The sequence below is a fragment of the Centrocercus urophasianus genome, unplaced genomic scaffold (genome assembly GCF_019232065.1).
Source record: "Centrocercus urophasianus isolate 14NV4802_14NV808 unplaced genomic scaffold, USGS_Curo_1.0 seq_15, whole genome shotgun sequence".
In the NCBI taxonomy this organism is placed as follows: Eukaryota; Metazoa; Chordata; class Aves; order Galliformes; family Phasianidae; genus Centrocercus; species Centrocercus urophasianus.
The window spans coordinates 28,182,443-28,314,887 of NW_024884697.1; the positions used below are offsets into that span (position 1 = coordinate 28,182,443).

The window sequence follows — 132,445 nt, forward strand, 5'->3', positions numbered from 1 at the left end:
GAAAAAGAAAAAGAAAAAGAAAAAGAAAAAGAAAAAGAAAAAGAAAAGAAAAAGAAGTCTGATAAAATAACTGTATGAGAGGTCAAGGGCATTGCAGTCTTTCTGTCTTGGGAGCCACTGTGTTTGTTCCCAATCTTGGTTCTGGAGAGCATGTACCTGCTCTGCAGGAGTCCCTTACCCCCTGCCTCACTTACTGCAGATTTTTTCATGTTTGATTCAGAAAGGAAAGAGTTTATGGAACATGAGAGCTGTACACACAGAAAGCAGAGAGGGAGGGGAAGGGAAACAGTCTGCCAAGGGGATGGATCAGAAGAAATAAAAATGCTTTTCCTTCTCCAATATCTAAGAAACTTGTGACTCCTAACGTGGGAGGACTGTAACGTTGTATCTGATCCTGAAGTTAATTTAAAATGCAATCAAAAAATACTTGAAATGATGAACCTCTTCCAAATGAGTAAGCCATTAAAATGTGCTCAAAGTATATCAGCAGAGCTTAATGCAACTGCATGGTAAGAAAATATTTGGAGTTGCTCTTGCGGGATGTTTGGGTAACATCTGGCATGCTTCTGATAGCAACTTGTGGGTCCAATATGTGCTCAAGAAGATAATGAGGAGGCGATGATTCTAAATATTACAGCGGTGTCAGTGCACACTATGCTGTAAAATGAGCATTTTGGAGTTCCTGCAGTTTCAATGTGCTGCTGAGCAAACTTTCCCTTTTGTAGGCCAAGTATTTCTCCCAAAGGTTAAGTGGAGAGTCTTATGATATTTGGCACAACAGAGGAGGAAGAGAAATCAGATTTCCAGCCTAAACAGATATATCTTCTCAGAAGATGTCTCTGTTTCAACCATTGCTTTTTAGATGATTTATTACTCGGAGTTCAAAAACTGTGCCTAGTCTGAAGATGCTTGAGAAATACACTCCCTCTCTCCATCGACCCAAGCAGTTGGTGTCTGATACAAACTGCTCTGGGTAAATGTGAACCAGATGTTCCCTGATTCTGACATGTGACCCGTCCCTCACACCCTCAGCCAGCGCACGTCGGTCAGAGAGCTGCAGAGCAGCACAGGGCAGCCTCAGTCAGCACACTGCTCCAGATCCCACTCACCCCATACAGACATCATCTGCTGGAAATAGCACCCTGGCCCCAAAAAGCAGAGTCACTGTACAGTGCTGACCTCAGTCAAATGAGCAAACATGCCAGTCGTGTATGGGATCTAACAGAGATGCCAAGCTTGCATATGCTCATGCCTGCAGTCCCTCTGCACCAGCTCTGCCTGCAAGCACCCTGCAGAAAGCCCGTGCTGCTGCACATGGCAGGTCAGCCCATCCAAGAGTTCTGAGATAGGGAAATCTGGAGTCACATTGTGTTTCCCAACTGTTAATAAAATTTCCCCTGGAATAAAAGCAGAGGAGCTGGCGCCACTTTGTGTTATTCAAAAACCACGAATTTCCTCTCCCTCCAGAATCTGTTGCAACTTCTTAAAAATGTAAGATGTTTCTCCCAAACGAGCATCCTCCTCCTTCATAACGCACCCAGAGAAAGCTAGCAATCCATTCTAGCAGCACTAGCAATGAGAAGAGGGAAGGGTGATGGTGAAAGGGCAGGACACCTTCATGCATGGGAATGCAGTAGTGTTTCATCCCTGCAGGGGAATGTTAAAGGTTTCTGCCGCAGAAGGAAATGCAGATATGAAGGATGATGCTGAAGCAAAGATGAAGAGCATCAGCTGCATAACAGAGGGACAAGAAGAGACCCAGCTCTCAGCTAAGGCTTCCACACATAGGCTGGACTCTTGGCTCTCCCAGTACTGTCTTGCTGCTTGTGTCATGTTTCTCGGTGCTGCTGTAGCCTATACAGTACAGCAGATGGGATGTGGGCATGGCCAGAGCTGCACGCACCAGGGTTTGCTGGCAGTAAGCAGGGACCTCTGCCTCGATGGGGACACCTGTACTTGTAGACCTACATATAGGGGGAGATCTGTGATGTGCCACCACTTAACAGTCTGCACATAGCCACAAGATCAGGACTTTATTATTGACTGTAATGGACATATGCAGGGAACTGGATGGAAAATCGTGGAACAGATTATTTCCCAATTTTTAACAGTGTATGTCACCCTACATCTTTCATTGTTCAGTGTATTACTGTCCTCCTGGTCTGAGGCCTCTGGTTATACTGGACTTTATGAAATAGACCTCCGCTATTTGCTGGAGCCTCTGGAGTTTGTGCAATGATTTTGTGCTAAATTTGCTGCAGGCAATAAAAACTAAGAACAGCTGCAAACACAAAGACAAGTGGAGATTTGAAGAGGACTTCTTTCATGCTTTGTCTTGTTATTTCCAACAGGCTGAAAGGCAGGCACCTCCTGAACTTCAGAGGGACAAACAGTATTTGTCTGGAGAGGAACACTGTAAATATCCCAGTGCTGGACTCTGAGGTGCTCTGCCAGGTCATGTGAGCCACAGCTGCATACAGGGTGCTTCTTGACAGAGCCTGGGGAAAAACTGGGGCCATCAGACTGAAATCCAGCATTGCTGGACCTGGGGTATGCAAGGTGGGAGCTCCAGCCTGACCACCAATATCCACAATGGGGGGAAGTGTCTGTGGTTTACATATGAGCCCTTTCCTGAAGAAAGAGTTAGTACAACAACACTGGAGCAAGAAGTAGGGCAACCCAGTGCGAGAAATTAAATTACTTTCCAGCCTAACAAGCTTTGCATATATGCATATATGCAAGAGAAATTCTTTGGTATGCTCTGCAATTCATCAATTAGGAGCATAAAGTTTTTAGGAGGAATATTTAAGACTCTGCTAGTTTTAGCTATGTAGAAATGACAGCCTCAGCCTCCTGCATGCCAGGAAAGCACTTCATTATCCTCACAGCTAATATGCAAACATTTTTAGCTCATACTCAGGACAGCACTGATCACATCATTTAGCTGTGGCTCAAATGGTACAGGCAGCATAAATTAGCAGCACAGTGTATAGCTAGATCCGTCTGTAAAGAAAAATATGCTCTCAGATATGCATGAAATTCCTTTCTTCAGAGTGACTTGCTCTGTTTAGCTATAGGGAATTTAACTGGCAACATTTCTAATAAGATTAAAAATTTGAATTTTAAATAACAACTCATGATTAAAGAAATCAAAAATAACACAAGAGTCTACGCGTCACGTCACTTCTCCTGTTTTCCTATTAGTAACAGTATATTTTGAAAAATAGATATGAAAAGTAACTGCATGCTTTGTCCTGAACAAAACACTAGAGGAAGACACAGAACCAGGAACAAACCTTATGGCAAATGTAGCTACTAGTGAGTGTGTTTATCTGCAATTATATATACACACACACACGTACACAGAAATAGAACCAAACCAAGCCTTCAGCCTGAGGTCTCAAATGCAGGAGCAGGATCCGTGCAGTAGCACAGAACTGCTGCTGTGTGTTATTGGGGTTCTGCAAAGGGCTAGAAATGCATCTTGGTGTGGTGACTAGTGGGAACAGAACCAAAAGTCTTATTGTACTGGGCTGGGGGCACACCAAATCACAGAGAAGCCTGTATCACATTACAAAATCAAACCCTAAAGCACCCTCTGCCAAGTGGCTTTTCATCGTTGTGCCAAATTCTGCCTTCTAGCACGGAAAATACCATTGGCCTGATAAGAAGCATGTGGTGTGGGGTGTGTAGAAACACTTGAATACATAGAATCATAGAATAGTAGAATTACTCACGTTGGAAAAGACTTTAAAGATCAAGTCCAACCACGACCTAACCATACTACCCTAACTAACAACTCTCCACATCATGTCCCTGAGCACCACATCCAAACGGTTTTTAAACACAACCAGGGATGGTGACTCAACCACCTCCCTGGGGAGCCTATTCCAGTGCTTAACAACCCTTTCTGTAAAGAAGTGTTTCCTGATATCCAACCTAAACTTACCCTGGCGCAACTTGAGGCCATTTCATGGTCTGTTCATAGGGCAGGAACACTAAAACAGACTAGCTCACATTTTCAGGAAGTAAAGCTTCTGAAGAACTAATTTTCCCAAAAGAAAGTTGTTTCAGCTAGAAATGTCAGGTTCATCCAAAGGGTATGAAACAGTGTTTGTGGTATATAGAACAAAACACGCAGAGAGAAAAGACACTGCACAGCACAGAATTGCCTATAGATTTATTTTAATGAAAATTTCATGACTCTCACAGCTTATATATAATTTATTATGGTAGTAACAACATAGCGCTGATAATAGAGGGGCTTTTCTGTGATTATGGGCTAGGTGAGCTTTTCAGATAGCTGGAAGCGTGTTTCCACTTAAGAGAAAAAGTCCTCTGCATGTCTCTGCTTAGCCAGGGGTGTACGTTGCTGCTCAGAACAGAGCTCTGGAGTTCACTTCCTTTGCTTCATCGAAAATATTCTGAATGTTGAATTTCATATGAAGCAATGCTGTCGACAGCTGGCCAGGCAAACTCACTGCAGAAGGGTGCACAAAGACAAGCTCCCTCTTGTAAGCCTCTCAGCACTCTCCTCCATAGACCCATCAGGATAATCACTCTGCTAATATTTGGCTGCAGAGTACCAAATATACTCGAGCATATAAGAAAGAATGGCAACAAAACATTAACCCTAGCACAAAAGTTGGGGCTCTTAAAGTAAAAGAATCTCTTTTTGCTGTGCACACTCTGGTAGCACTTTTGAGCTAGCTCTATAACAAACAAACCGCTTCTGTATTTTCTCTTTGAGGCAAAAACGATGCATTTTTCCTCTTTTCCACCCTCTCAGAAGCTACCAGCAGGGATTTGGCTGACGAGCTGAAGATGGTGTTCCTTTTCTGGCTGTAGTAGTAATAAACTTGAGACAGAAAACTGAAGGACAAAAATACTGTGTAAACCCGCATGAAAGGGGCTACTGGTGGCTGCTTGCTTGGCCTTGTTTGAGTGGCAGACCTTCGAGGAATGCAAATAGTAGCAGCACTTTGTTTGCTTTAGAGAGGTGTTAAATAAATATTTTTACAAGCCATTTCTGCAAGATATTTTAAGTACAAAACACTGAAAAGAAACTTGCTGCCCCCTGATTTCACCAGCACGAATGTCAGTATGTTTTCTGTACCACATTGTTAATTATTGCAGCTTCCAAAGGAACATCACAAAACTCGCAGGGAATGATGAACTGACCGTGGGCATCATTATCAAGATCAATAAAAACCACCAGAGACAGCTGACGTGCAAAAAGGATTTGATCCCACTAAGGCTGGGTGTCTGCTGCTGCTGTGAATTACTCCAGGCTTTTTGCGTACAGAAAATGCATGAGCTTTCTGAAAGTTCCTTGCTTCTGTAAATCAGATTGTAAAATAAGACCATATAGCAGGGATTTCAAAAAGAGCCTTTCAGTATTCATGAATGTGAGATTTTGCTTTCCAAAACAAAATAGGAATGGTGTGCAAGACAGAAATAGCTTATTTTATTTCAGATGCTGTGAGAGAGAGCAGAGCGGGTTCTCCATGCTGCATGCTTTGTCTAATTATACAAATAAGATTTGAAAAACATATGCGGACAAGAAAATTTTGTTGCAGGAACTGAGAGAAAACACACACACACAGATTAAAGAAGGAAACATTTGTTTATTAAAAAGGAAAAGGTTCTGGATGGCAGCTCAGTCAGACATGAGACAGATGAATGTATGCACAGCTGTTCATGTTTAAAGACAGAATATAGACATAAATACAGTTAGATCTTTGCTGTGCTCTGCTGCTACAGTATTTTTATACAGCCAATTCAAAGGAATATCTGTCATAACTGAACACGAGGAGAAATTTATCAGAAACAGAGCACAGATTGCTTCTCCAAGGCCAGGATAAACAAAGACCAGAAAAGCCTCTCAAGCTTTGCTATTGCAAAATAAACTTAATTGTGCAAAAGAAAAACCACCTTCTGTGGATGAGAAGATTAAATGTCACATTCAGCTCCAAGACAGATCGCTTGTTCTTCTGTTTGAACAAAACGCACAGGGTAATTTTCCTCTGCTCTTATCACAGTAACTGCCCTGTCTGAAGGGAAGCCAGCACTGTGAAGCAGGAATGCACTTTAAAAGCAACATCTTACTTTTTCTGTGATCTATTCAGCCTATTTCCAACGCACAGCAGAGACAGGGAGGCTGATGAGATCCCTCTCTTCCTCCCCCCACTTCTATATTTTCTTTAATACAACGAGGTCATCTTGAAAAAGGCTGAGGAGGTGATGACCAGCTACTGCCAGAGAGCAAAGCAGGAGCTAGACCAGCAGTCAGGCCTTGGGCTGCAACTTCTTGCCCATGCCTGCTGCTCTTTAGCCTTGAGGACATTGCCTCCTGTTGGCTCTGCCAGCTGGCTTCAGTCCTAATTTGTGTGTGTTAAGTGAATCAAATACTACAATTAGTCAATAGTACAATAAGCATAAAGGCATCTAATGCCAACCTTGGCATTCCGTGACTCAAGCACCACATCCACAGGAGAATAGGAAAGTGCACTGCGTCATGAAAACTAATTTCTTTAAAGGGTTCTGGTGTTCTTTAGAGGGATTCTTAAGAGTGCAATTGGGAATTGGTTCAATTTATAAGTAAGTAAATAAATAAAGCCAACATTCATTTATTGCTGACACAGAATCTCAACTGCAAAGCATATATAGAATGCTCATTTTAATCATTATTTCCTATTAAAAAAATAAATGATATTGCTTTAAAACTACTTTTGGATACAATTTTTCTGCTCTTTTTTTATAATGTAAGTTTAAAACATTATAGCTTATTTCCATTTCACTTCCAATACAAGTGTGGTTTTGACAGCTGCAGAACATCAAATTTCAGGAATCTATTTGCTTCTTTATGAGAACATAAACCAACCACCCTTCACACATTTGCTAATCATATTTAAAATCCTGGAAAACATTGAAAGCATTTGCAAGGTAGCAATATTTTATACTGGGCCTGAATTTCTTAGGGATCTCTTGTGTTTCTATCAATGAAAATGCAAAGATGTAAAACCCCTCCAAGTTATGTGCAATTTTTATTTCAAATAGTAAATAAATCTGAGATGCTAACCACATTCAAGGCTAAAGGACTAAAAAAAAACCAAAAAAACCCACAAAGCTTCTTTCATCATCTCACATGCCTCTTGGATATTACAGAAAAATATACAGATGCCATCAAAAATCCTCATAGACAAATAGACTTGCTGAAATCAATAGCAGCTGTTCCCCTCAATGTTGGGTGGGCTGTTTGTACAACAACCTACATCAGTCCTACATCAAACACCTGAGTGTATTCTGTTCCTCTGTGCAGGGAGGGGACACAAAAGGGCACGAGGACAGACTGCTCCAGCATGATTTCAGCTATGCTGGAGACCCAGTGAAGGACAAAAGCTAGGGTTTCTGGCTCTTGATATCACTGTAGGGAAAACACAACCAGAAGAAAGATTCTGTCATAATAAGATGTAACAGGTCCTAGGCAGTATGCCATCATTTCAGTGTACACAGAGTGACATTTCACAGAATCACAGAATCACCCGGGTTGGAAGGGACCTCAAGGATCACGTAGTTCCAACCCCCCTGCGAGCAAAAATTGTTTTTTATACCTAGTCCATTCAACATACAACAGTCAGCTAAGTGCTCAATGTGCTAATATGCATATAAGTTATGTCTTGCAAATGTTGATCAGATTGAACACGTTATAGAGGATATCCAGGGGAACATATTACAATCCTCTCTAGCTATTGTCATTGCTCAGTTAGTTCATTTTCTTCTTATGGATGAGTGATGGGACAATTCAGTGTTTCTTAAACCTCCACGAAATCTGGAGAGCCATTTGCCTGTGACCAGCAGTGGCAGCTTGGCAGGCACAGACCCACTTGGTGGACCCTTCAGCCTCTTGCTCAGAACCCAGTGTTCAGGTAGGATCCCACTCAGTTGGGATGCTGTGCACATTTGCAGCCACAACAGTTGGAAGAAACAGAAGCACAATACTGTAATACAGCCCATAACAAAACTTTTATTACATGAACCTATAAACACGTCAGCATCACCAAGTTTCCAGATTCATCAGAGTCAGTCATGAAGCTCGTGTTTTCCTTAAATTCCCCTCAAGATGAAAACTGACCAGTTTAAATGGAAGGATTGATTAAGCACTGATTCTCAGATAAATCAGAATCATAATATGAGGAATTCATACAATGTCAGAACACGTTGATTGTCAGAACACAAGATTCCCCCTAAACGAGGGCTGAAGACCCCAAAAAAGCTCCCACCCCCCCTCAAAAAAAAAAAAAAATCTTAAATGCAACGTTGTTTCATACAGAAGTTGCACTCAGTCAGAGGGTATGCTTTAATTATAGAAAATTTATTTAAATTAAAAAATTACCTGATAAGAATATGCTGTGTTGAATGACATGAAAAGACACTTTGTTTGATAATGGTTTTTCAGTGATTTTGCAGCAGAAGAGCTGAGCAATTCCCAGCCTGTAATCACTATTTCAGAGTTGAAAAGAAAGCGATCCTCCTGTAGATGGAGGTAGATTGCAGCTTACCTCCTGCCAAAGCAACCATTGAGGGATCACACTATGAAAGAATTGATCTGAGTGCAGCAGAGGGAAGAGGAAGAACTGAAGTAGATTATTTCAGTGAATGATTTACAAGCAACCTCCTCAAGAAAGGTACAGATGATCACTGTAGTAGGGGCATGCTGATGTGGAGTTTACACTTCTGAAGTAGGATTTCCTTCCAGGGAAAAAGTCTGCATGACTATAATCTGTTTGTGCAGCAGTTATTCCAGTACCTGTATCTATCATGGCAAGGAGGTATTAGTATCATAATTATTCCTCATTGCAGCCTATCAATACCCTCATTGCAGCCTATCAATACCTGAAGGGAACCTACACCCACGAGGGGAGTAAACTCTTCAAAAGGGCTGACAACAGCAGGACTAGGGGAAATGGATCCAAGTTGAAGGAGGGAAGATTTAGGTTGGATGTTAGGGGGAAGTTCTATACAAGGAGAGTGGTTAGGCCCTGGAACGGGCTGCCCAGGGAGGTTGTGGATGCCCCGTCCTTGGATGTGTTTAAGGCCAGGTTGGACAGGGTCCTGGGCAACCTGATCTGAATGTGTGTGTTTGGTGGCCCTGCTAGGCAGGGGGGTTGGAACTACATGATCCTTGAGGTCCCTTCCAACCCGGGTGATTCTGTGATTCTGTGATTATTCTGTGCACAAACAAGTCAACATAGTTTTGCAACATTTTGTGCTAAGGATTCGATTAAAAAGAAGAAGTATACAAGTACCATTCACACAAGCATATTTATTATATAAATACTTTATAAATTACAAGACTTTAATTATAAACATAAACATTTCTAGGAAAATAATGTTTTAAATTCTTAATAACTTTTACAATTAATACAAGGCACATAGTGCAAAAATACATTTCTGATGCAGAGATAAAAAAATAATTACCTACGTGTGTTATCTAAAATGTAGCTGCTTACACTTATGTGGTACAGTATTGTTTTCAGTTAATACATATTACTAATTTATGGTTAGCTCTTTGTGGGTAAAAATCTGATATAGTTGCCATTTGATCTACCAAATTTACCAGCATACAAAACAAGTATTTGGTTTACAGAATGCACGTTGTCAGAAGTATGTATAGTTATCCATTACATCATATAAGATACTAGACATGGAGAAAATTCTGCTTGGAATACCTGAGTATTTCCCCTGAAACATATTATCTTTGTTAGCACATAATTCTACAGTTCTGGACTGTAAGGTAATGCAAAACAACAAATCCTTCCCCTCTATCACACAGTTACTTTTCTGGAAGAAATAATTGTAATTAGCAGATGTTAGAGCTGCATTTACAACCATTCAGAAATCAAACTGAGTCAAAGACAGACACTAGCCACACTGTGAGTATGATGCTGCCCAAAGTTTTCACTAAGGTTACTGATTGAATTGGAATATAAAAGGGAGACACACTAGTCATTACTAATATACCACTGCAATAAGGTGTATGTGGAAAGGGTTTAAGTAAATGCATGTTCAGACAATCACACAGAAGATGATATGGTCAACAAATAAACTGCTTTTACAGTATATTTGGTTGAGAGGCAGGGATTAAAATCAGATCTCCAAGCAATACTTCTTATTTTCTCTTCCTGTAACCACAGAAGTACTATGCATTAAATGTTTAGCATGTGCTAGGGAGACTACAAAGGTCAAACCACACTTTTCAGCATTACTGCTAGTATTTGAGCACCACGAAGGATTTAATGAGAGGGACAAGGAAAAATGTTTTTACTGACAGAGAAACACACAGATCTATAGAAACTATCTCAGGAGAAAGAACACTGGTTATGTACTTTCCTGCTGAAAATTACTGACATTCTTAACAGAATACACAAAGTTGCACGTATTTGACATTACCAGCTGTTTTCTCTGTGTAGCGATCATTTCCTTTCCTTCCCAAATTTTAGTAGAGCCAATCAAGAAAATCAGTGCAGAAAGTACTGAATATTGCAGAAAGAATTGCACTGGCTAACTGTAAGTAAAGAATGCAGTTATGGCACAGTTTAAGGTGTTATGCATGTTAGCAACATGAGTGCAATTTACTTGCTGACGTTTCTACTTTACAAAGAACGGAGGTCTCCCCATTAAAACCTGAAGGTTGTGATTTACACACTTGTTAGCCCATAAACAGGCAGTACCTCCCTGAATAAACACCAAAGAAAACAGGAAGGAATTCTCAGCAGTGAGCATTACAGTAATGAGTATTACAGAGATGAAAGAATTAAAAAATATGTATATACACAGCACCTACAATTTGCACCTAAATGACAGATGTTCCTGCTTTGATGTTCTTACCACATCAGAGTTCTCACTTTATTTGAAGCTGGAGACCAGTAATTGTGTTAGGAATACACTTCCCACAAAACCCTCCACATCTTCCATATATTTTGGTACCATCCTAGAAATTAGACAGAGACAACAGTCAATCAAGAGAAGCTGCTGAAATCTCAGTTGTATGAAATGCTTCTTGAGGTTTGCACACAATAGACATTTTACAGATCAAACCTACAATTACTAAATCTAGAGATGATAGCATTTAATTAACAGAACAGGCAGAGAAATCCTTTATCATTATTGTTGTATACCTTCCAATCTAACTTGGTATGCAGTATTTTTCTTAACTCTGCTTGTTTACTTCTCCTCTTCAGTTGGTCTTTTGGTTTCCACTATGAGACAAGTTGGAAGCAACTCCTGCAGTATGTATCTTCAATAAAATGGTATTTTGTATAAGGCAATATTAGGTACCTCCAAATTTTCAATGAACCCAATCAATGTGACAATAGGCTTTTAAAACCAGTAAGAGAAGGCTAGGTAGGCAGTGCAATCTGTATTAGATTCCAAGAAGTGTGATTAAACATGTGATATCTTTTAGTTTATCAGGCCTCATACTGCACTTGTAAGAACATTTAGATAGATCAGTGGCCTTGAGCACTGTATTTTATTAATAAATAGCTTTGCACTAAAGAGTCATCATCAGCACATCCAGAGGCATAATATTTTACAACAGCAGGTAAATAAAACAGTATTGACTTACATGGGATTTGTGTATGTCAGCGGTTGCATAGTTGCCCTGAGCCATCCACCTAACAGTACTGGATAATCTCAGACCTGTACCAGCCAAATTAATGCTGAACTGGCCCTAACAAAACAAAAACAAAAGGTAAAGTACAGAACTGATAAATAGAGTTCAAAATACTAAAACACTCATATATATAGCTTAGGTTATATCTGGACATTAAGTACTCAAAGATGCATAGCTCTCCTGGGTTAGTTACATCCCGTTATTTCCTATCTTTTGACTCTCACAACACAAAAGCACATGAACCAGTTATTCTGTAGTAAGTAGCACCTGTTTGCAAAGTCTGAGCGCAGAACTGACATCAGTTGATTAGGCTGGAGCACCTCTTCTATGAAGAAGGGTTGAGGGAACTGGGCTTGTTTACCTTGGAGAAGAGAAGACTCCAGGGAGATCTCATTGCAGCCTCCCAATTCTTGGAAGACAGCATATAAACAGGAGGGGGTACTGTTTATAAGGGTGGACAGTGATAGGAAAAGGGGAATGGTTTTAAACTGAGACAGGGGAAATTTAAGTTAGATATTAGGAGGAAGTTTTTCACACAGAGGGTGGTGACGCACTGGAACAGGTTGCCCAAGGAGGCTGTGGATGCCCCATCCCTGGAGGCATTCAAGGCCAGGCTGGATGTGGCTCTGGGCAGCCCAATCTGGTGGTTTGACCCTGCACTAGTAGGGGGTTTGAAACTAGATGATCATTATGGTCCTTTTCAACCCAAGATGTTCTACGATTCTATGATTCAATGATCAGTTAATTCAAATTATTTTAGCCTCCTTGCTACATTTAAATTAAATTTACAAAAATTATGTACATGCAATATGCAAGACTGAGGCTGATTTTCTTGAAAGACATTTCTAAGTGCCTGAACTTTTAGGAGACAACACGGTCAGGTCCTGATGTTGTCTGGAAATTGGAGATAAATCACTTCTTAGCCATCCAGGTCTCAAACCTTTGCATGCAAACTGCCCAAGCATCATTATTATATCGTCTCCCATTTCTTTCTCTGTATACTTAATAACATAACTGAACATGAACATAAACAGAGGATAAAACAAATACATTTGTTGCTAAATAGGATGCTTTGCTATACAAACCATTCCAAATATTTTATTGATTCCGAAGTCTTTGCTTATGCAAATAAATACTCTGAAAACTATCTTCATAACACAGATGGTTCATATGAGAACAAGAAAAATAATTTAAAAGCTAGTAAACAAACCTGGGAATAGAAAATGATTAAATTATATCTACACAGAAGAGCAATGTGTGGAAAACTAAGTGCTACCTCCACAAAGAGCCTAAGTGCTGGTTTAGGCAGAACTCTAATCTGAAAATTTCCAGCCACCCGCATACAATTCTCAAAGGCCTGAATTTCTGATTTCAGACTATAAAAATTGCTTAAATCCCAATATCAAATGTTTAGCAAAGATAAAATCTCCATTATGTATTTCAGCCTTCATATTTTATTTTTAATATTGCCAGTGATATATATATATATATGTATACATACATATACAAAACATCTGTGTATGTTTAATATGTTTTATATGTGTAAAAATACATCATTCAGTCTTTATTCTTGAAAGTCATTGAAATTCCATTCCAAAAATTCAGTCTTACGTTGTTCGTTATGGCAGATTTGTTTCAAGTGCATTTCTACACAGGTTTGATATGTTGATAGCACTCCTACGCTCAGGATGCACTAACATAAGCAAGTATCGATTGGGTAGATAGTTCTTTGAAGGCTGAAAAAGGACATTTCCATGAATGAATAAAAGCATCTGGAGGAAATTCATACAAATGGTGTGGAATGTTTCCCACAGTTAACAGGCCCAACGTAAATACGTTCATAGGGTTATGTTTTGTAAAAATAAATGAATGAATGAATGAATGGACACTTTTTGTCTGCAGGGGTTTAACACAGGGGTTAGTTTCAATGCTAATTCACAAATGAAAATACATCAGTGCAAAAACACATCAGCAGAATGACTTCCTGACAAAAGTTACTGATCACAAGTAGATATGTACTGCACTGAGCCCAGAGTCTGAATGTTGAAGGTATTCAATACTGTAAAGAACTCCAATAGTTTTCTTGCCAAAGGTTAAGTTTGCCTAACTTAAGCACTTCATTTGTACCTAAGTTGTAGGTCTCTATCTGCCCTTGAATGCATCCTCCCACACAGCCTGTCTTAAGCTTAGGCATCCAGGTTAGATAGACAACAAATATTCGCTTCCATGCAAGTTTTGAGCTTATTGGTTTTATCTTCCTTTATAATAAGTGAAAATAAATATGCACTTCCAGAAGATGATCTTGAGGTCATTATCAGACACCTTAGGATATCCTAAGGTTTCTAATGTGGTAAGAGTCTATGAACCATTTTCTAGGGAATCCCATTTCTTCCAATAGACTCCAAAGACAGCATTGGTTGACTAGATTATGCCAGGGCTATAACTGCATTAGCAAGGAGTAGACTGCAGTATGAGCAAAACTGTGAAGTGAAAAAGTCAAGAACCTCATGTCCATATACAGTAGACAAATCAGATTTTACACTGGACTAACTGTCATCTAGTCCCATAGACTGAGTTCTCATCAGCAGTTGGAGCACATATGGCCCTTCTGGAACTCATCATTTGATTCAGTTTCATCCAGAGGGCATCCAGTTCATGCGTCCCAACACTGCTCCATGGCATGAACCAACAAACAGAAAGCTGGGACACAAAGACATTCACTTAAGAAGCCTCAGCCATTCCAAACTAAAACACTGACATTGATTTCAGCAGCTAAACAAGGTTGATTTCCTCTGGTAGTTCTCAAAGGCATACAGTTTGTGGTAGAAACAAAAAAGCAGATGATGGAACAGAGGAAGGAGTAAGAAAAAGCACTTATTAATGTCACACACACACCAGGCAGAACGAATTTCAGAAATTTAGAACCTTGCAGCACTAAATCAGTAAAACTTTTTTTCTTTTTTCAAGGGGAGAGAAATCATAAATACCTGAGGACATCTGGCAGCACTGTAGCAATCTCCAGCTGTAGCAAACGGAACTGCTCTCCCAAGTATAGTCTGAGCAAAAAGAAAATCTGTGGCTAGAAAACAGAAAATTACTCAACACCAAAAGTACTGCATTAGAATATTAGAATCTCAGGTGAAAACAGTGTGAAAAAGACTTTTTTTTTTTTTTTAATAAACAATGTTTTACATTGTCCATTCCAGCTTATGCCACATGAATCAAATCTACAAGCCCAGTTTGCTCTTTGAGACACAGTGAAGATAGGAGGATATGCAGCTGGACGTAGCTCCATATGAGCTGGCTGTGGCCCAGTTTGCCATCTTCAGGCAGGGGCTTGAAAGTGTTGCAAGATTTCCACTCCCTTTGGTCTGAAAGGGACTCTGAACAACATGGCATTGTTCCCAACCTTCTCAAGAAAAATATGCCAATGAATTAGGGGAAATGGAATAATGGAAACAAAATCTTTGAAACTGAATCTAATTCATATGTAAATTAAATAAGCAAATGCAAAACTCAGGTCATTTGACTACTTGGGACAGACTAACATAGGAATTGTTTCTCTGTTTCTTGTGTGTGTTTTTTTTTCTTCTTTGATATTTCCACTGAAGTCATAAAGAAAACACATATTTTGTTTGTCAGGAATGGCATTACTAGATCCACAGTGAATTGAAGCGATAATTCTCTAATCACAGCCATGCACAATATCAACAGAAGGCTCACACTGGCTAAAACTGCTTACTTTTAATTTGCATGGAGGCGACATCAAATCTTATTTTACTAAAAACCGTGAAGCCAGCTGCAAGGTAATCATTTCGACAGGCACAGTCTTGCCTCCTGCTTCCATTGAAAGGACATTCATATGGATTCTGTAACCTAGAGAATAGCAAAGATTTAGTTTTCCATTTGACATTTTTCCGTAACAGAATACTGTAGTGAAAAATAATTGTATTGCATTATGCCACCTACAGAATATTAAACAATTACTGAACATGAAATTCAGCAATTAGCTCAGCTCAACTGAAATATCAGTGTGGATTGAAGCCATTTCTGAACTCAAGATAGAAAAAAAAAAAACAAAACATGATCATTTATTGCAACTATCTCAAGTCCAGCTTGGAAATATCCACATTTCTGCAGGTGTGTTTGTAAGTCTAGATATTCAAAACAGAAAATCGAGGAAAATAAATTATATTAATCTGTTCTTACCACAGGTAAGTATCATTTTACTGATTTATTTTGGAAGAAATAAATGCACTTAATGAATTTACAAAACCACCTTTTTTTTTTTTTTTCTTACCTGAGTCCATACACTTCAGAGAAATTGTCTGCTTCTCCTTTTACCAACGTCAAATATTCTTTGGGATTGTCTAAGTGCATGTCTGAACAATAGATCTGCAAGAGCAAATATAGACCTTTAGCAAAATCTTCATGAGAAAAGTATTACTTAATAAAATTGTGTTCATAAAAACTCAAATATTAAGCATACTTTTATCATCCTTCCTTTAATGTTGAGTAGGTATTCACCGTCTTTTCTCATCCCTTTTCTAATCTGGATATCTTTGCAGGTGGTAATAATTTCACCTTCAAAATGAATGATTAAATCATATTAATATTTCATAGATAGAATGCATTTTTAGTACTTAGTTTCCCATAATTATGCTCTAAATATGTTCATTGTTTTTGTATAAATCGGCTCGGAAAACATGAAGTTCATCTAACAAGTACAGCTGTCACGTACATTCCTCTGCATGGCAGATCCTCCTGGTATCTGGTTTTAAATGTGGCAGGCACAAGTCACTGGATAAGCCATTTTCAGTCATACACTCCACTGTTCTCTCCTTTACCCCTGCTCCACAAGACACTGAGCACTAGACAAGGAGAGCAATCAGCAGTTAGTTTAGAAGGCAGTTAATAATTGACAGAAGTATTTCAGTGAATGCCTCGGCAGCCATTTGTTTTTGAGGCAGGTAGCAAAAATCAGCTTGCACATCTGTACTCACCTTGGTCCACTTCCCCACTCTCCAGGTAGCTGCTTGTGAGCATCCTTTGATATTACAGTAATAAATGTATGGGGAAGGTGTCACTGGGCATTCGCGATACGCCACACTTCGAAGGCCGTAGGCGTGCTTGTTTTGAACAGAATGGATTCCAACACAGTATGTGATCCTCTGTTGGTAATCCAACCCGCAGCTGGCTGAACACTAGAACAGAATCCCAAGTATTGATGTTATTCCTGTGGAGCTGAACCTTCTCACAGCATTGCAAACACAGATAAGTCATTTCCAACCCTTGTTCTGGCAAAATCATATAACCTGATGCATGCCATATTGGTTAAACAGTGTGCAGAAGTTGAGGTCTGCTGCAATAGTGCACGCAAGGAGATAGGACACATTGTATGCAGCTCTTGTCAGAGCTCACAGAGCAGTTCCCTTTCAGCTGCAATGTGCACATACACATACACATGTCAGTAGTGCAAGGAAAACAAGAGACTGAGCCCACATTTCATTTAAATCAAGGAAAAGATTTCTGTTTGCTTCAGTGAGATTGTCCCATAAGGACATTTCCCTGAGAGTCAGCAGAGGAGCCCTGTGGGGCACTCTAATTCCGATGAAAATATGCTTTTTTTTTTTTTTTTTTTTCTCTCTCTGAACGTTTTACAACAGTATGATACCATTCAGTGTAAAGTTACACAACAGAGATGTAAGCAAAATCATTAGTTCACCTGTGACAGTTCTCCTGTGAGCACAACATATTTGGAGGGAGCTCTCCTGCAGTTTTTGATGGATGGAGGTTTTGTGGCAGGATTGCAGAAGCTTTCATCCACTTGGATCTGGTTTTCATCCACACACTTAACCTTCTGGTGTATTTCCTTTCTTCTATATGACGTCAAGCACTGAGCACGAGAAAAACAATCACAGTTTGTGTACCTAAACAAGTTATTTACAGAGTAAGGCTATTTGCCAATTGTCACACATCATTAAGGCCCACACAGCAACAACCTATATGAAATCTGTTATCATTGTTGGACTGAATTATGTACTGAATCAAAATCCCTTTGTTCTTAGTGTTCAGATACTTCCAATCAGCTGAAAAAAAACCACAATAGCACTTCATGACATGACACTGTAACTGGTGGGTGAAATGGAGCAGAAAATAAATATGTCAGGCTAAATGATAGGGTAAGTGAAAAAGCTCTTCTGTATGAAAAGTCAAAATAGGATTTCAGTGAAATATGAAATGAATAGCTTGGTCTTGAAAACAAAACATAAGGAATCCCTAGAAGCATGTACACAATATTACACTGATAAAGCAAAAGAAAACAAAACTGCTCTGGACGCTGAAACAAACCTGTTGTGATGAAAAAGGCAGGCTCAAATACACAAACTCCAGTCTCAGCAGATGCAATAACCAATACCACTGTTTACTTACTGCCTGTTGATTCTAGTCAGAGACCTGAACATAATTTAACAGAAATTTGGACCAAGTTACAATCAATTAGGAGACTTGCCAAGGTTTGATATATAGGTCAAAGCTATTGTTCAAATTCTAACATTATTGAGTCAAAGTGGCAACCTGAAGTACAGAAAAGCTGTAAGGTAGAGCAGCTCTGCTAGATATAACCTCCAACATTATCAAATTTCCTTGAAAACCTTGAAGAGACTGCAAGATCTTCTTTAGGTGGTCCATTCCACAACTTCAGTTGTCTTCACTGAGAAAACGTTCTTCACAACATCCAGTGAACCTCTGGCTTCACCTTCCTCCTGTTGCATCTATGTACCCCATAGCACTGTGAAGCCTGGCTTCATCTTGGCAACTTCTTTGCAGATATTAGAAGGCTCCTGCCACATTTCCCACGAACTACCACCTGGTCCCTTCAGCCTCTGCTCAGCAGCAGGTGCTCAGCCCCCGTCAGCCTGCAGGATTTTTGCTGAATGTGCTCCCATTTCTCAGTGTCTTACACTGGGTCACCAGAACTGGGTAGAGAAGCTAGACAAGATCTAACAAGTGCTGAGAAACAGGAGATGATCACTTTGTTTGGTCTCCTGGCAGTATCCCTGTTGATACAGCCTGGAAGGCTGCTGGCCATCACTGCTCCAGGAACACAACTGGCCTACTGGCAGCTGTCACCAGGCTCTGGGCTGCTCCTCCTTAGGGGGTCTTCATTCCCTAGACTATGTTCCACTTTTGTTTTGTTGAAATTCATAAAGCTGTTGTCATTCTGTTCTTCCATCTTGTCTGTGCCACCCTGATGTCAACCTGCCTTCCAGCTACAAAGTGCTCTCCCCACGTTGGTGTCCTCTTGATGAGAAAGCATCGAGGCCCAAGGGACAGCTTTGCAAATTTCACTGAGGTAAGTACGCTGTTGAAAGAAGCTGCAAAATGTACATGTGGGCTTACAAACCTCACATGATGAAAAAGCCCTGAACAAGCTGAGAGCCAAGTAAACAATCTTTATGATGGAAAGCTTTATTTATCCTTCTATTCTCTCCATGTGAACAAGAATTGAAGGGTAAAACAATCAGTGATATGTTACTGACATGGAAAAGCAACAGTGTTAGTACATCAGGGAACAGCCTCTCGTCACTCCTTCAATTGGCAGGGCTTTTTCAGAAATAAAACATGACAAAAATTATATTGCATTAGGCAGAAGTAAGGTGCTAACACCCAAGTCATGCAACCCCCTAATCTTGCAACCAGACTGATTCCCTACTTTCGTGGAATGGCGAGGCCACAAACAGTATGGTAGAAAGTCAGAGAGAATCAGGAATGTAAACAAGAGCCCAATCAGAAGATCAGAAGATCTACATGCAAATGTACTTCAGCAGTGGTGCATATGTCCATTAAGCCTTTAAAAAAGCCTTTAAAAACTCCATTCAGAAGGCGCACGTGTATGGACTTGTGTCAGGGGGTGGAGTGTGAATCCAATTGGCTGGTGTAGCTACAGGAATACCTTATCTTTTAATGGCATGGAACAGCCCAGAATATTAGGCATACTAGGGATAATCCAATCATTAGGCAATGAGAACAGGCAGAAGAGCACTTTATATATTATTTCGGTAAGGATTCTTATTTTTACTATGAAAATGCTTATTTGATATGAGAATGTTGGTTATTGATAACAGCAAGCTTCCCAGCTGTGAGCATCGTACATATAGATCTGGAAACTTTTCTGATATACTGTGACCAGTGGAGTAAGGAAATGACACATGAGCCCTCAGAGCAGAGACAGCTGGGCAAAATATTCCAAATTTGAGTACATAGTACTCAAGGGGGGAATACAGGAGGGGAACACAGATGGATAAGTACTTGAATAGGTAGTATTAATGCAAGATATGCGGGGTTATACATGAATCTGATGAGAAAGGAATTGAGCACAGGAATTTCAAGCAAACAGCAATAAAAATGTGGAAGAAGTTATGAAGTAGTGAGATGATGTAGTGGAGCATGGTGCATTTGTTGTGGAGAGCAGTGAATACCCAGCTGGAATATGGAAGTATTTGATAGGAAAGGAAAATCCACTCTCACACACCAAAAATATATTTTTCTGGTAAAAGAACATTCAACTGCTATTCTGCAATGTAATGGCTACTAGGAAGGTATCCAAAAGTGAAAAAAAATAAGAAAACTCTTTGCATCAAATATAGATTGAAATTGAAAGTGTTACTTACATTCTCCCATCCATCTGCCAGCCAGTGGTACCGCGTGCAGGCAGGCAGCCAACAGGGCCTGTGGTCAGCGGGCCGTGCATCGTGGTTGCACATTGCTTCACTCACTTTACCCAGGCCCTTCACCTGACAGTAGATGTCCCTCTGCTGAATCCCCACACCACAGGATACAGAACACTAAAAATGATCGTGTAATTGTGAAATGAAACGGTCAACAGAATGGGGTACATCTCCATTATTCAGCATTCTTGCACTTCACTGACTCTGCTGTATTATCTGAATAAATTTATTGTGAAAATGTACATTTGAATTAAAATAAAAGATATCAGATATATCCTGTAAGATATATGGAAAAAAAAATGCATCCACCTTGCCTAGATTGCTGTCTCCTTATCTTACTTCATAGTAGGAATAAAATCAGTGTATGCACATGCAAAGGAGGAGTTAAAGATTTTGCGAGATCAAACAACTGAAAGTTTAGAACTTACCTCATTCCATTATTAAACTAAAGAATGACAATCTTGCCTGTTTTTTAAAAATGCAAACATTAAAATAGAAAAGAAAGAACTTCAGTATTTCAATGTAGAAATATCTTGCAAATGGTGCAGCCTTTTGAAGTAGCACTAAGTATTTCAAATCATGATGAACTTAAAGGATTCAAATCCTACCTACCCTGCATCTCTTTTCCTTCTTCTTCATCAAAGTTAGCTTATTACAATGCCAGGATATGCTGTAATAAACTTTCCATTTTACCCCAGTCAGAAGCACAACAAGGCCCCAGAAGCCACCCAATGACTCAACATAATCATGAAGGAGAAACCAATCTATCAAATCACAAAATAACAGAATTGCAGGCGTTAGAAAGGATCTCAAGAAATCATCAAGTCCAACAGCCTGCTAAAGCAAGTTCCCAACAATAGGTCACACAAGTAGGCGTCCAGATGGATCTTGTTTGTCTCTATGGAAGGAGACTCCACAACCTGTCTGGGCAGCCTGTTCCTGTGCTCCATCACCATAAAGAAGTTCTTCCACGTTTGTGTGGAACATCCTGAGTTCAAGTTTTAGGCCATGGTCCTTGTCCTACCACTACGCATCACTAAGAAGAGCCTGCTCTCATCCATTTGCCTCCCACTTTCCTTTAGATATTTACAAACATTAATCAGATTTCCCCTCAGTCTTCTTTTGCCCAGGCTGCTCCAGGCCTTTTATCATCTTTGTGGCCCTCTGCTGGACTCCTTCTGGAAGGAGTGGCCAATGAAATGTGTCCAAATTGAGATCAGTAATAAATAGCACCCTGCCTTTTACCACCACTATTTTGGAACTGAGCTTACAACCTGCAATAACTAAAGGCTCCATATTATCTTCTAAAAGGTCAGTCCGGGTCTTTTTAATGATTCAGAGAATCATGGAATCATTAAGGCTAGATAACACCAGAGTGTATCTCTTTCTGTAATACTACTTTTACACTCGCCACTCAGGTAGACTCATAGAATGGTTTGATGTTGGGAGTTGGAAGGGACCTCTAAGATCACCAACCTCCTTGCTGTAGGCAGGGACACCTTTCACTAGAACAGGTTGCTCAGAGTCCCATCCAGCCTGGCCTTGAGTGCTTCTTGAGAGAGAGTCTGGACAACTTCTCTGGACAACCTCACCACCCTCACAATAAATAATATCTTTCTAATACCTAGTCTCAATCTACCCTTTTCCAGTTTAAAGCCTTTTCTCCTCCTTCTGTCACTACCTGCCCTTATAAAAAGCCACTTCCCAGCTTTCCTGAAGTACCCCCTTCAGGTTCTGGAAGGCCTCTATAAGGTCCCCCCAGTGCCTTCACTTCTCCAAGCTGAAGAGCCGCAGCTCTCTCAGCCTGTCCTCATAGGGGAGGTACTCGGGGTATGGTCTTTAATGCTTGGGTTATTAGCACAGACCCAATTCTTCAAAGTTAATGGGTTTTTTATTCTTGGTTTTCAGTTGGAGTGTTAAAGCCTAGCAGTTTCTCTTCTCCAGGTGCTTAAACTTAGATGCATCAGTTTCATCAGGACATGTGAATTAGTTCAGTTTCTCAAAAAGAGAATAAAATACCTATTTAACCACAAACATAAAACCATGTTTTATGAGTTAACTCTGGAGAACATTCTTCCCCTTTGTAAAATCTCTGCTTGTAGCCCATTTTGGGGAGCAGCCTGATCTTTATTGCACCTCTTTCTCTTGACAGCCAGCAGTTCAAACTCTCTGTGTATCTGCTAGTACCAATTATTTATCAGTTCTTTTTTTTTTTTATTTGGTTGGTTTTTTTTTTTTGTTTGTTTGTTTGTTTGTTTTTCTGAAGCAGGAATTTCTATTGTAATTCTGAAATTTTTCACTGATGGCTTAATACAGGAGAGTGAAACTAAAATGAATCACATAACCAAATGAATCACATAACCAAAATCTGGAGCACTATTGCTGATCTATTTCTTGTAAATTGTAAAAGACAGAAAGAAAGACAGAAAGGAAAAACAATGAACTTTTAATTTCTAGATTTAATCTTGCTGACACTCCCTTTCACTGAAGCAACTATGTTAGGAATACGATCTTGCCAAGTACCATTATAGAAGAGAAGAACAAAATTATGGCAATTTTACATACTTCTTTCCATCCGCTGGCTTTCCAGGCAGGACATCTTCCGGCTCTACAGATTTTGTATGTCCGTGGTTTTTTTAAATGTCTGCAGTTTTCATCCTCTATTTTAGCCTGGAAGCTATTAAAACAATGCACATCACGATGCTTCAAACCTTTCCCACAGGAAACAGAACACTGGAAAGAGAAGTATATTACTTTACTAAAAGTTTTGTAGTAGTAAGAAAACAAGAAGAAACTTCAGAGTAAGCCAAATTGGACTCTAAGGAATAAGCTTCTGTATTATTATGCCATAATATCTACTGCACACATCTGAAGTCACTGCATAAGTTCTCTTGTACGGAGCATTATTGATAAGATGTCAAACATCAGTCACGTATTGTTCATTCATTCATATACTCATTGATAAATATCTGAGCTCAGCAAGCCATGCTGACAGCTTGCTATTGCAATCTCATGACACCCTCTAGCAGCCTTCTGTTTTTAGTAAGCATATTGCTGTTTTCATGTAAGCATTATGCTACCCATGGTTATTATAAGATTTAAACAAAGACAAATGCAGATCGTAGGTATGCATATGAATCCATAAGGCTATGAAACCATTCTTATTCTGACTCCTGCCTTCTACGAGTCTTGGATATCTTGCTATATGAGGCACAGAGGCAAGGGAAGATGTATTAAGTAGTCATTATAGGTTACAGCACATTACTCAGAAGCATAACCCTGCCCCTTTCATCCCCTGGCTCTTCTGTTTCTTCCAGAAAGTTGCTGTGATAGACCATGCTGCCACTTGAGCATCCCTCTCTCCAACATGAAACCAACAGAGCTGCAGATGTATTTTGTGCAACACCAGTGTGCACTGGATAAGATTAGAGAGCAGATGACAGATATTTCTCTTCCAAAGAAAGAGCCATTTCTGCACTACCTCCTGGGCTGCAGTGAGGTTGGAAGTGAACTGTTCAGGCTGTCCATGTACCTGCAGAGCAGAGCACTCCCAAATGAAATGGATACCATGTGCTTTTTAAATGGAAGCACTGAAGTCTCTTTTTTTCTTCATATACTCTTGTCATTAACCTTTCTATTTCAAGATATAGTATCAAAAACTTCTGAAGAATGGAGATACCTTCTGGAAATTTTTCTGTCTGGAAAGAAATATGCATACTTTACCCTACAATTTACCTTGTAATTTATTTCACACTTGCACAAACACTTCCTTTACAATCAGCTAGAGAATTAATACTCAAAATTTAATTTCTAAGTGGCTGTGAAAAAGAAAAAGGATTTAAATATAGATTCTCTTCCTAAGTACATTTTCTGCCTTTTGTCTTACATTGTTACCTACATCACTAGCATTACACACTACTTAATTAAGCATTTCTGAATACTTAGGCTTTCTATTTTCTAGAAATGAAATTCAGCACATATAGTTTCACTGCAAAACCTGGATGGAAATAAGCTTTGAAAATACAGAAATATGCCTTTTCCAGGAACAGGCTAAAAAAGCAATTCCCCTTATAGTACTCTGGTAGTACAGCAGGTGAGTCAGTCACCTTGCAAAACACAATGATAGACAATATTTAATGCAACCAAGGAAGGAAAAAATGCTCTTTCTTTAAGACTTTTTTTTTTTTTTTTTTCCCCTCTCTTTAACATTCAGAAAAGCAAATGCATTCACTCTGGATGCAGATGATCTAGGATCATCTGTGGAAAATTCAAGAAGGCATCTAACTGTACCTATTCCCTGGAAACAGGATGTAATCTGACTTCATCCTACATCCTATAGATAGTACATAAAAATAGCTCTGAAAGGGATTATCTGTCCCCAGTGTGCCTCAGCATCAGGTGCAGGCAGGCTCAGCTGTGTTCTTCACAGGATAGTGGCCCACTTTCAGCAAGAGACATAAACTGCTCTTGTCCCATGCAGCTTCTCAGTGTGACTCCTGACAAACATGGGAGCACAGAGCCTTCTAACACAGGGCAAAAACCAAAGAAAGGAAAACAGGTCTGCTGAGTGCTGAATCGAAAACTTTAATCAGTATGAAGTTGGGGTGTGTCTTCTAGCTTTTCTGTAAAGATGGATTATAACTGCTGCTCAGCTCTTTGAATGAAAAATGTAGGTTCCACAGGAGATCCCATATGGGGAATCCCAAGTCTCTAGAGACATCTAAATATAGCTTATGAGGTATCTGCTGTTGCACTCCATTCCCATCATCTGTATTTTCCTTAGAGTTGCGTATTGCACACACTGAGCTAGGTACCTGCTTGATTGGCCTCCTTTCAGCTTTAGATCATCAGGATTCTGTGATTGCATGGAAGTTCCATACATATGTGAGGAAGCATCAGATTCTCTCCTGAGCTGGACAGAGGTTTTGTTCTTTGCTCTGGAAATCACTCATGTCCTTTTACTGAGCCTAGCCTATAGCACATTTTGTACAAAGATGGATTTTGCCTTTCTTGAGCCTTTACTCATCCTTGAAGCTCCTAATGCATTATTACGCACAGTTTGTGGAATCTCATCCTCTCACTGCCTGGTTCCCAGTTTTGTGAGATGCTCTGGTAATGATCTTCCCAAGGCTTAATCCTTCCAACTGAAAAAGTCTACCTGCACTTCGATCTCCTGCTGCTTGGCTTCCTTCTGATCACTAAGTTTGCACATGGTCAAGACTAATGTAATCCTTGCAGTTCAAGACATCTATGAAGTGGCTTCATTTGGATAACATTCCACATGATTAGAGACTCATGGAAAGCACATTCTCTCATATATTTTCTGCAGACTGCACATGTAGAAAAAAGGCTGTAAGAATTTTAAATCTCAAAATAAACACAAATCTTTTAAAAAGGGTACAAGTTGAATAAAAGTATCCCTGTAACCATTTTGCACAGAAATTCTAGCACTTGTCTCAACATTGGCCAAAGTAATATCTCCCATATGCCTCATTCTTTTAAAAACATAAAACTGCAGTAAAAAGCTGGACTTGATTACTATTGTTCAAAGCCATTCCATGATGCTGGTAACTAGGATTCATCTGTTTGGCTTTTTTTTTTTTTTTTTTTTTTCATAGCAATAAAATTCTATGAGGATCAGCCTGACAGAAATCCTGGTGCTTTCTGTGGTACAGACTGATTCTCAGACAGGCATGCCATCATCATCTCTCACCAAATTAAGGCTTTGTCTGCAGCTGACAGATGTAGTTTCACGAAACCTCAGTAAAGAGCTTTTTTTTGATGATTTTACTATTGATTCTACTTCATTTCAAGTTTGTAGACTACGGATTATTTGGTGGATTTTGTTCTAAATTTTCCTAACCTTTTCTTTCAAGGCAGCATTTTGTGGAGCTTAGCTGGAGCTCACTGGGATTGCAGAGAATGAAAAATAAGCCAGTAAATGAGAAGCATGTAACAAGTTCTCTTTGTATTCGCATTAGGCATAAGGAGATCTAACAGATGAATATGACCAAAAGTATTGCTTTGCCACTAAAAAAGGATAAAAGATATTTTAAATGTGCGCTCTAATACACATTTCTTCTCTTGTTTTTTTGTTTGTTTCTGTTTTTTTTGTTTTGGGCAGGCATTTCTACAACTGGATAGAAAGAATTTTTGAAATGACAGATTTTAAAATGGCAGCCTCCCCAGAGCAGTGGTCATAGCACTGAGTTTGCTGGAGTTCAAGAAGCATCTGGACAATGCTGTCAGACATATTCTGGTTTTACAATGATCCTATGTGGAGCTGGACTTGATGATCCTTGCGGGTCCCTTCCAACTCAGGATATTCTGTGATTCTATGATACAAAAGAAAATGTACAAACCTATACAATTAAACAGTAGTTGAGTTATCTGAAAACTGTTTTGATGATCTCTTGGTTAGCCCAAGAGTCTATTTGGTCTCTTTTAAAACTAAGCTAAATATAGAGTGGGAACACTACTGCACAAAACACTCATAAAGCACATCTTTGAGCACTACTCAGTTGAGAGTTGTTTCAAATTTTCATTTGTTGTATCATAATTAGCTCTTCTGCACTTGCCTCCTCTCTACTAGCCACATCTCCCCAAGGTTCCTTGTGATGCTTCAGCATGAAACAAGTATTTTTCAGCTGAAATAACTCACAAAGTTATCCTTCCCTTTAAACATGTAGAATACTGTCAAGAAGTAACACAGACTCTGGGATTGGGTCTCCCTGAATTCACGGATTCAGTGTCACAACTCTTCACTACAACAAGCACAAGCACTTGTACTATTAGCTCAAACAATCAGAAGGGACCAGGGCTAGAAAAGACCAAGCAACCCATCACTCCTGAGAAAGTATATTGAATTCCAGGAGGTATGTATATGATTTATTTTTATTTCTAAGCTACACATATTAACTACAGAAGTTACACTGAAGATTCTGAATTATCTCATTGAGTACAGAATCATTTAAAAAATTAAGTGTTATATCAAAGTTATTGTAGATGTCTTGATATGATTTAACTAAGTCGTCCTTGCAGCTGCAGTGTGTAAATCTGTTTTACTAGTTTTAAGGAAGCTGCTTTTGCAACTACAGCAATGAAAGGGAGGAAAGGTAGGCTAAGAATGACTTTGCACTCTGCATAGCAGGGCAGGAACCTGACACATCAGCGTTCTACCATTCTTACATTGGTTACCATTGCTTACAGGGTGTATCGTGCATGTGAACACCTGTGCACACCAGACCAGTCCCAAGTGTTTGTGTACAAGATTGTGGAGTACACCACAGAATGACCTAACACTGAATGCTGCAGCTGAGAACAACAAAAGGCAACAGCAGCTCTTTCTGGGGTCATCTAACTTCTCCATAGCCACGTCTTTTCTGCAGGACTGTGTACTCTGTGGTCCATGGATAGGCAGCCTTTGTCTGTCTCATAAAATTACAATTTTGTTTCAACTTCCATTTGAAAAAATGACTCTGAATAAATATTTTTCAAGTCTATTGATTCAACATCATATCACAGAATCAGAGAATGTTTGAGCTTGGATGCGACCTTTAAGTTGGTCTGCCCCAGCCCCAGCTCAGCAGGGGCACCCAGTGCAGGGTGCCCAGGCCCAAGTCCAGGTGGCTGCTGAAGGCCTCCGAGCCTGTGCCAGTGCTCCAACACTGCACAGCACAGCAGTGCTGCCTGGTGTTCAGAGGCAACCTCCTGTGCTTTTGTTTGTGCCCATTTCTCCTGTCATGGCACTGAGTACCACTAAAAAGAATCTGGCTCCATTTGCACCTTTCTTTATTTATATTATTTATATTAAGAGATTTTTTTGGCCCCCAGGAACTCCCCTTCTCTAAGCTGACAATTCCCAGCTCTCTCTGCCTTTTTTATAGGAGGGGTGCTCCAGCCCCTTAAATCTTCATGGTCCTACACAGGACTCTTCCCAGTACATCCAACGTATCTCATGAGCTGTCAGAACAGATGGCAGAATTGGAGTGAGTACTTCAGGTATGGCCTCATCAACAGTGGAGGGGGCTATAAATGAGAAACAAACTACAAACATACATACACAGAAAAAGTGGAGATGAAGAAGGAATGAAGAGGATCAAAGACAGACCTTCTAGGGTTGATGTAGAGAGCAGGAAGGCAAAGCTGCTATGTGAAGGAGCCATATGGAATCTGCTAGGAATATATGTTAACATCTTCCTCTTAAAAACAAAGACATCCCAGTTAAAAAAAAAAAGACACATAGATCAAACCTTTCCATTATATTAAAGTCAGTCCCATCAGGACAGATCTTGAAGGGAAGGGAAGTTGATTTTTTTGCCTTCAGAAATCAAATTCTGCTAATGATACTAGAGGCATTTTAGCATTTAAAATTGCAACCATGCGGTCCAGATTTCTTTGTCTCATGCAGCTGGAGGTAGTGTTAATAAGGGAAACCTTTCAGCAAAACAGCAATCTGCCTAGATGGCAGATGAACAACCATATTCTGTGCAGCTGTTGGAAAAATCAAAATTGTAACTCCTGAAGTTCCACTTAATGATCATCCACTGAATATCATTTATTCATTCGATTTGTGAATAGGTTTCAGTTTGGCTTATTTCTGACATCTCAGCAAAGCACTTCCCATTACTTCAAACTCAGCAAAATCAAAACAGAAGACTGTTGTTTGAAATCCCTGTCAAGTCTTTTCTGCTCATGACAGATATCACCATTTTGCCCATCACTGCCTAAAGACTGGCATCATTTTTAATGCCAGCTGCAGAGCATTTGATTTTACTCTGCCTCTATCTTTAGATCCTGTTGGGCCCTCACTTGTACAAGTGTAAACTCAAATAATTGTGCAAAGAACTGCACTTTACAGGTGTGCTACTTCAGCTGTCCTCTTAAAGAAAAACATTCAGAAAACATTTCTTTGTAAGTGAATGATCATACTATACTTACTATGTAACTACTTCTCCTGTATTTTCAAAGTATGTTTATTTTCTCTACAAATGTAAAATACATTGTTAGTTTTCATTTTAAGAAATAATTAGTTTACAGCTTATAAAGGACAATTCTATTGTAGAGATTTAATAAGTGATATTGACATGCTCATCTTTGTCATTTCAAGTGAAATTCCTTAGCTCTCCAAGGAGTGAGCCAGTTTATACAAAGCTACCAAATGAGAGCTATCACATCTGCAGGAGTGACAGAATGCTCTTTACTCTCCTGTTTGTTCTGGAAACTGCTTTAAAACAAACAAATACATTCTACAGCTAGAGAATTTACCAATGTGTGTGAGTGTGCACAGTGGATACCACACAAGCTCAGATATGAACTGTATCCCCCAAAATCTTTTTGGTGATTTCCCTCTAGGAAACTTGCTTTAGCAATGGAGCTGGACTACGTGACCTCCAGAGGTCCCTTCCAACCCCTACTTCTCCGTGATTCTCTGGCTTTGTTATTCTGATTGGATGTTTCTCCCCATTCAAAAGAGAACCCAATTTTCTTTCTAGATAAAGTCTAACTCATTTTCATTCAAAAGAAAAATGATGTGCCTGATTTGTTTAGAGGTGACTCCAATACTCCACTGCAACAAGGAGTGTGAAAATTCCTTATGCCAGGAAAAACCTGAAGCTTCAGATTAATGAAATAGCAACCTTTCATATAAATTTCAGATGGAGTCTAAAAAATCCTGATTGTATGTTTCAAAAAGGAAAATCTTAGCACAGATAATATTTCATAACAAGGAACCAAAATTGACACTGATTTTGGACAAGAATAAGTTCACATGGCTCACAGCAGAGGTTACCATTTCCCCATTTTCCATATGAGTACAATCCAAGCTACTGGAGAACAATTACAAAGAGAACATTTCACAAAGATTATGGACATTTCAGTGTGAGTGCTGATGGAAGACTGTGGCATGGTATAAGAGAAGAAAAGGAAAGCAAGATGAACAGAACAGTGGCAAAAATGAGGACATTACTAGGCTTTACAGAATAGTTGAGTCAAAGTCCAAAATCATATTCAGATGTCATGACTTCTCCTCTAGATATTATTTTTCTTTCAGGTTTCAGTCTTCTACGAAGACTCTTAGATACTTGGACACAACATAACCCACAGGATATCCATCTGTTCATGCGAGGCATGCTAGCGCTATCTCACAACAGTGAGATGCAAAGACAAGCCTTGTGCTAACTGAAGGTATTTTCTGATGCTATTAACGTGTTCTTGATTATTATGAATATTTAAATATAGCAGTCACTACTTCACAAGTAGGTGATTAATGTATTCTCCTTCAACAATGACAACGTCTCACATTTGGTATCTCATTTAACACTTCTTTTATAGGCTCTATTTCATCTCTCTGTTACAGTAAAAAATCATGTATAGTTACTCTTCCTGCCATACTTTCTCTCAATTAGAATCCACTGCATCTGGTTGCCACATGAGAATCAGAAAAACAATGGGTATTTCTGTCTCCTTTCAGCAGCCATTTGGCAAGATCTGCTGTCTCACGTGCAGGTCTTAAGACAGGCCTCAAAGTGTCACTGAAGGGTCTGCACATGCTTCAGCTAAGAACTTCACCATCAGCTCTCATTCAAGTAACATTATTGCTGTAATTAATCAGAGCATATATTAAAACAATGAGAAATATGATCAGCTTACATATTTGCTGGGGGAGAAGCAAGAGAGGTGGGGGAGGGGACAAATAAGCTGCATTGCTCAATCAGCATTTCTGCAAGAGTGTATCTGGTACATGTGTCTAACTTTTATCACCTTTCAGCTGCATGATATATACAACGGAGACAGATGGCTGAGGAAAAGCAACAAGCAAAAATACAAGAACAGCAGGAAACCAAAGACCAAACCCAGTCAATTCTGCCTCTCCACTCCTGAAATTACTGGCAAACAGGAACAGAGGTAGAACCTCACTTTCTGAAAAATCTTAATCTACAGAAACACGTTTGTGTTAAATTCACAAGATGGAATGATTATTCTGCTCTTGGGTTTTTTAGGAACCTGCAAAAACATCCAATGTGGGCATGTTTATCACTGCATTGTTGCAGATGGCAAAATTTTGTCTTGTCTTAGCAAGTCTTACTCATTCTTTTTTTCCCCACACAAACATACAACCCAAGTAACACCTTTACGTAATTAAATGAAGGCAGCGGGACTGGAGACAAATTATAAGAAACAAGTATCAAGAAAAAAGGAAGGCAGGGATGGAGATAGGAGACCTTAGGAAATATAATGAAAGCCAAAAGAAAAGAAACACTTTTTTCCCCCCTCATTTCCAATAAATGGCTAACTTTCCAGACACACTTCCCAAAGGGAGAACAAGGGGTGCACTCAATCAAGTCAGCAGTTGTGCATGCCACCATACCCACCTACCTCAAAAATAAAACAACACAAACCCACATACAAAAACAAACAACCACCCAAAATTGTAACCCAAACTGAATTCATGATTACTGTTAACAATAAGACATGGTTTAAGGGTGCATCACAGGGGGTGCAGCTCATGCCTCTTGAGGTGCTTGGGAAAACTGAGCAAAGGCCTGGTAATGACACAGTCTGCCTTCTCACTGAACAGTAAAGTTTGCTCATTAGGAGTGACTTTTTATGACTGGATCTTCACAGTAAAAGATGGACCATATTTTTAATGACAGAGGATCTCTTGGTGTGAGGTCTACACTTTCAGAAACAGAAGAGTTGCACAGATAAAATAATTTGTTTATATATTTTTCGCTTTTTAAACTTCACTTTATCTTAAGATACAGGGTCTTTTCAACAGAATACAAAAATAATGAGATAACAGCCACACCATGGCAGACAAATTTTGGCTGATTTGCAAAAAGGCAAACATGATCAAAAGGAAACATTGGATCTCTGTAAATGTAGTCTTTGATTTATCATTTTCAATCATGTGAACTGCAGCAAAACAGTAGCTCATAAATTAAAGCAGTCTGTGCTATGTGTCATTTCACTTTTTTTTCATTTGACTAAAAGTTAAGGTTTTGTATATGAACTTTCCAAAAAAAGTTCTAAAATTAACAGTGTATACTGGGACGACACGGTTTTGTTAAAAACATTTCAAACTCTTTAAAAGCATCAAAAATGTAATTAAATATCAGCTAAAGAATTGAAAAAAAAAACAACACACTTTAAATATTAATTGGGCAAGAATATGAGTTTACAAGTATAACGTAGATAATATGAAATGTATTTCACCCACCTTTGTATGTGTCTTCCAGTTTATCTTCAACCTAAGACATTCTTCTGTATTTTTTCAATTACTTACAGACCAATCTTTCCAACACTGCACGCAGCCATGTGCAAAAATGTTAGCAAATATGCAAGCTTCTGAAGGACTAATTCATCAGGAAATCTAAGTGCCTAAGCCTGCTCTCACTGAAGAGCAAGGGCCATAGATACATTCATGCTAGCACATCTACTGATCAGTATAGCAGCCTACCTTAGTGGAGTAGCCTGTATCCCACAGTTACCCATTTTCTCAGAAAGGATGGGATCTCATAGAGAGCTACGGAATGCGTTGGGAATTCTAATGCATGCCAGCTAAACAAAATATGCATGTATTAACCTTCACAAATTTTTAACAATATTAATGTTTCAGTCTATGTTTCATAGCTTTTAAATTTGGGCCTCAAAACACTTTGGGGCAATATTAATGAGCATTGACTGGGATTCTCAGAACTGCCACAGGCAGCTCAGAATGGTTTTTCCATGGATCCGACCACCCAAAACCTGTTAGCTTTTCTGAATGCTCCTACACTACAAAAAGAAATAAACGCCTGAGTAGTCTTATACTCATTTTCAATGAATGACTATAAATACTTAGGAATGGTATTAAGGATGACCAGGATCACCTGCCATCCTCCTCTGGGATATTCCTTGTTTTACTTTGTTTTCCAACTAGGTTCCTTCTTACTTGTCCATTTTCAAAAGGAAAGGTCTGAAAGCTACACAAACTTGTAAGAGTGCTTTAGTTTTTTGAGATTATACGAGTTGCGCATTGTGTTACGACCCTCAGTTTTGTGTCGTTTGTCCCTGAGTGGAGGCAGGACTGTACTGTAAAATCACAACTCCAACATAAGTTGTTAAATAACCATTATCTTTAAGCTTCATAATCAAAGATCAGAGACAATGCGTTCATCATCAGAGATCAACTCCTTATTTCAGTCTAATTGTCCAACAGGATCAGTTGCTGCTTTTATCACTAACAAAGTTCACATTTTTGTTGTTGTTCAACTTTAGGAGCTTTTTCAAATTTTACAGCAACCTTTAATCTTTTACACAGGAAACTTTAAAGATGCTTAACCCCATGAAAATAATGTCAGTAAAGTATCACATGACATTCATTGCGCACAGAAGTTACTCAGTGCTAAAAACACCTTCAGCAAAAGAAGTTAGTTCCTTTTTTTTTTTTTTAAAGAACTTTAAACATTAGCATTCCTTAATAAAAGACATGTTAAATATAAACACAAAGCCACACAACATGCATTGAAAAAGAAGGGTTAAAATGCAGCTATATTTCACAGACACAAATCACAGTCATTAAATTAAATTATCAGACATACATTACAACTTATTTATTATTTCAAGCTATACAGGCAACATAGCACCAAAATGGAGACATTTCCTCTAAATACGATGAACAATACACATAAATATTTGTTTTTGAATTTCTGAAACAATTATTTTCTTTCGTATTCATTCAGAACTGCCCTAAAAGAAATCCACTATCCCAAGCCTGTTCTATGACATTATTTGGGTAGTGACATATGTTATCAATTATCTCTGAAAAGACACTCCCAAGTTCCAGAATTTTTAAAAATGAATAGCGTATGCTAACATTAAGATTTCAGCCAGAGGGATATTAAATAAATGTGCTGTATTGGTAATGAGGTATTCTGAAGTTGGACATTAGGCAGCAGCAGAAGTAGAGGTATAAGGCTGAAGCTGGTTTTGAAAACCAAATTCACTAATCCTGAATTCCCTTTTAATATAAAAGATTATCTTCAAAGATATAAATACTTTTTACACATTAGAAAAATGAATGAAGGCACTTATCATACATATCTTTTTTTTTTTTTTTTTTTTTGCATTAAAATGGAAACAAATACACATTCTACTTATGCAAGTTTGGGCTGCTTCTGCTCCTGCAGAAGTTGATGGGAGGCCTGGCAATAACATCGCTGAAAGAGGACTGGAATGATAATTTTTAGAAATAAATTTATTCTCTTGACTTCTTCCACTAGTGCAAAGACCAGAATTCTATGGAAATCTTTCCAAAGCATTAACTTGACAGAAAACTGAAAAATTAGAAAAATAGCCACTTTAGAGACTATTACATTATGTGTCTGAAGGGTAATAGGAATTTCTGACACTTAAAGTTAACTTAGAAAATGAATTGATCCACTCGATATGCCTAAACTGTGAAATCACAAGTCAATCACTGACAAAATTAGATGAAAATATGAGACAGAGGAAGAAAACCTTGTTTTAATCAAAATTTCAAACAAACGTGTTTGTCTTCTGAAAGGGTTAAATATTATCTGTAACAGTGATAACAAAAACACCTCAGCACAACCAGATTTATACTGTTATCCCAAAAAAATAAAAACCAAACAGAACAACAAAAATAATCAAAGAAAAAAATCTAACATTCCTGAATCGAATTTTTACAGAACTTTTAAAATGTAATTTGAATGGTTAGCAAAACACTCCTCTGGGACGATGGATTTCTAGACCAATACAAGGTGTAATTGACCTGGCTGGTTTGTTGTCAGTGCTTTGTTATTTTAATAGTGTTTGAACAGATGTAAGAGCACTCTGCAAAATCACTACTTTTGGGAAAGCCATGTCTGTTCACTTTTAAATTAAGGTCCCTTTCATCACAGAAAATATTTTCTAAAACTTTAAAGTAAACAAGAAAAGAAACCTAAAATTATTATCTGACAGAACCAACGCTATCCGGAAGGCCTGAGGACAAATTATTCATACATCTTCACTTTGAAAAGATGGATGTATCACATCCCAGCTCACAAGAAGAAAAAGGGCTAGAAAGTAAGATATGACCATTTAACCAAGAGAAAAATACCAAAACTTAAAAGAAATTGAGATTTAAGGGGGAAGCTTCAGGTAGTAGTTCAATGTAGTGAAGCCTCTTAAAGTCTCCATAAAAAGCCTCTGTAAAGAAAAGCTCATTTGGTCAGTCATAAAAAGCCTGAACAGCAGAATAAAGAGTCAAACAAAAAGTATGTGTAAATCACCTAGTCTGTTCACGTACCGCACCAGGGCTTTTCCACCAGAAATCCCTTAACTCGCTAATGTCAAATTCTTTCCCAGCCAAATACTGCATTTCACATGGGAGGAAGCAGCTTGTGTTTGGGAAGCCCTCGCTGTATCTGCTGCTACAGTTAACCTCTGCAGCCAACAAGGCCTTAGTTCCTGAAAACTAACAATGACAAACATGTCAGTTACTGCATTTCTACTTAAAATTCTAGTTAATATTACTGTGTGCTGTGTGCTAACTAGAGCATTTGATTCTCTAGTACAGTTAATTTACATTGGTGTTATTCATGAAAACTTTGCAAGACTACATGTAAACGCACTGAAGGACTGTTACATCTTAACCATTTAACTGACTAACTGATGATTTGATTGTATTCTGACATAAAATACTGGCAGGTAGTTGTTGGTCAATCGTTTGGCTAAGAATGCTGAAGCATCTGGATATGGGACAACACAGCGTTCTTGAGCTAAATAAAGACAGATTATCTCAAAAGAATTATAGGAGAAAACTGTTAAATCTTGTCATTGTGGATAGTTTTAAAGTCTCTGCAAATCTGTAATACTTTCCCTTTTCATGCTTGTTGTAAAAAAACAAACAAACAAACAAAAAATTTATCATTAAGACAGAAAAGCACTATGATAAAATATAATACAATAAATCTCAGGTATTACCACATGGACTAAACACAAAAACCCAACAATGAATTGTTAAAAATAAGGAAGAACACAATAAAAAACCTGTATTAGAACAAAGCACACTTAGGCAGCTGTCAGAATGCTATGGAATTGTTCTTGACATTAGATAATGTGACATATGGTTTCCATACTTTGTAGCTTGTGATTTACTCATTCTTTTGTGTAGTTTTGGATCATTGCTTCAATCCCTTCACCAAAGACTAGAACAGCCTAAGAGGGAAATATCCACAGCCCAAGTTTTTACTGGTGGTGCAACTCCATTGAAACAAGCAGCTACGCAATCTATCTACCTCAAGTATTATTTAAGTTATAAACACATTATAAATATGTATATACAGCAAAATATGTATGTATCATAATTTGCACATATCAAAATTGAGGTAGTGTACTTAGATCTAAGCCAATCAGGCTAAAATATTATCTTGAAATATTTGAATTTAGGGATGATTCTACAATATTGTATCAACTTCACTTACATTAGGAGTTGTCATGAATATTCATAGCACCGTAGAATCATTTGAGCTGGAAGGGATCCTTAAAGGTCATCTAGGTTAAATGCCCTGCAAGGAACAGGGGCACCTACACACATACAGCTAGATCAGGTTGTTCAGAGCCTGGTCCAGCCTGACCTTGAATATCTCCAGGAATGGAGCATCTGCCACCTCTAGGCAACCTGTTCCAGTGTTGCACACAAGGCAGTCATTGAGAGTCCCTCGAGAGCAGAGACTGTGTGTAAACTCACTCCATTTTCTCTGAAATTTGATACAAAGACAAGAAAAGGAACAGCATTATTCAGTTCCTGGTTGGAAGAAAAAAAAGCCAAAAAAGTAAGCTACATTCTACAAATAAAACATTGTTAGAGTGTCTCCAAGACCTCCAGATGAAATGAATTAATCTTTCAAGCAAAAGGGTGTGTTTCCAGAGTCCTTCTCTGGTTTGGATGTTACGAATATGTAAATTATGGACTTAATCACAGTTTCAAGAATTCAGTCAATGTTTCTGATTCTGATTAAAATTAATTAAATAATTGCTTACATTAATTTATGCTTGAGCCATAATTTACTTCTTCTCTCATGCTGTACAATTAGTAGTAGCTTATTATTCATAATGTATGTACAAAAAGCGTTATCCCAAGATGAAAAACTATAAATACTTTTAATGGTAATTTTTGGAACAGAACTGAACATTAGCTGAAGTCTTTTTTTTTCCCATGCTAGAATAAACTTTCTTGCTTCTGAGTTAGAACCAAGTATAAACAAGCTTATTATCCTAAAACAGAAGTACCTAGCTTGCACTAAAGGTAGAAAGATACCCTAACATGTTGCATATCTCACTCTGACATTCAGAATCTGTGCTAAGTGGTTTTTGTAATGTTCACTACATCAACAGAATGGAATTAAAGTTAATCAATAATTACCTAATTCTCTGAAGTCAAAAGCTGCCTTCTTTGAAATACAAGCCAGTCACAGAAATTTCTGCATCCAGGATTGTTATTTCTATTGCATAATTATAAATCCTCAAAATTTACTGCTAAAAAGTCCTAGAAGAAATGCTTTGTAAGCGTGTACTGGACACTGCAAAAGCCTTTCCTCCCAGAGCAAACACTAGAAGTGCTTTTGCCTGCCTCTCATATCTCTGAATGTTACTATTAAATTCAGATAAGGAAATGGGTATTCAAGACATTCATTTATTGCTTTGGAAGATAAACATTGTTTTGAAGAACTGAACTCTGAATAATTTTAATAACTTTTCTTCCCTTGGAAGAATTAAACTTGCTCAAGCAGCTGGGCATTACAAATCACTAAATGCCAGCTCATCATGGTCTGCTGTAGATCAGGTTTTTACTCTAGTCTGGATAAATTCCAGAAAAATCTTTGCAGATACTGGGAATCTATTTCCACTTGAACATAAAATTCAACAGGAAACTCTGAAAAACCTGGAATAATCAGAGAGCTAAAGCTTTAGTTCAGATATGGTTTAGAAAAAAAAAAAAAACTACAGCTAAATGAGAAAAAGGATTTTTTAAGTATTTTTTTTTACACCCACTCTGAACTGGCTGGGCAGAGACAAAGCCAGCGTTCAGTGAGGTCAAAGTTATCCCTCATGAAGCAAGTGCTTAAAAATTCCCTTGCTTCCAATAGTCTGTATGTAAGCCCTGCTTACCTTCTTGGCCCCTGAAGTACATGCATTAATTAAGAACTAGTAAACAGTAAGTCATCTCCAGTTATTTGAATAACAGCTAAAGAAGATACTCTGGTATCCTTTAAACATAAAACCAAAATTCTGTTTGCACAGTGGAAGAGGTAATTGGGAGAGCTTATTAATTCAAACTTCCATGGTAAACTCTATTTGCAATAAATAAGAATAGATTATATAAACACTAATCAGTTATTCAAACTTGAAATTGGACAATATTTAAAAAGAAATGTTTCTATGATAATTCAAAGAATGAAACTACAGAATCCTATTAAGATAAATGTAAAGAATTGTATCCTTAGCCCATCCTTCAGAGATGTTAATGACATTTTTGGAATAATTTTGAATGGAATCAGAATTAGATCCACACACCTTTGATCGCCATTAATCTCTTTAAAATTGAGCACAATAACTAATAAATATTGTTGTCGCATTCATAGCTCGAAGGAATATAATGTTCTCTCTTTTGCAGAATATGCTACGATTGCTTCTTAATGTGAATTATCTGCTAGTGGCAATTTTAAAGATCAATGGTAATTACTGTAATCATTTTAATACATTAATAGACAGTGACATATAGACAATAACATATTATAGTTACATACATAATTATACACAGACAACTTTAATTAGTCATTGTTTTAAAACCACAAATATAAACCTTTATACACAAATGTACATTCAATATGGAGTAAAATGCTGTTTTGTGACAAAGTGTAATATAGATATGCGAAATAGCTTATATTTAAATATACTGATAGATAAATGTTAAGTACTAAAAAGACTTGTTTGTTTTTGTTTTTTACAAATATAAATATGCAGGTAATACTGCCGTATAAATTACAGCATATACTTTTAAATTAAAACAGATCAAACATAACTCTTCGGAACAGATCAACCCAGTAGGTATCACTATCAGTGATAATTATTCATGTCAATTTTCAAAATACTCTGTATGATATTTTACAGAACATAAAACCTGTTCTCACCGAAGAAAATGGCTATTTCCCATTTAATTCAATGTGAGCAGGAGCATTTGCTTAACAAAAATACAGACTCTGTTCCGCATGCACTATTATTTCATTGTTGCCAAATAACATAATAATACAACTTTTGAAAGCCGTGGGGAAATAGAGTGACAGAAAGAACAGAAAGCAGAAAATATCAGTGAATGCTATCGTACCGATTTCCATGGTCCCCGATGCCATGAAACATCACCAGGGCAAGAATGCACATTACATTGTGCCATATTAGGTGGCTTGTCTAGAATTTCACAGTTTTGATCACCCAGCATTTGGCCAGTAGGAAGCTGACATATCACCAGTCTTGTCTTTATTCCATCTCCACATGTTTGGGTACACTAAAACATAGAAATTTATACACAAAATTTTTGTTGCAAGTCATCAAATACTATTAATGTGATAATAAATACATGCTGTTACTTACTACGCCTACATTAGCATTCCCTGGATATTCAAGAAAAAAAGATGTACAGTTTTTGAGTTCATATAAAGAAAAAACTATTCTTTCATCAAAAATTTACAAAACTACAATTTAATAGTTGATCAAGTGAATGTCTATAAAACATCTGTTACAGAAAGTCTACCCTACCAAAGAAAAATAACTATTTGTGAGAATAAACACAAAACAACACTCAGACTGTCCTTGAGAACTAAATGGCTAGATCTGGTCAAAACAGGAAATCACTCATTTTGTCTTATTTTCTAGGCTTCTAGATATTAGTGTATCAAGAATAAGAGAAGAGGGCATAAAACATAAGAGGTAATCTTAGAATGCCAGATAAGCCAGTTTTAACTTAGAATACTTCTTTTAGACTTATTTTTATGCTACCTATATTTATATTACAGTTCTGGATTTCAAAGAACAAATTATAAATAAACACATTGAAACCCATTATTTTTCAAAACTTAAAAGAACGGTTCGATTCACATTCAAATTATTTTGATACTATTTCTAAGCTTATGCAGTGATGTTTCCGCTTGAAAATGAAATGGTCTTACTTCTCCCCAGTTTCCATAGTTCCATCGTGGGCAGGGTCCAGAATCACAGTGTCTTGACTCTGGAGGTTTACTTGCCTCATCACAATAACTAGCGCTTCTTCCTTCCTCATCTTGACATACTACAACTCGACGGTGAAATCCACCTGCACAAGTACTAGAGCACTACCAAAACATGTAGAGACAAATATCACTGTTGTATCATTAGAAAAATGTATACTGTGTTGCTTAAAACAACTTAAAAAAAGATATATTAGCATTCAAAACTGGAAATTTGCAAATAGGGATTATTATGTAGAAGTGTTTGAAAGTTGAAATTGCACAGATTTTAAATTGAATATATTTTTCATAATGGTACTTTTTAAAACAATGTACTTTTCACCAACTCCGTACTGTGATAACATTTCTCCAAATGTATATTCACAACTGAGATAAATTAACATAGAAAAACAAGATTTTCTTACTGCTCCCCAGGGTCCAGTCCTCCATTGATATCCTCCTACAGAAGGATGATTCCACTGGTTCACGCTGTCTAGCGGATGATGTATTGGAGGATAACCTGCTTCTGGAAAATGACTTGGATGCTCATGTATTTTCGGAGTGTGATAAACTGGTGAACATGGTGGCATGTTACATTCTTGTTCTTTAGAGGGACGGCCTTCAGGATCACAGTAATTCTCGTTGATTTGTTGATGGTAGTTGACACAGATAACTTGTCTTGTTATTATTCCACTATCACATGTAACTGTGCACTGACCAAAAATTAATCCAATGTTTGTGACAGAACACTGATAGCTAATAACTAAAGACATTTACATTTGACAATATAAAACATATACTTTTCTTTTTCAGAGGATGCATGCATGTACAGAATATGAAATTCCAGGTTTTTATACATTTAAAAAAAGAACAATCTGAGCAATACTTACAGGGGACCAGTTTCCAACTTGCCACTCTCCACATGGGCTAAAGCAACTTGAAACCTCAGCTGGACGTGGCAAATGAGCACAGAAAGATTCATCTGCTATTCCTCCATGAGCATCTCTACAGCTCACATAGCGAGCACGATCACCCTTCCCACAGGATGCTGAACACTGTCAGAGGACAATCCATGTTAACTGCATTCCAGGAGATCAGAGAGATCATGCAAGCATCAAAAATGCTAGCATAGCTTAGTATCAGCGTGACTTTAATATTAATCACTGACAACCAGACTTCCAACTCACAGTGATACCCGAGTGTCAAGTACAGAGCCATGCACTCAGGAAGGAAGTGAATATTGCTAGGTCTTAAGAATGGTTTTGGTCTTAAGAATTCCTCTAGGATTGAAACTGAAGTGCTGAGCCTTACTAGAAAGTAATTCAGCATATTTAAGAGGAAACATTTAAACTCTAATATGGAATCATTATACAGTTGCAAAGGGAATTTTTAAATTTACTAACAATAGAAACATTAAGAGCAGCTTCCAGAATGATCTAGTTGTTCCATAGTGATGCAACATTTACATGAACTGATGTAATAAAAACCTGGTAATCACATTCTAATTCATATTAACATAATCCATTGAGCCCCTTTAGATGTCTTTATAGATAAAAAGTACCATGGGGATTTAGTAGAGAGCCTCTATGTAGCTCCACTTTATGCACTCTTTACTACTGTTCTGTTAAAGCCTTTTCAGCAAAAATGTAATTGCTATATGCCTCATTAAGAACCTCAAGGGATTAACAGACAAGTACATTGTTACAGATGATTTTAAAGTTTTATAATTCTGTCAAATACAACTAATTTTCATCACTATGAAAATTAAACACTCTTTGGTTAAACAGAGTTAGTGCATATGGCAGCTGGGTCTGTGTTGCTTATTTTAGAAGTTGTGTATAATTGGATCTTTAAAGACATAAACAATTTAATATGTTACTCAAGTATACAAGATGTAAATCATATTTTTGAATGAAAGATGTTTTCCATTCTCACAAACTGATCAATTATTTTAAAACATCTCCTTGAACGTTCTTAATCATATCAAAACTAGTCTGCTCAGAACTCCAGCCTCTCAAACCCCACTCACTTGTTTTTCTTTTATTTCCCCTGGCTAGGCTTAATCATAGAAGTGGCTGGAAGTGTCTATCTCCTTTAAAAAAAAAAACAACAAACTAACGTGTTCTTAAAAAATAAAAATAAAAAAAAAAATATCAAAATTTCTTTAAAAATTATCTCAAGCAGATTTTGGTCTGAAAAATATAATAATGACAGTTTTACAGAAAATGAGAGAAAGAATGGAGAACAGCTCTGACGGCTGTGATCACCATTACATTACATACTGGGGTCCATGATCCATATCGCCATTGGGTCACCTTTCCTACATGGATTAGAGGAAACGATGTAGTCCATAATTTTGTAGTTTCTGGACAAGAGGGCAATTCACATTCCTATGGGGTTTAAAAAAAAAGCTTTCAAAATCTAAGTTTAGGAAAAGCCAAATGTAAAGCAGATGGCTCCCACAATGACAGACCCTTTTACTACAATATGCCAGCATTAATTAACCAGTAAATCTACTTTTCAGTGGCATTATTCAAAGGTTTTTAACAAATTGTTTTGTTTTAAGTAGAGAGGTGAAGACAATCTATTTAACGTTAATTCTGTATTAGTAATAGCTAATATTTGCAGTTTGAGAAAGAGCCATATTTAGTAGCTTGCTGGAGACAGTTGACATGAACATGACTGTTCTGTTTCAGAGCCACGTGCAATACAGAACTGAGAGAAAAAAGCAGCTCTGCTGTCCTTCATACCTTCTGTTACCAATAACAAAAAATTGTTCAGTTTCAGTCAACAGATGAAGAAGTATCACAACCCCAAATATGAAGCATACTCAAACCAATTTTGAGTGGAGAGGAAATTAATTTGTACTCATTGCTTGGCTTTTACATTTTGGAATCTTATTCAAGAAGCCATCAGTAGGCTGGTGACTTGTGCAAGGTATATTCTGGATCCCAATACCCTATTTTCTTTTGCTCTCAAAAAAAAAAAAAAAAGATCAGAATCAGAGCCTGCCCTCCTAGAGATAAGTGGTTACCTGCCTAACTGCATGTAAATGCAATCTGGTAGCCAGATCAACAAACTAATATGTAGCATGTTTGACATTAATTGCTATTCATTTGCATGTATGTAACTTATTGTAGACATTTCTTCTGAAAAACAATAAATTTAAATTAAGGAGAGATAAAGTAATTAAACAGAGATGGGGAGGAAGTGTAGAGACCCATATTAATACCATATTGAACCATATACAATTCATGTCTACAGAGTTTAAAATTATTATTTCCACTATCAAAGCTTTCCTCAAGTAAGTACATCTATCTTTAAAGAACAAACAGAATTGTGGAGCAGAACTCCAATCTAGCTAGGTGCGATTACTTAGTACAACAGCAAGCAGTCACCCTACTTTATTCTACAAATTGGAGCTTTTTAAAAAAATGTACTTACAAATAATCAGTTCTTTGGATCCCTTCAACATGTATCAAATTTTCAAATCTCCAATTTCCGTGTTATTCTCCACGTCAAATAGCACAGAAAAAGAGTATATAGTTTCCTCGCTCTAGAACTCATTTCTTGTAAGTTCCTCCAAGAAGTCAATAGACAATGTTTGTGTTTAGATGCTTTCAGCTAAGATGCTCAACCAACTGGAAGTTATTTCTTAACTTACTTGGTTATCTCTAGGACGAGTAGCAGCATTACATTCTCTGTCATCATCCAAAATAACTCTGTAAGTCCCAGTAACGCATTTGACTGCACGCATCTGGTATCCACGTCCACACGTTACAGTACACTGTTAAGAATGTCACACATTTGAAATAGCACTATGTTTAAACAAAATTATTTTTTCATTCCATCTTCTATTTCAAAACTCTCTAGCATAAATAGGAGCATGTATTGGGATGAAGATAAATTTCTTCACATCAGACCATATGGTGTTAAAACAGCGTTCACAACAAAACAGTATTTTGGTTATTGCACAACAGTACTTGCAAAATATCACCACTTCCTCCTTTTCCCCACTCTGCCCCCTGCAGTATGTTGGAGGGTGTGCAACTGACTGGGATAAACAACTTGTTTCCTGTTATTTAGCATATACACTTCAATTATCTTAATTCAAGCTATAAATTAAACATGCTGGTGCAACTATAAATACTTGGTCTTTTACTTCTCTCATTCATTTGAATGCTATGCTACCTACATTTTCATTATTTTGGAGATGAAACATGTTAATGAGAAATATCATTAGTAATTTTTTATATTAAGGCTCAAAGTTAGTGGCTATTTGAAGCATTTAATTTACATGAGGGCATTCCTAAATTACAGGCTAGACGGTCAATAGAACCAAACAAACATGTGAACCAATACACCTTCAAATAGCTGCTTAAGTTCCAATTAAAATGCATAAAAGGTGTTGTTCTGTGATCATTCATGGTCTGAAATAGCAACAAAGAGCCAGAAATACTTATGTACTCACTGCTCCCCAAGGGCCTACTTGCCAAGATGCGCATTCAGGAAGTTCACATGGTGTTACTGATCCTGGTCTATCATTCAGATTACAGAAATCGTCTCTCAGTTGTTCATCATTAAGTTGGCACCATACTTGTCGATGCTTCATTCCTTTGCCACATGTCACAGGGCACTGTAAAATAATAATCAGGTTGTAAAGAGTTCACTTCTTTATAGCAAGCTGCAGGATTTTGAAGATTACACAATTCACAAAAATATTCCATGAATGTACTTCATGCAACAGAACTAGTTATTTTGTGAGTTCTCCATTTCTAGTAAACATCAATTCAAACACATAATATAAATAATCACTATCAGGTTTCTAAAGCCATAAAATATGAAAGCAAAGTACAACTTGCTTATTTTCAATAGAATAAAAACATTTAGTTAAAATATGAGTGCACATGTCACAGCTTTCACTGGGAACCTGTTTAAGCCATCCATCATTCTACTACATATATAAAATCTACAATGAAATGGATATAATTCTGCTATTCAATTGGCTGAAAGTTCATTGCTTCAGAAAAAAAGAAAGGTACATGTATGACCAGATAAAGGAGCTTTTGCTATATCACTTTAACGTAATTAAATTTCTGAGAAAAAATTAAATCTAGGTGTGGTTTTCAGAAGTTCTCATGCCGTTTGTACACCTGAGAGGTACATCAGTGCAGTCCTATAACACTTTCATGTGCTCTAAAATAATCAGAACAAAAAACACAGTTCAGATTATTTTTATATTGGTGATCAGGCCCAAAGGAGTCTTAAACTTTACATAATTCATTACCTCACTCCACTCACTAGCAGACCAGCTTGGACACAAGAATTCATTGCAACTCTGTGTTACAACTCTTGGAAGTTCCTGACATTCTCTGTCAGGAAGATGACGACCCAAGTTGTTCAAACAGAAAGCTTCTCTGGTTCTGACGCCTCTTTCACAGCTCCTGGAGCACTGCAGCATTCAGACGATATTATGAAATAGGAAGCATAGCAGGAAAAACACAAGTCAAAATAGGTTACTGGTCTTTGAGGTGAAAAGCACAGTGCTAGACAAATGTAGCTACATCAAAGTTAAACATTGCTACTGTGTTCACCTGAGATAAACTTGGCACCTTGTTTAGCAGCTCCAATACAAAACTCATTAATGAAGGTTAAAGCTGAAACTGTACTTACTCTTTTTCTCCAGTACACACAGTACTAAATTAATAAGGCTCCAAATAAAATATGCCCTGATATTCTCTGCTGACTTCTAAATACAAGCTGCGAACTAGTGTAGACAGCTAGAGCTTCTTACAAGAGTATGAGGAATCATGTCCAGCAGTTACCAAAATCCAGAGTCCGGTATCACCTCTTCCAACAACATCTCATTCGTATAACGTTATTTTTTTTTTTTTTTTTCAGTTATTTAAACTAAATATATATATATATTTAGAAAAAAACAAGAGTTGTTATGAACACTAATTAGAAGTCTAATGCTAAAAGGTTTTGAATTTGTACCTTTGGCCATTCTGGATTTGTCAAGCATTATTTTCTTTTAGTTATTTAAACTGAAAAATATATATAAATAGAAACCAAGATTTCCTACGAACACTAACTAGAACTACAACGCTGTAATTACAAAGGTCTTGAATTCATACCTCTGACCATTCTGTGTAGTGCCAGCTTGTTAACATACAGTCGCCATGACAGGGCTCTCTGGTTGGTGGTTTCTGCTGATCAGCACAGTATCTATCATCCACCAGGGCACTGAGTCCTTTTGAAACGGAGTACTTCATGCAGTGGATTTCTATAGATCGATACCCTGGGCCACACTTTGATGTGCAGTCACTTTTGCCAATGCTGTGCCACCTGCAAAGATAAACTGTTATAGAAAGGCTAACTATGATTTATTAAGTTAATTAAGCACTCAGAGAAAGTGCCTAGAATTGCATTTTAGGGAATAGCTAGTCACGACTGGAATTTTCAAAGCAATATAAAAGAATTTAACCCAGTTTTAAAAACATCTTTTTAAATTTAAAGGATCTTTAAAGGACCTGTCTAAAACTCCCAGGTGATTTTGAAAAATATAAGCTATAATTCTAACCTTTATGTTCTGAACACTTCATTGAGGGCTTTCTTGGAGTGGAAAAAAAGAAAACTGTGTTCCAAATTAGTTTCAGTTACAGTAGGTACAGTTCTGGTGAAAAATGTATTCTGTTCAGCAAAACATTTTTTTTGAGCTTTATGAATATAAACTAGAAAAGAAGCACATTAATTCTACTTAATCGCAGAACTGTAGGCCTACTGTATAAACCAACCATATAAATAGTTATATATACATATACTTATATAATATATATATATATACATATATATATATACACACACACACACGTACAGATTTGAGAAAGGAGGGAAAGATTGGAGAAGTGACAGATGATGGAAGGAGAGGGAGTGGAGGAAGGAAGAATAAAGCAGTCAATTACTTTGTTTCAATCTCTATCAATAAAAGTAAGAAAGACCACAGTAGTTCAATTAGCGAAGAAACTCTTTTTACCTTAATTCACACTCCGTATTACACTCTTCAGAGACATCTGGAACAAGAGGTATATGTTCACATCTTTGATCAGACACTACCACATGATCACTTCTACGTATGCACGTCATTCTTCTTCTTCTAATACCTTGTAAAGAAGTGAAAAGCAGGTAGAAATAAGAGAGCCTTTTTACAATAATGGATTTCATTCATCATTTAGGAATTTAGCTGAGATACTCCATTAGCATTAATCTTTGTATAGAGTAAAATCTGCTGAACCATGCTGCTCTGTGCATCTGGCTACCTTCCTGGTGAGAACAGACTGATCCTAATCACATTTGCCACTGTGTTACCTAAGAGGTCATGATCCTTTCTTTAAGGAAGGAGAAAGTTTGAGCACAAAGTACCTAAAAGACCTGGAGTCTTTCAGGTTGGAGAAGTACCACAGTTGGCAGATGTTATGCTTCTCTAGCACATGAGTATGTCTTCAGCCTGACTCAAAATTGGCAGAAATTCACCATCTATCTAAAGTACAGGAAAGCACCTGCTAATAGAATCTATAAAAAAAATCTGAGCACACACACTTCATAGATACACTTTATACATATTGTGGCTCTATTTTTAGGCTGTAATAGCATATGGAATATTGGTTTAAGTTTATATTTCCAAATAGCTCCACTTAAAGTAGCAGATAACCAAAACACAGAAAAACATATGAAAAATACCAGGCAAACCAGTCAGTCACCATCTGGAAGTACTGTAACAGCTGCTAAATATATCTTAGTAGACATACAATTATGAAGGATGTACTAGACTTGATTCGGCTACTTTCTATGAACCACTCCCATAGTTAAAAAAGGAGGGAACACAAACATAATTCTGGGTACAGAATTATACTGAAAAGAGAAAAAGTGAAGCCATTCTGCCCTTAAATGCTATGTGCACCTAAAGTTTACTGAAAATGCTGAGTTTCTTCCTTACAAGCAGACGTAACAAAATCTGAGTACTTAAGACTAGTCCCATCCTAAATGCCATCAACTCTTTGGATCTGATGTCAGAAGAATTTACACTACCTTGACACATCCTGCTGCAGTCCTGCCAGGGTCCATAGGGATCCCACGTAAACAGATCACTTCTGTCTTCTATTGGAATATTGAATGAATAACGCACATCAGGGTTGTATAAATTCCCTACACACAAAACCTTAATTGAGATAAAATAACTGTTTTTCAGTAAATTTGAGCATGACATAAGATTGTGAACACAATGACCACGTAGCCAATTTTCAAATTCATGAAAAAAGGTAAATATTCACCTGTAAGGTTAACTCCTCTTCAATCCTATCAGTGCTGTTAATTCGTTCTACTGTATTGTTTGAACCATTGTACTCAAAAATTGCTCCATGTATGTTGATTTCTCTTTTTGACATGCTTACAACAAAATTTCCATTCAAGATAAAATTCCCATGAACATCAGATAATGCTGTAAGTAAAATAAATATGTAAGTAAAGCTTCTATTTTAATTAGAAGTTTCTTTCTATCAAAACTTCTAAAAATATACCTTTGCATCAACACTGCCATGTTTTAGTCCACATGTAAGATTTTAAAGTTGTATCAAACATTTCTAATGCATTAATTCCATCTCAACCATTGGCAGCTTTCATTTGAGCAGTTGTCATTTCTCTGCAATAACACGTTTAATAATATTTGTTTTTCTGAAAGCTGAGTACAGTCACACTTTAAATTTAGTTAGTTTAGATTAGTTTAGTTAGGTACTGAAGAAGAGAATAAACATCATTCATATTTCTATGTATTTCAAACATCTACATAATTCTACAGTGCACATTCTTCTATTTGTTGGAGCTATTTTTAGTTAAGTAGCTACTAAAAGTATATTCTAAAATAAGAAAAAGGGAATTATTATGCATTCAGAATAATAATAATAATATTGTGTATAATAATATTGTAATAGCAAAGATGAATAGCAAAGTAAACATTAATAAAACAATGGAAAAAGGGAGAAAGAAACTATGCATCAATATACTACTCTCAGGCACTTCAGAGATAACATAATTACACTGAAATAAAACAACCTAGATCTTTGGTATCATTCACTTGTGATTTGTTTCTATCACACACTCACAAATTCATAAATAAATTTATCAAAATATTATCTTTACACTCAGACATGACAGAAAAATAGAAAAAACATGAGAAGTCTGGTAAGCTTGCTGACTGCTTCATTTCTAAATATGTTTTCAATATTTATAAACTCAAATGCTCTTTAGCTGGCTCATGATGATTTAATTATCATGGCCACAACAAACTCAAAAATTGACAAAATCATACAGTATCACGCTATAACTTGTCTTCTCTGACAAGTGAGACATTCAGGAATCAGAAACCTACCATCATCTCATTATTATTAAAATTAACACCTACCCAGAGAGTCAGGCAAGTGGTGATACAATGTAATTACATATTTGCTCTAAAGACTTTATTGAGCTTCTGACAACATGTGTCTAGAGCAGACTTCTGACATGAGCACGAAAACTATCATCTGTCAGTGTTGTACGCTGGAGGTTCTTACCAAGGTAGTTGTCATCTTCTGGTTTCCCTGAGTAGCTGTGCTGCCGAATATCAATGTTTGTTGCTCCTTTGGGAATCTGTACTACAACATTGTAACCTGCAATGTAATTTTTCACAAATTAACCACAGATAAAAATACTCAGATGTTGGCAGATACGAGCATACGTTTAACTACTTTTAGTCAACAAACTCTATCTCTATGGTGCACAAGCAACCATTACTTCTGAATACCCTCATGTTTTCAGGATGGAAATATGAATATCTTTATGTATCTTTTTTCTTTAAGTCAGTTGAATTGAATTTTTATTTTCATAACTGAAAATACAGCTAAAATTCATTCCTGTGTTCAGAAATGCGAATTCTATTCTTTAACAATAACACGAGTTCACCTAGAGAGCAGTCGCATATATCACGTGGGACTCAGGAAACTCTCTCACAATTTAGACACAAAACTTTCATACATACCTAAATGAATCACTTAAATTACTTCCATTCTCTGTACAACTGAGTTAGGCTTTCCCTATCTTACAAAAGTACTGCACTGCAGCACTCTAAAGAACAAGTCCTAAATACTCAAATAGTGCAGTGTTATAATAGACGTAGATGTACCAGACAAACGAGCTATGTCAGATCCACATTCTGCTACTACAAGTGTTATCATGCTGAGCATTCTCTAGAACAAAAATGCTTCACAAATGAGTCACTGTTTCCTATAATATCTCCAATCAGTATTACAGTATCCTCGTCTCCAGGTAACAAAATCAGATCCGTACTGATCTACTTTTCAGATCTGTTGCTCTGTACTTAAGTACAAGCTAAAAAAAAAACCCCACAAAAACAGTAGTTTCTCACAGATGCTAATTACAGATTCAGAAGGATCACTGTGACTAAGAACAACTGAATATGGCAAACATGGGAAAGAATAAACAAAAACATACAATCTGAAGCATTAATATAATCTTTGCTAACTTTGCCACTTGTTTTGCTGTGTTTAAAAGTCTTGCCTGTATTGAACTTTAGTTAGTTAACTCACTTCCATGGGAGGCAAATTAAATGGGTATAGTCTTTATGTTTCTAGTCTTTAAGTTTCTTAATTCACTAACTTCCCAGTACTTTTAACCTAATAATACTATAAAACTTAAAAGAAACGTTTAAACTAATCACAGGTGCAAAACTACCAGATGGGGGCAGCACTGCAACTGCATGATTTGCTATCTGCTCAGGATAAAAAAAGCCTTTGGTCTCTGTTCTAGTACTGTTGGGAAGAAAAACAAAAAACACACAAAAAAGGCCCTCATCTCTCACAGTGAAAACCTTCTAGAATACAGAAGACAAAATACGGGAGGAAACTACAAATAAAATTGCCTAGCCTTGTCAAGTATAAAAAGGATGCTAGATCACATCCTAAGGCAGTGAGAAGGAAAGTTTTCCAGGAAATCCTCAGAATCTCTAGTCTACTGCAATTATAACCAGCATAACAATTATGCTTACATAATTAGATGACCATTTTCTGAACTGAGAGTTTAGTAAATTAGCGTTTTCATTACAGTGAATTTCTTCAGATTGTTTCACTGTCATTTAAACACTTAATGACAACATCATGACTGTCCTCATAACTGTATGAATACAAGCACGTACCACAAGCTGTTCTTGCCTAGTTCCTCAGTAAAATGGCTTGTGACAGTATGGAATGGCACTAGTCACTGATTAAAGAAAAAGACCAAGTATACAGACTTTGGCAAGCTTATCTAAGGAAATAACAAAGAGGAGGGCCACAAAGATGATCAGAGGGCTGGAGCACCTGCTCTGCGAAGAAAAGACGAGAGATTCAGGCTTGTTCAGCTTGGAGAAGAAAAGACTCCAAGGAGATCTCATTGCAGCCCTCCAGTACTTGAGGGGAACTTACAAGCAGGAGGGAAACTGACCTTTAACATGGTCTGATAATGACAGGACAAGGGAAACGGCTTTAAACTAAGTGGGAAGATTTAGGTTAGATGTTAGGAAGAAATTCTTTAATCAGAGAGTGGTGAGGCACTGCAACAAGCTGCCCAGAGGAGCTGTGGATCCCACTCCCATCAGAAGTGTTCAATGCCAGGTTGGATGGGGCCCTGGGCAGTCTGATCTGGTGAGTGGCAACCCTGCTCATGGTAGGAGTGCTGAAACTAGACAAATCCCTTCCAGTCAAAGCAAGTCTGTTTGATTCTGAGAATTGACAACATTCTGTCTTATCTATAGCAACAAGTTGGGAAACTTGTTTTATTGCAGTCTGCATAATTAATGTAGTCATCTTGTTTCCCAGTGTAAATATGAGCTCCTATAAAAATTATTTCCTCAGAACACGTAGCACTACAGTAAATCAGTTAAAGCATCTAGGAAAGCAAACGACACAGTAACTTTCAAGTCAGACTACCTTATGTTGTGGATTGTAAAAATAAAAAAAACTACATACTATGAGCTTCCATTTTTCATAATTTACTTTTTAATATAAAAATGATAGGTTTCTTTTTTGAAACGATGCATTTTGTAAAAAAAAAAAAAAAGTGCACAAAATGAAAATTTTACTACTTTGTGGAATGAATTTCAGTTAGAAGGAAGTAAGTCTGAGATGACACAAAGCTGATAAACAACATAGTGACAATCTCTACCATAGTTGAATGAACGGTAGATTTAGTATACTATTTGTATCAAATGTATTTCTGACGTAATTCATGTGATACTTCTAGTGATGGAAAACAAAAAACCACATTCTTCTTCTTTAGTGTTTTGACCAAATATTCAGAATCCAGTCTCTAATAAAATTAGTTGTTTGTGTCTTCTTCCAACATCTCTGGATAGACACAAGAAAAGTTATGTTTATAGAGAAGGAGTAGCTGTATCCCACCTTTAAGCTTTCTGATGCTTTTTGCATGGCACAAGGCCTCTGCCTGGAAAAAATAAATAAATCCAGCAGGATGCTAAATATGCTTTCCCTGCTGACCAGTAACTCCTTTGTCCACTGAAGATCCTATTTGGCAGCTCTCCAGGTGTCATTTTCACTTTGCCTGTGGTCTCTTTCAACCACTGAAACCACACAAAGAGGCCTTTTGGAATTTGATATGAAACCAGAGATTACTTATGTTTTTTGCTCTAAATATTGAACTGTTTTTTTTTCCACCATAGTGCAGATGGGTCACTGTGTCACAGTTCTTTACTGTTCATCCTTGAAAAGGCACACGAGTGAAAACTGGGGATATTTTTTGTTAGCAGAGGCCGAAAAGAACATACATTGAAATCCCATTTCCTCAAACATACAATTTCTAAACCACACTGAAATGTACATTAAGATTTTAAAAATACAAACATACCGTAACGAGCACGGTTGAAAGTACCTGCAAGTGTCTTACATGAAGAGTTATCACCACCACAGATTCCACATTTGTCTCTCCTTGCCTTGGAATTCAAAACATGATCACAGCCTGCTTGCTACAAAAAATATAATGTTGTATCATTCAGCCCAGTGGAAAACAGTGAAAACACAACGCTAGTTCCCCGCTCCCCAAAAACATTTTCATTTACTGTATATATCTAATCTTCCTTGGCAGTTCATGAAAAGCCTTCTTACATTTAGTATACAGTATAGTTCTGGTTTATACATTCTTAGTACAACAAATTCACTCAATATACCAAGAATTGTACAAAGCTACCTAGAAGTATTTAAAGACTTTGTATAAAAATATCAACATGGTATGTAAACTAAGGTGTATTTACATAAAGCCTTGGAATTCTAAAATGAGTATGTACACCTGCATGAATATCAATTATATTCAAGTCTGTCATGACTGCAAAACGAGAGAAAGAATACACGTAGACTAGTACAGAAACACTTCTCATTTATAAATATTTACTTACACTTTTTTTTTTTCCCCTACAGTCATAAACAGGACTGCTCTGTGGCATTTTCTCTTTCATTTTGATATACAGCCAAATAAAAAGCTACATTTTCTCCTCACTCTGAATTTAGCCAGTTTCACTGAAATCAGCAATCTACTTAAGATGGACAAAAAGGTCTTGAACTTGAACAAACTGAATAATATATCAGTTTGTTATTTTTTAACAAAATCTGGTGGGCATTTCCATAACTTCTATGAAGCACGTTTAAATGATTCCTTTCCTGGGTCTGTTCATCCTCGCTTTGCAATAAAGTCATAAATGCGTAATCTATCTATCCTTGCATTTTCTGACTTCTTCACTTCTTTGATAGCAGAAATATGATAGCAATAAACGCACAGCATGATTCTTTCCTCCCTTTACACCAATTTCAGATCAGTTTCCCTCTGCTCTCTTGGACAATAACAACACATCAGGCTTAATGAGGAAAGACTGTGGGTGTTCAGATTCAGCTGTATGTGCTTTGCTTAATTGCCTCAATTTCCAGATCTTAATTTGGTAGGGATTAAAATCAACTTAGGTAAATTCAAAACATCTGGTTTTACATATTTTCAATAATGGTTATTTCAGTGTATATTTATTCAATATCTATTCTACAAGCTGTTAAAACTGATTTTAATAATTAGTAAGTTTAGATTTAAATACCCTGCATAAGCCTTGAACACAAAGGTCATTGGTTTCTGCTCCACAGGGAGTACCATCAGCAACTCTGTCCTTCAGCTGATAGTAGGAAGTTGTTCCAGAAACTCGGCAAAAAAGTTTACAGCGATCTTTCATTGAAACTGGAAAGAAAATCCAACAGGTTTCTTGTCTGTTTTATTACTTTTAAAGTAATTAATGTTAAAGTAATTACTGTTAAACAAACATTTGTATTTTATTAATTGAAAAAAAATTGTAGTTACTTACTACCACTGTATTTTGGAAGCCAGCGAACAGCAGATGTAAGACCATTGATGTTAAAATGTTTGCCATCAAATTCAGAGCACTGTTGCTCCCGGAAATCTTTTTTGCCCTTTGGACATGAATCAGTATTACAGGAACGAAATTTCATCCTGCGGCCAACACAGTACTTTCCTCCATTTCTTGGTCTGATAAAAACAGATAAATGTAAAATGTTGTCCCTTGTTTTTTAAAACTCCTTTTTTCCAGGAAAATTTTCACAGAAGCAGTATCTCCTCTGTAATTTTAAATTACATTTCCTAACTTGTAAATCCTGTTATACAATACTTCCATACTAGCAAGTTCTTGGAAAGGAAAAAATAATCAACAGCATATTGGTAGCATCAGCTACTACAGACTGACAGAGACCTATTTAAACAAGATCTAGTCTACTGTCTCTTACTCATCAGGGAAAACAAAATAACCTGGGGTGATATCCTTCTGATAATATCAAGATGGCATTACTTCCTAAGAAAAGCCAATAGCCATAATTGCAGCTCTTGTTCTGTAGAAGGTAAGAGTAAAGTTCTCTCTGATTTTTGTTACAGAGAATGAAACCCACATAGATTATGCAGTCAATGGAAGTTTCTTACTATAATGTAAATTTTTACTGGTGTTTAGAACAAATTCACAAAACTAAAATATCTTCATCTTTTTTTAACTAAACCATTATGTCATAATTCCTTTACTCTGCTCTGATGAAGAAGAACAACAGAAAACATACTCTGGTCTGTTACAGAGCCTGGTGGTGCTCTTGATTCCACCTCCACAAGTTCTTGAACATGAGCTATAAGGTCCCCACGGTCCCCACTCTCCATCTACAGGACGCGTCTCCATTTCTCTGCTCACACAAATTCCATGGCGGCAATGCTGTGCAGTTGACAAACAAAAAAAGGTTTCTAAGTTAAGCAAAAGGTTACAATATACATTAGGCACAGAAAGAAGAAAATTGACTGCAGCCATCCTCTGAAGCATCGAAGACTGCCCCCAACTGAGCACAAAAGAGCAGACTGGATGAACTACACAGAGACAGTGCTCATAGACAAATGAGAAAATTCCATACTTTAGATGACTGACTGCAAACTCAGGATTAGACTGATGATCTAATTTGTTGTCAGAAGGGGTTCTCACAGCCACATTGACAGTAGTATACTCCATCATTCCCTGCAGTACATATATGGATCAGTCATGAGAATCATCTGAACAGATCATATCAACTCAACTGCTTGTTATTTATGAAGCTTAGGATTTGCATTTTCACTCTTTGTGGCACAGAGCAGCTTGGTATTATCCCACAGTCTTAAAGGTTTTGGTCCAACTAAACTCTCTACCACAGAAAAATAATTCAAGGATACACAGAAAATAAAACAACCCAAGAATTCCAACCCTTTCAGTAATTGATTTAAATGTTGCATATAGTTTCTCAAGAGTTATTCTAACATGAGCATTTTTTCTGTCTATTCTTTGGGATGGACTCCTAGAGCTAGGAGGAGGTGATCTTTGAATACTAAGCAGCTTTCTTTGGCTTCTCTTCCTTCTGGGGCCTTATCCCACAGTATACTGCCAAGCAGATCCTTGAAGAGGTCAAAATCTGCTCACCTGAAATCCATGGTTGTGAACAGCTATTCAGCCTCCTCTGTACCTTCAGGTTCTTGAACTCTACCACCTCATGGTCACCAGAGCCAAAACTGCCTTCCCATTTACAACAAGGCCTTCACTGTTAGTATAAGGTCCAGCAGAGCACATCTCCTTTTTGGCTCCTTAATCACTTGGAGAACAAAGTTATCAAAGCATGCCAGCAACCTCCCAGATCACTTGTGCCCTGCTGTGCTGTCCTACCAACAGATAACAAGGTAGCTGAAGTCCCCCATGTGGACCGGGGCCTTGTTCTCCAAACAGGACTTCGTTAAAGAATCAGGTTCTCCATTATGAATTATGCCCAAACTCTTAATCCAATTTGGTAGTAAAATTTCTGCCTGTACGGCCCTTGGTCATGCTGACTCTCGAGCACTGTCTATGTATTTCAAGCCACGAAAGTCTTCCTCTGAGAATGTAATCAATCAGGATGATTAAAAGCTCAAAGCAAGCACAGAATCAAAGCCAGATCTATCTTGCCATTTAAATGTTTCAGCAAACTGGCCAGATCACTCACTTGATGCTAAGACTAACACTGTAACTCAACCACTGAAATAATGGCTTTGTTGTGGTGTTATCTGCATATCACCACAGTGCTTACTGTCAGTTTTTATTACTTTTACTTTTTTCCAGATGCCTTTAGGATTCCTTTGTACCTCAACTTTCTAGTACCTCTAGGAGATAAACTAACTAACATAAAAGATACGAATGCAGTTTATGAAAGTTGAAGGTAAACATGAGGAAACAGAGAGATCTTGCATATCCAAGAACTGTCATTAACATCTGAAATATCTTTTTACAACTACAGGCTGAGTATTCTAAATCTTGCATCAAAAACCTATAGCGCATCCAAACATCCAAATATGGCACTAGGATCTTGTGTTTAAGTTCTTCTTCCTTCCACAAAAACATTCACAGCAGCTTGAAGGGAGAACTCAGGAAAAGAGAGTTGTAAAATGAAATTTTATACCCACAACAGCATTGTTCTGATCTATAAAAATGCAAAGCACATGTTCACATCTGGGATTTTAATAGCTTCAATTCAACATTCAACAATTCAACAAACTTGTCTCAGCTATTATTCTACTGCTGCATTCCTACAGAAGCAACATGATGGAGTCACAGTCAAAAACTCAGGCACCAGACGCATTCCAGATGTTCCTTAATGCTTGCTTGAATCAAACCCAAACCCGACCCAAATCCACATGCAATCATTACATCTTCAGAAATGAGAAGGAGGTTCAAAGTTTGGGATCAATGGGTCTACAGGTACCCAGATTCGTATTTCTTAACTACCTTCTTAGAACAAGCACTTTGACTTCTAAGTATGGATTAAATAATGATTTGATAAACTGATTTCAATTACTTCCAATATATCTTACAACTTACTGTACTTGCTAAGTGTCCTGGAAAGCAAGTTTGAAAGAAATTATTAAAGTGTTAATTGTCAGGCTATGCTAAACTTAACTGAATCAAGAGTAACAGATAAGTGTACAAGAACATGCTATACAGTGATTCTAGTTACACATACTCATCATATAACCCAATGAGCAAGAACTAGATAAGAACATCTGCTCAGATGAATGTAAAAGTTCAAAAATCTCTAAACTACTGTTTCTGGCTGTATTTATCTTTTTGGAGTGTTCCCATTTATCACCTTGAAATAAATGTTTTAATGTAAATCTCTCCGTGTCATCTGCAGCAAACGAATCTATGGACACCTGCTGCTGCACTTTAGATTTATGTCTGATGTGCTTCTTCCTACAATACATGTACATCTTACAGCCTTGTTGTGTCTGCTTTCTGAGAAAAGGTCAAGTATGGAATCAGGCAAACCAGACCACGTCAAGAAGTGAGGACTAGACAATAGAATAACAATGAAAACAGAGTGGTTAGTAAAATGAACATGTAATGCAGAAGAAATTGAATTGCAACTAACTGAAGTTGTACCTATAGCATCTCAAGTCTTTGTAGTACTGGTTCTCAGAGAAGTCTGCATCTATTACTCAGATGATATCAACTATTTTAAAACATATTCTAATAACACACAATTTTAATCATTTTTTTTCCAACATTTTCACATTTCCAACATTTTTTTCCTTGTGAAAAATCTAAATACTTTATTTCCCCCTAGTAATACTCCCACAGAAAACACTCAGTTTTTCTGAAATCATATCTAATCAGAAAAATATTTCATTAAAATCCCTGTTTATAGGAAAAATTCTTTGTTTGACCCTTAAAAAAATTTTACTGTTTTTACAGCTCAAAAGATCCTCCACTGCTTCCCAGACAGCTAGACAGCTAAAATCTAATCACCTTTATTAAAGTCCATCTGAATTTTTCATACTTATTTTCCATATACATATACACATAATGAATCATTCTTTAGGATACATAACCCACATTTATTGCACTCATGAGGAAGTCAAACAATACAATGATTTTAAAGGAAATAGAAACCAACAACAACAGAACAGCAAATATACCTCAGAATAAGAAGCTGGCACTTTGCTTGCCGATCAAAATAATCTCTTCTTGGTCTGAATTCACATACTTAAGTGTCTTTCTCCTTATGCTACCAAGGGCTCAGGACAAAAATCTAAATTCATTCTACAGCTATTTGGGCATTTATAAAGACACAAACCCCACATACCATCTATATCGGCACTGAATAAAGGTAATAAACTTTCTCTCACTCATAAATACTGGGCACATTTTTTCCAAGAGGACCAAAGCTTGTATTGTGCAGATTCCTTCTTGTTAGTAAAAAGGTTTTTCCAAATTACTCTGAAATTTGTTCTTTAATTGTTACACAAATAGCAAACTACTATTATGAACAGGAACAGTGGTTCAGAAGACTTCTCTAGATGAAGAGATCTTCATAAAAGAGGTGGCTGCTAAATCAGTTCCACTGTATCTAGGACATCAAAAACTTTGGGTCAGAATCAAATATCTACTGGCTATCCTCCTAAGAGGAGGTAGGTTGAAAACCATGGAATTGTGGAATAACTTTAGTGGAAGGGACCCTTTAGGATCACTGAGTCCAACTCCTGGCTTCACACAGGACCACCCAAAATCAAAGCCGATGTCTGAAAGAGCTGTCCAGATGCTCCTTGAACTCCAGCAGCTCAGTGCCTCCCCCACTGCTCTGGGCAGCCTGTTCTAGGCCCGACCACTCTTTGGCGAAGAATCTTTCCTTAACTCTCAACCCGACCCTCCTCTGACACAGCTCCATGCCGTTCCCTCTGGGCCTTTTTATTGCCAACAGAGAACAGAGTTCAGCACTACTAAAATTGCAAATGCCTCAAATACAATTTTTTTAATTCATCACAACAAAAGAGTTGCAAGCACAAATATATGTAGTGTGCTAGCATATACTAGTTACATTAACTCATCACCATGGCTTATTCCCACTAAAATCAAAAGAAAAGGAGCTGCGCCTTACACAAGAAGGCATGACAATTTGTCAGATTAATGGCTGTTCTTCCTTGCATCTTTTCAGATGTAACAACTGTAATTAGCTTTTCACCTCCTAGAGAAAACCGGTTTCACTACAATAATTGCATAAGGTAGGCTTTTGAATTCTTGTATGAAAGTGCTCTGCTGTTGGCAAATTTGAGTCAATTGAATTAAGGTTACACATAAAGTTTATACAAATGATGAACTTCCTTTCTGATCAATGAGTGACTGAAATATCTGTTAAATGTTGTATCACCAGGTAGATATAATCAAGTAAAGCTTCCTTCGCAACCTTCAAATATCTTTTCGTATTTTGCAAGACAAAAAGAAGCCATTTGTAAGACACTGTTTACCCATTAAATTGTTATTCTTTAAAGGCAGTATTTTCAAACTCCTCATTACTTATGTATTGTGAAATACAAAAATAAAAGAAAAAAGGCAATCTTCGAAGGTAAAAAGTTATTGGGGGAAATTTATAATAACATAATATTATTATTATATATAAAGTAATAAGCATATTCCATATGGAAATCAAACCAGACTTTTTTGAAGCTATTAAACTATTAAAAGATAAAAATATAAGTTTTCCCACAGCCCTTGAAGCTGGCCAAGCACACTACTACTTAAAGCACCTTAGCATAGCAAACCTGCCAAACATAAGATAATCTTATCACTGTCATATTTGAGCATGTCAAAATCTCTGAAATACTTATTTTCACAGTCAGCTGATGGGTGAGAAAATATTTCTGTTGGCTAGTGGTGAACTGAGACACAGAGAAGCCAAAGATTAGATTAGCAAAGAACTCAAGTGTTTTGCTTCTTCTCACGTCTCTAGCTACATGCAAATCCAACACTAAAACCCTCACATCTTCACTATTAACACTGACTTCAACTAACATCCATTCATACTTCTGTGTCCATCAAGATATTTTAAGTGCTTTGTGCGAGGTATTTTAAGTGCTGTAGGTTATGTACTCAGAGGATGCAGATCAAGATCTCCAGTCAAAAAAAAACCAAAACCTGCCAGATGAGGAAACAGTGAGCTGCCTTCTCATTCTCTAAACAGTTAATGAAATAAAGCAACATTTCAAGGTTCAAGAAGTCCAGTTTCCACTTTTTCCGTTTCACATTAAAAAAATGTAATCCATACCTCATATAGGTAGGGTGTAAGTGAAAGTTGTTTCTCAGCCCTGTACAAATCCAAGTATGTTGAATTATATTATAGTAGGCAAGAGAGACAATGAGTGTGAGTTACATGTGGTTAAGGTACTTGCTGGAATAGATGAAGAGCTACTGATAGATACTTTCACATTTTGTCTGAAACAGATAGAATACACAAATATTTTCTGAAGCCAGGAGTCTGATTGAAAGATTTTTTTCCGAATAACTGTACTCCTGTACTTTATTCACTCACACTTAATTAGTTCTAGCTCAGTAAAACAGCCTCAATGAGAGAAACTAGGGAACACGCTTTGGAGGTGCTTGCTTTTCAGGAAATTCATCTTTGTTGCACTACTACAAACAAGTTTTTTGAATTATCTGAAGTTTTCAAACAGAAAAGAAGATGGCAACTTCCACCCGAGGTCTTCTGCCTACTTTTTACCAATATGACACCTGTAAACTATTACTCTTATTTTGAACAGACAACCTACATTATCTATGTCATAACGATGTAAGACTAAAAGAAACTCCGCAGGTTAAGTCAGGTAGGTACTTCTTAAGCAATCATTACACTGCAGGAGTAGTACTGTCACACAGAAAGCACTGGTCTTTCTTATCTACATCAATGACCTTGTCACATACAAGCTCTGAGAAACAAATGAAGGCTTACCATTCCCACACCGCAAACTGTTCCATCAGCCAAAGGCATGTGCTGAGTCCGACATCCCTTGTGAACTCCCTCTGTGCTCGTGCACCATAAACGTTTGCATTGTTTCTAAACAGAAAAAAGGATTACCTTTGTTGTACTTGTACACTACTTTAGACATCAATTGAGATATTTGCATTGTTTTTCTCATACCATATGGGTTTAATTTTTGCTATTATTTGCTATTATTTTGTACAGATAGCGCCTCCCTCACCCCTCCAAAAAAAAAAAAAAAAAAAAAAGAAAGATTTTGCCTAACACTGGGCAGAAACATGGAATGGTTGAAACAGATCTTATTAGAAATGATAAATTATTTTAGATTTTATAATTCAATAGATAATTTAATAAGAAGGCATGTAGGAGATTATGGTTAATATTATGCAATAGAGTTGGAGCATAATACTCAGATAAAGACACTAACTGGAACTATTCTTGAAAACACACTGACTAGAAACTTAAGAAAAAAACCTTCTTTTCAAGTTATTAAAGAGATTCTTGATGGACAAATAAACTTTATGGATTAAAAACGTCTCAAAGCAGCCTTCAGTAACCCATCTTCAGGTCTTTGAATTCCTCTTCACTTTTCTATAATATTCCCATAAAGACTGACTCCTTTTATACAGTAGTTTACCACACCAATAGTTTCACTTAATACACTTTGAACATGATCTTAAATTCTCTCCTCTAAACAGTTCCAACAAGCTGTCTAATACAAGTATAGGTATTTGACAACTTGCTCCAAAATCATCTCGACATCTTGACAGTAATGAATGAGGTCATAATGCTATATTTATTATTATATCTTGTACTCCCACATAGGCCACACTGTGTTTTGAAACATTTCTATATTTACCCACTTGATTATGTACGTTATTTTCTTTTCAGACACAAATTTTGCTTTAAAGAATATTTGATCAGTTATATGAAATGTACACTCCAAAAGGCAGAAGAATATTTGACAAAGTAAAAGAAATCTGCAATTTGGATCAAACATGTGGGAAAAGTATAAGAATTAATATATTAAAGTTATAAATTTGTAAAACCAGTCAAAGCAGATAAGAAATTTGCTAATGCAATATGGTGGCTAAAATGTGAAAACATTTATTAAAAATGTTGAAATCATTCTTTTTTTCATGCAGTAAGTTTTAATTTACCCAACATGGATCTTTTAAAGGAATTATATTTACACTCACAGATGTACAAATCAAAATTAATTCATCCTGATTTTAATCCTATGTATTTCTATTAAACAGAGCAGCAAGGCTTTCCACTGAACTCTTTCCCCTTTTAAGAATAGAATCTAAACTTTGACGTACTTCAAGATAAAATTCTTACAACAATGGACTGGCTGAGATTTCATTTTTAGGCCTACATCTCAGTAATTTTCAGTACCTATAAAGCAGGAGTCTGTGCATTGTTCACTCACCAGATAAGGACACACTTGCGACCCAAGGCCAAACATAAGCTCACACTGTTTATTAACATCATACATTAATCCAGGCAGCTGAGAAGAAAGACCATAAATTCTTCCACTCGGTTTATCTAGGAGGCATTCACCATAACCAGTGCTGTTGTGAAAACAGGAACAACATGTGAATTAATTACTGTTCTGCCCTATTAAGATCATACTGAAGAGCTCTTCTATAATCAATGCCCCGATATTTTTAAAGTCTTAGTTTTACGTTTTGATTATCACTTTACTGAAGCCATGGAACTACTCATCGTCCAAAGGGTTACATATCTGTAATTTCTGGGGGATTTAGGCCCTCCAACTCAGTGGTTAAAACCAAAAACAATATTAAAGTGGCATTTAAACAATAATTTTAACCCTTTTCTGAATGACACGAAATTGAAAAAAAAAAGTATGCATTATACTGATACTTACTCAAGAAATTCAGTGATATATTTTTGACTGCATTTTGACCAGGTCCATGGACTTGTATGGTAATTCAAAGTTGGAGCCATAACATGGTATTGATGTTTAATTCCAGCTTCTTTACATTTAAAGCTGTCATCATGTGGCACATTAAATCTAAGAAGCAAAACAAACAAACTCCGAAAAAAATTCAGCTATAATTAATGGAAATACTTCTGTTGTAACAGCAAAAGCCCCAGATGTAAGTCTGAATATACCTTAGAACCGCAATGGAACTCACATTTTATGACTATCTGACATTATGGCAATCACACTGAATACATAAGAATTTTACAGCTGTGTAATTCTTTCACTCACCAGCAAAAATCCCAGTGTTTTGGGAGTATGGCATTTTAAATTAACAACCCATCTACTGATCTGAATATTCAAGGCTGTCCATAACACACTGCCCCAATATTCAGCTTACAATTTTTAGTATAACTACAGAGCCCATCATCATCATTTTATGCAACAAATATTTTACTGTATTTTATAACTCAGTTTAAGTAACATGATAAATGGCATGTATCTAAATGAACTTCCAGGAGAATGAAAACCAACAAGCTAGCTACTGAGCTCTGTAATGCCATTGTTACCTACACTGTGGCATGCCTCATGGAGCTAGAGTATAGCATCTTTCTGCCATCACTGATGAGGTATGCTTCATAAAATAAAATGCTGTCATCTCCTCTTATTTTTCTGTGTAAAGTATTTCTCTTTGTTACTCTATTGTTTTCTGAAAGGATCAAACAGAAGGAAGAATATATCTGTGTTATATCACAAGCCTTTTCTTAAACTCCTACCATGGCTAGAATGCAAGTAGTTAACAGGGCTACGTTGAACATCTAAGATACTTGTTCCAGTGTCCCAACCAGCTGATACAATAAAAGGACAAAAGATGGCAGATAAATCCAGTACCTCCCATCATACCAGTTAGCCAATGACCAGGTTATAAATCTCATGTTTCTATATCTCTAGGTGGCAGGCAGAGCTGACTCCCTGCAAGAGCCAAAACCACTGACTATTCCAAAAGTACATAGACATTCTACTCACCCTTGGAAAAGTACAACACATCCCTGGAAATTGGTCATATTCAAAAGAAATTTAATAAAATTACCTGCTGGGAAATAGGTACTTACACATGCCCAAGCTCATGTGCTATAGTAAAAGCAGCACTTAATCCATTTTCTTCACTTATAGAGCAGCTGCGTAGTGGGTCACACATTGTACCTAGCTCTGCCAAACCTGGAAAATTGAATTCTTTTACAAAAGCTTAATAGAAGGAGTTTTAACAGAAGGAATGACTCTATAAGCGAACACTACAGCACATGAATTGAAAAAGCCACGCGTAAGCTATGCAACCAGATTTACACAAAACCAACTACCACCCAAGATCACATTATGTGTGGAACAGCTCTGAAATGATTTCATCTGCCAGTTAAATTTTATATCTATTTTTGGATTTTTTTCATAAATCCTACAGTAAAATCCTCCTACAGATTTTGCTGTAAAATCATACTGATAGAAAAAGTATAACTCACCTAAAGTATCACACTTCTCTCTAGCTCTGCAGATATCTTCCCTTAAAAGAAAAATTACAAGCAAATGAAAAATACTTCCATTAAAAGTATTTCACTGATGCTACATTAGTTACAGCAATAGCAAATCTCAATTCTAAATTTTTAATTTTGCAGTCCATTCTAAGAATTTGCATTCTTGTGAAAGAAGTGATTTACATTCACCAAAGCCCACAGAATTACTTTCTATCTAGCTTGCAAAGACTACAAATTGATAAACTGTTAAGCTGTTTCTCTATGCTGTTAAACTTGATAAGCTGTTTCTCTAACATGCGACTGTAAAATGCTGCTGAAAATGTGCAGATTCCAGCATACATGACATTACCTCATAAAGTAGAGCAGCTGCAAAAATAATGCAAAATTCAAGGCAAATATCAAACATTGTTTTAAGCAAAATTAAATCCAATTTGAACATGGAGAAAAAATTAAAAGGAACAGGACAGAATATATCTCAATAAATGAGCATCAGAGCTTCCACTGAGATAAGTGTACAGGAAAAATACACAGTATTTAACATTTTCCATTTGTGAGTTTTTGATAGTTCTAATTATGCCTAGCTTATAAGGCACAGATCATTACTTAATTAGCATTAGCTAATTTCTGTATGTACACCACCATGACCCTGTCACACACACGTACAATGGTTAAAGACGTTAATTCCTTCTAAAAATTTCAGGTCTAAATTTCTAGTGATCACCTGGGGTGAGGGAAGAGTAAGGTATTCTTTATTCATTCCAATTAACTACAAACTTTATCAGTGAACATTTAAATATGATGAGGTAAGAAAAAAGTTGAAGCATTTGTCTCATCTAGCCAGCTAATTGTCTCTTTCAATACCATACCTAGTGATAAGAACAGCAGTGTCATGATGAGAAGGGTGAGCATCATCCAAAATATTTTGTGCTTGCTGCCATATACAAAAATTACGAAGAGTGGTAGCTGCATTGAAAGTGATCGTTGGTCCTTCCTAGGGAATATCGAAGAAACAAAAAAACAGTTGTAATGTTCATGCACTTGCACTCGAAATTTATTATTTGTGGCCTTAATCTTCACAACTATGGAAGGAAGTCAGAAAGATTCCACTGGCACAAATTTGTTTGCAGAATCAGGATCTTAATTTAGCTAAAAATAATCAGTCATGAGAACCCATCTTATTAATCAATGCATCACGTATTAGGTACAGAAAAATAGGGTGGCAAGATAATTATGATAAATAAATATTAAAACATACACCAGAAAAATGCACACTTCTTACAATTAAAAATATTCTGTTAGTGCTGAAAACTCTCAGCAAAAGCCCTCTAAGAAAGTTGCTGTTTCTTCTCTTCTAGAGTAATGTAGATATAAATGTAAATATATGGTTAAATAAAAAAAATAGATGTAAAAGATTTCGAAGTTTGGAATTATAAGGCAAATTCACACGTTTTGAAATTTAAGAAATATTTTTCCTACCTGTTCATTGTGAATTACAATTAACTTTACAATAACTATATTTATAAGATTTCCAATACTTGAATCTTTATAGATTGCTGCAACCTAAAGAGGAAAAAAATCAGATGCTTAGAATATTAAATTCATCTGACAAATCACATTTCATGTTGACACACAAATGAATTATCAGAGAATAACAGGCAGTTATGCAGTAGATGCCTCAGGCATCCATCTCTGCCTTTCTACCCATGGGTTTTGGTAACAAACCCAAAGTAGACGCCTGGTTTTAAACTATGATTTTACCTCAAAATGTCTCACACTACACACACCACGGTCAGAATTTATCTGATGTTTTCCAGTGCTATTCTCTAAATAATTATCCAGCAATAGTTTCCCTATATGTTAAAAATGCAGTTATTAAATATCCAACTAGTTATAATTTCATATTATTTCGAAACACTTAGACACTATGTTAATTAAATTAGTGGAGTAAATGTATTTAAATGTATTGTAAGACCTGTAGATTATTGATAAAATATCACTGACAGAAATGTGTCTGTGTAATGTCAGCAGAACTATCATAGACACAAGGTGGTTTATGCACATGATTTGAGCAATCAACACCTAAAATACTACAGGATTTCAGATATCATATGGGAACCAATAAACTTTTGCCTTTGCTTTTAATAGAAGCAGGGCAGCACTGAAAATATACCTGACACACCATACAAAAGTTTCTTCCTCATTTGTAAGTTTTATTTACATAGCCAACGGGCACTTTATGATGTTGCAGACAGATGGTAAAAACTATGTTTCAATTCCATTTACTAAAGTAAACCAAAGCTATTTTTCATAAAGGCAGAAAAAAGTTCATTCACTCTCAGTAACAGCGTCAGACATCTCATCCACATGGATTGCCCTATTTGGCTTAAAGCAGCTATCAATTAAGCCTTATCTAAATGAATGCTGTCCACTAACCACAAAAGCACTGACCTTCCCCCAGTCTGGCTTGGACTATGTCTACAAAGCTACAAAAGGAAAGAGAAAAGGAATTGATCAAACTGAATAGTTTTTTTAGTTTTATGGTTGGTGTGCGTGCATCACATTATATTGACCAACATGATCTCATTACAGGTGCTGCCTCTTTAACACAAGTGTTGACAGAGGGAACGGTGCAGAATTGAGTACTTTCATTTAGTCTACACTTCAACTGGTTCAAACTGCTTGCGAAGACACAGTCCTGTGTGTGAATGCTACGTACCTAAAATCAAGTTATTCTGCTAAAAGCTGGAAATGACAGCGCCCTGGCTCCCCATGATTCATACCATCTCGTTCTTGAAAGTGGATAAGAGTGCAAAACGCAGCATCATCCTTCATTCCTTCATTGACAGACAAGCAAGATATGGAGGACTCAATAGCAGGGAAATAGTCGGAGCTTTGGAATCCACGTGGGAAACATTAACTATCTATTGTCTCCTTCCAAAAGGATTCCATTCTTGGTTACTAACTAGCAAATGTCCAGTTATTCTGAGGAACAACTCTTGAGCACTCGCTGAAGAGTTCAATTAGGAATGGGAACATTCAAAAGACTAAAGAATAAGTGTCTTTACAGCTGTATAGCTCAAGCACTATAAATGTAAATAAGAGAATTTATGCAGACGCTGTTTCCTGAATTTGAATGCAGTGAACCAATATTTTACTACTATCAAAGCTACCACAAATTATCAAGCACAGAATGTTTTTTTATGGCTTGAGATCAATTTCAAAAAATCTAGAGAGAATATTTCTATATATTAACTCTTCTCAGGAAAGATCACAGTCCAGGCATTGTCCTGAATGAACTGCCCTATTAAAATAACATAACACTGTTACATTCATCTCATGTAACTAACATTATGCTATCTGTCTAGACTCCTTCAATAGTCAGTGAAAAAGAACAGACGAACCAGAATGATTCAGATGCATCCATCTAAAGATACATATTTAGATAAAATGTATTTTCAAACAAAATAGTATGATAAATTATGTTTCTTCAGTCACTTACAATGGATGGAGACTAGATGTCTAGGAGATGTGTGAGATTAATTACACCCAACTGTTCCAAGTTTTACTTCTCTTCAGCAAAGAAGAAACAGAAAATTGGTTGATACAGCACTCCAAAATCATGACAAAGAGAAATCTGAGATAAGACCTGCAAGAGTCTTTGGTTTATAATGCCTTCTACACGGAGAAGATGCCCATGAGAATTCTCCTAACACTTCAGCTGACGTAAGGGCTATCTAAACCATAATCAGACAACTCGTTACAGCACAAACCTACACAGGGTTACATGCATACAATCTTAACAGGAAGATCTTTTACAGAGCAGATAACAAAGCCAGACTACTTCATGTTGAAACATGCATTGCTCTAGAAATAAAATAAATATCTTTCAATTAAATAGACAAATCAATCCAGTTAAGAATGTCTTAGCTTCTGAATAGAATGCTCTGAAATTCAGGAAACAGTTATATTTCACTGTCAAGTAAAGTGATGCTGCATACATTGGACAAATACTGGTAAAGGATTTTCCCAGTTCTACAAGAGCTTATTCCAGTTAGAACAGTCATAGAGGTCTGGAAGGGGGGGGTGTACTAGGTTCGGTTGATAACAAATAATGCCAGAAGCATCCAAAATAGGACTATCATAACCTTCATTGCATCATTACCCTTCCGTTTCATAAAGGCCTCCAGTATTAAAGTATATAAGAAGAAACCCATTTTTAGTCCTGGGTGGCTAAAAGGATTTAGGGAAAGAGTCCAAATTGGAGGCTTCTTAAGATTTAAATGTTACATTTCTTGTTCTTAATCCTTACTGTAGTCAATTCCTTGTGTACAGAAACAGGCTTTTGAGAAATCTGTTACTGTTGTGAAACCTCAACAGATATCAGTTATTTGCAAACAAAATCTGAAAATAGAAGATGGAAAGAACCCAGCATGAAAAGCAGAGTCAGGTTCCTTCCTTTCCCTCTGCTGCCAGTGTCCATGAAGAATGTTTGGGCAAAGCATTTCTTCAGAAGCCATTGGAAATTACTCATACATCAGAGAAGATGCATCAGACTAAGTCCAAGAGAACACACACCTTGCACATCCAAAGACTGTCTGTAGTAGGATCTTCAACACCATACCTAAGCAACATCTAAGCAACATTCAACATCTAAATACTGTCTACGTCTGACTAGAGCATACAGGAGGTCTGAAATAATGCCAATAGTTCTGACAAGAATCTTATCAGAATCGAAAACATACTTTCTCACATACCAAAAACTGGTAAGGATCTACTGAACCTAAATGCTAACATTACTCTTATTAATTTCATGTTTGAGTCGAAGTACAGACGCTGTCTCATGGGCACTTTCAGGACCTTCAAACATTTACTTATAAATGCTGTTTTAGAAAGATCGAGCAAAAAAGACTGTGCTGGTAATGAGATGCCCCTACCTGTGATGTAAGGTATTTTCTGCAGGCAGGCTGAATACATGCAAAAAAAGAAAAATCCTGAGTTTAAAAATCACAAGCCAATCTTCACCTAGGGAAGCCAACCTTCACCAAGGTTCACCTAGGGAATCATACAGGATAAAATTACCAGCTGAGACTTGAAATGACAGATTAATGCAGAAAACAGCAAAGTTCTCGAATGTGACATTATTTCTTACTTTATAAAAAAAAAAAAAAAAGAGGATAAGTGCACCCTGCTCTCATATTCTGTGGGCATCTCTTTAAATCCCTCTTTATTGGAAGCATTCATAAAATGGATGATGAAATGGGACAGGAATTTGATAGAATACACCATTTATTTGCAACTTCCAGACCCACTTTCTCCACAGTAACCTAAATTCAGCCTTCACAAAAGGAGATAACGCTCAAGACAAAGGGAAGAAACTTTTGAGAGATTTTTTCATGCTCTTGATACGGGCATCTACACCACAGAACAACAGCTCAGACCAAAACAATACAGAAAGGAGAAACCAAGAACCATGATGAATATACTTATCTTTCAGTGAAAGGATCATTGCTTTTGTTTTCATTAAATTCCCAAAGATTACAAGATGGATCTTGTCATTACCAGCTGTCATTGTCAGGCTACTGGAAGCAACTTTTCTTGCTGACCCTGTAGTAGCTGTCCATTACACTGAGACTGTGAATCACTGCAAACTGCCCCATTCAGAAAAGGGGCTAGAACATGAACAAGTGCATCTAGAGAATGGAAAATGAATGATATACCTACATATAATTTAATTTCTGCAGTTCTTTTTTCTCTGAAAATTGCATCGCAAGACTGCTTTTCCTTTTCTGATCTGCTACACAGAACCACCATATCAGGAGAACATATTCATATCACTTAAAGAAAGTTCATAACAGTTCTTGGCTTGTGTCTAGTGCAGGCTCCAACAACCTCCTGTTTATCACTCTAGTGCTGAAAGGATGCATGATATCTGGGATCTGGAGCATTTCTCCTTCACCTCTTCCACTGTCATATCCTGATTTTGTCATATATTTCATAATACCCCTGAATTTTCTGAAGTCATGAGATAAAGAAGGCATCACAACATTTATTGCTTCTCTGAGAGAAGGTAAGAAAAAGCTGTGTTATTTTTGCAAGTGTTACTCCCAATCTGTTCCAGAAACCTTTCCAGTATAAAACTGCTTTATTTGAAGTAACATAGAAATTTCTTATGGAATGTTGCACAAATACACCTACGTACCTCAGACTGACCACTTTTTCCTACTACTTGTATGTCCTCTCCATTCTAACATTTCCTTGAATTATTCAAGATATTCCAGAGGACTTCCCATTTAAAGGCAAAAAGAACAAACATATCTATTTTAAAGGCTGACTCAGATGTCAAAGCGCTTCCTTTTAGTGTCTGAAAGATGATTTTGCGAGGAACAACCACACAGATTTTTCTAGCCTTGAGAGCCTACTAAAAAAAATTAAAAAAAAAAAAATGATACGAACATTGTTTGGCAAACATCTCCTATCTCTACAGAAGTTCCATGTGGACCTTTTCTACGACTAAACAGAACTGAAGCTTCACCATGAGGACAGATCTTGAACCTGTCTACTGACATGAACGGTACAGAGACAAATACTATCAAATATCTAATTAACAACAATAAGCTAACTAACAAGAGTAATAAAGAATACTACCAGCAGTCAGCAGTAAAGATGTGAAAGTATATGCTTGTAACATGCTACAAAAATTCCACATCTGTCTCACTTGATGGACCTCAAGACTCAGAGCACTATGAGGCACTAAGACATTTGAAATACAGGCAGGAGCTGGAAAATTCATAAGAGCAGTCAGTGTATAAAAAAGGTAGGCTTTTTTTCCTACATCAAGATATTTGTATGTCAAGGTATGCAAGAAATCTAGCTCACAAATTTTTGTTTAAATGATACTTATAGAGCTTATAAGCTTATAGATACTTATAGAGTCATGCAGAGAAAGGCTTCAGGGTCCTGGTGGATGGAAGTGAATGGAAGGAATGGAAGGCTGGACATGTGCCAGCAGTGTGCATGTGTAGCGTAGAAATGCCAACAGTATCCTGGGCTGCATTTAAGAGGGATGGCCAGTAGGGAGACAGAGATGACTGTGAGACCCCCATCAAGAGTACTGCATCCAGGCCTGAGTGCAAGAAAGATGGAGAACTGTTAGAGTGGATCCAGAGTCACAAAGAAAATCAGAATGCTGGAGCACCCCTCCTGCAATGCAAGGCTAAGACAGCTGGACTTCTTCAGCCTGGAGAAGGCTTCAGGGAGACCACATTGCAGCCCTCCAGTACTTTGAAGCAGCTTTTATATAGGAGGGAGACAGACTTCTTCACATGGTCTGATAGTGGCAGAATTAGGTGGAACAGCTTTAAACTAAAAGAGGAAGGATGTAGAGTAGATGTTAATGGGGAAGTTAGAGAGTGGTGAGGTACTGGAAACAGGTTGCCCAGAGAAGCTGTGGATACTCCATGCCTGGAAGTGCTCAAGGTCAGGTTGGACAGGCCCTGGGCAGCCTAAGGACCTAATAGTTGATGACCCTACACAAGACAGGAGGGTTGGATCGACATGATGTTTAAGGTCCCTTCCACCCCAAGCCATTTAACTTTCTAGGGGTTTTTTTTGTTTGTTTTGGTTTTTGGTTTTTTTTGGTTAATAATGTAATAGCCACCCTCCTTTTAACAACATCTTATAGAAAATACAATCATGTGGTTTTATATATACAAAAGAAAAAATAGGGGAATGAGCCTAAGGAAGAAACAAATGGCTTTGCACCAGCTCTCTAGTTTTCATTTAGTATTACACTAACATTCAATACTTCTTAATTTATGTTCACGTACACTGATCTGAGAGAAAAGAAAGCAAGATACATGATTGGTAGACATCAAGCAGTAAACAGGGAAAAAATTCAACACAAGATCTTGAGTTCAGAAATGTAAGTTTAGTATTCTTGGTAAGAGCTCTCATTCATTGCTTTCTGTTTTATGTCTCAGTGAATTATGGAAGGTATAAAATGCTATTAAAAATGACAATGATTTTTCAAGATTTTTATAACCTCCTACATCTGAACAGACCAAAGAACAAAACAGGGGAAAAATAAAGTCTCTCAGCACAGAGATGTACAAAGCACATTAAGAATGAGCCTTGATCAACATAAAATAGTGTTAGAACCGGGTGATATTAAGATCATACTGCTTTATTACTGAATAATAACATTTTTATGATTCTACAGTACAATGACAATTTAAGTGCTCTAAAGTGATCCAGTCTCAATCCCTTCTTTGAACACATGGCCACTCTCCTCCCATACCCCAGATCTGGCACTCACATGAGCAGGCAAGCAGCCAATTCCCCCTTTTAGCAGGTCAACTGAGTTGTACTGCAGGTGGTTTTACATGTCAAGTTTTCTTGACATGTCAAGATTACAAAGGTCTTGCAGCAAGCAAACTAACAACAGACAAAGAAGTCTACAGAAATGATATATAAAAAGTACATTAGAAAATCAGATTAGTGCACAAAGTATATCACAAAAATGAAATGGTTCTTGGCATTTTCATAGTAAACTCCAGCGCTTTTATGAATTTTTGCTTGCTTTGCTTGCTTTCTAAGATCTAGATTTACAGCTGGGGCTCTGAACTGTTATAATCTAACATGCCTAGGACAGAGTCCTCCAGCAACTAAACCTATTAAGACAGCATCTACTTCTATGTTGATACAACATTTAGAAGAACAAAGAAGAATGTGGGGAGTGGTCACAGACTGTTTTATTCATCTTTTCACATTAAATAATGCCACTGTTTATCAAAATCTTTGTATTGAAACACAAAGTCTTAAGCCTTTCTATGGCAAAAAGCATCTTTCAACTTTTAAATATATATTTCAGTCAACAATAACAAACATCTCCAAGATGGAATAAATATTATGAACACTCATCTTGCAAAGATTTATGCAGTCTAAAAGAAATGAGAAAATGCATTCCTAGCTTTGGTTCAATGGGATTACTTGCACACTGAGTTAAGCCTTTACAGGTCAAATTGGATGAGTGACAAGACACTTCAAACTCTAAAAATATTCAGCAGCACATTTCAGTTCTCGTTTTCCATCCATAAAAAAGTATCCTATAGTAGGAAGTTTACTTTGCTGGTTTTGTTAATACTAAAATATGAAGAGAAAGCAAACAAGAATCAAGATTTCAAGGGTTCTTTTGGGTGCTAAATACCTACACTCTATTAAAATTTAATGAGATTTATATGCTTAAACTTTAGTTTTGTTTAAAACCCAAGCGAAAACTGGATATCCTTACAAGTTTTGGAATAAGTAGAATAATGCTTGATACATTCAAAATGCCATCAACCTGGCAATTTCATGTAACAGCAGAAGTTGCTTGAACAGGCGGGTACCAGCTTTGATTATTAAATTTTAAACTACCTGTTCAATGATAGAAAGAATAGAATGTAGTAGTTTCATTTCTTCCCTTTGTTGGTAACAAAAGAAGACTAAGAGTTGCATTTCAACCATTAATAGGCTATGGGTCAAGAAAAATCCACCTGCATACTGATGAATTCTGATACTGATTACATATCCAAGAGTGGTAGTCATTTATTCTCTACATTTATTACTAGCTTACTGAAGCACTACTACTCTGAGACAAGAGAAGGAAGAGAATGAGGATGGTATATTAATCTGTCAGACAGAGCTAGTAAACACAAAGTAACACGAACATATGTAAGGAATTAAGACTTCCAGAGGTCCTTTACAACTCTTTCTGTCATTCTATGATCTCATTTGAAATGCCTAAAGAGGTAGAGGAGATAAACACTTCCCCTAGGAAGACAGCTGAAAAAGTTAATGCTGTTCAGCCTGGAGAAGAGAAGGCCCCATGCAGACATAACAGCAGCCTTTCAGTGTCTAAAGGGGAGCTATAAGAAAGGACAGACTCTTTAACAAGATCTGTTGTGACAAGACAAGGGGAAACAGTTTGAAGCAAGATGAGAGATTAGGTTGGATAAGCAAAACTTTTTTTTTTTTTTTTTAAAAAAAAAGTAGGGGTTGTGATGCACTGGAAGAGGTTGCCCAGAGATGAGGTAGATGCCACATCCTTGGAGAAACTCAAGGTCAGGCTGGATGAGGCTTTGAGCAACCTGATCTAGCTGTGGGTGTTCCTGTTCAAGGTAGGGAAGTTGGACTTGCCCTTTACAATTCCATTCTAATTCAAACAGTTCTACAATTTTATGACACTAAGCTGGGATTCATATTCTTAGTGGTAAAATTAACTGGACTGCGAAGAAAAAAAAATTCAGAACTAGGATCTAATTTCATATTTTTATTAAGTTCCACATTTTATACAAGCCACACATTTCTAGACAAAGTTTTTAAAAACCTGGTTCCTAAAGGTAATCTTGAAACAAACAAGTAGAAGTACACATGGAGTAACTGCTGCCAGATGCTGTACATCTTCCTGAATACCATATTAAACTCACATTAATGGTGCAGCCTTTTTCTTGTTTTCGATTACCTCAAAGCCAGCAACAACTAACCTAAGCCCAAGTTCTACAATATAGACTGGTACTGCAAGCAGGAAGTCAAGGTATTTTAGCAAATAGCTGGTCTTTCTCATTCAATACAGATTTGTTTAATGTTAATCATAAAAAGAGTTCTATAGACTCATTAGCAGCAGTTCAACAAGTAGAAACTAACTACTTAAGACACAGAAAACCAAACATTATAAGGAGTAGTGATCGAATGTATGACTCCTACAGATGCAGAAACTAGTGCTTCCTTTAAGTAGTTAAAAATTTTAGACCAATAATTAGCCATAATCACAATAGCAGTTCATGAAAATTACACACAAAATACTATTTCATCTCACTGCAGGGTTTTGTAGAAAAATAGTCTGTTTTTAAGTAATGCTTTGACTACTTTGTTTTCTAGTACAGCTCTATTAAAAAGATTTAAGTGATATCTTCAGAATAAATTATTTCTAAATTATTCCCAAACAGCTTGTTAAAAAAAAAAAAAAATCTTCCAATAGTGATTTTATTTTATTGTGGTCAGGCATTAATTTAGAGGTTCACATCACTACCAGTATAAAAATTCAGAAGACTACCAAATTATTAGAAATTATGAGATTTGGCATACATGTCATATAATGAAATTCAACAAAATTCTGTCCAACTCTGCTTTTGTGCAGTGATAGTTCTGACATCATAAAAAATTCCACAAAAAAAGGGAAGTTTTATTTAAGTATGACATAGATCTTAACCATACACTGGAAATACATTTTTTTCTTTGTAGGACACAGAGATACAACACAACTGCACAAGATAAAAGCAGCCTTAGTATAGCACTGCTGTAACTAATCTCATTGTAATGTGCACAAAAGGAAGAAAAAAAAAAAGTAACTTTTTCATCCTAAAAAACTTCCCATGCCCCTCCTCCTAACACTTCAAAAAGGATACAGCTTTCCTGCTTGAAATCAGTGCGACATTAAAACTTCTAAACTTAGATGCCTACATTGTATAGGAGGTGACAGCACCTCTACTGCTGACAGCTGGATAGATAGTTGTGACAATGCACTGAACTCAGTTCAGACACCTACCTATCTGTATGTATGTCATACAGCCATACATACAGACAACATATTAGATAGACATCAACATACAACTAGCAGGTGTAACACATGGTCTACATGAGGCCCACACATTTTTGTGAGGCTGCAGCTGGGACTAGTTCAGCTAGTCCAGTGTCAGTTGACAGCTAGTTCAATGTCTATCACCTCTTAATTTGCTTCACAGAAGTACCTAGTACCAAGTAATTGTGTTTAGGGGAAACTATAGAGCTACTCAGCTCATCTACAAGATGATGGTCAAGTGATTAATTCTTACTTAAACCAGGTATTCCCATGGAGACCAAAAGTGTGACTTCTTCGCAAGTCCAAACAAAATGCAGTTCACAGAAATTTAACTTTTTTGACAGACAAGAGAATACAAGATCTAGAAGTCATTATACAGAATATTTTAACACACCTTTTAGTAAAAAAACAGTTAAACAGATGTCACAGTAAATCTTTTGATTTTACTGAGCTTATACTAAGCTGTGAAATGATATGAGGTGACTTTTAGTTGAGCTGTGCTAAATTCTTACTTGAAACAAATAATGTCAATTCAAAATCTGACCCATATCAATCTGAAGTTAGTTGAAAAAACTAGGACTGCCATAATCAAGCATTTTTTCTCGATACCTTTTAACCTCTGTCTGCTTTAATTAGTCACTCTTAATTCACTGGAGCTTGACCATTCTTTTAATGCAACAGCAAATCAGAAAATTGGTCAAGCATTCTAAACTACACACCTCATTTACATTTAACTGAAGAGGCAGAATCTGAAGTTTTGGCCCTACTTGTTTTTTGTTGTTGTTTATGGAATCTATTTTAATACAGAATTCAGAGAAAGCAGAAGACAGAATTTGCATAAGAGAAAACATGGAGAAAACAGGAAAAAAAAACTGAAATTGCTAGTACTTACTAAGTTTTACTTACTATTGACATCAGTGTTAATACATAGTGCTGTAAATTCTGTCCATGATGACGAACCATTTTGGTGTCAGCTGTAACCATCACTTCTACATATCTTGGATAAGAAAGAAAACGTTTTTTCCGGGAATGTGGATTATTGCCAGCATCCTCCATAGTCAGATTTTTAAAAGCAGACTCTAAACTTGGAGACTTCCATAAAATGTTTCTCCCCTCATTTAAGCTGCTGACATTTGGATGTAGTAAAGTGCTTTTCTTCACCTCCTTTTCTGTAATATAAAAAAAATTAATGCAGAATTCAGTTTCTAAATTTAAAAATAGACATGCAACTCTGTCCAAAGTAGACAAAATTATAATTATGAACTTATTTCCAGGAGAACAGGTAGAAGAATAAAAATACATTACACACAGAAGGAACATAAATTAGATGTCCTGAACACTATCATACAGCTTTTTTCATATATGGATTCAATATCAAAAATTAGTTAAGAAGAGACAGCAGTATTATATAGCTCTTGAATGCAGAATAATCCAAACAGGAAGGCTGGAATGAAATAAGCACTAGAGCTTAAGCAATGAAAGAATGGCAAATAGTTAATTGAAATAGCCATATTCAAACACAGCCCTTTAACATCAACAAAACCAACAACAGCAAACTATAAAGACTAGACTCCAGTCCTGAACTGACATCATTTATATATGAAAAAAGCTATATAAATAAAAGTAACTTTCTCGACAGCTCTATTAATATTTGTGGCATAGAATCAGAGTCTAAAAGATACAGCTTGGAGACATCTCAATATTCAGCACTTCCCAATTTGCTACCTTCAGGGGCTTGTGACATCTGAAGAAAACTCATGCCTCGATCAGTCAGTCACTTCAGCAATGCCCACATGAAAACACTTAGATGAGAAGTATACCTGAATTCTCTCTATTCCCTGGAACTTAAGTGCCTAATGTGGTATTCATCCATTCAGATTCAGTCCCTATTATCTTTCTGGAAGCTAGATTTCCTTTTAAGCAGCAGCTGCCAGAGTATAGCTGCCAATCCTTAGCAACTACGTTCTTCAAACAACTTAAGAGATCCTGACTCAGGTGTCATTCTCATTTTGAAAGGATTTAAATATTATGTATTTCATCTTCTAGTGGAAGAGCCCTCCTCATTAAACTTTAATCTACTTCTGAGATGTCAGCTGTCCCCATTAAAGTCAAAACGCAACGTTAAATCAAAATGACAGTAGAGACAAACACCTTGAAGTTTGCTGACTAGTCACCTGAGACAGTCACAAAATACAAGAATAGCAACTCAAAAAGAATTATTATCTATAACGGTGAATAGAAAAAAGTAAGGGCTGACATAGAAGACCATGCTAGTGAGTACCTATAAATATTTGATGTTTTCAGACTGAGTGACTCAATACAAGAAAACCAGCTGAAGCAGAACCACACTCATCTTTATTACGTCACACGAGTCTGAAACTTCAGAACATTGCAAAAAATAGGAACCAGAACCCATACTTAAGATAAGAGCTGAAGACCAATCTGCGGACTAGACAAGACAACTTCAGTACTACACTAAATAAAACTCATTTTGTTTATGAGCACAAAAACAACAAGAGGATGAGCAATAGCCAACATATAGCTATTATTATGTCAAACTCCTCTAATTTTCTTGTATTAAGGAAACGGGATTTATGAGTATGAAATGTATCAGATGTCCTTCCCTGACAGAAAGATTTAAAAAAAAAAAAAGTGAGGAAAAATTAGCTAGACAACTTTAGAAATAATCACTGTGATCCAATTTCAAACTAAGAAGGTGAGCTGAAGGAGACTTCAAAGGTGTAGCAGCATTTCATTCACAGTATGGAAAAAAAACAAAAAACAACTAGATGTACAGATACCAGAGATTGGGAAGAGCATTAGGAAATGGTGTGAAGGTAGAACAAGTCAAGACAAAAGATTTAACATTTCAATATTGTATCAATGAATAAGTAGGAAACAATTCTGAACAACAAAACAGATGAGGGATTTAAAGTTAGACATATACAATGATTTTCATGATTTTTTTAAACAGGTCATGGAAATCATCTACATTAAAATGTCTAATCATTCAGCTTCTCTTTATAGTCATTGCAGTGAAACAGACATTTCCATGCAGTAAATCACGTTACCCTAAAAGGCATACCTAAAATAAGTCACATGAACCAGAGCCAGCGATCCTTTCTCTCCTCCAAATACAAAAACAGGAGAAGGATGACTAACACAGATGTAAAATATCTAGAGTTAGATGAGATGGATCACTGTTGTCATTGCAAGTCACATCCTGATCAAGCATAAAATGTTTAGCTTAGAAATACTACTTCCACATGGAAAGCCTTTCCATATACACTTGTCAAAATGCACTAAATGGAAGAACCAACTCTCATGATCACAAGTCTTTTCCCCTTTAAGAAAAAAAAACATGACTAACTCAACAAGGCTAGCAATGAAATAGAGAAATATCTTATTTAGGACAAAAATACTACACTAATACTTCTTCCTTCATGAATTCCTTTGCAGTGCCCACAAGCCCCAATAGTAATTGGACAGTAATCCCTGGCTCAGTCTTCTGTAGCTGATACAACACATAAAACAGGGAAATTGACTATTCTCTTTATGCTTTTCTTGCAGTAGTTGCTAATACTGGTACTATTCTACAATATGTCAATACTGGCATATTGTACAATACTCAACTCAGCTAAAAGAGCTCTGCTTTGGTTCAGTACATATCTATCATTTAAAACTAATAAATTGGCTCTAAAATCAGCTTCCTGTTATTCAAAGCTTTGCTCTTTACTCTTAAGTGGCAATTATGAATAGGTAGCACCACCTTTCAAAAATACAGAGCTTTAGGAAGAAAAAAGTCTTTAACTGGAGCTCATTCAATGGAAGACAATCATAACTGTAGCTTTATGTATCTACAAAAAAAAGCAGGATTTTCTACATTCTGTGTACAAAGTATTATTTTGGAAAAATCCTAGATCACAACATTAGCCAAAACAATGCTACTTCTGCAGTTTGTGTTTTCAAACAACTGGCCAGATATTCCTTCAGGTAAAATTTGGTATTTTATTCTCTTCAGATGCTCCCAATGTTGTGTAAGCACTTCTGAAATGCAAATAGATTCAAAATACATAAAGGCAGATTCCAGTCTCATGTAAGATGTAGAATGGAATTAGACAGGATGTTTCTATATGCCAAACTGAACAAAATTTAATCTACATTCTCCTTCTTTGAGTCTCCACCTCCAGTATTTTCTCTGAAGCCCAATAAATGAATCCTGTACACTTCTACTAAAATAAAAGCATTTATTCTCACTGGACTTGAAAATGTTTTAGACAATAAAAATACTTTCAACATGGCACTACTGTAACAGCAAAGGTTAAGAACATTGCTCATATAGGCTTGAGCTTCTACACTGAAACTGGCAACATTAAGTAGATCACACCTCTGTTCATAGACAAATTCTAAACATCTTATCAGTTCTTCCTAATCCTGCTCTTCTGTGTAGCCTTTATAATTTGATAGAAGCTCCAGGTGACTTTCTATCAGCAAAACACTTTCTGACTACGAAATTGCATTCACAACCATGAAAACTAGCTCTGAAGTTTTCCACTCTACTAAAAAACACATTTGTTTAAGACATGATGCTTCCTACTCAATTTCTTGTGAGGAATGAAGGCTTTTGTTTTACTTCCAGGTTCCCATTCTCTGCATATGTTCCCACTCTAAAATTACAGTACTCAGCAGTTAACTTACATACTATGAAAGTACAACCATTCACTTGTGACACATCCTAAAATACACATTTAAATTACCCCCCTTGCTTTTTTTTTTTATAAATATGTATTTTGTAGTATGAATATGTTATTAAAATATCCAAAAGGAAAAACATCTACATTAATGGGTAATATTATATACTTTCATTCTTAAGGAGGACATACATCTCAAATTATTTTTTAAGTTTGCAATAACATATTAACTTCTGTGACTGTAAGCAACAGCAATTCCCAGGGATCTATCCTTTAAGTGTTTAGATACAAAACAACATATGTATGGTGTAAAAACAAATCAAGAGAGAAGTTCCTGAAACACAAGGATATACCATTACATGCCTATTTCCTTCTATATTTAAATTCACCCAGTGGCAGGAAAAGAAGTAATGCTTGCCAAACTTATGAGAGAGAAAAACATAGAGGTCTAGTGAAACAATCTGGAGAAAAATATGTCTTAAAATGGCAAGTTGCCTTTCTTTTTTTTTAAATATGAGAACTAACACTTAAAAAATTGCATTGAAAATGAAAGTGACTATACCTGAAACTTCACAAGGTTTATGGGATTTCTGATACTTTCTATTAATTTCTTCATGTCTGTATATAAGATGTGGTTTGTTATGCTCATCTTCATGTTCACCTCCATCCGTTTTCATCAGAGGTTCTAAAAAATATTCACCATCATGTGCTTTAAAGGTGCCCATCTGAAAGTAAGAGAAGTAATTGCTTTATTCTTTGCTAAAATTAATTTTTATAACTTTCATGATATAAACTATTAAGATAATATTTTCAGATTAATGAAAGTAAGTTTGCATGAGACATAAGTAGAAGCTGGAAAGCAAAAGAGTTTCTTTTAGAGTCTTGATCCCCAGAGAGGAATATCGTAATAGAGACCACCTTACTCATATGTAAGGAGGATATATTAACAGTACAATCAAGGAACACTAACAATATATTGTATGTAATCTTTATACAGACTTAGTAAAACCAAGGTCACTGAAGTAAATAGAATCAAGGTATAACCAAGCAGGACTGCTGAGGAAACTGCATAGAGAGTAGAAGCCATCAAGAAAGTCAAGGTTTAGCTGCTGTCTGAATTCTAGACTGAGTTGTTGCCTTCTGTCCTTCACATAACTTATACAGCCTTTTTCTTCTAGAACTCTGATTAGTCCACATATTAGCAGCAGCATTAGCCTGCAGTAAGGACTGATGCTAAGGTTCAAACTACCAAAAAAGGACAAGTGTGGCTGCCATGTGAACACTTACAAGCTGATAGATTCTTTCCTGCTGGCATACCCTAAACCCTATTTTAGATAAGAGACATTTAAAATGTTACTTCAGATTTAATGGAAAAAAAAAAAACAAAAACCAAAAAACAAAAAACACTTTACTGCTGCTTTATTCCTGCAAGTAACTTTTAGTTCTTCCCTACTACCCAGAGCTAGAGCAGATATTCTACACCAGTTTCCTCAGCAACTTGTCCAGTTAACAGCGTTTAAGATTTTATTAAAAAATTATTTCAGCTATGACAAATGTCAACTATGAGAATAACAGCTAGTTATATACAACTAGTGAGGAAAGTTATCAACAAACATTTTTCAAACTCATCTTCTAGAATAGCAAACTTCCACCGGGAAAAAAAAAAAAACCCACAAAAAACGAACAAGAGTTTATTTCCCTCTCATTTCAGAGTACAAGAGTCACTAATTCATGTTTTTGAGCGAGTTTCATAACTTTGAGGATCCCTACTCAGATTCCTTATCTTGTACTTAAGAGCTACCAGTGGTAAACTACCTAAGAATTCAAAAATGTATTCAGGCGTGCATTGACCTATACAGAGAACAGTTACCACGATGCACCATGACTGACCTAAGTGAATCTAGTATTGCTGATACTCCACAAGAAGTAATCCTGCTTTCCTTTTCCTCTATCTATGTACTCCCACAGTTCATTTCAGCACCAGCAATTAAGCTTACATACACAAATTCCACTCTCCAGCTAAGATCTACACTTCCTACCAAAGAATGTTATTTTTCAGATGAAATGGTAAAGATTAGCTGGGGAAACAGAACTATTTATCTAGGAGAGAAGCAGGGTGTAACCACAAAGACACAGTATTAAAGGCCTAACAACATCTGCAGTTCAACTTTGATTATTCTGAAGTTTAAGTATCACAGTCAGAACTGACACAAACATCTTAAGTGAAATTAAGAATCTTGTCCTCCTAGTAGTAGGCATACTGAAGTCACTTGGGAAGAGATGGGGAAGCAGGCAATGCTCCCTCTTTTAAAAGAAGACACTGAGAAGTAGCAGTAACCATGTTTATCTGTAGTTCACAAAAAAAAAAAAAAAAAAAAAAAAAGAAAAGAAAAATCACCAGGAAGCAGAACACATTCTCTTTTGTTTACACATAACAAAAGATACATTATAAGCTTACAAGGCAGAAAGGTAGGAAAGACAGCTGGAAAGGAAGAGTTCTGAACCACACTTCAGAATTATTGCTTTCAGAATTATCCTAATATGTTTTAAACCAGAAGATTAAAATCCAATGTACAGGAGGTTCCACCTTTTTAGGCACTTGAAAAATTGCACTAGGTTCCCTATCACTTATTCATGCCCTGGGCAATTGATTCTTGCAGTCTATCAGGATCAACTGTCTGTTTGGTTACATGCATTTGGCTGATCAAAATCTGTAACACAAGCTTTTATCTTTCCTTTAATTCTCTCCTCATAACATATAGATAAACAACTAATTACTACTGTCACTGACTGGTTAGGTATATATCCCACCTGCAGTCTATGATGAAATTCACTGCACATCTCCTATCCAAGTTGATAAGTCTTTACATTGTATGTGAAATGAATATATTGCACAACGGGAAAAAAACAACAAAGTGCTTTAACAAGTAGTATATTATACCTGCAATTTAAAATCCAAGCTAACATTAAGAACTACTCCACATCAGTAAAATAAATTTGAAGTGCAATACTAAAAAAATCCACGTATTTGGAGACTGCAATACCCATATGTGGTTGCCATCAGATTAACAAGTGGAATTCAGCATCTCAAAAGGCAAGTCAGCCAAAAAAGCTAAGTGAAGCCAATTTTGAAACTACCACCACCAATCCTTAGACTAAAGCTTTATTTTGATTAACTATGTGCTATCTCCCCATTTTCCTAACACACAGGTGTACAAAGTTCAATCACCAGCTACACTGTTCTGCCTGGTTTGCAGTGCTTCATTCAGGAAAGTCATATTTCATCCGGTGTCAGACAGTAAATAAAAACTGAGCCATTCCTATGAGTTAGGCACACAAAGAAAAGGATTTTAAGATCCAAATTTAAAAAATAGTGCTATACAACCAAAAGCAAATAACCTGGAAGTACAGAGGTAGGTTGACGAAATAGAAGTAACAGCAGGTTGCTTCTGCAGGAAGTCAAATCGGAAGCAAACTGAATTTACTAATCTACAGATGCTTTTCAAACAATGTAACAAGAAATCTGCCCTAAGCATTTTACTTCTGTTCTCAGATAGATATAGAAGTATATTTAAAAGGTCTCTTCAGTAGAAATAGAACTTAAAATTGAGAAGACCCTGCTGTGCATTATAAACAAATGGTCCAAAGAAAGTAAGAGAGAACACTATACAGAACATATACATAAACACAGACTTGAGGAAATTTATGAGAAAACCCACATGAAAATGATAATTTATTTCTTGGGTTTAAAATCTTCTGGATGAGTCAGACACTTTATACTCAATACTGAATAGATCAGAATGGCTACTGACTTTATACGATACGCCTTACCAGCTTGAAGTGGCTTAAAACTGCAGTCTTCATCAATGCATTTGCTCTATTCCAAGAGTAGAAATAAGTATTGCACAATTTATGGTTAAAGTATGTACTGTATGCACATACAAATTACATCCTTGTGTATAATGGCAACTTCGAAGAACATATGGAAAACATAAGGGACATAAAACAACTTTTGGAAACATGGAATTAATATGTCCAACAGCAAAACTAGAACAACTTCAGAAAAATGCTAGGATGACTGTCTTGAAAACATGACTTTAAACTGGCAGACTCCCTCCCAGGTAACTTCTGCTCCTATGAAGGTTTTTCAAGCCCTTACAGCATGGTTCTAACTCCAACTCAAGAACCTGCAAGGAGTTTACAGCAAGGATACTTTCTCATTCAAACTAAGTTACAAAATACCCTCCTCTTGTATTACTCTCCCTCTTTCCCATATCATGTTAATTCAAAGCTCTTCTCAGTCATGCCAGTAAACCCTTCACTCTTCTTTGCCTGCTCCAGGGTTACAATGTTTTCTACCAAAAGTAGTAAGAGATACAGCCTAATTAGCTCCAGGAAGAAAAAAGCATTAGGGGTTGTCTGATAAAGGTACACTGCCAATATCTGCAGAAGACACTTCTACCAGAAGATAATTCAACTAGAGAAATACAACCAGACAGTTGTAGCTTACTCATTAAACTGAGATAATACAAGAAAGAAAAAACTAATAAATAAGCTAAACAACAGAATAAACAACCCAGCTAATTAAAGAGTTATGCAGTGGAATACCTTTTTGGAAGTGAAATGTATTATTTCTTCCAATAAGGTTCTTAAAGACTGAGAGTAAAATGAAAAAAAAAGCACACAGGAAAAAATACCTAACTTTAAGTCAAACTGCATGCTCTAACTTCATATTTGCCTACCAATTTTGTGACACTAGGATTTCATCAGCAGATAGCAATCATATCCCTGGCAGACTAAATCACACTTCTGAGAGTGGGCAGGTGCATTATCAGTTCTGTCAGAAGCATCCTGGGTAGATAGAAGTGTAGGTCCTGGTTGAATACTATCATGCTTTCACTCAGGAACACAAAAAAAACTGTTTATATTCCATTTAATGGCAGAGGGGAAAGACTATTCACATGGGAAGTGGAAAATTCAGACTTAGGTATCTTGAGAGTCTCATTGTAAGTCTACTGCAGGCAGCAAAAGACCTGGCTGAAGCCAAGTAAAAGAAGGCATTCCTGAAAGCTTATAAGTAAAATGTGTAGTAACAGGCCAGTTATTTTAATATGCTCTCCAGTTCTTTGCTATATACCTATGTGAAAGACGTACAGAAAAAGCAGGTAGAAGAGCCTGCAGGGGTCATAGCAATTAACAAGATTCATTGGAGTGGAAGGAAAATGGAAGGGAATGAGATGGCCCATTTATCCCTAAAACTTACAGTGAACTAGTTGGACAAATCAAGTTTAAACATACCTGTCAACTTTTGCCATAGAAATATTGCATTGAGATTGTGGAAAGGTAGCTATTTCACAATGCCCAGAGGAACTGGGAAATGAAGCATAAGTACATATGATTGTATTTATCTAAAAAATACTCATAAATACTTCATCAAGCTAAATACTCCCCTAAAATGCAAACCCAAAGGATCCTCCAAACACTTCGTCTTAAAGGAAACTCCACCACAATCTTGTCTGTCCCAGTGAACAAGAAGAAAAGCTCACATTTCCAATTACCTCGTTTAGGAAGAACTGTCCAGTTTTTAAAAAAAAAAACACAGAAACACTTTTTACTCTCCTAGAGAGCCAAATAACTCCAAAGAGGCCCTTCTACCCTTATGAGGCAGTTATCACTCCAGCAGTTAGCACATGTAAGGTACAGTGAGAATTTCACCTCATTTTAGTCAATTGCAGTGCATGCTTTGAATACTTTTGTCAATCTGGTTATGTCCAGAAAATGACCTCTTCTCATACCACCTAACTTAATTGCCACAATCTTACATCTTCTACACAAAATGAAGACAGAACAACGAGAACTGAAGCTACTGCTGATCTGACATCTCACAGGAAAGCCCATCTATACCCAAGAACTCACCATCTGCTGGAATCTATGACAGCCAACTGCTGACCACCACAGAAGGTGGTAGCATTACTTTAGCTTTAAAATGCAGGTTTACACAGAGTCCCAGCTGGGCTGTTGCTCAGTTCACCTAATGCTTTAATTCTGTCTGTACTTCCTCTGTTCTGATTCATATGTAGAAGCACAGCATCTCTGGAAATAGAGATGCAAACAGCTTGAGGAAGAAAAGAGTGTTTTAAGGATTTTTGGGGGTTTTCTTAGTTGGAAACTTAAGCAGTCATTTTTTAAATGACTTGTGCAGTCAGAAGCTGAGTCAGCAATACAGGTCCATATGCTATTATTGTCTACCCTTAGATGTATGGAAGATTTCTAATGCCCACATGCAGGAAAACAGTGCTAAGACAAGATAACATAAGTTAAAAAGTCTGCACCATCCACTCTGAGATCAACAGGCAAGACCAGGAAGACTTCAGGCAGCTGCAGTCATCAAAATAGTCTCCTGTTCAAAGAGACTGCACATCACAAATGAAAATACTTAAAAACTGATCCTGCTTCTGACAACACACATTAGGGAAAGATAAGAACACAAACCAAAGTAAGACAAGAAAATGCAAATGAATTGAAGTCAATAGCAAAAAAATAATCAAATAGGAACACAGAGGAAAAAAGCCACAAACAAAGCAACTGAATACCAGTATTTCTACCTATAAGTTCACTCTACTTCTGAATTGTTTTTATTCTATTTAGTTTCTTATGAAACAATTCATCTTTTACTCAGTCAGTCCTTATACCCGAAACCATTTTGTACTGTGACAAAATAAATGCCAGAGCCAATAACAGTAGTAGTGATTTTTTTTTACTGTTATATTGCAGATATTCAGGGCTAGAGATCCACCTTGAACTCTCTATGAGTAATAAAACCAAGACTATTAAGTGCAAGTGTCAGGTTCAGCCTGTCAACATGAATAAGACTATGTATGCCCAAACAAGAATTTATCATCTTGACATTTTAGTATGACTTTTTCCTTATTTATGAAGAAAAAAAAAAATCTGTAAGAACTATTATGTGGCTTAGAGATGCTCACAGACTTCAGTTATCTGAATATTGAAAGCTAATCTAACATTTAAATTTAGAAAATAGCTTCTTGGAAGCTGCACCTGTATGTTATATTAAGGTAAACATATCTTCCAGTTACAAGTATTGAAGTTTTCTTTGGAAAACCACTGTAGCTTAACTAAATGAAGTTACTAGTAGTATGCAGTACAAAAAAAAAAAAAAAAAAAAAAAAAAAAAAAAAGGTGGGCAGAACTATCAAGGCAACAAATCTGTTACCTGCAATAGAACTCCACAAGAAATTACATCTTGATTAGACACTTCTGTAGGTTGCTCCACAAGTAATGCCTCCTACAGCCACACCACCATCTGCCTTTGATGTCACAGGCTAACACAATGAAGTGTAGTAGAGGCTGAACCTTCCCATGAATATTCCATTACATTTTGTTGTCATGTGACAGACAGCAGCAGAAGGGCAGTCTGACAGAACAGCATCTGGCACAGAAGTTCATATAAAGTAAAAGGTGTGTTAGTTAATTCTCCTTCACAGAAAAAAAAAATGGCATCCACTGATGCTCATTAACGCTTGCTGAACCATTACAGAAGCCAAGCAGTGGATGTGACCACAGTGGGTGGTTCATTTCAGCAGCAGCAACATAAGGTACATTCTGGATGGCCATGCAGAGCTGTCACATGACAACATGAAGAGCATCCCTACCAGCTCATCCACACAAACCTGCTAATGGTGGTGATTATGCTGAAAAAAAAAAAAAAAGTACAATTTCTCAGCTGCAAAACACTATCAAATACTGGTATTGTCCTCTTTGTATCTATCATAGCTTTCAGGGAAATAATGTAGGATACGCTACTTTTGAAACAACCTACACAGTTACAAATAGGGATATCTCACAGTCAGATACAATACAAAATTGGCATTTGATCACATTTGTCAGTGAAGTTGTAACCTATACTTTCTTGAAAGTTAAATTGCTTTCACCTATGATTTTGCTGTCAAGATAATGTTTGAGAGGTCACTTTTGTCACTGGATTCATGTGGGCTTTCTCAGCAGATCTTGTTTCCCACATTAGTATGAAGCTAAAATGGACCAATGCAGTAAAAGTAAAAAGAGATTTAGATCTTAGGAAAATAGAGTGAATCAAGTGCAAGATTAAAAAAAAAAAAAAAAAAAAAAAAAGAAACACCACTCTAAAGATGTAAGAAATGCATGTATGCAATCAGACATTCAACAAGGCACCCTGGCCATCACTACAAATGACCTTCTACCTTTGACAGCCTCCCAAACTTCCCTAATTACAGGCTCCCTCCTTGCAATTACTACAGGCTCCCGACTGACCTTCTAACCTCGCTTTGCCATTTGCATCCCTGAACCCAGGGCACACTGAAACATAACACAACAAAACTGCACACAGGGTGTCAGAGGCCATTAAGCAAAGCTCCATGGGTACTCTGGGTTGCACATGCTCTTGACACTCTCAGAAAAAGGCTTAACTGAAGGTGAAAAGAGCTTGGGGAAAAAAAAAAAGAAAAACAACAACACACTCAGCTTGACAGTGCAGTCAACAAAAGAAGTAACCTGGGAAGCAGCAGTAAAGCTGCCAGCATAGGTGATGCAGAGCTTGGGGAAAGGAGGCTACAGGATAACATCAAAGAAAGTACACGGTGCAACTTCAGATCACTCTCAGGCACATCTTAAGAGCAACTTTTAGAACATCACCCTTAATTTTCCTATAAGTTCACATTCTTCATCCATTTCTTGCTTTTAAAGAACTGCTCTACAGCTATTGCCTTACACATGCAAATTTGGAAGATAGAATTCTATCCAGTAATTTTAACCAATCCCTTGTATTTTAAATTTCCACACATAAAACTCATGTTTCGCATGGGAAAAAACAGACCTAGAGAGAACAGATTTTACTTAAACAGAATACAGAGCTGCCAAGTCACCACAGTCTAATTTCTACTCACTCACAAGAAGCAGCATCTTACCTCAGCAGCAATCCTTAAATCACTTATCTCTACATTTATCCACAAAGCATGGTATTGTCAATGGAAGAGAAATCTAGCTTACTTTCACATGTACATTTGTTGAATGCGCAAGGCAAATACATTTTAAAACCCCTGATCTACTAACTTTCCTAGTCTTTCAACACGAGAACAGCTGCACTGGGAAAGTGCAGAATGTGTTTAGGGAAGACAAGATACTAGAAAAAGAACCTCTATCTCCTTCCTTTTAAAACCATTCTCCTCCAAAGAAGTGTTCTCGACTAGCAGTCACACAAGGAGCATGAATACAAAAGAATGAGGAAGAACATCGGGCTGAAGGCAGCAAACCAGGTTGGAGAATCCTCTTTACATACATCAGCTGGTTGTGACAGTCTCCTTATCCCATCACAGCCCCTCCGTGGCAGCTAACCATGTCACACAGAGCACCAGCCACCCATACAGAGCTCTGCTTCCTCTTTGCCAAACATCACCAGGTTCGTTAACAAGGATAAGGTGGCCATAATGCTGGGGTGCCACAGACTGTGACATCTACGCTCCCCAAGGCTCCGCCTGCCTGGCAAAAGGTGGTGGAATAACAACAAGAGGAGGTCTGGGGAAACTCTGGGAAAGAAAGGAATTTGGTAGAAGCCCAGACCAGAGATTCCTGACAGCCAGGAAGTGACGGAGGCCATGAAGTACAGCCAGAAACTTCAGTGGAAGTTCACAAGGCTCATCTATAAGATGTAAGGGTTCAACTTACTGCTGTTCAATGGCTTCTGAGGGGAATAATGCGTAGTATAAATTGTAATGTTCAAATGAAGTATAGAAAAAGAAAAGTATGACATTTTAATTATTAAAGTATTGCACTGATAGTTTGAGAACCACCAAATAATAGCTGTTGGGACAGCTTTGAAGTACAGTAGGTACACATTTTTCAGGTAAGTAATTTCCCTTCAAGTAATGAAAATTGACTACTTGCAAGAAGATAATTAAAACAGGCAATAAGTAGCTACAAGAAAATACTATCTCATTTATTAAGCTTCTTGTATTTATCTTGTGTAGACTACAGCACCATTCTCAGTGTCATGCTATATGAATGAACCTGCACTTGAAAAACATTTGCAATTACTTACGAGGACTCCTCTCATCAACTCCTTCTGTGCCCCAGGTATGCAACAAACTAAGGGCTTTAGTGTAGATTCAAATTGGGTTTTGTATAAAGCAAACCAGAACCAATAAGATCTGTTGGTAAAGCAAGAAGGCAAAGTTGTGCTGCATATAGAATTGAGGCTTTGTTGTCTTCTTCAGCAATTTCTGCAGACCTGCTCTCAAGTCCGAAGGCCTCAACTCAAAGAAAAGGTGGCATATAAGCACAAATCCAACAGTAAGCACTAGACAGTACAAGTGTCCCTCTGAAGTAACACTTCTTTCTGATGCTGTTCCATCTCTTGCATAACCTTCTTTCAACACACATCACACTCTCCAACATCCTTCCACCCAATTCCATTTTATCTTCTATATACTACTATGAAGAGATAAGAAAACGCTGTCACTGGATTGTTTCAGTTCCCAGAAGTCCTGTATGTCTATACTGTGGCAATAAGAAGCATCACACAACCCTGACTTGAATTTAAAGAAGACTTACAGCATCCCATATTGACATCTAGCTATTTTAAAGCACTCAAATTTCAGTGACCGGTATGGCAGTAACTGCAGCTTTCACAGAATCATAAACTTCCCTGGGTTGAAAAGAACCACAGTGATCATCTAGTTTCAACCCCCCTGCTATGTGCAGAGTTGCCAGCCACTAGACCAGGCCTCTCAGAGCTCTTAAGTATTTCATAAGTAGTGATACAGCAAAGTGCCAGATATCTCATCTTGTTTTTAGACAAGGAACTACGGAATGCAGCAACACAGTACAACTGCTCTGACATACAGTGGTGTGGTACTATTTCTTCATTATACCCCTGGAAAGATATAAACACTATTAAAGTAGAGGTACAGAATCTATTTCACACAGTTTTGATTTATTTGTTCAATTAAATTGTGTGCAGAAGCATTTTATAGTCACACTCCCAGATAAGCCAGTAGGAAACTTCCCATTCACTTCAACAGAAAGATGACTGTGCACTGCCAAGAATGTGACACCTCTACAGAACAGCTGAAAACACTCAGCTTCAATACTGTCTTCTCTCATCATCTCAAGAAACATTATTCTAACCTTATACATAAATAACAGCCATCTAGCTGCAAACACCTGTCTGATGCCAACTGGCGGCATCATTTTTACCAAACAACAGCTCCCTGAGCATATTTTGTTTTCTCCCTTGTAACTACCAGTTGATGCAGCTCTTGAAACTCGGAGCGTTACATCAAGCAATGCCACCATCGGCCAGCGAAAGACTCTTTGAAAGCAGCGTCTGTATATCCCGTCACAACTGCAAGCAGGCAGTGCCAAGACACTGCATGACCAACCTCTTGGAAAGCCTCCCGAGAGCTTCCGAGCCCTGCATCTCACTGCTTGCCTTTCAGGAAGGAGATGAATGGGGCCGGGGAGCGCACGCACTTACCAGGCCGCCGCAGACGCTGAGGACGGCCACGTGCGCCTGCTGCGCGTTGACGTGCCCGCGGTAGAAGCAGTGCCGCAGGTCGGGGGAGGGAGGCTGCCGCGGGGCTCCGACGTGCACCGCAGCGAACTGAGCGGCGATGAAGCCCGCGTCGGCGCTAAGGTTGAGCTGGAAGAGCTGCCCGTACGCGCTGAGCCGGTAGTGCGTGCGGAGGGCGGCGGGCTCCGAGCTCCTTTTCCTCCTGCTGAAGTGACGCGCGTGAGGAAAAACTTCTCCGAACTCATTCACCCGGACAGGTGTGATGATTTCATAGGAGGACAGCTGCTTCACTAAGGTCTCTGCAACGGAGAGCGCGGCACTCAGCCTCGCTGAGCAGCGCAGAGGCGCTGGGGCGGCGCTCCCCACGCGGAGCCGCACCGCTCTCTCCGCGGAAAGCCCCCCGCCGCCGCCCCGCCCGGTTCCCCCCCTTCCCCCGCCGGCCCCTCCACAGCCCCACGGGCCGCCGGCCGCCTTTGTTGCCGCTCGCTTACCTTGTCCCGGGTGGAGGCGGAGCGCCCACGACCTGGCGACGAGCAGCGCGAGGGGGCACAGCACAGCCGCCAGTAACTTCGCCCCCCGCATGGCTCGCTCCGCGCCCGCAGCACTCCCGGGCCGCCGCCTCAGCGGCCGCGAACCGCCTGCGCCGCCCCCGCGCCGCTCGGCTCCCCCATGCCGCCCGCGTCCCCCCTCGCCGCCGCCGCCGCCGCCGCCGCCGCCGCGCTCCCCTCACGAGGCGGGAAGCCGCCCCGCGCCCGCAGCCCTTCTCCTCCCGGCCCCTCGCATCCACTCCCAGCTCCGCTCCGCCGCCAAGGTGGGCGAGGGCGGCCCTTCCTCCTTCCCTCCGCCTCCCTCGCCCCTGCCGCAGCCGCCGGCGAGGAGACGAGGAGGATGCCAAGCCGCCTTCAGGCGGTGACCATCCCTGGACCTGCACTTCAAAGCGGGCCCCGGGCCCGGCCCGCCCCCGGGGCAGGCGCTGCCCAATGGCGGAGCGCGGCGCCTCCTCCACCCGCAGCGCCCGCCCGCGCCCGCGCCCGCGCCCGGCGCCCCGCGGCTGGGGGTGCTCCGAGCCGGTGGCCGCCTGGCACTCCGCGTCCCCTGGCGGAAGCGGCCGAGAGCCCGAGAACGGTGTCGTTAGGGGGAGGGAAATGGACTCCCGAGACGAGCGCTAGTTTTTAAGGAGAGCCGTGAAGCTCGGCTGTTCCAAATTCACCCCAAGAAGGGCTCCGTAAAGCTAGGGACCGTCCCTTCACCTTCCGCTTTGCCCACAGGCACCCTGCTGATCTCAGGTCAGCTGTACCGTGGGGCCCGCAGGCACAGCCCTAGAAAAGGCGACCTCCATGCAAAGCAGAGTCTGACACCCACGGACTGCGATTTGTGAAGCTCCGGGAGCAGAGCAGTCTCACACCCCACCTCAAGACTTCTAGAAATCTACTGTGAAGGACTGCTCAGAATGCATCCCCCAGGGTGCCCCATGGTATTATTTATTAACAGCTAAATAACCAAAGCATTTGATGTGTTGAGTATTTTAATTAAAGATTTATTAGCAGTTTCCCTTCTTAAAGTAGATTTGATCATACAAACTCCAGAAAGTTTCCTGATTGCATTTCCAAAAGTCTTCAAGTTTTTACAGTGGTCAGAGTTGATGGTTACACAGTGGATACGCTACAGAGTTGATGGTTTGTCCAGGTTCCAGGAAATCCAGAAGGATCACCCCTTTCCTATCCCTAAAGTAATTTTTGAAAAGTGGCCAGATTCTGCTGTCACATTTTGCTGATGCCCAATGATTTAGACCATGTCTGGCATTCAAATTTAAACCCTTTCTGTATAAACCCCTTCAGAAACCACTGAACACTGTATTTAACAAAAAGAGAAAGCTCTACAGATATTATACAAAAGCTTGATTTGCAGTTGCGATGCAGATTAGCTGCGCAGAGAAAAGGAGAAAAATAGTGTTTTTTAGCCACTTGTATAGTATTCATGTTACCTGCATGGCTTTGGGCCATAAGCTGCGGTCATTCAACCTGACCTCTGTCCATATGGAATCGGTTTGAGTCTTGTGATGAGTAAATATAACCCTGTATATCAAAGGAAGAGGCATATTTTTATTAAGAAGAAACATAATTCCATCAGAAAATCCAGAATGCATAAAAATAGTATGTTTGCTATGACACTAAGAGGTATAATGATGGAGACAGGCATGAGGATGAAATAAAGCTGGAGAATTATGGAAGCTTTTTTAAGGAACAATTGCAAAAATATATAAATAAAGAGCGAGATGAAAAAGTAGCATTGGTTTTAGAATAATTGGTGATAGCTCCATTAGATATGCTGTCCATAAAAGAAAAAGAACTGATGGATTGGAGCACAGCAGCATAGGCTGTCTTGGAAATTAACTTTCAAGCTTGGGCTAGGTGATCTTCAGAGGCATCTTCCCTGGCTAGATTATTCTGTGGCTCTTAAACAAATTGGAAAGGATCTTGGAGAAAGCTTTAGAGACCAAATGGAGAGGAAAATCAGTATCATTAGACCTACTAAAAGAACACAGATATAAAGAGAAAAAAGTCAGGAGAAAAGCTACTAAGGAAGGAAATTGAAGAGGAAGGAAGAATAATCAACTGAAATATTTGACAAGTTCTATCAAGGCTTGAAGTTATAGATGGGTGAAGCTCCAGCTAAGGCTGTGGGACTGTGCTGGTTTACATCTGCAAATACAGCCCTGAGAAATGCAGTGTGGTCTGACTTAATTAAATCTGCACTGACATTAAAGCTTGCTGTTGAACAGTTGCCTTTAAAATGCCTCCTACATCAGTGAAATAAATCCATCTATTTACACTGTTGATTCTTTTCACTTATCTCTTTCAGCCGCTATGTTTGGAATGAAGTGTGTTGTGCCAATTACTTTGCAAATGAATGAAATACAAGGATATTTTGTGCTCGTTGAGACCCCTCACTTTCCTTAGGGCTGCAGCGGGACTGCATGGGCAAACTGAACTGCAATTATGTCATGATTAGTCAAATATTTGTAATGCACACTTAGCACACTGCAGTGGATAAGGCTTACCAGACAAAAGCGTGGGATGTGTAAAAACGCACATTTAGTAGTTAATGAATTTATTCTTCAGCTCCAATACATTCTACCACGGATTAGCTATTAAATCATTGCACTTGTCCTTGCCTCCATTTTATTAAATCGGTCTTTTGTTTGACTGGAAGTCACAAAGTGGAAGAAGATAGCAGTGTAAAAGCCTTTAGCAAGGCAAAGGCCACATTTAAGTAGAAAAGTTGCTATCAAAAATGAGATTGATTAAAAAATTTTATGTGGAGTGTATATGAAGTACATACTTTACACCCTCATTGTTGTATCTCAACATTTTTTCTTGTGGAGTACAATTTAAATCAATCCCTCAGGTTCTCTATTTACTTCTTGTTAGGAGATGAAACCAGCTGTACAGACCTGCTCAGTCAGTTCATATGCATCACCTTGACTAATGTTTATCCTGAGATGTTACATTTACACTGTGATTGGACACATAGCATGAAGCCCACGTTATTCCAGTGCTGCTCAGCCTGTCCTCCACCCTTTTTTTCTCCTTCTTGGGTACACTCCATGCCATTGAGCCTGATCCTCAGCTTCCTTCCCAGAGGGATGCCAACCCTGCAGCTCCAAGGGTATGCAAAGACATCTGATTGTGGTACCCTACGGCAACATAGAGGTCACAGTGAAATATCATCCCCAGAATAAGTAGAATAGAGGCTAAACAGCCTTAGGATCCCAACAGTAGGTCTCCGGTCTTGGGAACAAGATGCCAAGTTCTGTGAGCCATAGAGCTGTGCATAAAGATGGATGAAGGTGTGAGGGCAGCAGGGATGCTGGGATGTGAGGTGAGCTGGAAGAAACACTGGCTGTGTCCTATTCTCCCTTGTTGGAAGGACTGTCCCTTCCACCAGTGTAGCCACTGCCTGGGCAACATAGGAGAGCATTGCTGTGAGCTAGCTGTTCACAGTGACCCTGCAGATGAGCCTGTGAATGCACAGAATTTGAAGGAAGTGAAATCAGTGAAAGCCTATAGAATCCATTATAAATCTGTAGTGGTTTAGAACAGCATTCTAAATAGTTTCCACAGTTTGATGTAATAACCTGTTTCATTCTTAGGTTGGTACAGGTGCTCTTAAAAAGATGAGAGGATTGTTCCTACAGTTTGATATACGTTTTGTAAAACTGGTGACTTAGTCTAAGGTTAATGTCTGCATTTTTTCTCAAACCAAATTCAACTGGAAGTTCGTAACTCTTATGTTACTTAATATGAAGTCTTTTGCCAAGTTTCATCTGTGAAATGCCAGCTTACATAGAGACTGAGAGATATGGCATACCGTGCCACATAAATGGAACTTGCTTCCCATAGTTTTTATTGTATCCTGCATTATTTGTGACTGGCAGAATTTTGCGGTATTGCCTTTACAGCAATTGAAGACAATGGAAATCTAACTACTGGCATAATGTACTCATTGCAAACAATTAAATGTATGCCAGACACTCATAGCTACTAGTTAAAGAAACTTAAAATTGATTCAAATAATTTCTCTGTATCACAGGTGAATATAGGCACTTCAATGTCTTTACTCACCTTCTGGAAGGGAAAGTGAAGAAGCGTGTGCCAGCTACAAGGAATTGCACCCAGTGTAATACAACTGCCATGGAAGTTCTGGGTCTCAGTGTCCCAGGCAGGAGCTGACAGGCTGCTCTGTGCTAACCCAGGGGCAGGGATCCCGCTCTGCACTTCAGCCCGCCTTGGAGCTCTGTCAGCACAGTGCACCTGTTTTATCAGGGGGGAAATTTCAGCTTCCCAGGGCAGACAAGTGTAGGTTACTGCATACTCATGGAGTGCATAAGAAAAAGCCCTCTAACCTGAGATTCACAAGTGACCCCCCCACAAATCATTCAGAAAAAGAAGAATCACTGTCCTCTGAAGATAAAGGCATGTGTACTCCTTCTGCCAACAATGCATGCTTTTTCTTTTTTTTTTTTTCAAGTCACAAGAACACTGCAGCTGTTACTTTGGCTCAAGAGAAAGTATTCCTACAGTAAGGAGACATAGGACCCAATTCATCTCTCATATCAACACTGTTAGTTATGCTGGGGATGATTTGTCTCACATAGCACTTTCCTAGCTACCCAGCCTTTTTCCAGAGACCCATTTGGGGCAATACCCTAAAATTACTCCAGAAGAGAATGTAAATTTAATATTGCAAGACACAAAAAGCAGTCATAAAATGTGAGCATCAGATTGCTAATAGCACGCGAAATAGTTCCTAATCACATAACTTAAACATGTGTTTAGCCTATGTTATCCTCTACATGTTAGAAACGTTAGCTTTAGAAGAGCTAGGCTCCACAAAGCCAGAAGTTTGTGCTGAAGTAGATGTCCGTTTGAGCGAACTCACAGAGAAGGATCTAGACACATCTGAACTGGATTTGCTGTGCTAGTGTGGCTATTCGTTCAGATACATGATTTATTAAGCTTTCCTCATACACTGCTTTTCCTACTTGGAGATTCACAAGAAAAATACTGAACTGACTACCAGGACAAAGAATGGATGTGTGCTCCAGTGGCAGAGCAACAAGCAGCTGAATGTGAGGAACTACGGTTATTGTACAGGGCCTGTACGCAGCACTCAGAGCTGATTTACAGGTAAAGGAAACCTGAACTCCTTTTGTAAATTGTATTTTTCTTTGATAGAAAAATCATATGACACCAGTAATTCTTTTTTTTATTTTTTCTTTTTTATTTTTTTACTTCAGCATGTGCACTTCTAAGTAATTTACCAAAAAATATTTACAGTTATAATTTCAACTCATTTTGGAATCCGTTATTCTGTAAGATTCAGCAGTGCAGTACTTCTGTCTTTGTTAAACCCGAAGGATTATCCCTCAGTTGCCAGACTATACATGTTCTCTTTGCATAAATCAGTGATGCCCTAGCTGAACTAAATGGTTAAATCTTCAAGGGAATTACAGTGACATTTTTTGTTTTGATGCGTAAACTCAAATTCACTAGATGATTTTGACTGAATTCAGTTTTAGATTTACAAAACTAATGCAGGAAGAGACCTTTCTGATCTCAGCCATGAGTTATAAAATTAATCCAAGGGAAAACATAGGTTTAATCCTACTTCTTCCAAAGGAGATTTGATCTTGTGTTTCCTTTAGCTGTGCAGTAAAGTAAGCTGGGCATGCTTGTAACTCATTGTCTTGATGATGTTCCACTGTATATTTTCCACATTCCATTTCCCTAGTGGAAAATCTGTTACAGTATAGCAGTTAGATCAGCTTTCTGTTGCGTGGTTTCATAACTCATTATGGCAGCAGCAGAAATCAAACTCCAGGATCCTGAATCATTCTTGTTGAGGTCTCTAGGCCTGGGATTACTGGGTAGAACTTTTCCTTACAGCTGAAGCAGCTTGCTTTACTTTGGCAGCTTGAAAGAAATGGCATCAAAGTAAAAGCTTTTCCAGTTTTTTCTTTTACATTCTCTGGTCAAGCATGTCAGGAAAAAGAATAATAAGATTAGGGCTCAACAAAGGAACTGAAACAAAAGCTTGGTTCAGACTCTGAACAAAAAGTTAATAACTTTGTATAGTGCCATGCTGGACCTGAAATATTTCCCCTTGATGTTACATTTGTGAATAGATTTAAAGATGACTGCAAAATGGATAGGTCACAAAGGGTACAAAATGTATAAATTGTGAGATTTTTGTATAGCAGTACAAGGATACTTCACTCAGTGCTTCAAAGACCGTGACACCACTGTTCAACTTGATGTAATATGTATGAAGTCACTTCCAGCAAGCAAGATGTACAAATCCAAGATATTTTATTAAAACCACTCAGGGAGAGTTTGTGCTATCTGTAAGTAGCACACAAACTTTAATGTTACTGACTAGTAAAATCCAAATAACTTGCATACAGTCCTAAGAATTTCCTTTGATTTTGAGCCATCAAGCACTCATTCCCTCTTTCTTTCCCTCCTAAGACCTATTCCCTCTTTTAAATTTTTTCATTTCAAAAACCAAAGATGCATTAAGCTTCTGTACTCAATAACTTATTTGTTACTAAAGAATGAGAAACCCTAAGTAATTTCACTGTGATTTTAACATTAATCTCCCACACATGCATAACGATAAGCTCTTTCATTACACTTTCAGACAATAATGAGGAGTTTTATTCAATAGATAATAAAAGTATGAGACCATTGCTTCTAATGGATCTGACTGCCTACAGAAACAAAACTGTTACGCTGTGCCTTTGCCAAAGAAGAGTATTGCCTAATCTTGAAAATTTATGTAATCTGTTAGATGCTTTTGAAACTGTGGTCAGAGCTAACTGCCTTGAAAACTCAGCCTACAGAGATCAGTAAGGATCTTTACTGCTACCTCATCCTCTCAAAATACTTGTTGCATGCCATTTATGTGTATGCCTGTAAAACAAGCATTGCATTTTCTAGTAAAACTGCACATTTCCCACTTCTAGTTTATGCTAACTTAAAATATTATTAAAGTTTTCTTATAAGTGGCTATAGAGATATGATGGCATACAGATCTGTGCATCGCATAATACTTGGACTCACAGAATTACCTAATGGCACGCAGCCCATTTAAAGAGGAAATTGCTTTGCTGAAATTCAAACTTCCTTCTGAACAAAACATTACATCTACGTTTCAATAGTGAGTTACCTGGAGATCAGACACTCATTAAGTCTGGCCATGTCAAATCAGTGCTCACGTGGAATAACTGCACACAGTCATTTCATGCATGCATTCTCTTGAAACTATTCAGGCAAAAAGAGTAGCTGTGGTGATTTCTGAATGGCTACCCTACTTCTGTTTCTAGAATGCTTGGAGAATCTATATCCTAATTTATACAAAGTGAAATTTTATTCTTATAGATACTATATCCTCCTCTGCGTACTGGCATCTTGTAGCCAATTAGCCCTCTGAAGAACAAGTACCAAGGGAGTTAAAGAACAGTAGAAAATGTAAACTGAATTCAATACTTGGATTTCTTAGGGAACCAAAGTAAATTAAAAGATAGGAAAGGATCAATCTTAAAACTTGAGCTGTCAGTTCTGATTATTTTTTTTTTAACTCATTGCTGCATTTTGAACTAGCTAAAATTAACAGAACACTCCTGGGGAAACCCTGAGCTTAAAATACAAATCACATAAACAGCTACAGTCTTGACACTGGTATTTAAAAACATCAGCTGAATTCCAGCTCTATTCGGTAGAGCAGGTGGTAGAAGGAAATAGTGCCTTATCTGAAACAGTGATCCCAAGTCAGCAGGTGGTGGCATCACTCAGGCTTCTAATGAAAAGCAAATCAGCCTCATCAGGAAGATTAACCACTAATAGAGAAAAACGCCGTTCCTCCTTAATATGTATTTTAGTGATTCATTTCACAAGTATTTTAACCGGTTATGGTAACACAAAAGCATAAACCTAAGAGATGTGGAAACTATCTTAATAAAATCACTAGACATGTAAGAATTCTTTGTTTGCTTAGGGGTTTATTTTTAATACTCAGTCTATACTTTCCTCTTGAAAATGAATGTAAAGGTACTGTGAAGTCTCTGTTACCCTGTGATCCTTCTGTCTCTTTTGCTCCCTGAATAGGAGCTGTGCCTGCAAACTTCATTGTTTTCCAATGGCCACGAGTGCCTGCCACGGCTATTCTTCTCTTCCTACATGTATTGCACTCCAGACCATCATTGAGAAAATGTTACTGTAAAATATGCTATCATATTTCTTCGATGAAGTAATGTCATGTGCCATGTTATACCCCTTTTCTAAACAATATTTTTATTTATAGAGTGCAGCATTGTTTTCTCCAAACAGCCTTGTAGTTCTTTTACCAGGATCACATTCAGTACATTTTCTCACAGGTTTTGGAAGTGCAACGGATATATATGCATGCATACTTCATTTTCTAAGAAATGCAGCTTTGTTTTCAGTAATGAAGTTCCCTTAAATTTCTGTTTCTAGACAACTTTGCTGCAAAATGTACTTTTTAAAAAATAAAGATACACACTTATACACACGTTCTTACAGCTGGCTCGAGTCCATATACTATGTTAAGTGATAAATATTTCTTTACACTCATTACTTTTGGCCATTAAACACAGTCCTTTCAGTTCTGAAACATTTTACACCCAATTACCTCAAAAGCATGGTGGGAGAATCACATAATCTATTGGCTAAAGGATGACTTCTGACAGTAGATGGAAACTTGTATGGGTTTCAGCAGCAGGCTGTGACACGTACTGCTTGCATGAGTGAGTGTCCCAACAATATGCTCTTGTGTGCCTGCAGTAATGCATTATATAATACTGCAGCACAGAAAGAGACTTACTCAGAAACATGGCAAGCACGTTACGTATCTGGAAGTAGAACTAACTTGTGTTGCTTACACAATACTACTATTATTACTCTATCTTATGCCTTGTTGGAAAGTAATCATCTGCTTCTGGTTGTAGAGAATACCCAAGGCCAGACTGGTCTGTGCACTGCACTGCATGTGACTATTGAATTCAGACAGATTTGTCTGGTATTTATTCACTGTAATTTAGAGGCAGACATAATATCTTGCAGGGAGATACTTAAATATAATCACCCGAGACTTTCCTATTCTTTCTTAAAGGTGAAATTGCAATGGCCAAACATGGCAGACAGTTGGAGATCCAGAAAATGTTCCTGGCACAATTCGGTCCTTTGAAATAAGAAATAAAATATCCAGAACTTGATCTCCATGACCACAGATAAAAGCCTACAGAGAAATATCCCTTGCTTGACATACTAAGTCTGAGTACATTAGGTAGGCCTCTTATGTCTAGCAGTTAACCCACAGAAGACAGTTTTATCGGTATAGTATTCAGCTCTGCTCAAATTACTCCCCCTAGTTTTCCATGTTCCTTTATGGAGTTTCCTTTCTATGCAAGTTCATCACATGCAATATATCCATTTTTTATATTCTAAGGTTTTTGTATTTCTGCAGTGCACCACAGTATAAGCTAAAACTCAAAACCTTTATGAAAAAGAAACTAAATGTTTTTAGATTTCTTTTTTTTCAAACAATATCTACTAGGTAGTGTTATTGTGCTAAATACTCCATGGACTTTAGTTTATACAGTTGTCATTTGGGTGGATGTATAAAAATGGAGGCAGCTGCAGAAAGCTTCATATGTAAAGGAACAATCTCAAAGTTAGAGAATTAGAAATAGCATCCTCTTATGAGAAGTGTTGAAAGTAAGAATGGAGTAAATGTCACATACCCAGCTGGGGTGCTGGTCAGGGAAGGTGCCTGGCAGGAGATGAGAGGGAGGATCACCTCTCGCAGCATTTGCCCCAGTGACCTGGCAGAAAGCTGAGCGGGGTGGGGTGACATCGGGGGAGGTGACAAGAGGTACAGAGCTACCGGCCATTCACACTGTGGGCAGGAGGGTGGGAGTCCAAGCACAGCCATAGGATATCTGCTTTGCCTTTACTGCGAAGTGAGACAGGCAAAGTGCTTCAAGCATTTCCCTCCAAACTTGCAGGTAACTGAGAGATATCTGTGCTTTCTCGTTATTCGGAGCTGGTTTGGTTTGCTGCTGACAAATGTTCAGGATGGTAAGCTTCTGGTGACGGCAACATTTGTGCAGAGTCAAGGAACTATGGACCTCATGTAAGCGAATATAGAGAAGTATTTCTGCAGTAAAAATCTCCCCCTAGCATTTGGAAAGCTCACTGTGAACAGAGCTGATTCAGTGCCAGGCAATCACACCAGACTCAAGCATGCTCTGTTCTTGTATGTTCTGCTGTGGGCCCAGGAACAGAGGACAATCCCCTGCGCTGGGAAACCAAGAGGTTGCAACCAGAGCCAGTGCTGTGCAGCACAGTCCTCACAGAAGGGCACCAAAGTTGTGAAACTGTAAGGTCAGCTAAACAGCGTGGGAGAGATCAGCAGCTTTGGGACCCAACCAGAAAGGCCCTGCTTATGTAGGTGGTACATAAGGACTCGGCTCACAGTTCCGTTCAGGAATGCCTTGTGTTTCCCTGAGACTCCATGGAACGCATCCAACAATGACAACAGGCTACTCACAGCATCGTCTGGTAGAAACATTGACTGCATGATTTTTATATGATATGAATAAATGTGTTATGGCAGCCTGATGTAGCAGGTGGCACCCATGCCCACATCAGGAGATTGGAACTAGGCGGGCTTTGAGGTCCTTTCCAACCCAAACTGTGATTCTATGATTCTATGATTCTATGATTCTGTGATTCTGTGATTTTCCTTCCCCACTGCTGTGCTGCTTTTTGTTGTTGTTGATTTTGTTTTGTATTTAATTTTAAAACCATTAATTCCTAAATAAAGGTACATCATATAAAGTAGAGACAGAGAGAAAACAACTCAATATTTCTGAATGTTGACATTGAAAATCTTCTTGCTTTTATCTAGCCTTTTTTTTTAGTGAGTGAAAGGAAATTACCTTGATTGCTTTAGCTTTGCCTGTTGCAAAGTCTGACCTGCAGTTCAAATCTTCTCTTGGCCCACCTCTGTGTCCCCACAGCACTCACTTCTTGTCTCATCTGAGGGCTCCAGGTCACCTAACCAGGCAGACTTGTCCCATTTCACCCCCTGCTCATGCTTCCTGGGGCAGGCAGGATCTATAAATAGGTGTTACTGTAAACCTCACTGCTTGCTCTGGGTTTTGGACAGTGGGCCAGATCTAGCTGCTCACGGAAAATGTTTATGAGATCACTGCTGCTTCTTGGCCAGCAGGGCACATTGCTGGCTCATAGCCAACTTGTTGTCCACCAGAACACCCAGGTCCTTCTCCACAGAGTTCCTCTCCTATAGGTCGTCCCCCAACCTGTACTGATGCATGCAATTATTATTATTATGGAGAATTTGAGTTTGGAACCGAGATATAAATAGTTGTGTTTTCTATTTTGTTGGTCCCTAATAGCTCTGATGGAGCAGCTACATATCTGTGCATGGTCACGGAAAATCCCCAGGTTCCCCAGTGGATATGAGAGACAGGCTTCAGGATTCCCAGGTACTTATTCCACCTGAGTGCAGTCCAACCAAGCACTGCCTGTGCCTTCAGCAGAACACCGTGAAGCCCACCAGTTGCAGAAGGATTTGGGGATGCAGCATTTTTCCATTAAAGCCAATGTACTTTTCAGTACCAGGTTCAACATGTTAACATCTCTGGTGGAGTTCATACGTGTTGAAGTCGTGTAAGAGCTTAACCCGCTCTTCAAATCTAATTAAACTATTTTGGACTGAGAGCAAGTTACCACTATACCTAATTGTTAAAACAGCACACAGATGTTGCAAAGGGCTTGTACAAACCTGTGCCTATGAACAAATTAAAAGCTTTTAAGATCACAGAGTAGTTTTTGAAGTTAAAAATTAACCATGATTACATACACAATAACCTGTCACTTCTTTTACACTTCTGTAAAATAAAACGTCAGGAAAAAATAAAGTGTTCTGAAGAAATGCCAGAATATGATTTTACGCTTGCTTAAAATGTGCTTCCAAAGCTGCTTCAAGGACATCCACTGTGTAACTGATTATTAAAGGACATCTTTTCTTTAAAAAGAGCTATTTGTAGTCCTTTTGATTGACAATAAATGTTATCTAATACACAGCATAGCTTGCAGCACTTCAGGAAATATGGAATTACACAACCTGTTTTGTTGGTTACTTATAACCGCTAAATATGATATAGCTTTCATGAACACGAAGATGTGTTAAAATACCATAAGATAAATGTACAACAAAATTCATTGAAAATATCCTGCTTTTTTAAGTGTTACTAAGTATATAGTGAGTAGAATGTGCTTTATTCTGATCTTCCTGCTTGCTTTATTTTCCTGATTCTCCTGCAGCGAAGTCAAAGCCAGCTCAAAGCTTTTCAGCATGGGACACAAAACTGAATTTTGCTGTGTGAAAACTCAAGTCAGGAGAAAGTTCATTTGTGTCTCAGGAAAAGGAAAGAGAGAAAAGGGGGAAAAGGGAATTCCACTGGAGAGTCAGAGAAAGAGCTGCAGGGAGCTAGAATTTCTGTGTCAGGCGCTGCTGGTGGGGGACAGGGAATCACACTGCCATGAGGGGACTGCTCTTTTGCCACTTTCACTTTGCCATGAGAAGAGGAGCAGGACCAGGGAAGCATCCATGCTGTGGGACAGAATTACAGAGTTATAGAACTGCAGGAACTGGAAGGAACTTCGAGAGATCATCAAGTCCCACATCTTGCTAAAGCAGGTTCCCTACAATAGGTCACACAGGTAGGTGTCCAGACAGGTCTTGAGTATCTCTATGGAAGGAGACTCCACAACCTCTCTGGACAGCCTGTTCCTGTGCTCCATCATCATAAAGAATTTCTTTTGCATGTTTGTATGGAGCATCCTATGTTCAAGTTTTAGGCTATTGCTCCTTGTCCTATCGCTACACACCACTGAGATGAGCCTGGTCTCATCTATTTGCCTCCCACCTCCCTTTAGATATTTAAAAACATTAATCAGATCCCCCCTCTGTCTTCCCTAGGCTGAACAGACTCAGAATATTCAGCCTTTCCTCACAAGGGAGATGCTCCAGGCCCTTTATCATCTTTATAGCCCTCTGCTGGACTCCTTCTAGGAAGTCTCTGTCTTTTCTGGACTGAGAACTGGACACAGTTCCCCAGATATGGCCTCACCATGGCAGACTAGAGGGGAGATCACCTCCATTGATCTGCTGGCAATGCTCTTTTTAATGCAACCAAGGTTGGCCTTCTTGGCCACAAAGGGAACACTGCTGGCTCATGGCCAACCTGTTGTCCACCAGGACACCCAGGTCCTTCGCAGATCCTCATTCCAGCAGGTCATTCCCTAATCTATACTGAAGCATGTGGTTACTTCTCCCTGGGTGCAAGACTGCACTTGCCTTTGTTAAACTTCATTAGGTTCCACCTTGCCCAACTTTACAGTTGTCCAGGTCTTGTTGAATTCCTCAAAGACATTTTGGCTCATACTGATGACTCCTGGAAGATCTAGGGTTTTTTTTCTGATTAAAAAGTTGTCTGGTTAAAAAGGAGAAGTTTATTACTTTGCCCTGTAACAAACCAAGTGTCCCATCTAATGTTCTTCAGCTGTTTAGGAAATCAAGGATAGTCTATATGCAGTCTGATCAGCACAGTTTATATTTTACCAAAACCTGTGAAATTGGAAAGGCCAATACACAATCATATATACCATGACTGCAGCAAGAAATCTTTTTTATATAAATGACATTTTTTCAGCAAATGTAACACTGCTTACTTTTCATGTAACTAATAATAGGAGATGGCTACAATACCTTTCCTGATTTTTTTTCCCGAAATATAATCAGTCTGATGTTTAGTAAAGTTGTGAACAGTGAAAATAGGATCCAGTAAAATTTGCCCTCTATAATCTTAATCCTAGGCAATCATAAAACACCTACTTAGCATGGCTATTTACATTAGTAGAAAGTAAGAAAGTAAGCGTTTCATAATTTGAACTTTTATACTAATGAGTACTACATGAAAAAAAAATGACATAGTTCTCATCATGGTTTTGTTGAATATGTGTTAGTTGGTTCTTCCCCCTGCACAAGAGGCCACAAAAGTAAAATTTGGCTCTTTTTTATGAGCAAGAGACTGATGCGATCTGTCAAGAACAAGACACTGGAAGGCTGTGTAACATCAGTGTCAGCACTCAGTCTGACTGCTGGCTGATTTTCGTCTGTTGAGTACGAGAATACTCAAGGTAATTTGCCAAGGCAGGAGAGCAGAGGTGGGATGTATGAACAGGAAATCATGCTGGCGTGATTTCTTAATTTCTGAATATAAGCAAACAAAAACTGCATGTATGGTGTGTATATAAATAGAGTTACTCATACTAAAACAGCCTTAGTTGAAAACATGCAGACCTTAAAACAAAGAAGCTAAGGGTGCATATTTATCCTTGTCTCTTCAACTAGGAGTTAGGCTTCTGCCCAAATTTGGTTTTAGCGTTTGTGGCCCAGATCCCACCTGTCAGTTTGTAAATCTCATTGTGCTTGGAGCAGCCACATTCAGCAATATCTGGACAGTAAGCACAATACTTTGCTCTGTAGCAAAACCGAAATTGGGTCCTTTCACGTTTAATTCTGATCTCACTTACACTAAAGTTAGTCTAAATGTCTTTGATCAAGGGCAAGAATAGAGAATATTTTTCAACACATTTGTTCAGACTTCAGCTGGATAAATGGACATATTTTAGATTTCTGTGGAGAAAAACTGTAGGTGAGATGGTGCAGAAATACAATTCCCCACAGTGTAATTGCATTCAGAGAGAGTATTATCCTCACTACATTTCTAAACATCTCTTTTATGGAAACAAGGCTGTGATGCAGCTAAGCTGCCCAGGAGGAGAGGCAAAGATCCAAGAGACAGAATGACAGTGTGCTCCTCTCCAAGCTGTCCAACTCAGGGCTGAGTGGATGAAAGCTTGGGTCCTGCTGCAATCAGTACCAGATTTTGAACTCTTGTGCATTAGGTAAAGTTGTCAGTGCCTGCAAAAATCATCATTCAAGGATGCATAGCCCTGCTGTAGCCTCTTCCTTTCCAGAAGCTGGAGCACAGTTACTGTTATGCTGACACACATACTCGCTCTATAAAGAAATTCCTGTGGGAAATGCACTCTATGGAGAGGCAGTGCAAAGCAGGCAGGGGATGAAGATTTAGGACCGCTGGCTCTCACAACAGCTGTACTTCAGAATCCACTGTATAAAAGATGTAGCTTGTCTTTTTTGTACAGAATGTATTTCAATAGCCCTTAACATTTTCATATATTCCCATAGGAGTTGCCAATGTATTTTTAGTTATTCAAATACGTGTGTGCGTTATATTTTCCATCCCCTTAGTTAGGAAGAATATGCTTCTTCTTTAGGAAGCAGATAACTGAATTTGGATTGCAAACTGTTTTTAACAAAGCAGCAGTTCATTCTGGCCAGTGCCACAAAAGTGTATTAGAAGCCAAGAGCCAACTACTCTTGCTCAATTTCTTTAACAGCTGAAGAAATAATTTCTTATATTCTATGAATAGCTGAATGGATTTCCTTCAGAATTCTGGTGTAAGGCAGATATCTGAGTTTGCAGCCTAAGATAATCAAGAAAAGCCACTGCAAATGAAGACTTGAGACATTAAGTGATATTTGTACTGTAACTGAGGCATTCTTTTAGAGTAAATTACCTGGTTACAGGAGTAATTAATCATCGTGTATATTTGTATAGAGACTTCCACTTAGAGCTTTAGAAGTGCTTCAATGGAATATTTATCATTGTGACCTTCCTGATAAACAGTTGTCATTGTCCTCATTTCAGAGACCAGAACACGGCAATGCAGCATGATTACAGTGACTTGCTTGCTTCACCCAAGAGATCTGCAGCAGAGCCATGAAATATGTCCAGATATGGGACCTCACATGTCAAACCCTCTGTCTAAAGTCTTACACTTCAAATGCAACATGCTTTTTATTTGATCTTCGTCTAGAACTTTAAAATTAATTGAACTCCCAGCTTGAAGTCTTACCATTTGTGTACAGTGACCAACAACAAAACTCTGTTAGCATAGCTGGAAATTTAGCCTGACCATAAGATGAACTAACTTTCCCACAAATGTCTTTAAATAAATCATTGACACCTTGTTATTGTGTCACTTGGCATAGTAGTAAAATATCTCAGAAATGGCATTAAAGTGAAGAGAGATTTAATTACGTGGCTTTTTTTTCTGTAGAGTGTTGCATTAGTTTGTACTTCCAATCTGAGAGAGATAACTTTCATGCTCCTCTTTGGATGCACTCAAGGTTATGTGAGACATGCACTGTTAGGAGCAATGTGATTCACTGATATCCCAAACACTGATTTCAATGACAGCAATTCTGTGCTTCCTTATGACAGTGCAAAGTTAGTTATGTCTTCCCCTTACTGTCCAAATCTGCAGAATAAAAACTATAGCAAGACAGCTCTTTTAATCCTACAGTGTTTTCGTGACAGCTGAAAAATACCCAAGGTTGGACTAATTGTCACAATTGGTAAATACGAACTTAAGATTTCTTGTCACATCCTTCCTGCACCATTATTTTTAATGATTGACAAGAAGATACTGTTATATGCTTGCTTTTTCTCTTCCTACAGTGAGCCATCTACCAACACAAAAGACATCTTGATGCCCACACTGTGGCAGTAGAAAAAAGTAAAATGAAATAATGGAAGTAGGTTGTATTGAATGCATTGTAGAATCACAGAAGCTTAGAATATCCTGAGTTGAAAGGAACTCACAAGGTCCTGATATCCAGTTCCTGGCTCCACGCAGGACCACCCAGAATCCACATCCCATGTCCAAGAGCATTGTCCAGACACTCCTTGAACTCTGGCAGCTTGAGGCTGTGCCCACTGCCATGGAGAGCCACTGCCACCAGTGCCTGACCAGCCTCTGGTGAAGAACATTTTCCTAATATCCTATTAACGTCACTCTAGTAACTATCCTCATGTAAATTAATGATCCCACTCCATCAGTGCTTGAAAGACTTTTTGTTCTGTTCAAGTTTGCAACAGGAATCAGCAACAGGAAAGAAATTCAGGGAGTTGAGCCACTGTCTTATACAGCAATTGACAGATTCGCACATCTTCTAATGGACAAAAATAATTCCCCAGTTTTTCCTACCTACTGGCACGGATGACTAGTTAGCAGATTCTCAGAGGTGATATGTAGAACATGCTTGCCATATTGCATTAAAAACATCTTGAGTGGGAAAAGTTTTATGCATGAGAACCAGAGCCAAAACTTACTACTTAATTCCACCGTGACTCAAAATTAAGAACAACAAATTTGTTGGTGGATATGGCACATTTCACAGAGGAAAATGTTTGGGGTCAAAGGAGTTCAGATCTAAAGAAGACAGGGACAATGTTTTGCAGCTGCAAGACTTTCTTAGCAAGATCCTAAAAAAGCTTAGTCTAGCAGTAATCCTAGTTACTAGAAGACAGATCTAGTTCTGACTGCATTCACATTGAGTGTGAAATTTCTCTTAGGTGTGATCTTCAGTTGAATTCAAGCTCTCCAGACAGGTTGAAAGCAGTCCTGGGTAAAAATAATTTCAGCACTGGACCTGAGCAAGAACTGGAGCTGCCTTTGGGGTTATCACAGAAGTGAGGATGGCTGATGCCATCAGGTAAGTCTCACTAACATTACCCGGCACATCACCCTCTGAGGAATAGGGGATTGCTGCTAACTGTAATACAGAAATCCAAAATGCCTGCCTGCTGCAGCAGCCACTCAGGCACACAGCAAGCTGTGGGGATGCCTGAGAGGCCAGTGGGAGGGCATCTAGCTCTGCCTCTGAGGGCATCTCCAAGGAAGCTGCACACATCTGCTTGCCGGCTCCACAGGACAGCCTTACCATTCTCTGGGTTTTCTTTGGTTGCATTTTATATGACAACATCTAATAGCCAATGAACTCCCTGTGAACGTGAGGAAGAGGAAAACCTAACATCCCACAGCTGAAAGAAAAATAGCAATCTATTTCCGATATGCTTATGAGCACCAAAAAGCCCCTTGTCCGCCTGACTCACAGCTCTTTTTATCACTCTTCATGTGATGAAACTATGGGCCCTCTGTGGGCCCTGCTATTTTGAATGAAGTTTGTCTACTAGCACATAACGCCTTACTGTTACATGCAGAAAACATAACTGTGGCTGCACAGAACAGCAAACTGTAATGCTGCGTGCCCTTTCTGGCTGGCGGTTGTTGGCAGAACTAAACTATTTGCAATCTTTTCCACAGCTGCAAAAGTAGCTTTTGTCTATTCATCCCCCCAGGATGTCATGCTGTTCAAAATGCAAAATTCATTTTTAATTCAAATAATTGAATCTTTTGGACAATTTATTTGATTACTGAAATATATCAGCTACCTGAAACATCAGATGGAACAGGAGATGACACCACTTGAGAGTAATTTTCCAATTGTTTCAGTTCATTCTGTGAGTGTACTGCTGCAGAGAGCATGCATGACATTGAAATGATGTCAAAAGGCATTAAATTATTTGGCCATAATATGCAGAATTGTACACAAGCCAGAAATGTTGGGATTTATTAAAATGAAGATCACAACTGTTCCTTGAATACTGGAATGCCTCAGTTTGAGTCTATTATTTACTGCTTTTCTGCCATCCCAGGACTATAACATCTGGGAATTCAAAATGCCTAACACAGTGCACAACATAATGCAGCATACAAATACCCTGTGTGAAAAATTCCACTAGCTCAGTCTCTTTACTGCCATCCAGAGGCAATACAGAACCAATATTGACAACAGCTACCTGTAATCACCACACACTAGAAACAGAAAAAAATGAAGAGTAAAGTCAGAAATGGACTTTCATCTGTCAGCAAGGCGAAAAAGACGAGGGCAGGTGTTGCATGAATTGAATTTGGATTCCAACCATAAATAACTAAAATGGCAACGATACATTCTGAAATAAGATTCAAAGCTGTGTGATGTTAAGACTTCACCAGTTCAAATTTGGATTTATTCCAGTCCACATAATTGAAGTATTACGAAAGATATTTGAAACAAGTGCCAATAAGAGCTTCTAGTCACACCATATTGATCATTTCATTTCTCTATCTTTAGGTAAAATAATATCTGCATTATTCATTAATATTATCTGCACATTACACCAAAATATAATGTATGTTCAGTGTCCTCTCCAACATCTTAGCATAGTGGGGGAAATTCCACAGAGTTGAATTTCTGCCAAAACAGAAGAAAGTTTTACAAAGTAGGAAGAAACTGAAAATACAGATTTGCCTTGGAAACACGTAGAATACTAATGCATTTGCAAGGAACTCTTCCACCATGGCTTGAGAAATTTCCAAGTCATCTGTACTACAATAAAGCATTGTGTGTCTATTCTTGGACCATGGCAGATAGGCAAAATGATATTATCAGTGATTCACATTATACTTTTAATCATTGAAAACCAATGAATTTACTTAATTCTCTGTATTTTTTGTGCCTTCTCATCTGCAGTGGAAATATATTTCATTCATGCTTTCCAAGCATCCATCTGTTTCAGTGCTGCTCTAGGGGAGAGCAATCAATAGCATATGATAGTTTTATGTTTCTGCTCGTGAAACCAAACTTACTTCTTGCTGTTAAATAACTTCATACAGAAACCACCACTTCTGCTGAAGGCCCTCAGCGCAGCTCCACTTGGCTTCCTGCATCAAGCCAGCTGCTATGGCTGCTTTTCTGTTCTTTTCACTCCAAGAAATTTAGCGCTGCTTTGCCCTTTCAGCAGCGCATGGGCATAAGCAAGGCTGAAAACACGAAGTTGGCCTTACACAGGCTTTTAGGTACTGATGATATGGTTTGGAATGTGGCTTGGAAGTTAAAGCTGAAACATCACACAGATGATCAAGTAAATAACAACTGTAGCTGGCAAGAAGGTCCACATTTTTTATTAGATTCTTCCAAGTTATTGGTTACTTATTTGGACACAAAATATATCATTAATTCATAGAATCTTTAGAGTTGGAAAGGACCTCTGAAGGCCATCTAGTCCAACTCTCCTGCAATGAACAGGGACACCACAGCTAGATCAGGTTGCCCAAGGCCTATCCAGCCTCGCCTTGAAAGTCTCCAGGGACAGGACACCAACCACATCACTGGGCAACCTGTTCCAGTGCCTCACCACCCTCATTGTAAAATAGTTTTTCTTTATATCCAACCTAAATCTACCATCTTTGAGCTTGAAACCATTTCCCTTTATCCTGTCACCACAGACCCTGCTACAAAGTTTGTCCCCTTTTTTCCTAAATCTCCCCTTTAGATGCTGAAAGGCCGCTCTCAGGTCACCTCGCAGCCTTCTTTTCTTTGGGCTGAACAGCCCCAGCTCTCTCAGCTTGTTCTTGTAGGAGAGGTGTTCCACCACTTGGACCATTTTTTGTGGTCCTTCTCTGGAAGCGCTCCAACAGGTCCACATCTATCTTAAAGTCAAAATAGAAGACAATTTTGATACTGAAATTTGCCCTATCTCATTTCTGGCATGCAATGACAGAAGTGTTGCAGAGCTCCGTTTTAATTATTGAGCTACATTTCCACTGAAAAACTAATAGCACCTAGGCCCATAGCTATCACAGTCTGTCTAAACATGTATCTGCTGTCAGAACAGACATCTCTTATGTTTGAAATGGACTATTTAAACTACTGAAGTTACATGGACATTGTACTTGTCAGATTGTAGCCCATGACAGTATCTCACTTTCAAATATACAAGGCCTAAGAGTCTGTTAAAATTTACAAATATATATGTAAAAACAATATATATAAAACACATATTAGGAGCCCGTTCTTCAAAACTTGTATGAACAGTACTCAGTTGTTCTCAAAGTTTAAAGAAGATGTTATGGACAAACTGAGAGGTCAGAATTTAAATGGTCGATAAATGTTGCCCAATATGTATATTAAAACATTAAGCTAATGATGATAAAAGTGTGTAGGGAAAAGTAATTTTGTTTTACTTGCTTTTCTTCGCCTAGTTCCTTGTAGTAATACATAGGTGTAGGAAATGCATACAGCTATGATAATGACATAATGTAAACTCAATAAAATAAAGAAGCTAATATTGAATACTGCAAACTTTTCACAAAACACTTTGTTGAGCCTCAATAGTGGCAGCAAAGACTACTAAAGAAGGGTAATCAGTCCTGTTTGATTACTACAGTACTTTGCTGTAAAATGGGTTAAGGAGTCTTTTGTAGTTAGCTCTCGTATTGTGTACCTCTCAGGTTGGGTAACACCTTTAAGGTTATCTGAAGATTGTTTTGATGCCTTAATTGCTTTTTTTTTTCTTTTTCTTCTGGGATAATTAGCATCAGTCTGCAAAAATCTCATGCAAGACATTGTAAAACATCACTTGTTAAAGAGACTGTGGGGCTTGTTCTTGACAAATGCAAAGTGACATTCTGCCAGTGTCTTTTGTAAGATCATACAAAAGAGCTGGTTCATCCACCAAAAAGAGAAAAAAATCCCACCAGGAACCAATGAAAAAGACAATACTCATCATACAGAGTCGCAGAGCTAAGTAAATGGTTCACACGTCTTGCTCACATGAGATGAAAGAGAATGAATCTGAATTCATTTTGCATTTGATCACAGACAAGGAATGCTCCAGATCAAAGTGTGCCATAATAACGAAGACTAGCTAAATGCAACTAGATCCAAAAACATCTGCCAGGGGTTTGATGTCTAAAAAAGGAAATCCTTTATATTAATGTATTATTACATAACCACATGAGAACCAAAAGGCTCTTGAAGTCTGATTTTATTTTTGTATATCATGGTTGAGAAAATTCAACTAATGTAACTCCCCAAATAAATCCAACACATTGAGAGAAAAGAGAGTGAAAGATAATGATGAGTCTTCAACCTCTGTTTTCTTTGTGTATGATCAGGCAACACTTTAAGAAAGACAAACTGGTGAAGTGCTGGTGACCTGAATAAAGCATATCAGCAGCATAGGAAATGAGTTTGATGGTAGCAATCCAATTTTCAGTGGATAAGGGGCACATCACAAAAACCTCCTCTTCAATTAGCACTAATTGGCAACTTTTTTGGCAGTCTTTTTGCAGAGGGCAGAAATTGAATGGACATGGAGATTAAACCGTCATTTCACTCCTAGAAGTGCCCTCTTCAAGCAGTAGCCGAGGTGCATTGGGAGGGCAGAGTGGAATTAAGTGCAATATTTCTGACTGTGTTGTACATGTTCTGGGGATGAGTAGACTTGACTTCATTCCTCAGGTTGTCCAGGCAACATCTATACAGGAATTAAAGTTGTAGCAGAAGAGTAAAAACCATTTTTTAACTCTTCAGCTGGAAACCCATAAAAGGTAGTAAGTGTTTGAAAAGCATAGTGGAAGAAAAAGTACAGAAAATGAAGTTCTGCAGAAATTAACAAAAATGGATTTTGTTTTTGATGGAAGAAGCACATGTGCAGAACTGCGTGCAGAAGTCAGCACCATTTCCTTCCTTTTTCCCCTGGAATCATGCATTCATTGATGTTTAGTGTAAGTCACATCTTTTTGGACGGTGTAGACGTTCAGAAAAATGGATGCCTTTTCCAAACTATATTTAAGTTTCTGAAGTCCAAATGGAGCTGAACCACACAGCCAGACTCATGCTGTTGACAGAGGAGGAGGCACGTTTTGCTACAGCTACCCTTGCTACTGTAAAGCTTTTTGGAAGAGGGCAACTCTTGGCTCTGCAGTAGCTGGGCTTGTACCAGCATAGAAGTGACCCTCACATTTCTGGGTGAATGGAGCTACACTGTGACACAGATCCTGATCCAATGCACTACAATGCAGCTTGCAAAGCACATCAGAGAGTGGAGCAGAGTCCCATTTCTGACAGGTTAAAAAATGTACTCACACTGGGCTCTAGCTCTCTATATGCTTATGATTTCCGAGAAACTGTTTTACTTTTTCCCAGGTCTCACAGATCTTTGCATTTTCAGGAATTGCATGCACTCTCTTGACAACTATTTCTGTTCAGATAACATTAACTTGACACAGAATAGGTGAGATGAGGGAATTTCATTGGAATTTCTGTTTCTTGCTGTCAATTGTTAATGCTATCATTGCATTTTTGTGAAAGAAATGATCTTTTGGGAGTGGTTTTATGCTGTATCTCCCCACGAGATACTCACTCTTTTCAATGCCTTGGCATTCTTTTGCATAATACTTAATAAGAAATATACATAAGCATCACAATGGGCTAGAATCCATGCAACTACCAGTGACCAATCAGACAGTATCAATTATTTTCCAAACTGCACCCTAAGAGTTTGGTTATAAAGCAAAGCCTGTGTGAGAGACAGCTTAATGGAGGGCTGTAACTTTAAAGATAACGTCTCTCATTGAACAGGCTGCTGATCTTTCACATGAAGTAAGATGCAACATTGTTTGAACTGCCCTGACAAAATTTCCCTTTTTATCTTTTTACTCTCTCAAGTTTCTTTCAATTATTCCTTCTCAAGGACTAGTTTTTTTTTAATGGCAAGTAGATGAGAAAGGATTTTTCCATTTTCTTTTATTGTTATTTTTACCATATTTTCAAAGAAAAGTGAAAAAAGCTACATAGCTGCCTACAAGGAAATGCAAAAATATGCTGAATGCAGTAATTACAGTTACCACCACTTTCACCACAGTCTGTTTTCAAATCCTGTTTGGACTTTGCTGATGTTCATATTCAGCACTCTGTTGTTACGTGTATATGGTAGCTGACTGCAATAACTGGGAATTAGTTCTTCATCCTGAGCATATCACCAAAGTAAACTGGATGAGAACTTCTGGCATAGGACAGCAGTGCAGATAAGATGCTTGCAAAAGTTTCCAAACTTCAAAGTCCAGGTGTGACTCAAATGTCTGCTTCTGGAAGTGGATATTTGCAATTCTTTGCATGAGAATTTTTTTATATGCATGTTGTTTCAATTTAACAAAATTGTTAATTACATTCTTTGTTGCTCAGTGGATGAATATTGTATATAGTACTACTCCAGGCAAGTATAAAAAAAATGCTTTCTTTATATGTTTATAACTCTTTCCAGGCCTCTGGAATTTTAGGTCATTCTCTTTGACAGTGCTTGCAGTATATTTCTGGTGTCTTCTGACGGTGAATTACTCCATTTATTATTAAGAAATGATTTCCTATTCTTTTGACTTATTAATTTTAACTTGTATCATGTTGAGACCAGGGGTTTAAGTTAACTTTCATTATATAATGCCTCTGTAAAAGAACAAAAAGATGAAAAATTCTGGCTCCATGAATTCACTGGGGATTTTGACATTTCAATGGGATTTGACCTAAAATGTCTACTGCTACACAGAAGATCTTATTTGGTCAGTGAGGCTAAAATAAGAGGTTGTATATCTTTGCATACATTGAGTTCTATCTGCATTTTGACACCAAGCCCCCTGAGTCCTCCATCTTGGCAGAGTGACCAGGGTTAATTGCGTGGGGAAGGATGAGACAGAGCTGAGGAAGCAGCTCTGACAACATCACAAAATGAAAACATCCACTCCTGGAATGCTCTGAAAGTGTCTGAAAACAGGAAAAAGCCTCAAACATTCACTGTTCTCACTGTGCATCTTCAAAATCCAAAGACAGATGTGTCCCAGTGATTTTGAAGGGAACAAACTAGACTTTAACAGAAAATGAAACAGAATGGCCATATCCAGAACAATACTATGGAACACGAGTGTGACCTACAGGAAGTCTTCCAGTTAGAAAGTGTGAGCAAGACTTGGTTTGACTGGCAGTATCCTGGGCCTCCTTCTTGGAGAGGGGGACCATGGTGCTCAAGAGGGATTGACTGAGGAATAAAATCTAGTCTCCCAGTCATTTCTCACTATCCTGAAGCTCAGCATCTTCCTGCTCACATTGTTCTGGGAATTTTCTTCTCCAGTACTTTCACTCCTCCAGCTCCTTCATTCTTTCCTCAGCTGCTGTTTCTTGTCTCCTGGAGGATGTTCCCAAACTCCCATACTCCAGCACACAACACTACACTTTCTTCTGCAATCCAAGTTCAGAAAATCCCTGCTTCCAAGCAGTTCTCTCTTAATTTTTCCATAAGTGGGTGACTGCTGGAGCTTTTGCCCCCACACTGCTGTAGTTCAGCAGATAATGTTTTAGAAACAGTGGCTTGGTGAACTGGATGCCAGAATAAGCAATGTTGCAACTACCAGTGAGCATCCACAGGTGACTCTCAGCAAAATATGTTAGCTGAATACCTTAGCTTTTGTTAAAGCATTTTCAAAGACAAGTATATAGCAGATAATTCAAATACTGTATCGACACCACATAGGGAAATAAGATCTATGTTATTAATGTCACATCTCTCACTAACATTCAATTTACACTTTCTGCATTAGCAAGCAAGAAGTTAACTTTTCAAAGGAGCACTGTTAAAAATAACAATCAAATTATTCAGGGAAATGTGGTATGATGTATTGAGCATGGTTTTAATTCAGGACTTCAAGTTGCCTAGATAACTCCTATGCTTGTTAAATTCATGTGGGTTTTGCCCTCAGTATGGTTCATATTTCTCTCTGGTCATAGTTGAGTTGACTTGCTCTGAAAGCAAAAAATGAGAACAAATTCATAGCAAAGTCAAAGAGACACCAAGAAATTTAAACACAAGACTCTCCTTTTTTTCAGGCTGAGCTTCCATAGATGGCAAACCAGGCATTTATACAAGGGAATTTCAATTTCCTGAAATTGTTTGGGTTTTCTCTTACTCCAAGTTCTTTGCAGGGCTTTGATAAACGCTTAGAATAGGCATCGTACTTCACCTATTTATGTTACAGCACATTTCATGAAGCAATCCATTATACTGTTAAGTTGTCTTTTACCCAATGTTTACAGCACATTCCTATATGGATAAGTCTTAACATGATTATATACACTGAGGTTTATTTTTTCTAAGAGAAATTCATAAAATGTATTGCAGATTTTTACAACAGGAGTTTTGTGTGACACTTCCAGCAATTTCATTCCTTTATTGAACACAATAGATTTTCTTTGATATCTGAAAATCTTCAGTTCGTGGATCTTTTTACTGCTATGCATCGACAGCGTAACATTTCTGAAAATTGAGTGTGCCTTCATGGCGCTTCATTTTGCCAATTAAGTGAAATAGCAAAGAAATGTGACAGTGAATGTCCAAAAGTCACTGTACTAATTTTTGACTAGTTAATCTACAGTGCGGTGTATTATGCTTAGTAACAGTTATGATAAAGCCAACAGTAGAAAAACATTGCTATTTTTCTCACAAAGCACTGCATTTCATGTAGCTAGTGCAGTAAAACAACTCCTCCTCCCACTAGCACAGTCTCTGCTTCTTTCCTAAAGATGAGGGTGTGTGTACAAACACGCTGCATTGCTAAACATGCTCCAGAAGTAACTTCTGATCTTCAAAGAAACCAGACTCTCAAGGAGCAATATTTAGGTTTGGCTCGTTTAAAAAGAAGTCTGAGCTTGGCATTTTAAACTTACTTTATTCTTCATATAGCTGGTTTTCTTTTGCTCTTGAAAACTAAAGACTTTCATTTAATTAATTTGGAATATCGTTGGTTTCATTTCTATTTCAAAAAAATTCTGGTTTTTATCTTGGAAAATATGATGTACCTATATAATGTAGGGAAAGCAGTATGTGATCACATCTACTCATGCACTGATATCTTTCTGTTTTAATGGGCCTCCAACCTTCTTCTGAAGATGCAATTGAGCAAACTAAATCAAAACTGCCTGTGCACCTGTGATACTGAGAGCGTTCAGCTGCCTTCCATGAGTACAGCAGGCAGGCACCACTGCTCAGAGGACAGCTGCTTCTTCTTTGTAGATTTTGTTTTGTAGATTCAACATCCAAGAATCTGTTCTCAGATCTGTCTCCTACAACGTGCTGTCAAACTCTTGTCACTTACTCTCAGAATTTAATAACTTCCTAACATGAAGGCTCATTAGCCTTTGTAGTACCCACTGCATCAAAGGTGCTATCTACATCTTTTTATTATTATTCTTAGCTGTTCTGAAGTGATCATTCTGAAATTCAGTACTTACAACAACATCTGATTCCACTGTTTAGTGCCATCTTCAGGCAACAGTGCAAGATCTGATTCTGACTATGTTATATGGAAAGGTTCAATTTATTCCACTAACATTTTAGGACAGAAAACTTCACTCTGTCTGCTGTAAATTCAGCAGATTTATGTGGTAGGCTGTTTTCTTCAGAGTGGTAGGCAGAATATCATAAATGGCCACTGTTAGCAGCTGAGAATATAAATTGTGCCATTCTGTTGATACCTCATGCCAAAGTAGGGAGGTATTTGGGTCATGCACTCACAGTTCTTACTGGTCTCCTTAAGACTGTCACATCTCAACTAAGTCTCTATTTGCCACCTGACCAGCATGGTCCTCCTTAGTGCATAGGGCAACCATGAGACTGGGAGCCTTGGAGTGACTCAAAGGGAGAGAATGCAGAAGCCTGGGAGTTTAGGCTCCTATTTATCATAAAGCAGGAGAAAAATAGAAAAGATGGTCTATTCCCTTTTGAAAGTGCCTCCACATCTCCTTCAGTGTTTTATTAAGGCTGCTGATTCAGTATTCTGCAGGTGGCACCCTGATGTTCTTTTGCAAGTAGCGATCTGCATACTTCTTTAATCAGCTTGGATACAGAGCAAGCCTCCAGACCTCTTCATGGAGAGAGAGAGGAAAAAAATCCACTTCCGTAATTATATTTCATCCACAAAACAGGGCAAAGCTAGCTGTGAGGAGAAGGGTCACAGCATCCTCTGTTCTGCTACCTAAGAATGAAGTAAGGTCTATCAAGTTTTCCTTCTGAAGTAGGATCTTCTACTGGGAAAATAGTTTTTTCAGGTCCAGCTTTCCTGTCCCTTAGACATGCAAAGTCGGGCTGAATCAGGCTCTGAGCAACCTGATGTCTCTACTCTTTGAAGGGGAGTTGGTCTAGATAGCCTATAAAGGTCCCTCCCAGCTCAGACATTCTGTGATTCTATGATTCTTCATATGCATCTTCAGTCAAACTAGAACACCATCCATTGTCACCTCATTTACAGGAGGGGCACTGGGGCACATTTTGGCTTTGTTTCCACCCCACGAACTTTTCCAGCTTGTTCTTCAATCTTTTCAATCTCAGTAGCTATGATTTTTCTCATCTTCTTCTGTTTTACCACCCATGTGAATAATTTCTCTCCATACTAGCAAGTCCCAACGTAAGAGACAATGTTTTCCTTAGTCTGTAGACCAGATTCTGATCGCAGGCATGACATTGCAAAGGACAATACTTGTTTAATGGATGCTTAAGTCTGTCCCATCATCTTAGATTGCCCATGCAAGCTTAGTTCAGCTGTTCTGACTCCAGCCCCCAAAAGTAAGAGGTCCCTCAACTCCAAAGAGAGTGGAAGGCTACCAGCACATTGCAGGCGTAAGTTCAGAACCAGATTTCTATTCCAAGAGTAAGAGAAAAATATTTATTGCTGAAATTTCAAATTTTAGCTATGAAAAAGAAAAGTTAGAAGTGACTATTTTGCAAAGGTTTGTGTAGCAGAAAGTTCTGTGTATCCCCAGCACAAACAAGACCCAGAAAAAAACTCCAGAAGAATGAAGTCTCTTCACTACTTACCTGCCTGGGTCTCTTCATGGAACATTTGTAGCTGTACAATTGAATTCTATGACATAAACATCCTAAAAATAGCTCTGATATCTCCACTACAGGAATATTTGCAATGTCAAGCTGATGCAATCACTGGGAGAGCTCAGGAAAAAACAATAATGTATTATAATTTTCATTATTATGACTCCTATTATAAACTTACATTTTAATTTAAGCTTGCTTCTTAACATTTTTCTTTGTACACCTTTAGCCTGCATTCAGGTTTGTAGTCTCTGTGTGGCTGTTTCCCCCAGAAAGAGCAGAACTAAGGAGAGACTGTATGTGATTTCCAGATGGGCTTACAACCTGCTCATTGATAGATTACATGTCTGTGGCAAACTGAGTTTGCTCAGGTACAGTGAGAATGACTGTGAAAAAATGTCCACCAGAAGGACCAGCAACTCCTACAATTAAAATCACTTTTCCAAAAAACTTCTTCCAATATAACAAGAGATTTATATTTAATCTCGAAAAAAGTTGAATTCCTAATAGCTGTTAAGGGGAAACCAGAGGATATCAGTCACATAGGAAATTACTTCTCTCATGAAGTATCTTGTTCTCCAGGTGATAATAAAACAAATGACAATCTGTCCATCTTCACAGCTGGATTTGTCCACTCAAGCACAAACACATTCTTTGTCTTTCAGAAAAAGGTTCAAATATTCTTCAACTCATGAAAGCCAAACTTAAAACTTAAAAAATAATTTTATTACCAAATGTAAGAATTGTTTTACGTTTCCAATGCTTTGCTTTATTGTTATGTATCTGAATAGGTAAAGTGAAAGATGAAAGATCAGTCACGAAAGGTTTAGTTAAGGGATGTGATTTGGCACTTAGTTGTAAACTAAACCATCTTCCCAAATCCCAGCAGATTTGATCCTCTCTTACAAAAATGGAATCTGAAGTATTGTGAATAAAATTAGGAACACTTTGGTTGCTGGTATTCAAGGTGCCTGCAGTTGGCAAACTATTACAAACTGCTATGGGCCAAAATCTGTAGCCCTGCTTGGAAACTCCACTTCTGCTGAATGGAAGAAAAATCCTGCTGTGCTTGTCATCTTTTTTTTTCCTGCTTTCTTTTTGCCCTGTTGTCCAATAAAGTAGCTCTGAGGCCTGGCCCTCAAGCCTATAGTGTTCTTTACAGCTCCAGCTGCAGTTTTGTGGCAACGTTTCAGCATTGTAGAGGATAAAAAGAGTGCTCTGATTCAAGCATGTGGAAAGGAGGTACACAATGTAAACCCACAACATATCCACTGTGCACCAAAGGGGGTTTGCCACATGATAGCAGCAGTCTGCCAAATCCTCTGAACTTTTGGCATCTGATAATAGGGAAAGTGCAGTAAAAGAAAATCAAGGAAGGAAATTATTAAGGAGTTGCAAAAAGGCTAGGACTTATGTCATTTTTTTGCAGGGCAAACATTTTATCCCATTTCATTAATGCAAGAGTGATTAGACTGATAAAGGCTTAGCTTGGAGTACAGCAGTTGGACAATAACTGTTCTTTGTTTATTTCTGTTCTGTGTATCAGAAAGCATAAAGAGAAGCTTGCACTCTTCCTACACTCCAACCTCTCACCCCAGTCCCAGAGTCTGGGATTTTATTTCCCACTGGCTCACTTCAACTAGTGGGGATAGGCTCAAGTATTGCCTTTGTTCCAACTTCAGAGGTATGGTCTGTAGGACCTGTGGTAACCTTCAGCAAGAAAGACAAATTGAGCACGGTAACCCACAGGGCACTATTGATCCCAAAAGAAAAACATGGGAAAAGCACACATGAAAATCTTTTATGAATAGCGTTTTAATAAAAGGATAGTAAAGATAATAAAAATATAATAAAAACTACTTTCAGAAAAAAAGTCCCTCATATCTTCAAAGTGTAGATAAGTAGCTGTGTAATAATTGACATTTAAAGATGCATTTACTAAGTGCTGTACTGATTTATTAAGTTAATTAATAGCTATCTAACTTGGGCTTATTTTTTGGCATTTTCATGAGTGTATTCAAGAAAATTCACCTTTAAGGATGATGAAATTAACATCACAAGTAAAGGTTTGGATGCTTACTCTGAACAGAGCTCATGTCTTTATAACACTAATCCCAAGGAAACATAGCACGGAAAATTATTATTACTGGCACTGACTCAACTTTGCTAAATTCTGCTTTCCATATACATGGCTATATATCCAATGAATTTAAGGGGAGTCATCTGACTTTACTGACTTTTTTTTATTTGAAACTGTCACATGAAAAGACGATGATGTCAGTGGAATCTGCTCAGATTTATTTAAGTGATGTAGAGTGTGTCATTATAAATAAAAGCTTTCATCATGTTGCATGTAACTGTGATCTCTCTGGACACGTGCTTTGATCTCCTTTATTCATTTGTATTTTTACTTCCCATATTTTTTCTCTGACAAGTTTTCCAGATATTTGAATGGTAGTTTTTATCTCCTGCTCTCCTTTAGCTCCTTCTGATAATTACTGTCCTTCCTTCCATACCTTTCAATTCCTGAAAATCACTGTACATATTTTTCCCTTCCTCTCTTTCTTCTAAGTTCAACTTCATGGGTTTGTTTTCTGCTTTTGTTTTTGTGATTTTTTTTTTTAAGGTGAGCCGCTTTTCCTCTGAGCTCTTCTGTCAAAATGTCTGCTTTTACATCACTTGCAACCTCAGGGACCAAGCATTTCTTCCTGGACCTGAATTATCATTTCACACTGCTTTATTTTGATCAGATGAAGCTTGAGGAAATAACTACATCTGCCAGTTAAGATGGAGATACATTTTCTATCAGACTTCAATTTGAGTCAGTATGGATTTTGATGTCTGTAAACAAGACTTACATAGTTTAATGGGAAGAATTACTAACCAACTAAACAACAACGTACAAAGCCACCAGAGTGGAGTTCAGTATATTTATGCCATCTTATGACTTTTGAGCAAAGCGAAGTAATTATCTGTAAATAGTTTGTCATGTGCAAAGCTTTGTCAAAGTCACAGAACGTCTTTGCTTACCCGTCAGAGGCAGTAGTTTGTTTTCAGAAACCTAGACACAGGTCTATCTGGCAAGAGGTAAGCTTGTTCCAGTTGGGCAAATTGTTTCTTCCTCACCAACAGCGTAGTGAAAAATAAGAATCTTGACTCTGTCATTTATTGACTTATTTGCATTTCTTGAGAACCAAGAGAACCAATGAGAACCAATGCTCCCCATCCATGGTGGGCATCACAAACTCACATGATAAAACATTGCTTTTTTCCCAAAGCCTCCTGTTTGAAGAGAAGTGAAAAACAAAGAGTAAGAAGATACTATAATAATTCAAATGTTACAGATAGAACACATTTATTCAGACATACCAAGTAGGAATGTTTTCACCAGAAATGTTATCTTTGAAAGTATAATGCAAAGTAGGACCATGTCACACTGAAGTTCTTCCATAGCAAAAGGAAATAAATAGGCATCGTCACAAGGCCTATTCTCAATGTCTATATTAGGAGAAAATGGAATCTGTATCTATAAAGAGAGCCCAGCTCAGATTAGCAGTCTGTCATGGACTCAATCAGATTTCAAGTCTATCTCCTGGCTGCTTGTTAGGGCAGATTACTCCTGTCCCTGGTCACTTGACAGGCTGTACAGCGAGTCTAAATCAGTGCCACAAACTGGAAACAGATTTCTGCTGTGTCAAGCCAGAATTTCAGCAGTGAGGGCATCCTGCCTTCCAGCCAATGTTGTGAGAAAATGCTGCAACCTCTGAATTGTGACTGGCTTGTGAAAATAACTTATGTGACATAAATTATGTGAAATATGTGAAAGAGTGATTATGTAGCTAATCAAGGGTGAGGAACTGCTACCTAATTTATGTCTTTCTATTTCAAAAAGCAGTTTTCCTTTTGTCAAGCTGGCATGAGTGCTGCTTCTTTTGTGCCAAACAGGAATTTTCAGTGAGCTCAGAACATAAATGAAAGGTCACAGAAGTATAGTTTTCTTGCACTAAATCTTCAAAGCAAAGAGGCTGCTAATCACCAAGGATGAAGTCTAGCATGGCAGAAAAGCTTGAAACAGCTTCTTTAGAGAGTGTTTTAACAATCAGACCCTTTTCTGGGATGGAAATTAAGCACACAATTGCAACCTTTATCTAATAATCACTACTAAGGGCTGCAGTGCCACCTCTTCCTCTGACAAGTGACACATTGACTTGTATGGCAATATTAGAGGGCAAAAACATTAACATTACTCAAAACAAAGCCCATTCTTAGATTTCCAACATTCATAATTGGCTGAAATAATAAATTATTACATACTTTTTTCTCTAAAAATGATGAAGTCCTTTGTATTTTTTGGTGATGTTTTGCATCTGGAACTTTTACAAAAAAGAGAGTTAAACACAGAAATAGTTCAAAAGGCTGTAAGGACTGGCAACCCCCCTCCCTACCTCTTGCTAGGCGGGATGCATGAGACACATCAAAGCTCCTGGGGATGAATGAATGTGGTAACTCTTACCCCGTGCTGTACATGATAGGAGAGAGCTGGGTCCAAAAAGGAACTCAGGCTCTGAAATATGTTTAAACTTCTCCGTTGCTGACTTCAGCACTACCAGCTTTCAGCATCTGGTCCCCAGAGTGGACCTGGGGCCCTGACGCAGGCAGAGGAACACAAAAAAAACAGGCTCCATGCCACCTGGCTGCTGGACCTTTGCTGGGTTTCTTATGCAGATATTCCACACATTTCTTAAAAAGCACAGGAGAGGTAATCTTTTCTTAGCAAATAGTTTAAAAAGTCATAACATGGTTGTTCACAGTCTTCTTTTGTATGGTATCCTGATGCAGAATTTTTAAATTATGGATTACAGCTTTTGAAGAAGGACTTTGGAAAGTTTGGAAGGATTTGCTGAGCTGCAGGGAACAATCTTAATAATGTCATACTTATTTACTTTTTTTTTTTTTTTTCTGCATTCACATAAGTTTAACACTGATTAAAACTTTATTGCAATAAAGTAAAATACACAACTTAAACACAATAAAAGTAAATTATGATGCTTTATTGAGTGAGCAACAGCTCACTTCCTCTGGAACAAATGACCAAGGAGTATCTGTAATTTGCTTCCAGAAATTTCTTTATAGTGGTTAGAAGGAAACTAATTATTTTTTATAACAACATCAGCAGCTGAATGCCTTTGTGGAGAGGCAGGAACAGGGAGCCGAACTCTTGAGTTGAACTTTTTTCTTCCTAGATATTTAGATATGCAGCAAATAATAACAGCTAATTTTCATTTTCCTGATGAAAGACTGCAATCAAAGACAATTAGATCTGCTCAGACTAGACTGGAATGAAAAAGGGTCAGAGAAGCACAACAAGGATCTTCAAAGATGTTGAACAACTTTCCTATGGGAAACAACCAAGCAGACAAAAACTTTCAGAGTGAACGTGGCCGAGGACTGATATGGAAGGGGACTACAAACACTTAAGAAGGCTGGATAAGGTGAATAGGGAATTACTGTTTGCTGCTTTTTTGCAGACCAGAACTATGAGGCCTCAAATGAGGGAATCAGGCTAACATCAAACAAGGAGGCCATTCTTTGCACCTCTCATAGTTGAACCGTGCAACCTGGTGCCACAAGATGTTGATGATAGAAGTCTACAGCACTTTGAGGGAAATACACCTCAATTGAGACAAATCGTGAATGAAAGTAATTTTTGCAAGAGATTTTCCTGAGCCACAAACTGTTGGCAGTCAGGGAAATATTCTGTGGAGTTTTATGCCACTGCTGGAGGTAGACTACTGGGTGACATGAGTCCATAGTCTGGCTTGGCACAGTTCCTACATTTTTGTGGATGAAAATTGTTATTGGCAATAAGAAGAGAATCCAGGTCTCTTCTACTGCCCTATAAATATCTAGTATGCTAAATGTGGAGCTGTGGTCACTATTCTTGCTCTTGAATACTGAATTATGGCAATAGATGAATAACTTTCTTAAAGAATGTAGTTTTACTTACTGAAAAAAGAACAGATTTTTAAATATCTTGCTCATGGGAGAACTTTAAGCATCTTGCTAAGCAGACTTTAAGATAAATGCAACATTTCTTGACAGCATCGTTCCTAAATTGGAAAGAACTTTCAGTGACGGTGAATTAATATTGCACACTGCCAGAAAGGAACTCTAAGTACAAATATGATAGAGTAAATAGATTTCTTGTGGCTTAATGCTCCAAAGTCACCACGTGATGAAATGTGTTTTTGTAAGAACTGTATTAGAGCTGAAAATGTAGTTCCCATAAGATTATTTAGTGCAGTTGCCTCATGAATATTAACAATTTTTTTCAGCTACAAATATAATCGGTCTCACTGGAGAAAACATAGACATTATAGTTTTATTTATCTTCAGAATGACTGAAAACATTCTTCCACTGATTTTGGTATCTTGACTAAGCTGACCATTTTAAAAATTAACCTCTTTTTCATAATGCTTTCAATACAATTATGGAATGGTTTTTATATCAAGAAATCTATTGTGATGAGAAAGGCAATGTTCTGCTTTCACAGCAGATAAAAACAAAACTTATGAAGGCATAAAACGGTCTGCTTTCAGCATTCTTAATCCATTGACAGCAAGGAGTATTCCAGGTTTCCAAAGTCTGGTCTAATGGTTGGTGATCCTGCGCATCCTTTTCAATCCAGGCCATTCTATGATTCTATGATTCTGTGATTCCAGGACATCAAAAAGAACACAAAAACAGGACAAAAATAGTGTAGGATTACAGTAAGTACATAGATTCAGAAGGAAGACCATTAGATTAAATCAACTTTCTGAAGTTTGTGACTGAGGAAAGACATACAAAGGGAGGATTTTGGAGCTGAAAAAATGGTATAACTCCAAAATGACTTCAAGTTTACTGTTTCTAGTAAGGCAAAATCAAGATGCAAAGTAAGAACAGTCCTCTCATTTGGAGACAAAACACAAGCAGAACTTTCTGCACAGGTGAAGACACCAGTCTCCAAAACACTGAAAACCAAGATGTTATGGCCTAGCAAAATGGAGTGCCAGATTACCCCCACCTTGCAGATGCAGTTGGGCTCCATTTACACCAAAATGCTACATTAAGTGAAGGGGAATAATGCTCCACTCTGCTGCAGCACCCGAATGCAGAAAAGGCAGTGCAAGAGGCTGAATAGCAGTGCAGTGATGAGGACCAAAGGAGATGAAGTTGTAACGATGGAGTCCATGTTGTGTCAGAGCTAAGAACTGAGATCTTAAGAGTACACAAAATATATTCGTCTTTGATGTCAGGGCATCATGACATCAAAGAGCATGTGATGAGGGCAAACTACTGACATTTTCTTCCCCTCTCTGCAGAATTTGAATTCATTTTTTCTGGTTTCTGGCTGGTTTCTGATTTAGAAATCTCTTTCCATCACAGCTGCCTTCAATATTTACTCTCCTTCTCTGCCATTTGATAAATTTAATATTTCAGGATTTCTGTGGTTATCTCTGAAAGATTCTATTTTTGTTCCATTTTTCAATCTATTCCTGCTGGAATAGTTTGTTTTTGTACATCTTCCAGCAGTTTTTACAGGCTGATTTTTCACATCCGTAACTGAATCCAAAGAAATGCTCCACAGCGTGAAAATCACACTGTGGATGGTTGTTGGAAGAACCTAGTACCGAGCTGCTTTATCTTCCAATCTGGAAATATCATTCCATTTCCTCAGCAGCACTCTAATGGTCTTATATCCCTTTATCTTTTCAGAAATATAAATTTCATGAGTTCAGATGCAAATATAGCCTTTTAGAGACAGATCCTAGAACTGAAATTCAGGCATAAGAGGACACACTCCTATATGAGCATCTTTGTAGCTCTCAGGTTCTCAGAGTGCTGAATCCCTACTCTCTTCCTTGATGATGCTAGGATGCTAGGACTTCTCTATGTATTGCCCTGATAAGTGTTCCAGCAGGCTGAAATCAAAGCCAAAGCCCCACTTCAGCTTACTCACAAAGCTCGTTTATCAGCTACTTCCAGCAGTGCTGGTGGGAAGACAGTGTCAGAACTTCTGTTGAAGCATGTCCTTGATTTAGGGTTAGCCCAGTCTCAAAGTGTGCTGGGGCTCTGGCAGATTGCCTTGACAATCCGGTTTAGCTGACTAGCAGGCACTGGAAGCCCCCTGATTTGCTTAAGAATAATTGTTCCACAAATAATGGAGCATCATAATCATTCTTATTAAAATCAGGAGGATTTTGTGATAGTAAAAAGTCTTAATATGCCATTTATTCTCTCATTGTAAGTTTACTTGGGAATATAGCTTACTAACCTTTAACCTACGCCTACTCCCTTCACATAATAATGGGTTCACATTAAGTAAATGCCAAAGAAAACTGACTTCTTGCATGGTTCTGATCAGATGATGATTTATTTTTTATTCCTAAATTTACTTCCTAAGTTTTCTTTTACATTACTGTGTCTTTCTTTAATCTTCTCATAGTCTGTTCCCATCACTGCAGCTTAGCAAATCATCAGGCTAGTGACCTGTCCTTATTCTGCTAGTTCCTATCCCCTTGTTTTTTTTTTCCCACACTAACCATAATAAGATAATAAATCTTGTCAGTAATGAAATAATCCCTGAGTGAAATACATAAGCAGTCGTTGTAGCAGGTGTGCTCTCATCCAGGTGAATCTCTCACCACTAAGCTGGTACTGCTGCACTGGCACAGCTACCCAGAGAAGCTGTGGATGATCACTGTAGGCATTCAAGGCCAGGACGGATGATGGGACCCCTGCAGCCTGATCCAGTGGGTGGTAGCCCTGCTCATAAGGAGTTGGAGCAAGATGGTCTTTATGGTCCCTCCCAACATAAGCCAGCCTATGATTTGATGGAGAATTGCATTTGCTCATGCTGTCATCTATCACTACAATACATATCAAATCTTCATTAGAAGAATGGCACTGCTTTACAAAAATGCATAGAGGATAAAACCACTTAGAATAACTAGGAAATGGAATACCTGAGATTGGATGTTGTCATTTTGAGAACAAATGTTCCAGGTCATTTGTTTGTCTTCCACAATTGGATTTTTAAAGGAAGGAATGGTAGATCCATGAGTTTTAAGAAACCCTGTAGGCAACTGTCAGCAGAAGTTAGACAGACAACAAATTCCAGCCTGGCATGTGTCACTTTGCAGTCCCAAACCAGGTAACAAAATACCAAAGGACATGCATCTTTGATGCAACTCTAGTTTCTGCCTTTCCTGGATCTCACTTTGAGATACTCATTTCTCCTCAGGCGTTGCATGACGTTGTCCAAGGTCTTGCTCAAGAGCACAGGCTCCTTGCCAAGAGCCACATGTCTTGGTGTTAGAGATTCCTAGGTGGGTATCGCATTGAACATGTTTGGCTGTGAAACCAGGACTTAACTTTTTGCATTTTCATTAGTTTAATAAAATAGGTGCTTCTTACACTAAGATACTTCAAAATGTGAGAACAGTCATGTTGTACAGTCCAGCACTGCTCACTGTCTGTATTACTTTAAATTATTCAAAAATGGCAAATAGTATCAATTTATTCTCAAATTAATTCTAAACTATCCATGACATAAAAAAACTCCTGGCATTAAAAAACTGATTTGTCAAGCACTAATCAAACCTATTCCATTTCCTCTGAACAGCATGTATTAAGATATGCAGCTTGTTGTATCATCCACTTTTGAACGAG

The 132,445-nt window shown here is 37.9% G+C and overlaps 1 protein-coding gene across 1 annotated transcript; it reads right to left on the minus strand.

The window, feature by feature from the left end:
• Positions 1 to 9,527: 9,527 nt before the first annotated feature.
• Positions 9,528 to 94,010, minus strand: ADAMTS20 (ADAM metallopeptidase with thrombospondin type 1 motif 20). Its single transcript, XM_042815831.1, has 39 exons — positions 93,920 to 94,010; positions 93,393 to 93,727; positions 82,425 to 82,587; positions 78,078 to 78,340; positions 67,031 to 67,114; positions 66,421 to 66,545; positions 65,543 to 65,583; positions 65,141 to 65,246; positions 63,972 to 64,118; positions 63,513 to 63,654; positions 62,051 to 62,155; positions 55,850 to 55,995; positions 55,093 to 55,274; positions 54,832 to 54,968; positions 53,604 to 53,721; positions 50,261 to 50,356; positions 48,986 to 49,152; positions 48,744 to 48,873; positions 47,692 to 47,818; positions 46,793 to 47,003; positions 45,943 to 46,107; positions 45,127 to 45,291; positions 44,320 to 44,442; positions 42,938 to 43,045; positions 41,546 to 41,710; positions 41,081 to 41,368; positions 40,620 to 40,781; positions 39,782 to 39,958; positions 22,972 to 23,139; positions 20,350 to 20,523; positions 17,403 to 17,573; positions 16,681 to 16,881; positions 16,419 to 16,548; positions 16,167 to 16,261; positions 15,978 to 16,072; positions 15,420 to 15,553; positions 14,665 to 14,756; positions 11,630 to 11,734; positions 9,528 to 10,993 (listed from the first exon to the last, which is right to left on the minus strand). The coding sequence occupies exons 1-39, from the start codon at positions 94,008 to 94,010 to the stop codon at positions 10,904 to 10,906; spliced, it is 5,724 nt and encodes a 1,907-aa protein (XP_042671765.1). The 3' UTR covers positions 9,528 to 10,903.
• Positions 94,011 to 132,445: the final 38,435 nt, after the last annotated feature.

Excerpts from the sequence above, each read along its gene's own strand:
- ADAMTS20 (XM_042815831.1), bottom strand. The coding sequence starts at position 94,010 with ATGCGGGGGGCGAAGTTACTGGCGGCTGTGCTGTGCCCCCTCGCGCTG. Across the intron at positions 67,115-78,077 it reads TATTAACACTGATGTCAATA|GTTGCAGCAATCTATAAAGA; the intron begins GTAAGTAAAACT and ends TTTCCTCTTTAG. Across the intron at positions 17,574-20,349 it reads TGGCAGATGGATGGGAGAAT|TGCTTGACGTCATATAGAAG; the intron begins GTAAGTAACACT and ends TCTCGTGCTCAG.